The sequence below is a fragment of the Chrysochloris asiatica genome, unplaced genomic scaffold (genome assembly GCF_000296735.1).
Source record: "Chrysochloris asiatica unplaced genomic scaffold, ChrAsi1.0 scaffold00140, whole genome shotgun sequence".
In the NCBI taxonomy this organism is placed as follows: domain Eukaryota; kingdom Metazoa; phylum Chordata; class Mammalia; order Afrosoricida; family Chrysochloridae; genus Chrysochloris; species Chrysochloris asiatica.
In genome coordinates this window covers 8476254-8593864 of record NW_006408658.1, presented here as the reverse complement: position 1 = coordinate 8593864, position 117611 = coordinate 8476254, and the positions used below count along the sequence as shown (strand labels likewise).

Below are 117611 nucleotides of genomic sequence, written 5' to 3'. Positions count from 1 at the left end.
CGACTCAATGGCACCTAACAACAACAAAATGGTGTGACACTGTAGGATAAAGCATTGAACTGCAGTGTTGATTTGAATCATAAGGTCAGTGATTCAAACTCACCAGCTGCTCCTTGGAAACAGTATATGAGGTCTCTATGAGTCAAACTGACTCAGTGGCACTTGTCAACAACAACAGCATGGGCAAAATATTGAATGGTGCAGGAAGCGTCAAAAGAAGATGGAAGGGATACACAAAGCCACTGTCCAAGCTTCGTGGAGGACATTGGTAAAAAACACGTCTCCAGGAATTGATGGAATATTAATTGAAATCCTTCAACAGACTGTTGAAACACTTGGAGGTGCTTATTCATCAATGTCAAGAAATTTGGAAGACAGTTACCTGGCCAACTGATAGGAAGAGATCCACATTTGTACCCATTCCAAAGAGAGGTGACCCAACAGAATAAGGAGGTCCTCAAACAATTAATATCACATGCAAGTAAAACTTTTCTAAAGGTAATTTAAAAATGGCTATAACAGTACGCCAACAGGCAGCTGCCATACATTCAAACCGTATTAAAAGAGGCATAGACTTAGGGATATCATTCCTAACATCAGATGAATTTTGACTGAAACCAGAGAATACTAGAAAGGTGTTTACTTGTGCTTTATTGACTATGCAAAGTCTTTTGACTGTGTGGATCATGAAAAATGATGGATAACTTTGTGAAAAATGAGCATTCCAGAACACTTAAATTTGTTCATAAAGAACCTATATGTAGACCAAGAGACAGTCATTTGAACACAACCAGGAGATACTGAATGGTTTAAAATTAGGAAATGTCTGTGCCAGGGTTGTATCCTTTCACTGTACTTTTCAGTCTGCATGCTGGGGTCCTGATGTGGCACTGTGGGCTAATGCACTGGACTGCAAAGTCGGTTTGAACCACAAGGTTGGTGGTTCAAGCTCACCAGCCACTCCTTGGAAACCTATACAGGGTCGCTATGAGTTGGAAGTGACTACAACATGCTAAACAAATAATCTGAGAAGCTGAATTATATGAAGAAGAATGTGGCATCAGAATTGGAGGAAGACTTATTAACAACCTGTGATATGCAGATGATACAACCTTGCTTGCTGGAAGAGAAGAGGACAAAAAATACTTACTGATGAAGATAAGACTACAGACTTCAGTATGGATGGCACCATAACTTAAAAACCCCAAGAATCCTCACATCTGGACCAATAAATAACATTATGATAAATGGAGAAAAGACTATCCATACCATGTTTTCCTCTTTTAAATTGAGGGTTAGCAAGCTTTTCTTATAAAGGGTCAGATAAGTATTTTAGGGTTTGCAGGTCATATGGTCACTGTCATAACTGCTGTTGTAGCAGAAAAGTAGCCATAGTCCGTCTTAAGTGAATGAGTGTTTCTGTGTTACAGTAAAACTTTATTTACCAAAGAACACCGCAGTTATAACAACCACTGGCTGTATCTTTATCTGTTTCATTTGTTAATATGAGTAAAGGATTCTGTAATTAAATAAATTTGGGAAATGACATTTCCTACATACAATTTAACATCCATTTTTATCTGTGAAAGATTCACATCTTACCTTGTCACTTCATAACTGCATGTGATAAAAATCCCTGCTTATCTCTATTTTACATGACACTTCACAGCGTTTATAGGACCCTGTTGTTGTTGTTGTTTTCACAATAACTATTAAGCTTCCTTGCTGTAGTCCACTGTGCACACTTGGGATACTTGCATCTTGTGTGTCTCTTTTATAGATAAATAAACTGTGGCTCCAAGATAAAGTACCCATCAGATGACTCCTTCTAGATGTCTGCAAACCTAGACTCCCTGTCTCCTCACAGTATCTTCATCTCTGTCTATAAACTGTAACTCCTGATTGACTCTGTAATCTAGGAAACCTGCTGAAGAGTCTACTCTAGACTTCTCTTCAGCTGCCTTCTCCTTCCCCACCCATACCCCATCTCACTTACCCAATGTTTCCTCTAGGTCTGTTACTTCAATGTTTCCTTTCCACTCCATACTCTTTACTACTTACTTCCCAGGCATATTTGACCAAAGAACTAGTTTTTTGTGTAACAAACTATAGTTCTGCAGGTGGGAAAAAAAAATGACATTCCAGGCATTAGGAGAGGACACCAGCAGCTGCCTTTTGTGGTAGTTACCACAGTAGCGTTCACAGTCTCCAGAGTACCTCATCAGGGTGTGTGGTGCCAAGCCAAGACTGTGATGTGGATTGAGAGAGATTTGTGACCAACTGGTGGCTTCCTTTTATTTAACGTTAGGATATAAAAGCCCCTGTATTTCTAGAGCCATGGAATTTTAGTTTAGGAAGAAATCTTTATTTTTAACTTCCTGATTTTACAAACAAAGGCCCAGAGACTTGGCAAATTAGAGAGAAAGCATAGATCTCTTCCAGTGAAGTATCCTCTCCACTCTGCCCCCAGTCTCTCCTGCCAGAAATAGCACCTTGGGATTATAAGAGTCTTTGCTGAGCATCTTATCAGTGAAAGTGCTGAGGCCCAAAGAGGCTTCAGTGATGTCAGCCAAACCCAGCCCGGACTGGGACCACAGAGAAGCAGCAGTTCAACATCACCTCATTAGTGCTCTATTAGTGAGGTCCCCTAAATTCAGAAATAAGAGCTTAGAATCTTCAGAAGAATTTCCTAAAAAGGTGTACTCCTCTCTGAGCACCAGAACCATCTTGTATAAAGTGAGAAGGTTGGGGATCACCTGGATTCCGTAGAACCATTCCATTTAATGATCCCCTCGGGACACAGTCTTATTCTTGTGTGGCTCAGGTTTTTTCCTGTGAACACAGATGTGACTCTTCCAGAGGATTCAGAGGTAGCATACATTGTTTGTTTGTATGACTTCTTGGCACTGATTTATTAGCTTTTAGCATCCCAGAAGCTGGAAATCTCTGAATGGTGCTTTACATGAGATTTTCAATTCAAAACTTGATGGGGAGATGATGGTGGGAAGTCCCAAAAGGGAGAGAATTATAAAGGGAAAATTAGAGAAAGCAAGACAAAGAAAGATGAAAACATCAGTAGAAGATACCCTGGGGTGTGGGGCGAGGAGACAAAAAAGCAAGAAGATGGAGGCTAGCTGGACCCCTGCCTGTCTCACAGCAATATAGCCTCAGAATCCCAGGCCATCAGAGTTGAAAAGGATCCCTTAAGAGATCATCTGGTCCCAACCTGTTATTGTATATATGAGAAAGTCCTGAGAACCAGAGAAACAAACAAACAAAAAATGATCGGAATCACATATGTAGCCCTGTGCATCAAGACTGAGAAAGCTGCCTCTGGGCCCAGGGCTCTCTGGGAGGAGTCCTATTGTCTGTTTCCATCTGTGTTTCCAGCCTGGATTCAGCTCATCCTTGTCTGGGGAGTCGTGACTGGGACGTGCTGCCTTCTATCCATGCTGTTCTATGAACTAATTGGAAGTCTTCTCTTATTGCCTTGGTACAGGATACACTGCAGGGACACCATACAAGGTCCCACCAACCCAGAGTAATACTGCTCCACCCCCCTACTCCCCATCACCCAACCCATATCAGACGGCCATGTATCCAATCAGAAGTGCCTACCCCCAGCAGAATCTGTATGCCCAGGTAAGTACATGGGAAAGCCTGTGCTTCTGTAGGTAGAAGGAGTCGCCAACCAGGTGGGGTGGGATCAGATGAGATGAAGAAGAGAGGGAAGGAGAGCTCATGGCTTGGCTGTGTGTCACTACAGTCTTTCTACTCCCTCCCTCCATCTCAGCCCCCCAGAGGTGTGAAGCAGGAAATCATTTAGAACCCAGAATGTCAGAGGATAAGGTCTTAGAGATCATTTAGCTCAACTCCTTTGTTATGCAAGTGTGGCAGTTGACACCCAGTGACAGGAGTGACTTGTCCAAGTGAGCTATTGGTTGACTCAAGGTGAGCCTCCTTATACCTAGGTATCTCTCCCTACACTTTCCATCTACCTTCCCTGGCATCTGTGAGCCAAGTGATAAGGAGACTAGTACTCAGGATCTGCCACCAGTGCCCTATATGACCTTGGGCAAGTGCTTCTCTTTTTCTGTGTCTTGGTGCCCCCGTCTGGCCTCTGAAGGGATGACTGTGAGTTTATGGGAAAACTCTATTCTGTTTTGTTTTTCCATGACCTTTTTGAAACCCCCTCATATGAAGCACCAGCATATACAGGGCACATTTTTTGGGAGTAACAATTCTACATGAGGTTTAAGTGATAAGGAGAATACTTTTTAAATTAAAAAAAAAAAAAAGTCTACCTCTCTCTGTCAGTTTATCGTACTGTCTTGGTTTCTGTGTTGCTGTGATGCTGGAAACTATGCCACCAGTATTTTAAATACCAGCAGGGTCACCCATGATTTCAGCTGAGCTTCCAGACTAAGACAGATTAGGAGAAGAGAGGTGGACTACTTCCAAATTTTAACCACTGAAAACCTTATGAATAGCAGTGTCAGAAGAAGAGTCCCTCAGGTTGGAAGGCACTCAAAATACGACTGGGGAAGAGCTGCGTCCTCAAAAGTAGAGTTGACCATGATGATGTGAATGGAGTAAAGCCTTCGGGACCTTCATTTGCTAATGGGGCACAACTCAAAATGAGGAGAAACAGCTACAAACATCGATTATAATCAGAATATGGAATGTTGACAGAAATGAAATGGAACATACATACATCAATATCCTAGGATTGTTGTAATGGACTGGTATTGGCCATTGTGAATCTGAAAATCACACAGTTTACTATGTTAGGAATGACAAATTGAAGATGAATGATGTCATATTCATCATTCAAAAAAAAGACCATTTCAAGATCTATAGAAGTATAATGAACATTTCAAAGTCTACAGAAGTATAATGCTGTCTGTGATAGGATAATATCCATAGACCCACAAAGAAGACCTGGTAATACCACTATTATTCAAATTTATACACCAGTCACTAAAGCCAGTGATGATGAAATTGAAGAATTCTACCAGCTTCTCCAGTCTGACACTGATCAAACATGCAATAGAGCTGTGTTGACAGTTACTGATAATTGGACTGCAAAGGTTGGGAACAAAGAGGAAGGATCATTAGTTGGAAAATATGGCCTTGGTGATAGTAACGATGCTGGAGATCACATGATAGAATTTTGCCAGGCCAATGACTTATTCACTACAAATACCTTTTTTCAACAGCATAAATACACATGTACCCACCTAGATGGAAAACACAGAAATCAAATTGACTATCTCTCTTGAAAGAAATGGTGGAAAAGCTCCATATCATCAGCCAAAATAAGGTCAGGGCAGACTAGAACAGATCATCAATTGCTCATATGCAAGTTCAGGCTGAAGTTGAATTTTTTTAAAGTCCACAAAAGCCAAAAGATGACCTTGAGCATATACCACCTGAATTTAGAGATCATCCCAAAAGCAGATCTGATGCATTAAACACTAATGACTGAAAACCAGAAGAGTTGTGGGATGACATCAAGAACATACAGGAAGAAAGCACACAGTCATTAAAAAGACAGGAAAGAAGGAGAAGATCTGAATTTATGTCGGAAGAGACTCTGAATTTTGCTCTCCAGCTGAGATTCTAAAGCAAATGGAAGAAATGAGGAAGTAAAAGAGCTGCACAGAAAATTTCAAAAGGCTGCTCAAGAAGACATAGTCAAATATAATGAAATGTGCAAAGACTTGGAGTTAGAGAACCAAAAGGAAAGAACTTGAGGTAAAAATTCAAGTCTCAATTTGAAATGCTGAAGGATTTCAATAGTGGCATTGAATGATGCAGAAAGCATCAAAAGTAGATGGAAGGAATACAGAGTCACTATACCAAAAACAAATGATTAATGTTCAGCCATTTAATGAGTTAATAACTGAATCAAGAGCCAGTGGTACTGAAGGAGGAAGTCCAAAGTACACTGAAGACATTGGCAAAGAACAAGGCTTCAGGAATTGATGGAGTACAAACTGAAAATTTTCAACAAACTGATACAGCACTGAATGCACTCATCTAAGCCAAGAAATTTAGAAGACAGTTACTTACCTGGCCAACTGATAGGAAGAGATCCATATTTATGCCTGTTCCAAAGAGACCCAATGGAATTTGGAAATCATTAGACAATATCATTAATGTCACATACAAGTAAAATATTGCTAAAGTTAATTCAAAACGGCTTCAACAGTACATTGATGGAACTGCCAGAGGTTCAAACCAGATTCAGAAGAGGATGTGAATTGAAGGATATCATTGCTTACGTCAGATGGATCTTGCCTGAAAGCAAAGAATACCAGAAAAATGTGCTTTATTGACTACGCAAAGGCTTTCAACTGTGTGGATCATGACAAGCTATGGACAACATTGCGAAGAATGAGTATTCCTGAACACTTAATTGTGCTCATGAGAAATCTGTACATAGACTAAGAGGTAGTCCTTCAAATAGAATAAAGGAACACTGAATGGTGTAAAATCAGGAAAGGTGTGTGCCAAGGTTATACTCATTTACCATACTTAATCCCATATCTGTATGTGGAGCAATAATCCAAAAAGCTGGATTATATGAAGAAGAGTGTGGCATCAGAATTGAAGGAAGACTTATTAACTGCCTGCAATATGCAAATGATACCACCTTGCTTGCTGAAAGCAAAGAGGACTTAAAATACTGATGAAGATCAAAGACCAAAGTCTTTGGTATGGTTTGTACCTCAATGTAAAGAAAACAAAAATTCTCACAAATGGACCAATGAGTAACATTATGATAAATGGAGAAAAGTTTGAAGTTGTCAAAGACGACATTTTGCTCAGATCAGCTATCAACATTTGTGGAAGCAGCAATCAAGAAATCAAATGATGTGTTGCATTAGGCAAGTCTGCTGCACAAGTGTTCAAGAGCAAAGATATCACTTTGAGGACTAAGATGTGCCTGACTCAAGCCAGGGTATTTTCCATAACTTCATACGCATGTGGAAATTGGACAATGAATAAGGAAGACCATAGAAGATTTGATGCATTTGAGTTATAGTGTTTAAGAATATTGAAGTACCATAGACTGCCAGAAGAACAAGCAAATCTGTGTTAGAGGAGGTACAACCAATATGCACCTTAGAAGCCAATATGCCCAGACATGTCGTCAGGAGGGACCAGTCCCTGGAGAAGGACTCATGCTCAGTAAAGTGGAGGATCAGTGAGAACGCGGGAGACCGTCAATGAGATGGATTGGTACACTGGCAGCAGCAATGGGCTCAAGCATAGCAATGATTGTGAGGTTGGCATAGGACTGGGCATTGTTGCGTTCTGTTTGCATAAGGTTGATAAGAGTTGGAACTGACTTGACAGCACCCAACAACATATTATAAAGTAGAATGCAAAACTTTTTAAAAGGTGAAAAAGGTAGGCTGGAGACAATTTTGTCTCATTTATGGTAGGTTGCTTTGGACTATGCTCTCATACTTCTGAGGATACAAATCTACATTCTGGGACTGTTGGTATCCTTTAGTAGAAACATCTGAGTAGCTTTCGATTAAAATGACCTCATGGGCCTGTATCTCCTCCCCCAGAGGTCAGCAAACCTGTGGGCTTTGTCAGCAGGAAGCAGTCATGTGACCCAGATAGTGGGAATTTGCCTTAAGTCAGTGTCTCTGTTCTGTCCTTTATGCCTAAAGGAAATAGATACTAAGAGACATCTTGGCAAATGTTTTCCATTTATGGTATGTTTTCACTATGTACAAATGCCAGATTTACATCTTGGTGATAATATGGAGTTCACTAGACACATTCACATCCTTATTGATTGATTGATGGTAGAGTCTGCATGTAAATTTGAGGCATCATATATAAATAAGTGCACTATAGTAAGAACAAGCATTTTGAAGGAGTAGAGCTCTTATCCCATTAGATCATCATAGCAGCCCTAGGAGCAAGGTTTATAAGTCCTAGTTTTCAGACCAAAAGCTGACCCCAGACCTTGTGAACCTGGGCCAGTGTTTCTCCCCACCATCCCTTAAAGTCTAGGAAGATGAGAGGTTTCTCTCCCTTCCCTCTCCATGTCCTACCCGCCTCTCCAAAAGCCTGTGTGACTTGATTCTCTTCCCCTAGGGAGCCTACTACACACAGCCGGTGTATGCTGCCCAGCCCCATGTTATCCACCACACCACGGTTGTCCAACCCAACAGCATTCCTTCTGCCATCTACCCAGCACCTGTCGCTGCCCCCAGGACCAATGGTGTGGCCATGGGCATGGTGGCAGGTACCACCATGGCAATGTCAGCAGGTGAGGACATCTACTTCAGTGTCCAGCCTTTTCCAGGTACTCATGACAGCATGGAGAACATAATCCTAGATTCAGCCGCAGCGTAGCATGAGAAATCTTGTGCTGGGGGACCTGGAGCCCAAAGAAACAGACCCTCTGAATTTGTCTTTAGGGATGAAGGGAGCTTTCATGGAGAAGGGCATGTTAACACTGGGCCTTAAGGAGTGAACAGATACATGAAAGGACACGGAAGTCCAGGTAGAAAGGACTTAAGTATGTTCACTAACATCTTACACAGGTGCTAGAATGGAAATGATCCAGGCACTTAGAAAACGGTTCAAGTACTGGAAGGGTGGCTGGAGCATTTGGCAAAGGTAGATAGTGATGAAGAGTCATGAAATACCTTTAGGTAACAGGGAGCTAGTGAAAAGGGTTTAAGCAGGGAGGGGTGGGCTTGGTTTAAGCATTCTTTCTGGCTGCTGAGTGGAGATAGGAAACAAATGGGCCGGTAAGGGGGTCGTCAGTTTTGTTTATGGAGAGAGAGTGACACTCGGACCCAGTAGCAGTAGAGAGCCCAGAAAAGAGGGCACAGAGAGCAGTGCTCCTTAGCATACAGGCTGGTAAGAACCTGATCAGTAATCAAGTGTAAGGGATGGGAGAGGACTTGTCCAGGATGAACTCCTCTTTGAGGGTGGGGGGACAGCAGAGTGACAGCAGATTTAGGGAAGTCTAGATAGGTTGACATCCAGGGGGACGTAACTGTTGGGCATTCACTGACAATTCACATAAGACGACAAGAGCCCAATGAATAACCTTTGATACCCAGGTATTAAAGAATCAGCTGAGTCATGATTAAAGAAAAAGAATACAAGACTGGGCAGGCTGTGGGAGTTGGGGACGTGTTCTGCCCCTAATGTGATGGTGGTTGTGAAGACCTCACTCCCCAGATCAGGCCAGCAAGCCTTGTCCAGGTCCTGGGACCACAGAGAGATAGATAAGAAAGAGCCCTGCCTTTCACAACCCCCCGGGTTAGTCAACGGGAAATGGACTCAGTATGATATTTGTAACCTCAAGAAGCATGCAAAGACCAAGTAAAGAGGAGACCACCGAAGTAAAGGGATCCTTTCTGCCCCTCAAGCATAGTAAAGTGAGGAAGGACAGACAGCAGATCATCAGGCCAGCCAGAGGGGTGCTCTGGTACTGGGTTTACTTCTCTTTGTCTGGATGCCCAGGTACCCTGCTGACTACACCCCAGCATACTGCGATCGGGGCACACCCTGTTTCCATGCCAACATACCGGGCCCAAGGAACCCCTGCGTACAGCTATGTGCCGCCGCACTGGTAAAGCCTGCAGCCCACCCAAGTGAGTGGGGCCCAGGGCGGGAGAGGTGTGGGGGTGAATAAAGAGAGGAACTGCTTCAAACCCCTAGCTTGAGTCTGGAGCATAGGAGTCAGCAGGTGGTAGGCAACAGTTATCAGTTCCTTTCCTGCTCCAAGTTCAGTGGTTTCACTCTTACAAATAGCTGTCCCCTTACAGATATTCTAGATCCTTCATAGGCTAGCTCATCATCCTGACAGTAGCTCTAGAGCAAGGACTCTTAGTGCATTTTTCTATAAACACAAAGGTCAGCATCACATAATCATAGAAGTGAAACTGGGACTTGAATTCCATTCCTTAGAATCTTAGTTCTCTGCTCTTTACCTCATAATCTTCAGACTTCTTGTAGTTGTGGGCCCCATTCTTCAAGTGAAATCTAACCTAAGTCAGGTGTTAGCTCTGATTGGGGCAGGGTGAGGCAGCTGCAGGGATGTCTCTCAGGGTGAGACCCTCTCCCTCATCATCACCCACCCCGCCCACTGCCTCCTCCAGGAGCTCTTCATGCAAAAAGACAGCCAGCGCTCCACTTAGGGGTCCTCCCTAGTTGAGGGAGGGCCAGAGGCTTCCTGTCACTAATGGCTTTTCCCTTCTTCCCCCAGACCTGGAGTCACACATTGTATGCAACTACTCAAGTCTTACAGGTGCTGGAGCAGTTCCCTAGCAGCACCACCTCTATTTGCAAGAAGAGACAACGGAAGTGCAAGGGTCACTTTATGCATCTTTAGTGGTTTTGGTTTTTATTTTTAATTTTTGTAAAAGCTGCTTTTTCTAATCTCCTGCCTCTCCCTGATTGCCCCCTGTCTTAGCTGGCTGCCCTTCCAGCTCCCCAGCACATCCTCCTACCTGGCCAGCCACATCCTCTCTGCTCTTCTTTTCTCCCCCAAGTGCTCAGTCCCAGGGGATCCCAGTCTAGTGGCAGCAGCCAGTGGGGTTTATTGCAGTGGTTCAGTTGAAGGCTCATTTCATTTGAAGAGCATAAATGTATGTGGCCCTCAGGTCCAGGGTAGGAACTCAGAGCTGTTGAGCAGGCCATATATATTTCTGGGGTGTTAGTTATTTTGTGTGTGGGGTGGGGGTGGGAGCGGGTTGGGTGGGTTTCCTAAGCAAGATTAGTTTAGGACATTTCCATGTCCTGACACAAATGAAGTATCTTCTGAGAACCATTGCAACAAACCAAGAACAAAAATCACCTGATTATGTAAGAGTGTTAAAGTAGCTTGATGCAGGAGGCTGAGCACCTGGGGAAACCAGCTTTTTCCTTGGGAGAACTTGGGAAAGGGAGAGGAGGGGAGGGAAGGGCATGGTGGGAAGAGAGGGAAGGAGGGGGAAAGGGTGCTTGCTTTGCTGGCTTGGTTTGATAGGTCTCTGGCCAAATTGGTCTGGACCTTCTGATTTGCACAGTGGTATAAATTGACCTGGCACTTCCTCATAAGGTGATTTTGACCTCAGACATGCCAAGCAGCTGCAGGGTGGTTGGGACTTCAGTGTCCCAAGACCTTGGAAAGCCAGGTGCCCTGTGTAACCCAGTCCTCGGCCTCGGAGCCCTCATGGACCCTCTCAAATGAGGAGCTTCCTCCTGATTGGAATGGGAACCTATGGCATTTCTCTCCCTTTCCCTCAGCCCTTCCCAGTGCCAGGGCTCACCTGTCTGTCCATGGGGCTGGCAAGTAGGCCAACCTCTTGGTTACCTTGTGCCATTCATGGCAAAGTAAAGGGACCATATTCCAGGATGGTGCTGAAGGTCATGATAGTGAAGGGAAAGCAATAGCAATAAACATTTCATAGACTGTGGAGCTGACAGGACCTTAGCAATCATCGCATCCATTCCCCTGTTTGATAGATGAGGGAGGCCCAGAGCCCAGGGCAGGACTTGCCTTGACCTCACAGTAAATTAGCATTAAATGCAGCCTCCCTACCTTAGGGGCATGTTGCCAACAAAAATTTACCTAAGCATGGGTTGGCTTGGTTTTAAAAGAAATAAGTCAGCAGCAGTACCTATACCTGGCAAACTCTGGATAGTCTCTGGGCTTTTGTTTCTGCTCTTCTCCTTCATGGACTCCAAAGGCAGGGTTTGAAGACTGGGCAGAGGCCATGTGGGGGCAAATGAAGAAATAGCATTTGGAAATTACGTGAAGACATCTGCAACTTTTGTCCTATTCTTGACTCCAACCCTATGAGAGGAAGCAAGTGGGCTGACTGGAAAGGAGAGGCTATGGTTTTAGGACACTAGCCCTGGTCTGGAGAGGAGAGGAGAAGAGAGGAAGCCCAGGAGACAAAGGCTTAACAGGGACAAGGATGCCCAGCTGCTCTCAGCCAGGAACCTGTTTGGCCCAGTACTAGCCTCCTTCCCTCCAGTGCTCAGGTGGGATAGGAACCTAGCATTTGACTATAGAAAATGGGATCATTAACAACATTTGGGACTTTCAAGTATCTATTTTTATTTTAAATTTATGCAAACTTGGGCATAAATTCCCACCCCTACCTCCTAGGTCTCTCTAAAGGAGGAGAAAGTCAGGACCCTTGGGCTAGAATGACCTCAGAAGCTGCCCATCCCTTCCTAGGACTGCAGGAGCCCAATAACCTTGGCGCCGAGCCTGGGGTTTGGGGGCCCACCCTCTTGGCCCTTTCAGGGAGCTCCAGGATCAGTAAGGAAAAATGAACTGTTCTAAATGGTCTGTTTAGTTTTGGGATGCTGAAGGGCTTTGGTTTTGAGACAACAAAGTTTCCAGTGTTAATCCATTTTTTTTTTGCAAATACCTCCTCCCACCTGCCTTGTTTTTGTAAGGGTGGGTGAAGGTTATTTTAGATTATGTCATATGTGTTTGAAAAATGCCAAAATAATAATACTGATGATAATACTAGGAAACCTCTGCATTTGTCAGGTGCTTCATAATTTTCAAAGCACTTCATAGCCTTTAATGTACTGCCCCTGAGAGAGAGGCAGGGTCAGAGTTACTATACCCATTGGACAAATGTGGAAACCCAGATCACGGAAGGAATGGGGACTTGCTGAAAGGGAGCAGAGTGCTGGTATCCTGACCAGTGTCCTGAGCCCAATTCCTGCACGTGGGCTTGGGTAGAACCCTGGGGGTGGGGGGTGGGGGGCAGGAGGAGACCTAGGAGTGACCTTGTCACTTTGCTCTTTCTGTAAGTAAAAAGCCAACATTTTAGTACCTCACAGTTCACAAAGCAATTTCACGTACATCATCTGGTTTAATCCTTCCAACAACTCTGAGAACTAGAGATTAATCCTCTTGGTTAATTTATGAGGAAACTGAGGCTCAGAAAAGTAAAGTGATTTAATTAGTAGAGCCACTTGAGTCCCAGTCTGTCCGCTGTCTTTCCTTCCGCTCTGACACCACACACCCACTCACAAACGGAAACACCTATGTTCTGCAGCCACTAGTAGCCCCTTGTATGTAATTCAGAAACAAAGAGATACCCCAAGATTAAACTAAAGGCACTGAAAGGCCATGGTCTGGAAGAGCCTAGACCCAGCGCTCTTTCAGTGTGAAAAGAGTTCAACTGGCCTCACCCTCTTGCCTTGACTGAGATCCACAAGCCTGGCCAAGCTTAGGGAGTCACTGCAAAGGGGAATGAGCCCAGGGGAACAGGGGCAGTAGTGTGCCCTCAGTAAGGTCACAGGCATGTGTGTTAGGAGGTATCATTGGCAGCATCCAAAGATTCTAAATAGCTCGGTGGTCAGACTGGAGAGGTCAGAGCTGGGAGGGTACAAGCCAGCTGAGAGGGCGTGTCTACAGGGCAGAGTGGCAGAGCTGAAGCAGCACACAAACCCCTATCTCCGTCCCCTCCACTGCGTTTCTCTATGTGCCCCAAGCATGGTGTCCAGGGTAAGGGACAGACGTGGGTCCAGATACCAAATCCTCTTGGCTTTCCCCCATTTTTACCTGATTTCCTTCCTCACCAGCCTGGGACCATGGAAGCTTGAGTCTGAAGGGTGGACTGCCCCCAGTTGGTGAAAGCATAACACAATCATTTGCCACATTTTGTGGGAGGAAAGTATATTCCATTTCTTCTTCCTGAGACAGGACAGTTGCTGATCCTTCTGTCCCTCTTGGCAGTGACTCCACAGTTTTTATTCCTTTTCCCAGACACACTTACTCTCTGTTGTATTCAACAGGGAAACACACACACATTGATCCAGAACTTTCTCCATATACAAAGTACTTAGACATTGATTGCCAAAATCCCCATTTTATAGACGAAAAAAACCCACAAAACTATGGCATAGGGACTTTCCAAAGGTCACTTGGTTTGTAAATGAAAGAGATAAGATTTTAACTATTCAATCATCTGCTGTTTCTGCTAGCATCTGCTGGGTCTCTGTGCAGCATGGCAAGTGTAAAGAAGGTGTGACCCTCTGACAGCCCCAGAGCTGAGGAAGGCTCAGTAGAGACTAGGGAAGCTTAGTCCTGACTGAATAGATTTATAGAGCTTATACTTTGGAATAGGACCTGTGGAGTGCTCTGGGGACATAGCCAGCTGGCTGCACAGGGAGGATGAGAATTGGCAACAAATGTCCTAACTTGTACAAAACACTTTGGGGTCATGATGCCTAGGACTGAAAACACTTTCAGTGGCAGCCCGAGATATCCTTTTCATTGCAAGACTCATGTCCCTAGGCCATCTGCACACCTTTACTTTCTGACCCCAGAAAATTTGGTCACTGGACTGGACTGGCAGATTACGGGGACTTGGTGTGGCCCTAAATGGCCAAAAGCATTCTGGACTTGCTTTTGCCATGGGCGAGAACCAGACCTAGAGAGACAACGAATAAATTTCATACATCCCTATCCAACTCTTTCCCCTGGCTTCACCCAAATTGTTCCAGATTTAAGATATTCTACTCCCAGAGAATTGCAGGGACTTCTTTGGAGTGGCTTAGTTTGTCCTGAGGGGCCTTAAGGAATTAGTCACACAGAGTATGATAAAAATAGGGCAGGCCCCTTAGACACCAAGTTCTGGTGTCCTCATTGTGCAGACAGGACACATCTAGGATATTAGGAAGGCACTGAGTGATCCAGGACTGAAGCCCAGTAAATCAAATCCCCTTGGCTCTGCTCTGTGACGAGAGGGAGAGAGGCCTTGTGCTCTTAATCACAGCATTCCGGCTGGATCAGTCACTTAGATCTGACCACAGCACTTAACGCTTCTCAGTTGGAGTGGAAGCATGCAGAAACTCTGCTTTGACATCCTGTATAGGTGATGTAAATCCTGAGGGTCAGGTTGGGTAGTAAGTGGGCAAGTGGGAAGCAGGCTACCTGCAGGTGTGCACCCCCAGGGAAGTCTAGCGTGACCCACCATGGAAGGTGGGATTGCAACAAAAGGAACCAAACAAGGCTCTGAGAGTTCAGGCTTCTCTAGGCATGCCATGCTGATTGCTGGATTTGCCTTTACCTGCCCGTATTTTTGAAATTAGGCATTATTGCATGGTTCTAGGACCCAGCCTTCAAAATTCCTGGCAGGCCAGCTGCAACATTCCATGGGCGAGACTTGAGTTCTACTCTCTCAGTTTCTCCAGTGGGTATTTGCTGTCTTATGTACTGTTGCGTCCAGTCCAGAAGCCAAGTGAGGAGCCCAGGAGTTGAAACTGGCTGCCACAGAACCAGAACGAAGCTACAGCATTCACTTCCCTGTGTCTCTGTTCAGAATCCCGAGGTGTCCTTGCTGTGGCAATGAGGCCCTATACCTTTCCAGCTCCTGGGAGGTGTGGTTTTCCCTCCTGAAAGGAACAGATACAAAAGCCTTGCAGACAAGTACCAGGAATCCAATGGGTGAAGTCAGCTGTAGGTCTGACCCCAGCAAGACCAGCATCTCCAGGCTCCAGCCTTTCTCCTCATGCCCAGAGTCAGTGAGAGTGGGACTGGCCCAGAGCCCCCTTTTGGGTCAGCCAGAGTACCTGGATCTCTGATGTGAATCAAGTTCCTCCTTAATAAAGGGCAGGGAAGGCCAGGTATCTATCCACTAGGAGTTGTCTGTGCTGCCCTTTAAAGGCCCAAGGGCCTCTCCCTGCCTCCTGACTTCAAGGCTTCTGCATCCTTATTTCTCATCACGGGACAGAGAACCCGGTCTCATGGCATGTAACATCCATGTGAGAGCGTGTTGTATAGGATTTTGTATTTTTTAATTCATTTTAATCTACAGGTTGGAGTCTAATTTTTAAATTTTATTGGAACTCACATTTTAAAAAGAAATAAAAGCATTTAAAATGATAATAATAATAATAAACCTTTGACCGGTGTCTTCCAAGTAGTTTGATCAAAGAACTTAGAGGTGTTTTAAAACCAGCCTGGAGTGTAAAGATTGGAAAGTCCCATGGCCTCACTTGTGTGTATGAAGTGTAAATCTGGTTTTGTTTTGTTGTTTTGGATTCTTTTGGGTTTTTGTTTTGTTTTGAAAATCAAGATAGTGATCACTCTGAAAGATTGAAGCCAAGAATTTGTAACTATGATATTTACTGTAAGCTGTAGAACATTCAATAACTATTAAAAAAGTTTCCACAAAAAAAGAAAAAAAAAGTCCTAGGTGATCAGACTGAGTGGTTCTTGGGAGAGGGGCTACAGAAGGCTCAGGAGACCACGTCCAGAGCCAACGAGTCCCTAGGCGCCTGCCCAGTTGGTTCTAAACTTGTTTTCACCCATCAAGAGAAACCCATGGCACATCTCAGATACAGCAGGGAGATATGAAGTGAAGTTTGAGTGGCCTGAACTGAGTTTGTGGGATGCAGGAACCTAGTGAGGTCATTCATGGGCAGAGGTGACACTGTCTTCTGTGTGACTGGTACTCAATACATACAACACTGTGTGGGGAGTTGGGGGTGGGGCTGCCCTGTTAGCCCCATCTCCTAGAGGCAAAGCCCGAGCTTTCTTAAAGGGTAAATGTACTATAGATGGAAACCAAAGGAGAAGGGTATGGTGGTTTGTAGTTAGAGGAAAAGTGGGTTTATGTGACGTCCATCCATACAGACATCAAGTGCTGTTAGTTTTAGCTTCTCTATCTCTTGACTGTCCCCTGGGTCATCGTGTCCATCATTCCGTCACTCCCTTCCAGGGCCCACCTACAGGTTTTGCTCTGCCAGGCCTCCAAATATTCAACTACCTCAAGTGGGGTGAAAACAGGCCTAGGGAGGCTGGGACTGGGCTTTTACTACTAAACCCAAACCTCAGTTGATTCCAACTCCTAATGACCCCACGAGTTGCAGAGTAGAACTGCTCTGGCAGGCTTTCAAGCCTGTGATTGCCATTCTTCTGAGGCGTCTCTGTGTGAATTCAAACCACCACACATTTAATTGGTAGTCTAGTGCTTAACCAGCTCACAGTATACCTGTAATTAAAACTGGACTTGCCACCACACCTCCCCTTGTGCTGCTGCTACGCTTCCACAGGCTTCCTCCAGCCCTTGACCTGACTCCTCCCTCAGAAAGCAATGTTGGAGTGGGGGGATGAGAGGGCAGCTTGGGAGCAGACAGGGGGTAAGGACTGAGGAGTCTCACTCAGAACTCTCCCTGCCTCCTGCTCCTTCACCTGCTGGCTTAAGAGCAGGCAGGCCTGGGAGGGTGAAAGCCAGGAGGGCTTCCAGAGGGAGGTGAAGGTAGAGGCCTTGAAGGCTAGCATCACAGTACACATTCTGCCTGATCCCTCAGCTCTTCATCTCACTCTTGGGAACTGGCTTCACCAACCCCAGCCTTCCACACAGAAAATTGGGGTGGGTGTGATCTGAAGGGGGGCGTAGCACTGGGATGAAGGTGTCCTTTACCTGGAAGTCTTCACTGTGGTTGGCATCTGTCTGTGGTGAAGCAGGTGGGTGAGAGGGCACCTGGAGACCACAGTCCAGGCTTCCCCTGGGCAAGTAGCTGATAGCAAGAGGGCAGGGTCTCCCACCCCATTCATCAGGTACCATCTCATCCCCCCTCTCCATGCCAGAGTGGGTGGTGTATCATCCCAGTTGCACAGAGGGATACCAAGTAGACCCTGCTGACCCAAGGGAGCATTTCCTTGGGTGCACTGGCCACACCAACTTGTTCCTTACAAATGGATTCTCTTCTAGACTTTGGCAATCTTTGGTGCTTCAGAAAATTCTTCCTGGTGTCTAACCCACACCCCACCTTCTATCCCCTTCCTGCCCCCTCGAGAAGCTACTGAGTGGAGCCTGTGCCCCAGGCACCTTGAGAGGTCACATCTCAAAGCCCAGCGTCCATCCAGGGTGGACCTTCACTTTGACTTCTTTAAAGAAGCCAGGCCCTAGTCTGAGTCACCATAGCCCCTTACTGGACAGACCTAAGACGCGCCACGGTCTGTCTGTTGTTAGACCTCGCCAGGTTCCTTCAAGTCTCATTTTCTAACTAGTTCTTCAACCTGCCTTCCATTGGCATTTAAGTGTGTCCCCTTCTTCCATCTTTAAAAGCATACCAAACAACAAGTGCCGAGTTAGAGTGTAAGTGATATTCTGATGAAAGAACCCTATCCTAGATCATCTTTTGGTGGAAAATGCAATTCAAAATGATTTTTTTTTTTTTTTTTTAAATTTTAAACTAACCATGTAAAGCCTCACCAGGCATGCCTGCCATTTCCTCTCCACCCTCTCCCTTGATCCACTGGGACCTGGACCTGCCCTTACTACTACCTGTTGGTGACTCCCACTCAAGTCTCTGTGTAGATTAACTCAAGGAAGGCTTCAGTTCTGACTGCCCCCCAGCACCTGGCCTTGTGGTCTAGCCCACACACTTAGCCTTCCCTGGTGTCCGATTGTCTTCGCACTTCGTTGGCAGTGCTGACTCTGCCATGCTGGGGAGGTCTTCCCTGGGCCTTAGCCTGGGACCTGCCCTCCACTCCCTAGCCCAGTCCTGGCACAAATGTCCACAGGAATGCTTCTAGATAGACTTGGTACTAGATCTGCCTCTTGAGAGCTTCAGGCTTTCACAGCCAGATACACAGTGCTCTGTCACAACTCAGGACTACCCCTGGATTATTACTGTTTCCCCACCCAGTTGGCCCTAAGCCTTTGAACTATACTAACTCCAAACCAAGTCCTAGTACTTCTCCAGTCCATCTGTTTATTCCCATCACACCCATATTGCCCAGCCGCCATCGTCTGTCTAGATGGCTACAACAGCTTCAAGGTACCCCTGCTCCTGTTGCTTCTCTGCCAGTTCTCCATATTGTAGCCAAGAAGGAGTTGTGTGATGTTTTCCCCTCTCTAAGTTTTTAACAGCTCCTTGGCGCCCTTGGTTTAAGATCAGTGGCTTCTCATAGCCCTGCCCTCAGCAGCTCCCGTCTGGGCCTCCATCACACTTTTTCCAAAGTCTCCAGGTCTTCATGTTTCTGTTGGTCCATGGCTTTCCCATGTGCTGGTCCCTCTACTTGGAACACATTCCCGCATCCACACTCTCAAGCCCCCAAGCATCTTCCAGACTACATGACTCTCACTTCCTCCAGAGCTGTACTATCCAATATGGCAGCCACTAGCCACATGTGGCTTTGAGCACTTGAAATATGTTAGTTCATATTCAGATGTGCATTAAGTATAAAATATACACCAGATTTCAAAGGCATAGCACACACACGAATGTAAAAGCTGATTATTTTAAAGTTTTATGCTCAAGTGAAAATATTTTAGATTGATCATTGAGTCAAACAAAATGTTACTAATGTTATTAAAATTAATTTCACCCATTTCTTTTTGGCATCCCTGGTTGGTGCAATCAATTCATGCTTATTCTGAGTCCACCCAAAAGCAAGGCCTAGAGAGAAGTCAGCCATTTAAAGCCTCAAAGAATATAGTCCTCCTGTTTAAAACCTCATAGAATACAGTCCTCCTCTGATACCAAGGAGGTTGCCATGAATCAGCATCCACTCAGCAGCCACTGGTTTATTGGTCTGTCTTTTTACTTTGTAAAATTCTATTCAGAAATTTTCAATGGTATATGTGGTTCACACTTTGTGGGCAGCACTGCCTCAGAGCTTCCATGAGACCCCACTGAGGCTGGAGACCTCCTCCAGAACCCCTGCTGACCGGTTGCTGGGCCCCCACCTGCCGGGAAGCAGGAATCACAAGGAAGGGATGGACGCATGGTCTGACTAACACATGGTCCCCAACCCGGTGCAGGACTTGAGAGCCATTTGCTGAAGGGACGACCTGGGGTGGCATAGGGAAAAGAAGTTCCTCACGACACCACGTTCCCACCTTTTATTATTCAATAAATTGATGGGGATGCGAGGACAGGACAAAAGCAAAGTTTTAATAAATAAGAGAAATGGGGTCATGGCAGCGGGCCCGCGCCTGCACGGCACCTCATAAATAACCAGTTTGCTGAGCACACAGTATGGGGACGGGTGCTGAACTAGGGCTAGCCAGAGCTGGAGGACAGACGCACCAACACCATAGGAACCACTGAAGCCAGAGGTGCTGCTCCAGCCCTGGCACCCGGTCCCACTCCGCCCCCCAAGGATCCTGAGATCTTGGGGTCAGAGGCAGCTGGGCAGGTTAGGGCTCCTGCACCCCAGCCCTGCCCAAGTCAAGTCTGTTTGCCATTTTTGTTAAAAACTGAGGAGGAGGCAGGCACATGCATTAAGCCCCCTCTGTAGACAGAGCCATGGATGGAACAGCCCCTGGGGGTCTTGAAGGCAGAAGCCCTGGCAGCAGCAAAAACGGCCAGATGAAGCTACTAATGTGGGTGGGGCAGAGACTCAAGCTCATCCTCCACAATGGACCCAGCCCAGAACCAACAAGGAGCTGGAGAGGCCCTGGGCACTGAGATGTCCTTCGAGCTTCACAGTCAGACACTTGTCCATGATTGGAACCCAGGAACTCAGCCCCCCAGCCAAGGGCTGGATGGTGCCCCTTACCTCTCCAAGACTTGTGGGAAGAGGCACATCTACTCCCTGGCCCTGTATAGAAGTGGGAGGGCTGGGAGCCGGGGAGAGGGTCCCTCCCTTCCCGGAAGTTAGACTCTGTTGATGGAATGAATCCTGCAGGCGCCTAGGATCTGATCAGGGCAAGGGTCGGGGCATTCTGCAGGCGGGGAATGGGCAGCAGGGGCCTGGAGTGGGCTCTCACTACTTCTGCACAGTGCCTGCCAGCTGGCCTGCCCCACATTGGGGGAATGGCCCCACCTCCAGGCCTTGGCCACTGCTGTTCTGTCTGCTGGGCCATTGCTTCTCGGTCCTCTGGGGCCCAGCTGCGGCTCTCCCTCCAGGAAACCACTGGAACCTCCTAGGGCAGAGCTGCAGTGTCCTCAGACAAGACAAGCCCTTCAGATGACCAAGTTGCTCTCACTTAGCCTGACGATGTAGCGGTTCTCCTGGGGTACAGAGGCGAAGGTCAGAGCTGAATCAGAGGCCTTCTGGGTTCCAGGAAAGTGGTCCCTGACACTGTGCTCTGTACTCCCAACACCTGCACTATCTTTGGTCAGGTTGGCCCACATGCCAAGACACGCTCATCTCTTGCCCTCACCTCAGGCTTGTTTTCCGTTGGGGGCTTTAGCCATTTAGTGTGGCTTGTGCTACTGCCCAGGAGTGAGCGCTGCTCGGGGGGGAGGCCAGGCTGTGAGGAGACAGGGAAATTGCCCCCTGAAGGCCCTGCCTCTGTGATGGTCTTCACTTCAGATGCTACTGAACTTGTTCGCTGCTCAGGAATTCGAGCCACACGGAACCTGTGAGAAGGGGTGCAGGTCTCCTTTAGAGGTGGGGAATGTGAGGTGCAGGGAAGGCAGCACCTACCCAGAGTCACACAGCAAACTCATGGATCAATCCCCTGTACTTGTCAGCATCTGAGCCCTTCCCAGCAGCTTTCCACCTGCAGATGAGGGGTTCATTCTGCTGTCTGCACCCAGCCCCTGAGCCCCCACATCTAGCCTTCAGGTGGACCATCTCACTGGTTCTCAGGGCTCCACAAGCTCCTTCATGGCCCTGGCCGCTTTGGGGGATGCAACGGCTCCATAGGAGACAGTATGGCTAGGAGGTCTGTCTCTCAGGCCATTCCCACTGCTCAGAGCGGCACACTGAGGCCCAGGAAAAGGGTCCCCGGGGATCCACAAGGAGCAGGGTGTTCAGAGCTTGACCCTGCCTCACCTGCCCACAGATAAGATGGTGATCTCCCCCTGGCGTCCAGCCTTGGGGACTCTGGCTGAGCTGGGCAGGAAGCTGGGGGCAGGGGTGGTGGCTGCTGCAGCCTCAGGGGACAGCAGCACTTCGGGCCACTTCTTCTGGCTACATCGGGAGCAGCAGGGACCAGACACTGAGGCCAGGCCCTGCACGGTGTGGAGGTGGTGGCGATGTGGGCATACATGTGGTATGTTGGCAGGGCCTGGCATCGGCCTGCCAAAAAACAAACCACAAAAACGGAAGCAGTCACTAGACAGGGCCAGGAGACCCCAGGAGGTGGAGGAGAGGGATAAGAGTGACAGGAAAGAGGAAATACCCAGGTGCTCAACTGTGGGTTTAGGCCCCCTCCGGCCCTACCCCTCTTGGCTGCTCACCTGGGCACAGGCCTGTGGCTCGTTTGTACCAGCTGTTTGCTGTGATACTCTTTCAGCAGCTCTTCCAGGGCCGCCGCATTCTCTGTGGGCAGCTGCAGTCAGAACTCACCTCTGGGCCATGAGGGGCGCTACTCCCTAGCCCAGTGGACACCTCCCCTACCTGCTACTGGCCACCCGCAACCTTCTCCTCAACCCTCACCAGGAGGAAGAGGGGCCCATCCTGTTAGCCAGTGGCCAGGAGAGCAGGGCTGGCCTGAGGAGGCAGCTCAGATGAAAGTGGCAAAGCAGAGCTAACTGCCCCTCCCAACCCTGCCCCCCACCCCACCCCCAGGCTGCCTCCCAGGCACTGGGGCAGGCCAGACCATCCCTTACCTTTCTTCTCAGTGATCAGACGCACCAGGACCCCGATGGTGTCTTCATTGGCATCCTCAGCCCGGTAGGCAGGGTTGATCCCTGGGGAAGAAAAGTACAAGGACCATAGGATCCTGGGGTGTCTGAGAGGGACAATGGGCTCGGGAGCTATGCCATGAACTGCCAGCAGAGGGCGCCCACACCTTCTAAGACTTACAGCAGCCAGGCCCCCTGTAGGTAGCTGTGTTTAGGAGGCAAAGGTCCTCAAGCCATGCGAATGTGGGAGTCTAAGCCTTAACCTCAGCTCAGAGAAGCCCACTATCACTTTTATTACTCAGCATTGCTGCTTCCTGCACCCAATAACCCTAGATACTTAGAGGTTTAAGGGACCATTGGAACTCCTGGATCCCTGCAGTGTCTAGTGGACCTTCAAGCCCCCTTCTGGGCCTGTCTTGTGCCTCCTCAGCCTCAGGGAGCTGTGGGCTGCCTCCCTGCCCAGAACCCCGAACAGTTCCAGTGCACACAGCTATTCCAGGCCTCCTGCCTCCCTGCATCCCCTTGTCTATGGGTCTATTTAGCTGAGGACCCTTGGTCAGCTTTGGGACCAAATCTCAAGGGTGTGAGGATGGGCCCTCTGGGACTGGACCTGGGGCCAGCAGCAAACAGAGCTCCCAGGACTTACACCCAGACCACAGCTAGCAGCTAAGGGAGTCACTAGGTTAGGAAAACCAGTATCAAGTTTAAGTCTCCATCTTTCCATCTGCCAGCCTAGAGTTCCCCCACTGCAGATGTCAGTGTCAGGTGCTGAGGGGCTCATGCCAGTCCCTAGGCAGTCTCAGGCACTGGCATGGGAGACATTTCAGTCTTGACTCCATCACAGGCTCCTGTGGGTCCAGGACAATGTGTATAGGGGCTTCAAAAAGTTTGTGGGAAAATGGAATGAAAAGATCACGGAATTTTTCCACAAACTTTTAAAAGTCCCTTTTGTGCACACGGGGAGAGGGCAGTAGGTCCTAGGGGTGGGAGGGAGGAGTGTGTCTCTCCCTCTGGTTCTGGGACTTGTAACTCAAACCATAGCTGGGAGCTGAAATTCAAGCCCCTCACAATGCCCACCCTGGACAGCTGTCTGCGTCAGACCTCCAGAAGCCAGGATTCCTCTAGTGCCAGGCCAGAGGTCAGAGGTCACACTGAGTACCAAGAAAGCAGTTGACTCTTGAGCCAAGTATACAACCGGAGCCCCCAGGAGTCCAGAACCCTGCAGGCGGGCTTGACCTCCCCTAGGGTAGAAATCCACTGAAGTCACCTGCCTCTGCACCTCGCACCCCTATCCCCCCACACACTTCAGGTCAGCTGGTCTTTCCATCCACTTTATGCTTTACAACTGTTACCCCTGTGACCCCAGGAAGCCCTCCCAATTCGCCCCCTCTGACAGAGGCCGAGCTGGGGCTGGGCCTCACCGCTGCCTCCAGCTCCGGGGCCAGGCCCGATCTCCTTGTGGGCCGTACAGTGGTAACCCTTCCTCTTGAGCAGGTTACACACCAAGATGCCCAGCAGTCCCATGAGGCAGAAGATAGGTACAATGGCGATCACCGCGTACTGTGCGGCTGTCTCCTCGGTGCTGCCAGCCCGCGTGCTGTTCCCAGGCTGCTGGCTCTCCCCGCTACCACTGGCACCTCCTGCCAGCTCCACGCCACGTCGGACCCTGCGCCCCAACACTGAGCACCACAAGGATGGAGACAAGGAAAGACGGCTGTCCACAGCAGCCCACTCCCATCACAGGCGTAGCCCCCTCCTTTCGGCCATCTGGCCCATCTTGGCTCTTACCGTAGCCTCTTTTGGATATCCAGACCTTTGGCCCCTTGTCCCCCCATCCTTCTGGGACAGAGGGTACACATGGCACATGTGAGGGTCATCCATGGATTGGTGGCCTCACAAGGTTACTGACTGAATGGGTGACATAAGGTATCAATATATGTGGGGGTGTGTGCTTGTACATACGTACATGAGCACATATGTGGGGGTGTGCACGTGCATACAGATGTGAGCACATATGTGGGGGGTGTGCTCATATGTACACGAGTACACGTGGGAGTGTGTATCCATGTGTATGTGAGCATATGTATGGGTGTGTGTTCATACGTACATGGGCACATGTGCGGGTGTATTCATGTGTGCAAGCACATAGGCAGGAGTGCAAATTCATACATGAGCACATATGTGGGAGTGTGTGCATGTACATACATGTGTAAGCATATATGTGGTGATGCATGCTCACTGTACATGAGCACATATGTGGGGTGTGCGTGTGCATACAGATGCAAACACACATGTGGGGGTGTTCATATGTACATGAACACATGTGGGTGTTTGTGTGCGACCACATAAGTGGGAGTGCGTGTGCTCATACATATGTGAGCACATATGTGGAAGTGTGTGCATACATATGTGAGCATGTATGTGGGCGTGCATGTTCATGTGTACATGGGTGCATGTGTGAGGGTGCATTTCATATGTACTGAGTACACATGTGGGTGTGTTCATAATATGTGGGCACATATATGGGAGCGTGTGTATACCTACGTGAGCACATATGTGTGTGGTACATGTTCATGTGTACGTGAGCACACGTGAGTGTTCATATGCATGTGAGCGCATATGTGTGTGTTCATACACACATGAGCACATATGTGGGAGTGTGTGTGTGCATACCTATGTGCTGTGCAGGTTCAGCTGTGGCTGCCACTCAGATACAAGCAGCCATGTCCCACTAGCACTCTCTGGCTGTATCCCTTTCCCCTCTCCCTAGATGATCACTGCAGGGTCCCCCCATCCCGCCCGCCCGCCCCACACCAGCCTTAGCCCCAAACTTCCTCTCACCACGACAGCTGAGAGTACCCAGAGGTGCCAAGGAGCAGGGGTGACATGGAACATGGGGGTTTCCCTCAGGGCTGAACCACCTGCAGGGAAGAAAACTGTTACTGGCTCCTCCAGATCTCGCCTTTAGACAGGCTACCCAGTACCCTTCTTGGTATTGACCCGTCCCAGTTCACGGGTGGGAGACAGTGTGGCCTCCTCTTGGGGGGGTTAGCCTCACACCCCATCTGTGGCTCACCCAGGCTGGCAGCCTCCACACAGTGCATCTCGAGTCGCCGAGCCCGCCTGGGCCTCCAGCCTCCCTTGGGGGCTGCAGCAGGTGTGGGGTTGGCATGGGCTGGGGCCCCATGAGGCTGAGAAGGTACCTGGGGGGCAGGACCTGCACAATGCAGCACCCTGCCTCAGGTCCTGTGGGAGGGAAAGGGTGAGAACAAAGCCAGGAGCTGGGACTGAGGTCGCTGGGGAGAGCCAGACCTGGGGATCCTCTCTGTGTCTCCACCAGCCTTCCCAGGACTAGGCGATGGGTGGGGCAGCGCTCACCAGGCTGGGCTCCTCCCCAGGCGGGCACTGCCAAGGAAGCGTCAATGCTGGAGTGGCTGGGAGCCAGGGCAGCAGCTGGAAGAACAGCAGGCAGGAGGAGTGTGTTGAGGGTGAGGCAGAAGGCACTGGGGTGTGGTGTCTCTGGGGTCATCCATTCACAACTTATTTTCCTGAGGCTCATACCACACCATCAATGACCACACAGGGCCATACCATCCAGGCTCCACAGACACTCTTCTAACCCCAATGCTTCCTGCATCAACATCCACATAGGCAAGGACAGAACCACATCTGCTTTTAGAGAGTTCTGGAAGGCCCCAGACAGGGTTGGACCAGGATCTCAAGCTCTGGTTCTCTGAGTCACAACCATTCCAGCTTCCGAATTCCTCTCTCAGATCCTGCCCCTTCACAGCTGGACAGGCCATGAACTGGCTTCTGACAGGGTTACTATGAGTTGGAACCCACTCCACGGCACATCACCACCACCACCACCACTAATCCTCTCCAGTCTGCAGCTTATTGGGGTCCTTATTCTCCTCCAGGACTCCCCACTGTGCAAGGCCACCCAGCCTACACCCCTGTACCCAAACAGGGCAGGATACACCCCACCCAGCCCATTGGGGGCAGGGGGGAGGGAGCTACTGCTGTCTCTCATACTCAGATGTGGGTGGTCTTCCTGAATCCCTCCCTGCTGTGGGGAGACCCCATCCTCTGGTTTTGCTGGTGCTAGCTGGGTGCGGGGACCTCAGAGCAGTGTCAGCCACTCTCGAGGTGAAGGGAATATTACACAACAGGCGCTGGGACCTCCTCTGGCCCCAGGTCTGTCCTGCTGCCCTCTAGAGGTCATGCCTGAGGCCATGTCTTGCCCTCTCTGGGCTCCCAGCATCATAGCAGGCCAGACTCTAAGGTATCTCCTGAGATTGTAGCCCAGAGTCCCATGAGGCTCTGGGCAGCTGGCCAGTCTCTGATTCTGGGATCTGGACTCTGGGGTCCCAGCATCTGAGGTGCTAAGGTTCTCAGGCTCCAAATCCCAAGCCTCTTTTGCCCAATTTCTTCTTCCCCTTGGCCCACCCTCCCTGAGGATCTGTTCCCACGCCCAGCTGGCATCCTTGGCCTCAGCTAGGTCAGCCTGGCTACAATTGCCAGCAAGTCCTCCTGCCGTCTCTTTCCTCCCTGAAAGGAAGAGCTGACTACTCAGCCCCACCCCACCCTGGCGTTCCTCCTTGGGGGACTGTAGGGTAAGGGTTAGGATTGGGCTCCTCAGCTGACCGCCCCCCACCCCCCCATTCGCCTTCTGTTCCATCCCCAGCTCACCACAAGGAGGCAGGACAGGGACCAGCGCAGCAGGCTCAGCTTCATCCTCAGGGCAAGAACGGGGCACCAGCCTGGAGTGGATGGAGGGCGGCTTAGAGGGGGCAGGCTGCAGCTCTGGTCCTCCCAGCATGGTACAAGGTGTTGCAGAGGCAGGCTGACCACTGGGCAGCCCAGCCTAGACCACCTGTTGAAGCCTGAGCAGAAGTGGGGGGCTCTGGGGGCCAAGGAGGAGAGGCAGAGGCTCTGCCAGATTTGGAAGGCTTCCTGGGGGAGGAAGGGCTTCTTCCTCTTTCATAAACAGCCAGTCACCCTGGACCATGGCCAGGAGGGCCTGTGAGGGAGGAAGCCTGAGGCGGCCCTTGGGGAAGAGGGAGACTGAGGAGGCTGGCACCCTCTCCCCCAGTTTCTCCACCCTCATCTCCAACTCTTCAGGCTCCTGCTCCCCAAAACGGCTCACAGGGTCCCAAGCATGCCGGCGGCTCACTCATACTCTATCCTCACTCTTGCCATTTCTGCTCTTCCCAAGGAAGATCGTTTCCCTCACCATTCAAATCCCACACACCACACAGGCCTCTTTTTCCAGAAGTTCTCTCAGACCTCCCCTTTCCCACCAAAGCTGGGTCAAGGCCTTCTCTGGCTCTCAGAGCTCCTGTGGGTGCCCCACCCCATCACATTCCACATGGCCACACCTGGCTGAGCCCCCATGGAGGGCTGGGCCGTATGTGACTACATCTCGGCCCAGTGCCAGGCAAGGGCTGGGGAGGCCATGGCAGCCAGTACTCAGCCTCTAGTCACTTCGGGAGCACCTACTGTGTGCCACTCACGACCCCCAGCACCAGGACAACAGGTATGAAGGGACAGATGAGGGCTCACATTCCAGACAATGATTCTCTGCCAAGGAGCCCTGGTGGCAAAGTAGGTCAAGTGTTGGTCTGACAACCTAAAGGTTGGTGGGTCAAATCCACCAGCTGCTCAAGAGAAAGAAAAAGCTATTTACTCCTGTAAGGATTTATTGCTGTTCGTTAGGTTCTGACTCATAGCGACCCATTGCACAAAAGAATAAAACCCATCACCATGTTTGAGTCCACTGCTGCTGCCATTGTGCCAATCCATTTCTTTAGGGGTCTTCTTCTTTTTCACTGATCCTCCATTTTACCAAACATGATAGCCTCTCCGGGGACTGGTCCCTTCTGATGACATGTCCAATGTATGAGAGATGAAGTCTCCTCTAAGGAGCATTCTGGCTACACTTCTTCCAACACAAATTTGTTTGTTGTTCTGGCAGTCCATGGTACTTTTAATATTCTCCTCCAACACCATAACTCAAATGTATTAATTCTTCTACGGTTCTCCTTATTCATTGTCCAACTTTCACATACATATGAGGTGATTGAAAATACCATGGCTTGGGTCAGGAGCACCTTGGTCCTCAAAATGACATCTTTACTCTTTAACACTTTAAAGAGGTTTTGTGCAGCAGATTTGCCTAATGCAATAACTTCGCTTGATTTCTAGACTGTTGCTTTCATGAGTGTTGACTATGGATTCAAGCAAAATGAAGTCTTTAACAATTTCAATCTTTTCTCCATTTACCACGATGTTATTCATCAGTCCAGTTATGAGGATTTTTGCTTTCTTTACATTGAAGTGCAACCCATACTGAAGGCTATAATCTTTCATCTTCATCAGTCAGTATTTTAAGTCTTCTTTGATTATAGCAAGCAAGGTTATATCATCTGTCTATCTTTCTGGTAATCTCTGCTTTCAGCATCTGGCATCAGCAATGGTATCCCTCATTCCATGTCCTCTTCTGAATCTGACTTGAATTTCTAGCAATTCCCTGTCGACTTACTGTTACAATCAGTTTTGAATTATCTTTAGCAAAATTTGACTTGCATATGACATTAATGATATTGTTTGATGATTTCCAAAGTCCACTGGATCACCTCTCTTTGGAATAAGCACAAATATGGATCCCTTCCGATTGGTTGGCCAGGCAGCTGTCAGTCAAATGTCTTGGCAAAGATGCGTGAGCACCTCCAATGCTGCATCAGTTTGTTGAAAGATTTCAGGTTGCATTCTGTCAATTCCCTGAGCCTTGTTTTTTACCAATGTCTTTAGTGCCACTTGGACTCTTCCTTCAGTACCATTGGTTCTTGATCATATGTTACCTCTTGAAATGGTTGAACATCGACCACTTTGTTTTGGTACAGTGACTCTTTGTATTCCTTCCATGTTCTTTTGATGCTTCTTACATCGGTCAATATTTTGCCCATAGAATTCCTTCAACATTGCAAGTCGAGGCTTGAATTTTTTCTTCAGTACTTTCACCTTCAGAAATGTTGAGAGTATTCTTCCCTTTTGGTTTTCTAACTCCAGGTCTTTGCACATTTCATTATAATACTTGACTTTGTCTTCTCTAACTGCCTTTTGAAATTTTCTGTTCAGCCTCAGAAATCCTATGGAGCAGTTCTACCCTCTTATAGGGTTGCTGTAAGTTAGAACTGACTCTATAGCAGTGGTGGATTGGGCCACCGGCCAGAAAGTAGACAGCACCAGAAAAAACAAACCAGTCTGGTGAGAGCACATAGAGATGAGGGATGGGAGAAATCTCAGTGGAGGCTCCGAAGCCCACTGGCCTCAGGCAAGACCCACTGTCTGAGACCTTTCCTTCTGAGATAATTCACTAGCCTGTCTTTGGAGCCAGTGGACAAGGCTGAAACAGCAGGAAGAGGATCTAGAATAAACAATGAAGAGAACTGTGGTAAACAAGGAATTCCAGTATGTATTTGAAAAAGGCCTGGCTTTGGGGTCAGGTGTATGAGGGAAGCTGCATTTGTCCTGCATCAGCAACAGCCATGCAGCCTCTGAGCCCCGAGGGGCAGCGTCCCTGTTTCCTGTGCCTTGGAACAGGAAACAGGAAATGAGCCAGGGCTCTACTGCAGGTTGGGGAGACCTGCCTGGAGTCCACATAGCCTGATGCCAAGCCTGGTATGGCAGCCGGGTCCAAAGTAGATCCCAGATCACATGGGGGCCCCTTGCCTGTGGGCGGCTGGGCATCCCGGCTGGAAAAGGAGCTGAGGAAACTGATCTGCCCAAACTGGCGGCCTGGCCCTGCACAGACCTTTCCAGGCCAGGGGTTTGAGTTACGTCTCGGGGGAGGGGTGGCGGTCACATCATCCTGGGGACTCTCCAGGTCAATGGCAGTGGTTCTGGGCCTCCAGCCAGCTCAGGGGAAAACCAGAGGCAGGAAAAGGCCAGCCCCAGAGCAGGGTGAAGGCCACCAGCAGTCAGCACCCAGCAAATGGCATCCTCTGACTCACCCTCCTCCTTGTCCCGTCTCAAATCTGGTCTTCCTTTCCAGTTTCTACCTCAAAGTGGCCCAGGTCTACCTTTCCCCCAAGTCCATCAACCCTTGATCTGTTCTCCAAGGGACCCAACCCACACAAATTGGGGTTGGGCACAGTGGTGTGTGATGGTGCGTGTGTGGCTGGGTGTGAGTGAGGGGCCAAACAAACACAGAGAGGCCCCATCCCATATGTAGTGACCTGAGCCTGCAGGGGGTGCTGTGCTCTGCTCTCTCCAGATGGAGGAGACTTCCAGGAGGAAAATGGGGCCCCAAGGCCCAGACACTGGCTGCCTAGTGCCCTGCCGCCTTCTAATTATGAGCCTCTAATTACCCCAAACCAGCACTTACTCCGTCTGGCTGCCTCAGTCAGTTTTCAGCTGGCACCCCGGCCCTGACTCGGCCCAGACAGAGCCCGGATGAACCGGCCTGGCTGCCCTGAGGTTTGCACCTGTGTGCACACTTGCTACACCGACCCCCTCCTTGAATGCACCCCTTCCCCCATTAAACCTGTGGCATCTGATTCCTTAGCCCAGGAAACCAATTCCTTTAGAAGCCCCTTGGCTTCCGTGGGCAGCTATGAAGGCCCCATTACCACCCCTCTGCCTGGTCCTAAAGATTGAGCAGTCAGTGACCTTTCCCCCAAGTGTTGCTGAGGATGCCCTGGAAGAGGCGCTGGGAAGGGCGGGAAGGGCTGGAAGATGGTGGAAAGGCCATGACCCCATTAGCGTCTTCTGACACCCCACCCCACTGCCAGCCACTCCTTATGGGACCAGAACCCACCCTTTTATCTGACTGGGTCTCAGTTTCCTCATCTGCAAAATGGGGATGCTTCTCTCTCATGGCCAGCCTGTCACAAGGCTCAGATGAAGTAACGAGCCCAAAGTAGCTCGTGTGCTTCCTTCCCCCCCACCCCCGACTTTTTTTGCTTTGCACCTCTTGTCCTGGTGTGTAATTAAGTATTTATTTGCTTACTTGTTTATTGCTTACCCTACACCAGACAGTAACATAGGCAAGGATGTCTGTTTATCCACCACAAAACCCCATACCCAGTCTAGTGTCTAGGGCCCAACCCAGGAGCCCAAAGAGTAGCCTCGTTGAGGTAAGGAGAGGGTTTCCTCAGACTCGTCACCCCCCCACCCCGAACTCTTGAAAAAAAATACCAACACAATTAGAATGAGAAATTCCCTGGAAAAAAGCCAACTAGCAAAGTCACCATCCTGAACCCCAAAGAGACGTGAAAGCTCCTGAGATGATAGGATCCCCAGGGAGGTGTTGCCCGGGCCCCTCAGAGAAAGAGGAAGTTCGCCTGCCCAGGCACCGGCAACTTCCTCTTTCCCAGAACTGAAGCTCAGGCCACCCAGGTCCCAGCCACATCTCCTTTCCCCAGCCTGGGTGCTCCACTCCTCCCATACAATCCCCTGTCCTGGCCCCACGGCTCTCTTGAAGTCTTCCATTGTCAGCTCTACTGAACCCCAAATCCTGAATATCATCCCACCTTGCTCCCCCTGTCTCCCGTTCAGCCCCACTGTGCAGCCGAGGTGCCTGACACAAAGGTCTGACCATGGCCCAATCTGTCACCCTGAGATGATGGCCTGAGGCCACTTGCCTCTCACCCCAGCACTCACCCTGAAGCCCCTCCCATCACCTGCCCAACACCTCCTCTTCCTTCAGCTCTAAGTCACTTCCTCCTGGAAGCACCCCCCACCCCAGCCACCACCTTCAACATAAATCACCCCTCTACACCGGTGAGGATCCTGTTTACCAGACCCTTCCCCACAGACTTGCTGCCAAGCACAGGGGCACCCCTAGTATGTAGATAGGTGCTAAACTGGATGGGGAGACCAGGAGGTAGGCAAATGAAAAGACATTCTCAGTGGAGGGTAGGGCCTATGCCAAGGTAGGCAGAGCTTGGAGTTAGGCAGATTTTAACTGAGCTCTGAACCCCTGCTTTGCTTGTTCTCCTGCGGCTTTGTGGCTAGAGACCCCCCTATTTCCCCCTCCGCCAGCAGAGGGCTGACAGGAGGGTAAAATGAGGGTTCACATTAAAGCCTCAGCACAGGGCTAAGCTCTGGTAGAATAGTGGTTACAAATTGGGTTGCTAATCTCAAGGTTGGCAGTTCGAAACTACCAGCTGTTCCGCGGGAGAAAGATGAGGCTTTCTGCTCCCGTAAAGATTTACAGCCTCGGAAACCCTACGCAGGGTTGCTATGGACTCCACGGCACACCACCACCACCACCACCACAGGCAAAGAGCAATAACCATCACTACTATTCTCTGTGCCTTAGTTTCCTCATCTGTAAATTGGGAAGGGGGTAATGGCACACACTTGACACAGAATTGTGAGGTATAAAGGAGGAAAACTCCTTTATGTTCATGGGTAGTGCCTGGAGATGCTCATTCAACCCCAGTGGATTAACTGAAGGTGCCAGAGAGGAAGGAGAGTCTGAGAAGGTTGGCAAGCAGTGCCCCGGCCATCCCAAACCTCACCTGAGAAGCTTGGCCTCTCAGGACCTTAGGAAGCCTTGAAGTGTTAAGCAGGAGAGAGAAAAAGATAGAACAATTTTCATTTCAGAGGTTCACTAGGCTGCCTGCCAAGCTGAGAGTGGCCTGGGGAGATGGTGGTAGGAGGCAGGGGTCCGGGTTCTGGTGTCAGCAACTGTCTGGGGAAGAGAGGGGTGGGGAGGCAAGCCCCTCTCTTCCCCAGACAGTTACTCCAGAGCCTGATGACCTCCCTCAACCTCCAGAGGCAATGGTTGCCTGGAAACACAGCTGGACCTGGGCCTCCCCGGAGGTGGTATACCCGAGACAGGAAGACAAAGGCCGCCCATCAATAGAGAAATCCAGGTTAGCAAGGAACCCAGTGGTTCCCTGGCAACTGGAACTGAAGTAGGGCAGTTCCTGCAGTAGACAGTGGGAAGGACATGTAGGCCTTCCTGCTTCTTATCCTCTACCCTAAGTGGGGAGCTGGTGCACCTCACAAGAGAGATGAATAGCCCTGTTTCGCACATGTGTAAACAGAAGTTGAGGGAGTGTGGGATACACAGTCAGTAGATCCTGTGAAGCAAGGAAGGAGCTCAGGACTGTGTAACTCTACCTCATTTTTTATGTCTTTACCTCATTCTGTCTCCCCTCACCTTCAGCCTAGCCTAGGGCTTGACATTAATTCTCCAGAGAACTTGCTAACATGTTGGTGGAGGCTGGAGTAGCACACAGTAGGTGGTTAGACTGAGGGTCTATGGTTACAAAGGACCCCAATGGACCCCAGCTGCTGCCCCCACTCCAGGAGTATGTAGGGCCTCTGAGATTTGCCTGTGCCCATACTCATTTGCATATTGCCCTTGTGCTAGCTCTAGCAGGAAGGAATGCTGGTAATTGTAAAAAGCAAGAAGGTTGGGGAAGGCCCAGAAAGCAGGGAAGACTGGGAATTCCCAGGAGGAGGAAGAAGAGGCCCCTGGATCAGGTCCCAGCTTGCTAGGGTTTTGGGGTGGTGTCCCAGAGGCATGCAATGGCTGGATGAGGGTCACCCAGAGAGAAGAGGGCCCCCATCCCACCCCACCTGGCCCTTGGACAGTTTGATTTCCCAAGTTACAACCAGGAGTGAGTACTACAAGCAGGCTGGCTACTAATACAATGCTACAGAGAAGGACAGATAGCAGCTGCTCCTTGGCCACCGCTGCCAAGCTCCCAGATCCCCACTGCCTCCAGCTTGGGCTGCCTTTTGAAAGGTGTCAGTGGCTCAGGTATGGATTAGGGGGGCTAATTAGCCCCTTGAGGCTAAGAAAAGGGCTGAGGCAGCCAGACCTGGCCCACCCAGCTCCTTCTAGTCTGACTACGGCACAGATGCAATCCATTCCCCTCTTCCTCGGGCTGAGACTGGGGTCAGGGGACACCAGACATTCATCCCTGGGGTGAAGCTGGGGCTCCCCAATATCCTCTTCGCTAAACACCTACTGTATGCCCCAGCCCTTTTCTGGACAGGAGGATTTTGCTGAATCCCTCATAGAAAGGGTTCTAGTTGAGAAGATGATGGAGTCTAAGAGGCTAAGTGAGGATGTGCAACAACTTATCTCCAAGAGGACAAGGTTGACCACCCCACTCCACTCCTGGTATCCCCTCTGATCCTCCATATCCTGCTTCTAACCCTCACTCAAGCTCTCAGCACCAGAGCTACCTTTGTGGCCCTGGGTAGGGAGAGGCTGGAGGACATTCCACTAAACCCTATCCACCCTCTGCGACCTCCTTCCACCTCTGAGAAACCTGGGCACCTTTGCCCCCCACCTCAACGAGAGACCTGGAACGGAATTACTAGTATGCCATGGCAGCTCAGAGCCTGTTCAACACAGACAGAAGCTTCAGGAGAGAGTGGGAAGACCATAGCCTGGCCTGCCCATTCTCCAGACTCAGGCCCTATGCAATGGAGCTGTGGTAAGGACTGGGGTCAGTGAGTGTGAAGTGATGAGGGTGGGAAGAGGCTGAGGGTGGCTGGAACACACACACCTGGTTGAGGCTCTGGCTCTGTCACTTAGCAGCCTGTGACTTTGGGCATGTTACTCACCGTCCCTCAGATGAGGGGATGAGAGGAGCCACCATGGGTAGTGCTGGCCGGTGCCTGCCTGCTGGTCTCTCCTGGGAGCCGGTTCTCACCACAGCCCCGAGAGGGCCAGAGGAGGAGCCTAAGTTCAGAACTGGTAACACCCTGCCAAGTCCACACAGTGGCTTGGGGGCAGGCAAGGGTGCTTTAGGGAACCCAGTATAAATCCCAGCAGCCTGGGTGGAGGGGACCCGCCTCCCTGGGAGGACCTTGGGTGCCTCTTTCCCAGCCCCTCTATAGGTCTGTGCCCACCTGCCCCCATGCCAGCTGAGGTCAGAATCCAGAAGCTCACCAGTCAACATCCAGTCCCATCTCCCCAAGCCTCAGTTGCCTCCTCTGTCATTTGGGGCACCTCTGCCTGTTCAGTGGCGCTGAGAGGAAGGCCAGAAGACCCACTGATTTCCTCAGGCCACAGCCCAGACACCTGCTCCAGCAGGGAGCTCTCCCCTTCCCTGGCCCCTTCTTAGGGTGGGGTGGTCCTTGAGGGAGGGAGGGAGGACAAACAGGTGAATAGTATGCACTGACCACACCCAGTAGAGATATGCTGGCTCAAGTTTAGGTCCTGGAAGCCCTCCTTCCTTTTCTCTTCTCCCACACTCAGACCCCGCTTCTTACTGGCTCTGGAGGCCCCTCTGCGTCACTCTCCGCTTTCCATACGAGCCAAGCAGCCAGGGCACATGCTCATAGCCACACGGGCAGGTTATTTATAGAGCTCTCATCTTTCCCAGGGTGGCCCAGGAAAAGAACTCTGGCCTTCAAGGCAGACAGACCTGGGTTTGCATCCCAGTGACACTAGGTCTCACTGGTAACCATGGGGCAAGCTCCCTCCCTTCTCTGGGCCTTGGTTTCCTTGGAGCGTGAGGTTAAGGATGTGAATACCTTGGCCCTAAATACCAGACTGGGCACCCAGGAAGAAAGTGTTGACTTCCTCTCCCTTCTGTCTAACCTGCCACCCCCCAGCCCTACCCAGTGGCACCACCAAGTCTAGGTCCAGCCAGGCCAGGTGCTAAACAACCCATAATACCCTTCCCCCTTAGACTGATCAACCTGGTTCCCCTCAGTCAGTTGGGGAATGTGTGACAGAACAGAAGCTAAGTACACTGTCTGGAAGGTAGAATCAGAATATCATGGACCTTGGCTAAATCTGCACCTCTCAGAACCTCAGCCTTTCTCTCTGTAAAGTGGGGCTGGACCTGGTGACTCTGTGGCCTTACTATGTATGAGTAGTGAGTAGCGGTAGAGTGTAGACTGTCCCTTGATGTCTCCCCTCCTTGGCCAGATACAAGTACTTCCCTCCAGCCATGATCACACCAATGGAAACCCAGGCGGGCTCCAATGGAAAGGTCTGGCTCAGGCAGGGAGAGAAGGTTAACTCTTCAGTTCTCTCTCCTGCTCCCCGGCCCTTTGCTGAGGATGGAAATAACTAGACTCAGCCTCTAGGGGCCAAGATTGCTATTTTGATCAGCCCCAAGAAACACAGATCCAGTCTTCCAGAGAGGACCCTGATCCTGGCTCCCGCTCTTGGTAGAGTGGCAGCAGTGACCAGACCTAGTTAGAGTCTCTGGAAAAAATGAGACTGAGGCCCCAAGAAGGTGGGGCACCAGCTGAAGATCACTCCCTGCCTGGTCCCCACCAGAGCATGTTGGATTTGGGAAGGCGCCCCTAGACAACTTGGAAGATTAGGATAGAGGAATCTTGAGTACGGTAAAGGTCACCTGGGACCTTCAAGTATCCCTGTCCTTTGGAGTCTGAGCTGTGCTCCTAACTCTGGACACTACTCTTCAGAGCCCTGTGGACACTTCCAAAGCCAACTTGTAAGTTGTAGAAGACAGAAGATAGGCCTTTCTGGTGACTTCTGCCTGTGGGTGACTGGTTGGGGGAGGGAGAAAGAGGAGGAACAGGAAAACCACATAACCCACCCACCTGCCCTCAGTGTCTCAGGCATGTGCACACACACACTAACTATATTTAGAACTCACAATGGGACCTCTGGCAAGGCCATGCTTGCATCTGAGTTTGGGAGAAGAAAGTTCTCTTTAAGTATCTTCCAGGATATCAGGGTATCTGCCTCTTTCCTAACTCTACATCGCCTTGGGCAAGTCACTTTGCTTCTCTGAGCCTCAGTTTCCTTTCTGAAACACAGTAACCAATGTCAGCACGACTGTGCAGATTCAGAAAGAGAGTACAGGATGAAGTGTTTAATACAGTGCCTGGCACTGCCACCCCTACCCCCACCCAAAGATGCAATCAACATTGTCAGAGGAGGATAACAGAAGACAGAAGCTCCAGATCCTGCAGCCCCTGGGCTAAGGAGCCTGGTTCTCATCTGCACAAACCCACAGATCTTTTTGTGGGGATGGGGTGCAGATGGTGGAGGGGCCCTGCTCCAGGCTTCCAGCAAGAACACTGACTCTCCACCCCACTCACTCGCCTCCAACCAGGGAACTAAAGACAAGACCTGGATGACTTGCCCATGGCCATGCAGAGTTAGGAAAGAGAAGTCTGTGTCTCTAAAGCAGGATTTCAGGTTTTGTCCAAGTCCCAGGAGGTGAGATCTCTTTGGCCAGTTCTGGAGAGGGTTCTGCTTCTAACTCTGTCATCAGAGCCTGGGTGCAGCCCCTGGTCTCTGTGTCCCCAGCAGACACCCTGCCCCCACCCCCACTGCAGTCTTTCTGCCTGGAGCGAAGGAAGGGAGAACCAAGGCAGTTGACCCAAAAACAATAGAGGATCCCAAAGTGATGATTCACAGTCCATTCACAGCCTGACACCTCAGTATGCAGTCGGGGAGACTGAGGCTCGGTGCAAACAGGGTCTGAGAGAACAAGACTGTGTCTGGGTCCAATGAAAATACAGGCTACCAGGTGACAGGGATTTGTCAGGCCTCAGGACCCTTGGCGTGTATATTTGGAGGATGGAGTCTGCTGTCAGAGATGTCAACCTCCAGATGCCTCTCAGCCTTGCCCCCATGCCCCCTGCCAGGGAAAGTCCTTCAGGCTCCCCCCTCACTGAACTGAGGGAGCCCTGTTCACTAAACTAAGTTCCTTAGGGACAGCTTCTTGGGGACAGTCCTTCAGGCTCCCACCCTCCACCTTAGAATTGCGGGAAGGTGTTTGAGGTTCTCCGCCTTTTACTCATTGCCCTGCGGGACAGATGCACATACTCACATACAGTGGCACTAGAGTCACTACGGATCGGGGACTCGTGGGCTTTCGCTTCTTCTCTCATACACTGTCTGCTGAGCGGCCCCGGTCCTGCCCCAGCCACACTCCAGGCCACACACACTCGGTGGCCCGGTGACCTAGGTCTCACAGTGACCCGAGGGCTCTCCCACATACAGTCATGCACACACTGCCTGTCACAGACACACAGAGCCCCTCTGTGTTGCCTGCTTAGCCCCGCGTCACTGTCCAGTGTCCCAGCAACACGTTCGCCCAGGCCGGGCTGCCTCACGCGCCGTGTCACCTATAGTCACCGGCTGACACCATTCAGACCCTCCCCCTCCGGCTGCCTGCAGCGCCCCGAGACGCCCACCGTCCTGTCCCATCCCGCACTCCATCCAGGTCGCGAGCCAAGTTTCCTGGGCCGGAGTGGGCTCTGGGCCCCATCGGCTCCTTAAAAACTGCAAGTTGCACGGCTGCTTCCCCTTCCCCTTCATGTATCTCCCAACACCCCACCGCGCAGGGCCGGGCCCGGAGTCGCGTCCCGAGGACGCAGAGGATCGGGACGGGGGACACAGGCAGGGGTCTGCTTGCGGAAGGCGCCGGGACAGGAGTGGGGGTAGGGAGGCGCGGGGACTGGGTTGCGGCATCAGCCGCGCTGGCGAACTTCCTCAGAGACGCGGGGGAGGCAGGGGCATCATTCTGGGCCCGCACGCAGGGAGCGGGGTCGAGTGGGGGGGGTGGTCTTGCGTCCTCATTACCTGGCCGCGTGGCTGCAGCTCCAGCTCTGCTCCCCGCTTGTCGCTGCGCCCCGGCCCGGCGAGCGCAGGGGCGGCCGCGCAGCCTGCGCGCCTTTTGAATGAATCGCCTGCCTGGCCAAGAAGGCGCGGAGCTCCGCCCCCCGCGTCACGGCTGCCGGGCCCGCCCCCGACGTCAGAGTCTCAAGCTTGTACCCCTAAAAGTCCCTCACCTTGTGATGCCATAGAATGGCTCGCTTTCTCCGGCCTGACGACTGGGCTGCTCTGCGTCGCCATCTCTCGTGCACCCGTGGAACTGCAGGGTACTGGAGGGACGAGGCGGCAGAGTGCAGGCTGATCTCTCGGGGCTGTCTCCTTTAGGATTCCAAGCCAAGAAAGAAGAGGTTGCATGATGAAAAATAATGGGATTGGATGCTTAAATGCTACTCCCGGTCCTGTCATCATTGCCAGTTTAACTAATGCTACCCCACTGTCCCTTCTTGGGCCTTGGCTTCCTCCTGGAAATAAACAGCTCAGGAGGAAGACCTCAGCTTGCCTCACCAATGAAGCCCAGATCCTCTCTTGGAACCCCCACCTAGTTGGTGAGAAAAGCCTCAGTGAAGTAAGTCTATAAAGGAGCTCACCTGGTGGGCTTCTGTGGCCCGGCCCAAATCGCTTTTTTTCCAAAAGCCTTTCCTGCCGCCACTCCACACTCTGCCCACCTCTGCCCGCCTCCAGCAGGACAAGTGACTCACTGCTATCTCTCCTTCCCATCAACTATCAAACCTACTGATATACAATGCCCAGAGTGTCCACCAGAGCAGTGACCAAACTCCAGGGCATTACTGACATCGGATTCCTAGCTCTATGACCTGTGTGCAGCTCAGCCGTCCAGAGTTTTTCCAAATCAGTGCCATTCAGGGGATCCCAGGTGGACTACAGACGGCAGGGAGGACCTAGCGCTGAGGGCAGTGTCCAGGCTGGGATCAGGATAATCATAGCCCATGGTAGAGGTGGAGGAAAGTAAATAAGCCTGTTGGGGATAGATGGACGGTGGCAGAATGATAACTGAGTCAGATCATCTGAGTCCCTAGGGTCCAGGAGATTCCAGGAGGAAAACTGGACACCTGTGGGTGGAGGAAGTTCCCATTTCCCTGGCCCATTCCCAAGTTGTATGGGAAGGCAGAAAGAGCACCAGGCCACTGATGTTAGTTGGTATCATGGCCCTAACTCTCTTATGTGTCAATCATCCCCAGGATCCTATATCCCACATCCCAGCCAGGAGAGAGCGTAGAGGGGATTCATGCTGGGTACCTGGTGAGGGAGCCAGGACAGTTCAGGATGCTGGAGTGTTGGTCCAAAAATGTTTACTCTTGCCTTCCACTTCCAGAAATGTTTATGGTCAAGACACATTGGATTTTAATCTAACATCCTGGGGGTCAAGGTCCATTTCTACCACCAGCTCTTTGTGGAATTTAGATCACCCTCACCCCAGGACTGTTTCCACATCTGAAAAACAGAGCGCTGCACTTGTTACCTAAATGACATTTTAGTTCTTTGTGGAAGGAAGGCCATCTGTTTGCCCTGGCTGAGGTATAAAGATCAAAGACTTGGACAGAAGGAAAACAAAATTAGGGATGGTGGGGCGGAGGCAGATTCTCCCTCTGGACTGGGGCTCTTGTCAGAGACTCTGAGCTCTCAGGTACTTGGAACCATGGTTGTCGTAACCCTCAGCCACCCTGGAGCTCCTCAGGGTTTTTTTTTTTTTTTGAGAAAAGTCTGTCTTATAGGGTAGCTAGGAATCAAAATTGACATGATGACAGTTGATGAGAATTATTATTTACTCCTGGTTGTAAGGCCATCTGCTCCTTTAGCTGGTTCTGACTCCCAAACCACTGCAGATGGGAACATCCCTAAGAATCTGGGGGTACAGTGGGGAGACAGGGAAAGAGTTGTGGAGAGCCACAGGAGAGATTTAGATTAATTTTATACAGAGCTTAGAGAACCACCAACTGGAAAACAAAGAACTCTCAGAATCATGGGATTTTTAACTCTGGAAACCATAGGTTTTTAGAATCCTGATAATGGACCCACAGAACCTTAGCACTTGAATCCCTGAGTTATGAGACTGTTGTTAAACCTGTCATAGTACAGCCGGGGAAGCAAGAAGGTCCCAGCTTATCCTAGGAAGTGTAGCACTAAGCACTGGTAAACAGGACTGAGCTAATAAAGACCTGGAGTCAGGGGTGTGGGCTCAATGCCTACTGCAGCCCTGGCCCGGGTGGGGATCCTGGGCCACAGGATCAGAGCCATGTGGATGCTCAGTTTTGCAGATCTGAGCAGATAGTGCATGGCCTCTCAAGTTGTGGGCCAGAAGTGGTGGTGCCCTCTGCTGGCTGCGCTAGAATCCAACATGAAAGTTTAAGGCCAAATGCAGAGCTGAGCTGGCCAAAGGCAGCCTGCGTTTAGGTCCTGACCTTAGCCTGGGTCTGATTCTACTGGGCTTGGGGGTCTCAAGTCTTTGATACTGATGTCTCCCTTGCAGGAGGTTCCACGCTCTCAATTGTACCCATCCTTGGTCTAAGCCTTACTGGTGTAAGGACCATGGTGGGTCTGAGAAGGACTCAAAGCCGCAGGCCACAGGCAGTAGGGAGGGTGGGACCATAGGGACTGCCCAGATCCGACTTGCAGTTCAATCACTCTCTGGGTCCAGGTGTGAACATTTGAGGTTAACAGCCTCAAGAGGAGAAACAGGCTTTGGTTTCACACAGATTGGAGTCAAGTCCTGGCCCGCCCATTGCCAGGCTGTGTGACTTGAGGCAAATGACTCCACTTCTCTGAGTGAACTTAGCCGAGAATATCTAGTATCTGCTGAGATCCCATGCAGGGGGCACCAGCTTCTTCCTAGCCACTGGGCACATCTGCTCCCTTTCCCCGCCTCACTTCAATGCAGTTTTCCTTGTGTTCCTCCTAGACCCGCATGGTGGGCAGAACCTGTGTGCCTGTCCCTGTGTATCCCTGATGCCTGCTCACTATCTTCCTTGCCAGTTTAGCCCTGCAGTGTACCCTGACCCATCTCGGGATGCCTTTGCCAGGCAGAGTTCCTCATTGGCCATAATTGGGCCCAAAATAGCACATCCCCTTGCCGCTTCCTGCAAACTGGTCTGTGAGGACAGAAGAGACTTGGTGTTTGGCAGGCTTGCAAAGCACCTGAAGGGCTCTCAGAGGTCACCTGGGTACAGAGAGGGGCAGACACTTGCCTAGGGTCACACAGCGAGGGGAGGCCACACCGGGGCTTGAGCTCACCCTCCCCAGACCACACCTGCGATTAGCACACTTGCTACATACCCTGCTAAGCCCTTGCATCTATAGACTTGCCCAAGGTTTTTTCTATTTGTGCCATGGGACCCTAGGAGGTTCTAAGCATCGTTCCCTGACTTGTCTGACTTCAGGAGACCTTTCTGCCAGAGTTCTACCTCCACCCTACCCCCCAGCCTCAGTGCTGCCTTTGTGCCTCATCTTCCCCAGTCAAATCCCACCCTTTGTTCCTAGCCCAAAGGACTACATAGAAAATCCTCTTGGGAAGAAGATGGCCTTTGTCCCCAACTCTCCCCACTCTTCTGGGGTGAGGATCCATAGCCCAGAGCAGGTTTCAGGAACATGAGCCAGGCCACTTATGACTGGATGTGGCTCTGGCCACTGAGGCCTTGTTCTTCTGACTGCTGGCTACCCCAGGAAGCAGAGACATAAGCAGACATGTGGATGTGAATCCAGTAGCTGGGGAACTCTGAGGAAGGTGTGTAACCTCTCTGAACCTCAATTTTCTCATCTGAAAGAGGCTAATGACATTGACCTCCCAGAACTGTTGTGAGGATTAAATGAGGTGATCAATGCGCCTTGCTTGTGGCACTCAGTAAATGACAGCTGGAGTTATTGATTTATAGATCCCATGTTAATATTCCAGATTTAATCCAACAAATATTTATTGAGCATCTACTATGCTAGGCACTGTAGCAGGCCTGGGGATACAGCAAAGAACAAAACAGAAAAAAAAAAAAAGAAAGAAAAGTTGGCTTCTCCTTCCCCTTCCTCTTCTACTCCAACTCAGGCTATACCAGGGATCCCCTCCCCCCTCCCGCCCACACCAGGTAACAACACATCTCCTTACCTTTGTTCAGGTTGTCTTCTCTTCCCACTGAACCCAAGTCCTAATTTCTTCCACCCCAGTGGCCAGCCATGGCCATACCCTTTAAAGTTGTGAATGGCCCAAAAGATAGCACTTTGGAATCACTGACAAAACTAACTCATGGTGTCAGAAGCCAGGCAGACGCAGGAAACTGAGTGGAGCTTCTGGAATAATTACATAAATATTTCATGAAATAATCACTTCATGAAGAATTGTCAAGCTGCTCACTAATAATTTGTCCAATTTTCTGTTCAAACAGCATACTTCAATGAAGTCTTCTTAAACACACACACCCACCCCACCCTGAGATCTGTGAGGTCCCATCCTCAGATTTATGATTTAGTTAGTTTGAAATGCGGCTTGCCCCTCCTCCCCCAAACCAGCCAAACCTACTGTCTTGAGATGATTTCAACTCAGTGACTTTACGGGAAGCAGGCTGCCACATCCTGCTGAGTGGCTGATACGTTCTAACCACCAACCATTTGGTTGGCAGCTAAGTGCTGTAATCACTGCATCACCAGGGCTCCTATAGGCCCTCCAGGTAATTATAATGTACAGCCAAGGTTAAGAGCCACTGCTTTAGTGGAACTAGTCTTTCCTGAAAATTCCCTGGGCCTGGGGCATGACCCAATTCTTTCTAGGACCTCCCTGTCCAGAACTGATGGGCTCAGGGCTGAAGCCCTGGCTGAAGATAGCGCCACAAGCTGGCCAATGCTCTGAGATGCGCCCTTCCAAGTAACAATGGGCCTAACTCCATTCCTATGGAGGCACTTGAGTTATAACAACAGTGAGGCTTTGGCTATGTATACCTGCTGCTGAAACTGAATGTCTGCCCAGTTTGCCATTCTGTTGTTGACAGGCAAAGGCTTTGAGGCAGCAGAAGTTGTGAGACAGTGAATAGTGGCTGGTAGGCAGCAAGAAACTGGAGACTCCAGGGAGAAGGAGGTCAGGGGTCCCAATAGAGTTCCAATGTCGGGGTCACTGTGATTCCCAATGGCTACTTACTGCCAGGTCCCTTCTCCATTAATAAATGATCCTTTTATTTCAGGGGCTGAATGAATCTCTTCTTTGAAATCCAAAGACCTGAGCAACAGCCCCACTTAACAGATGAGGAAATGGAGTGAACACACAAGTCGTCCAGTCACACAGCTAGCTAATAGCAGAGTTGGAATGTTAGACGAGGTCTGTCCAGCTTCCAAGTCTGTGCTCTGATACTTTAAATCATCATAAATTCCACATGAATGCTGTCTTCTACTCTATAATATGTTGTTAAGTGCCATGGAGTTGGTTCTGATTCACAGCGACCCTGTACAGGGTTTCTGAGGAGTGGGTGGTGAATCTGAACCACTGATCTTGCGGCTCAAACCGACTTTCAGGTTGAGTGCTTATCCTATGACACCATACCAGTACTCTGCAATATATCCATGTTTAATCTAAGCCTCCCTCCAAGATCCTCCAAGTAAGATGAGGTTACCTGGAAGACGCACGGATGTCCTACAGCACCAAGGGCACAGCATCCCGAGATGTGTGTTTTGGTCAACAAAGCATGAACTCCTCTTTAAGAAATGATTTTTTAAAAAAAACAAAATCTTAATCATTTGGAAATATCCAAATGCATGTTCAGCAGAAGCCTTTCCTTGTGGCCACCCTCTCGATTTCTGTGGGTGTTACCATAGCATGGGGGGCAGAGTGGCCCAAGTTGCTGAAGCTTGGCATTGTGTGTCTGACTTAATAACACACCTCTTTTGACGAGAAATTAGATGGACTTGGATTGCAGCTATGCTCCAAAGCCTGGACTAAGCTGGCTTCTTGTGACCATGAGGCTTTGCTGGAGAGAGTTTTCTGGAAGAGCCCTGCCTCTTCATGTGCAGCACATGTCAGCTTGATTCCCAATCTCCTGTCCCAGGCCCACTGGCTTAAAGCTTTGAGGGGACCCTGGGAAAAGGCATTTAAATGTATACATATTTTATACATTATGTTTCGTATTTACATGTATAACCTCTAAGAGATTTTAACATGTAGCCCTGGCTACAAAGTACAAGACTGGCACAAGCCCTTATTTTCCTGATGGGAAACTGTGGCCTAGTCGGGGCATGGTGACCCGCCCAGGGTAAGAGAGTAGCAGCCTTGCCATCTGACCCTCTTCTGAGCTTCCAAGGCCTTTATCCTTGGGTGAGTCAGTGTCAGGAGGCCCACACGGTGGTTAGGGAGGCAGGTCCCTGAGGATTGCTAGCTGGAGGCCACCAAGGCCACCAATGGGGAGCAGGCATTTGGCGTTTCCATTTATTGACTCTTTAAACATCATCATCCAAAGAGAGTTAATACATGACTGTTTGGTAGCAAGAGAAACATAATCTAAGATCCCAAGGACCCACCCACCCCAAACAAAAACAAATTCCAACAGAACAAAACAAACCCCATCTGAAACCAGACCTTTGGAGTGTAAGCTGGAAAAGCGAGGGGATTGAGGGTCAGGCTGGCTCCCTGCATTCTGCAGGGAGGCGGAGAGGCAGCCCTCAAGCAGGAGCCTTCCCTGTTGAGAAGGCCATGTCCAGTCCCTCAGTGCTAGGGGGTCCTTCCTGAAGGGGATGCTCATGGCAGAGACCATGAATAGAAGGATTCAGTGGTCAGAGTAAGGGGCTCCTAAGTCTGCCCCTAAGGTGACCCTATGTGTCAGTCAGTGCATGAGACACAGGAAGGCAGGAGGCTAGGGGCCGGGAGGCCACTGCAAGGAGAGCAGTGATCTCTAAAGCCAGGAAGAGGCATGGCTGAGGTCCCATCAGCATTCCCAAACTAAGAAACCACTAAAGGCACTGCTGACAGCAGACAAGTTAGGAACTTCAAAGGCTGGGGAGGCCTCCCCGAGATGGGTGTCACTGCTCCCCAACAATTATCATCTTGCTTTGGGTAGCTGAGGGGACCTAGACCTTGGCTGTGGAAAACAGAGAGCCTTGGGAAGTGTACGGTAAAAGGCAGTGGTTTAGTACCCTAAACGGGTAGCACATGAAATTGTACAGGGGAGGGGGCATTGTCTCCAGGAAGGCTGTTAGGGTCCTAGGTGTCCCCCCAGGACAGGGATGGGGTATTTCCCCTTTCCTGTCATTTCCTCAAATCACCTCCTGCCTCAGGTGGTTGCATAAATAAGTGCTTGGGAAAGTACACATCTAAAAAGGAACATAAATACTGTACATGGGAAGGGGTTTCGTCCCCCAGTCTTCCTGCCGCCCCCCCAGCAAAACCCTCCAAATATTGCACATGGCGCCCCCCACCCTAGCCACATGGGTCCAGGTCCTGCTGTGTCTTTGGTAGAAGCTCCAGGGACAAAGGTCCTGGGCAGCCTGCGGGCCCCACCCTCATGACTGGCACCACCCTCATGACTGGCAGCGCCGAGCAGCCAGCTGGCCAGAGTGTTCCTTCCGGAATGCTTCCATGCAGGCGGGGAAGAAGCCCATGCAGGCCCGTGTGTCCTGGCCAGACACGCCTGCTCGGAGTCTGTGTGGGCTAGGAAGAGGCAAGCAGGCTGAGGGCAGGCAGGCAGGCGGGCGAGTCCTGGGCCTCAGTAGCCAAGGTCACACCCTCCACAGGAGGAGGTGGTTTGTGCTATCGTCTCGGCCCACAGTCTCACTGCTGTTGCCACCCCCACTGCTGAGTCGGAAGTCCTCAAAGCCATCACCGCCACTGATAACCAGCATTTTAGGCCTGGCTGAAGTGGGGCCTCGGTGTCGGGGGGAGTCCTGGTGCTCCAGTGATGGCAGCTTCTCGGGACCTGGGGGGGCAGAGGGAGGGGTTATCAGCCTGAGTGGGCGGCCGATGGCCATCATAGCCTTAGTACCCAAAAGATAACAAGGAAAACACACACACTTCCTATTAGCTGAGAACTTATTATAAGGAAAGAAATGTCTACTTCCTGGCAGTCAAATCGCTTCTTAGCTCTTATCTGCGCTTTCCTAATCAGGAATTACATAACATCTCAGGGATTTTGATTTTTGTTGTTAGGTGCCTCATAGTGACCTGATGTGACAAAACAGAACTGCCCCCGAGGGTCTTCTTGGCTGTAATCGTTACTGAAACAGATCACCAGGTGGTTCTCTTGTGAAGCCGCGGGGTAGACTTGAACCACTAACCTTTCAGCTAGCATTGGAGTGCTTAACCATTGCACCACCAGGGCTCCTTTCTCTTTTGATTATTGTGCATGTAATATTTTCTTAATATTTCTGTCCTACTTCAAAGGCAGAGAATATCAGTTACATAGTTTAGGTCTTCTCTGGCCCCAGACAGTTCCTGACCAAAACTACTTCCTCCTCCTCACAGGCTACTTCCTCTGGGGAATATGGCTTCCCATCCTTCCAAAGCAAGACCTTTCTAATTCTGACCTACTTGATGTACATCATTTCCTAATGTTTTACTCTCTCATTCTCACCAACCATTTCCTGTCCTATATGCCATTTTATGTCTTGTTTTCTGGTGTTAGTTCTATTTTCTGCTCTGCACATAACTTCCTGATTCTACTTCCTGCCCCATACACCGATTTGAATCCTATTTTGTTTTCTGTTGCACATACCTTTCTGTGTCATATCCGACTTCTTAGCTTATTGCTCACTCCTCATCTCTTGTGATACTTCTTTGGGTACAATTTTAAACGCACACACACACACACACACACTCCTAGATTTCATTTTGGATTTTCCATAGCCTACTTTCTATAATGTTTGCCACTTCCAGCTCTGTATTACACATTTTGTCTTTCTTATAACTTCTGGCAGGTCCCTGGGTTGGGGTAGGTTGTGCAGACTCACCTGTATGTGGAGGAGGTGGTGGGGTTGGGCAGAGCAAATTGAATCCATCTGGCAGTTGGACTGCAGCCAGGAAGCGGACGTGGCCTGTGTGTCCCTGGCCTAGGCCGGCAGGACTGAGGGGTGCTCGTGGGCAGCTGACGGTACTGGGTGAGGTGGGCATGGTAAGCACGACACCTGCACTGGTGCCGACCCATAGCAGCTCTTCACACACCAGTAGCGCTGTGATCCGCAAGCAGGCAGCCTTGTGCTGCCGGATGATGGCGTCTGAGCCTGGGGTGGGAAACAGACCAGAGCTGGGGCCCAATCCTAGCCTGGGCTTAGCTTTCCCAAAGACTCCTTGAGGATAGAGGCAGCAAAGCTCCAGGGCAGGCTGGTGGTCTGAGGTGCGTACCTGCTAGCATCCTGTGCACAGGAGGTGTGACGTCTACCTCTGCCAGCTGCTCAAAGGTATCTGGGTGGTAGAGACACACATGGGCACTGCCTTTCAGCGTCACCCACACGCCCAAACTGGAGTCCACCATGCAAGACACGCTGCGGCTTGAATCCTGCCCCACGTAAAATGTGTGCTGTGGTTTGGGGGGGTGGCAGAGAGCGAAAGGGTGAGCGGCAGGCCTGCCTTTCCGGCCCTTCCCCGCCTGTGCTCCACTAGTGCTCACCCCTCTCTCCCTCCCTCCTCACAGCACACCTCTCCAGAAAGCCCACCCAGATCAATAGGAAAGGTAGCCTTGGTCTCTGGTCTGGATGATTAAACTTTCGAAGCTTGTTTCATTGGAGCCTCCCTACTTTATCTTCAGGAATTAAAATAAGGTGCCCTTTCCCCATGAAACTTGAGTGATGTAGTGATCAGAGAACTTTAAATCTTGGAGGTTTTAAGACCAGTCATTGGCCTCTCCCTGGACAGATGGAGAAGCTGAATCCTTAAGGGAAAAAGTAACCTGTCCAAGGTCACCTAGTGTGTCAGCTTCAGAGCTGGGGCCTGAACGCAGAGTTCCACCTCCAGAGCCAGTGAGATGGACACCAAGAGAAGCCCAGGATTCCACCCAAGCTGGAAACATCCGACGTGTCTGTAAGTCAGGACTAACGGCCAGAGTCTAATGCTAAGGGTTGTTGACATCTGAAAGCCCTTTGTCCTATTTCCAACCTGAGTGGAGGGACTGCGGTGTGATGGGAGATGAATACAGAAGCCGAACATACGTGGGACACTCATGTATTCCTCATCAGCCAGGGAAGAAATGACGATCAGAGGACAGAGTGGTTAGGGGAAGGTCCCAATCTATCAGCTCAATGTTCTTTTTGAACTCATGAGCTCATCTTTCTCTCTCTAGCCACTGATTCTGTCACTCTGACCCCCACTACCTCCAGCTGCAGTGTGTCGGGGCTCAGCACAAGGATTCGGTTCTGACAGCCACACCACAGCCGCCCACCCACAGACACCATCTTGGTGATGGGGCTCCCCTGAGCTCCCAGAGTCACTGATTTGAAGTTCTGGGGGTCCCAGAAACGACCTGTGATAGGAATGGGGTAAAGAACACAGAGCAAATTTAGTTCAGCATCTCATTTAAGTCTCTCCCTTCCCTGAAATTAAGTGTTAACATCCCCATTTATAAATGAAGATACTGAGGTCCCAGCCACGTCCAGGAGACGACTCCAACACCAGCAAATGGATACTCACCTGCTTCCCTCTGGTAGACTACAAGTTCTCCATTGGCCAGAGATACAAACACCTGGTTATTCAGATACCTGAGCCAGGAAAAGAGGGAAGAGTCAGATTTTAGGAGGTTAAAGCAGGTCATCTGGGACCAGGGGTCTCACAGATAGAATGGCTATGGCTCCCAAGGTCAACTCCTCCCTCCTCCTTATTCTCCAAGTTTGGGGAACCTGACCCTGAGAAGGGCAGTGGGTAAACTAGCCTAGACCTTGGCCTCTGGTCTCCATCCTCCACAGAAAGGAGGGACCAGCAGAGCAGGGAGACGCAGGTGGACAGGAGGCCTGCATGTGGGGCTGGGAAAGGTCTGGATGTGAAGGGTCATCCTGGTGCCTTACAGGATACATGTCACAGCGGCTGCATGCTGGAGCTTCATGCTGTTCCTGCGATCACGGATGCTATCCGAGGACTGGTACACGTGGACACTGTGGATCAGGGGTGTGCACCTGTGACTCATCCCTCCTGCCTCTCTGCCTCCACCACAATCTCCCCCATCCTAGAGATCCCACAGCCTCCCCTGGAGCCCTTGCTATGGCTTTTGAGCCACTCACATCCGTGACTGGTAGTACCCCTGAGGTCTAACCCAGAGCCCGCCCGCTTCTGCTTCAGGATACTGTTAAGATTTCCTAAGCAGGGAAAGTGACAATTTCTGACACTGTGCCCCCAGTCCCTCCCATGCCCGTACCAGCCATCCTCAGTGCCCAGCCACACGGAGCTCTGGTAGGCCTCAGGGTCGACGCTCAGCAGGTCCTCGAGGCTGCCCCGGGTGAAGGAACCGCGGCTGGAGCGACGAAGGGCTCGTCCATCCATGGGGCTTGTACCGCAGGGACCCCCAGGCCCGAAGGAGCCCGACAATGGCAGGAATCCAGGCTCCTGCTCCTCCTCTGAGCTGGTGGTCTCTGCCATGGCCTCCTTGGAGCTGGGGGTCTCTTCATCTAAAGGAATGCGGGTCTCTCTCTCTAGTCCCCTCCTCCCGCTGACCAGGCCACAGTCTGATCTCTTTCTAGACCTCAGTTTCCTCTTGGTATACCCCTCCTGGTCACACCTTCCCACAGTCATTCTGCCACATGTCTGAGGCCTCTGTAGCAGTTCCGGCCTCGAGACCTGGCTCACACATGGCCCCAGGATCTGCCTGATACACCGTAAACGGAGAGACCAACCCTCCAGCCAACTCTCCATCTTCCTTAACTCAGCATTCCAGTGTCTTGGGTCAGGCCTGACTGTCCTCTGGGTCCTTGGTGTCGCAGTCCCCAGCCACCCTGCTGGCCCTAGTCACTTTGGACACTAACATCCTGAGACTCAATCTCATGCCTTTTCCCACACAGATCCCTCCCACCCACCACGACCACCCCACTGCTCCCTCCTCTGGGCGGTCTATCCTGCCTGACAGGCCCCAGTTAGGAACTCACTGCCAAAGCTGGAGGAGATGGTGGAGCGGCTGGCCTGGCTCTGTAGGGTCCCCGAGGGGCTGGGTGAAGACTCGTCATCTGAGTCGCTGTCAAAAGGCACCAACTCAGGGCGGGAGTCCCCCTCAGCGGGCGCTGGTGCCATCTCCAGGCCTGAACTCGCGATGGAGATATGAAGACAGGGCTCGGGTCCAGACTCCCCCAGGGCAGCAGCTTCCTCATCCGTGGCGGCCTCAGTATCCAGCTCCGGCCTAGAGGGCTCCAGTGCAGCCTCAGGAGGGCTTCTCAGTGAGGGAGGTTGATCCCTACAATTCCAGAGACCACATGGTGGGTGGGGGTGATAGCTCTGCCCACATACCCACCTGGCCTGCCCACCATTTCAAGGTGTGTGTTGAGGGCAGAGCTGTCTCCCAGGCTGGCAATGGGCACCCACTCCTAAGAACCCCTGCTTCCCACCCAGGACTTACCGGTTGCAGCGATGCTGCAGGCCGGGCACCGCCTCAATGCAGAGGATGCGGGCCGAGCAGACGGCAATGCAGGCTTCTACGTCGGGCTCAGCCCGCAGGCTCAGCAGGCACACCTGACCCACGTAGCCGTCGCTGTTGCACACCCACACCTCGGGTGCGGGCTCCGGACAGCTGCTCAGGGTGGGGGCCGCACAGGAGAACTAGGGGAAGCACCAGGAGACAGGAGGAGGTGACTAGAGGAATTGCTGCCAACTCTCCACTGCTCTACCCCACCCCGGCAGAACAGAGCGAGGGAGGCCTGCAAGGCTATCGATTCCCAACACTCTCTCTACATACCCATGAGTATACATCCACATAGCACACATGACTCTCCTCACACATCAGATACTTGCAGACCTGGGTGATACTGCCATCACCCAGTACACACATGTACACATACATACATAGGGGCTTCAAAGAAGATTGGAAAAATAACGGAATACTTTCATGAATTTTTGACCCCAAAACCCCACAAACCCATTGCCAGTGAGTCTTGACTCATAGAGACCCTACATAGGGTTTCCGAGACTGTAACCTTTACAGGCATAAACAATCTCTCTCTTGGAGCAGCTGCTAGGTTAGAACTGCCGACCTGGCAGTTAGCAACCCAACGCTTATCCCACAGTGCCACCAGGGCCCCTTGAACTCTTTGAAGCCCCTCTGTATCCACTGATTATGAACATGTGTGCATGCATATAACAAATGCAAATCCAGTCACCTCTGTGCATATATTCTGTATGCAGATGCATATAAGCATCAAGTGGGCACTTTCACATCATATGTATAGCCTTTGCTCAAATGCAGATATAGACATACATGAAACAAACATACATGATGCCTATGTAGTGTCCACATATGTGTGCAGATATCTTTATTGCCAAAAACATATGGAGCCATTTCAATGTTCAAGATATGCACACCACGTTGTACATAAGACAAAAACACATGAGCACATGCCAGCTTTGAATATGTGCACCCACATAACCGTGTGCCGACACACCTGCATGCCGCTGCGGGTTTTCATGATGGGGATGGCCTTCAGGAACTCGGGGTCTAGGCAGCTTTTACTGGATGCTGTGGTGGAGAGGGACAGACCCACAGACAAGAGACAGGGCAGGGAGAGACAGACCCTGCTCAGTATTGACCTCACCCTGGTCCTGTTCCTACCCACTTCTCCTCCTCTCCTGTCCCTCAGGGTCTCTCTAGGGAGGGGTGTGATCTTAGCCACGTAGAATGAGGCGGCTGTCGGTTCCTATCTGTACAATGAAGGAGATGAACCCAGACGTCTCTAAGAATCTTCTAGGCCATGGAACATGATCAGCAGCTTTCTCTGATCCAGGCCAATTCAGAGAAAGAGAGAGAGAGAGAGAGAGAATGTGTGTGTGTGTCTGGGAGTTGGGAGAGAAGGAAGGTTCTGGGAGGAGAGAGCCAGTAAGGGTCCCAGCTTACCCAGCTTTCTCTTGGCCTCATCGAAGGCCTGCTCGAAGCCAAGGCGGGCATCGGGCTGGGGAAACTCAAAGATGAAGGAGTCTGTGCCCTCAGGTCGTGTGGTGCACAGCTCCAGCTTGGTAGGTGGGAAGGAGAGAGCATAGCATAGAGCCTGCTTCTCCGACAGGTCCCGGTGCATGGCAGCCGAGAGGTCCCGCAGCGTGTCGTCCAGGCTCTGTGGGCAAGAGGGCCCAGGCCTCAGTGTTACTACAAACTGCTCCTGTCCTTGGGCATGTGTGTCGGGACATGCCTCTCCCCTCAGACAACAAATGGGATCCGTCTTCCCCCTTAGATCCAGAGGTAGCCTGGATTCCTTCCCCACAGGCAGGGTGGGCCCTCTCTCCACCTTCAGACAGGCTCAGGGAACCAACCCCGCCTCAGCAGAGAGCACAGACCTGGTGGGGGAACCCGATGCTCTCAGAGAGCTTGCTCATTTGGCCCACCGTAGTCAGGTCCTCGTCCAGGCGGCTGATGGCCTTCTGGATGTTCTCCCGGTTGGTAGCTTGGGATGCCCCTGGTGGGGTAGGAAAGCACAGGGTCAGTGAGAAAGGCTGGGGCAGAGAATTCAGTGGGCTAGCCCCTCTCCCCACTATGACCCACACACTCTGCTCCCAGGTGGAAACTTTGCTACAGCAGCTGGATCCATAGGAAGACTCTGGACTTCACTGAACTGGGTTCAGATCCTGGTGCTGCCCCTTACTACACGTGGGCAAGGCACTTCACATTCCAGCCTCAGTATTATCATCTATAACTTGGGTAAAATGTCTCCTACCTCCTAGGGTGATTATAAAGACAGACAGCGAGTGACACAGGACAGAACAAGCCTGAGCGTGTTTGCTACTGCTCCATCCTTACACTAAGGGAAACTAATCTCCCAATGCAGCACCCTCCCAAACTAACCCCGGACTTAGGGGTTGATTACGAGGCTGCTCTGAGGTATATAACCAGTAAAATGAACTCAAGAGATAGGGTAGGCCAATTATAATGTCTCGTAAATTTGAACTCATCAGTTAAATGAAGGGGCTTCAAAAAGTCTGTGGAAAAATGGAATGAAAAGATAATGGAAATTTTCCACAAACTTCCCCCACCGCCCCAAACTTTTTGAAGGTCCCTAGTAGGTGTTCTTGTGGAAGCAGCAGTCAAGAGATCAGACGACGTATTGCATTGGGCAAATCTGCTGCACAGGAACTATTTAAAGTATTGAAGAGCAGAGATGTCAGCTTGAGGACTAAGGTGCACCTGACCCAGGCCATGGTCTTTTCAGTAACCTCATATGGATGCGAAAGCTGGACAGTGAATAAGGAAGCATAGAAGAACTGATGCCTTTGAGTTGTGGTGTTGTAGGAGAATACTGAAAGTGCCATGGGCTGCCAAAAGAACCAATAGATCTGTTTTGGAAGAAGTGCAGCCAGAGTGCTCCTTGGAGGCCAGGATGGCTAAGCTTCGTCTCTCATACTTTGGACATATTGTCAGGAGGGAACAGTTGCTGGAGAAGGATGTCATGCTGGGTAAGGTGGAGGGTCAGAGAAAAAGAGGAAGACCCCCAATGAGATGGATTAGCCAGGTGGCATCATTGATGGCGTCAAGTGTGGCAGCGGTAGTGAGGTTGGCCCAGGATCGGACATTGTTTTGTTTTGCTGTGCATGGGGTCGCTATGAGTTGGTTCCGACTCGATGGCACCTGACAACAACAACAACAACAACAACAGTAGGCGTCTTGGTGTGGCGCTGTGGGACAATGCACTAGATTGCAAGGTCGGCAGTTCAAATTCGCCAGCCACTCCTTGGAAACCTAACACAGGCTTCACTATGAGTTGAAACTGATTCAATGACACTTAACAAGTAGAAGCTACGTTGGAAAGGTGTGCTGTAGCAAGAATGCTGGAGAAGCTAGGCAGAAGTGATAGGGCACCCAGAATATGGAGGAATAGAAACCATGGATGATTAGAGACAGAAAATGGTACATAAGAGAAAAAGAATGTTCTACAAAAAGAATGAAGGAAAGATGGGGAATATCTGGTCCAGAGCAGTTCCTGGTGCTTTTCCAGTTGTAGTCCATATATTCTCATAATAAACTTCCTTTTTTTAAGGTACTGAGTGCATCTCTGTCTCTTACAACCGAAGGAATCTAGCAAGCACAAGTTATAGCCAGGAGTGGGGTTGCAAGCAAGAGATGCTCAGAGGGAAATGTGGAGCGGATCAGGGAACACAGAGGCAAAACTTCATAACGCCTGTGATTCCTTGAGATCAGCTACATGCTAGGCATGGGCATGGCCTTGGGGTTGTGACAGGATATGAGCTGCATGAGATTACGGGCTACAGGTCTGGAGATAGTCTTCATATCACTGTACAACGTGAAGCCAGGTTGTGGCCAGACAAATTGAGATCTTATAAACCCCAAGTCCCCCAAACAAAATTAACAGGCAATTCCTAGAGAAACCCAGGCCTTAGAGCAGGGCACTGTGCCTGATTCAGAGCACATGATATGCTGGGCCCAGGCAAAGAATCAAAAGGCAGATGAGAGAGTTCAGCGGGTTATGTAGCGCCAGCTGATGCTGAACTTCCGTAGTGCTGTGGTCTCCTACCGGGGTGTGTGCAGTGGTCCAGGTTCCCATGGGGATGTTGCGGGAGAAGAGAAGAGAGAGCCTCAAGCTGCCACATAAGCTGACTGAGGGACTCACCAGGAAGAGAGCAAGGAGCTACTGCCCTGGATACCTCTGTCCTATCCCACATTTGATGATTCCAAGTAGCTGGTCCCATAGGTCAGCCTAGCATTCCCCACTGCCTGGCTGGGTGTGCACACCTTGAATCAGTGGCCCGTGATGGGGCTGTGACCTTCCTGCACTCCCTGGGCCAGAACACAGAGGTCTTAAAATCAAGGGGAAGAAGGCTTCTTTTTGTTTTTTTCCCTAAATGATATTTTCTTTTTTGTGTTTGTAGGGTGTGTTGCTGGTCTATATAAATTTTCCAAACAGGCCACAGGTTACAGAATGGTAAGAAAGACCTAAATGGCATCATGACTACACTAGTGGAGAAATGGAAAGTAAAATGGATAAATCCTTTTGGAAAAGACCCTGGGACAAGGGACAGAGGCTCTGGAAAAGACCCTGTGGGGAGTGAGGGGCTGGAGTTACAAGGCAGCTGAGGAGGGAATGGGACAGACACATGGAGAGACAGACAGATAGATGTGACATGAGAGGCTTCCTGGAGCTGCCTTAGCTCCTGACAGGCTCAGCCCCAAACAACCTGGGTCTTTCTAGTAGATCCCTTTTCCTGCACTGACCTGAGTAAGCCTCTCCTCCCTGAGCAGCATAAACACCATCTAATACTCAATGCTTACATGGGTTCCTAAAAAGCCCTGGTACTTAGCAGGATAAGCATTGGGCTGCTGACCACAGGTGGGTGATCAAACCCCCCAGCTGCTCCATGGGAGAAAGATGAGGGTCTATTTCTGTTAACGATTTAAGCCTCAGATGTAAGCAGCTCTATGCTGCCCTGCAGGGTCATTCTGAGTTGGAGTCTACTCCACAGCAGTGAGAGAAACAGGGAGACATGAGTTCCTGCAGATGAATCGATGACTAATGACCACTACTGCTCCCCCTGTTCCCCGCCTCCTGCCAGCCTCAGCCCCTGCCTGGTCACTAGGTAGTCTGTCTCCACGGGTGCCACCCAGGTCCTGCATACCAGCTAGCTCCCTTGTAGGAGGGAAAGGGAAAGGGAGGCCACACAGCATAAAAATAGGCAGATGGTAGTTGGCCTGGCGGGAGCTCAAACCCTCAGGCAGAGCTTCTCAGAGGAAGAGACCTGCAGGCCTGAGCCAGCCCACCTTTGATGATGTCGGCATCTTCCAAGGGCAGTTTCCACAGCAGCTTGTACTTGCTGGCCGTGTCGATAACGCTGGCCGCGGTGTACCTGTGGAGAGCCAATGGGGTGCTCTGGCCAGCCAGGGTGGGGGAGTAGGTCTGGGGAAGGAACCTGCTCCCCAAAGCTGCAAGCCTGCCCCTGTCCCAGCCACTCACAGGCTCATGGAGCTACGCCTCAGCGAGCCCGACTTTCTCTTCAGGGTGGTGCAGACAAGGAGGTCCGTGAACAGGAAGAGGGACCGGTCCTTCTTGCCACCAACTGCCTTCTGTGGGGTCCAGAGCAGGGTTCAGGCTAGATGGACACCACCCAGAAACCTACCCACCGTGCCCAAGAGGCAGTGAGGCCCAGAGAGTTGGAATCGGAGTTGGGACTCAACCCAAGACTCCTGCAAGGGAGGAAGTGGCAGACAGACCTGGGGCAGCAGGTATGAGCAGAAGAGTGAACAAAGCAAGAAGGTAAGGACAGGTGGGTAGACCATGGGACAGCTCTTACCACTTCGATGACCATCTCCTGCCTCAGGAACCGCCGCAGAGGGACCTGGAGCTGTGGGACAGGAACGACAAGTTGTCTTGAAGGCTAGTTACAAATCCCTTTCCCAGACCCCATGGACCTAGGCCAGTGGAAGCAGCATCGTGTACACCTGCAGAATACTGCACCACCAGGCTGTGGGACACATGGTCAGAAGCAGGCTTGGGACACACATGGATGTGGACAGACACAGAGGGTAGAGACTGACATGGGGACAAACACCCTGTAGATGTTGATGTGGACACGACCATGGGCAGAGTCACAGGGGACCAGAGACGCAGATGTGGACGCAACCACAGGTGACAGAGATGTGGACAGGGACAAGGCTGCAGATGCAGGTGAACACAAATGTGGACACAGAAGCAGAGTGGACAGAGGGGCAGGGAAAGGTGGCACGCACATCCTCCATGCCCTCGATGTGAGACTCAATTTCCTGTAGCACACGGGCGTGCCGTTCTGCCTCCTCGGCACTGCGCACACCCTTGTTGATGCGTTCAGCCACCTGCTTGATGTTCCGCTGAGCGTCCAGCAGGAATGGGTGATCCGGGTGGTCCTCAGGTGTGTGCTTCAGGAGGTCCTGGGGTGGGAATGGGGACCAGAGCCACCTGCTGAGCAGCTGCTCTTGGTACTGGGGTCCCAGACTGATATTGCAGCAGGAGGGACCATGGGCAGACACCACAGAGGACTTCCTTCCCTACCTGACCTGTGGGGTGCCTGGTGCCAAACTCAACCAAGCAGGACCTCAGGAGCTCCAGGCCTTACCCACCCAGCCCCACACCCACCTTCACCAGAAGTTCATAGCGTGGAATCCGTTGTACAGGCTTGATCATGAGGTCAGACAGGGCCTGCTTCTCCTTGTTCTCCCGCATGCTTTGCTGAAACCCGAAGGACCGACCGGCACTCGTGTGAGGGGTGATATGCAGTCCCCTTCAGCTTAGCTAGAGGGCAGAGGCTGGCCCACTGGCTAGGCCTGTAGTGACCAGGTTGGGAGTTCCCGGGGCCACCCCATCCCCCTGCCCTCCTACGCCGTACCTCCAAGAACTTGAGAAAAGCAGGTCTCGCTTCCTTAGCCACACGCACAGCATCCTTTGCATTCAGGAAGTTATCAATATAGGCGGAGTAGATGTCTACCAGGACATCCTTAGAGAACTGGGGGTGGGGGTGGGGCGGAGGAGGTACTTTAGGGCCCCTCAAAGTGATCCTCGTGCCCCTCACTCTGACCTGGGTCCTGGTCTTCAGTGATTCTTGAGCTGGCAGTGTCCCACCCACTCACCCCCACCCCAGTTATAAAGACTATGCCTGTGTCTGCATCTCTAAGTGTCTGACAGGGTGTGTGTATCTGTGCCTATAATACATATACGAGGGAAAGTAAAAAAGTATATTGCTACAAAGTCATAGTAACCTTTATTTGACAAGGATGTTCAAGTGTGAAGCTTTTCTTCTACGATATATCTTCCATCTAGGTCTATGTATTTCTGAAGGTGGTGTGGCCATCTTTCTAACTCATTCCCTAAATAATTCTGTCCTCTTTGTCTTACACCACATCAAATCAGCAGTTTTGGCATCCCCAGGGGACTCAAACTATGTTCCTTTTCAATGTTCTTTTACTTTTCGGAAATGAAGAAGTCTGAACAGGAAAGATCAGGGCTGTAGGGTGGATGGAGTAGGTGTCTCTTGCTACTCTCAGAGAACAAGCAGGTGCATTGTTGTGATAGGAAACAATTCTTTGGCTTAATTTTCCTGAGCTTTTTCTCAGCAATGTAGTTTTAAATTTTTCTTGAAATGTCTTCCTAATAAGCCCCTGTGATTGTCTGGTGCCCTTTGAAAATATCTACCTAGATTACCCATTTGGAACCCACTAGACACCCTAACTTTCTTAGCTGACCTTTCCTGCCTTGGATTTAGCAGACCCAGAAGATCCCCTGAGAAGCCACTGTTTGGATTAGACCTGTTTTTTGAAGGCTTCCTACCATAATTACAACAAGCATATTACTGAGAGAGCTTGTCTGCAGCCATCCGATGATCGCAGACACGTCTGAATACATCAGTCTGTGCATGTGTGGGTTGGAACCCTGCCGGCCATTGTGCCTTGCCCTCACCCTGTGACCTGGTTCTCTCACTTCCAACTGGGCATTTCCATGCCGTGGTTTCCACCTCCACCAAATCCAGCCAGGTAGGTCTTCCTGCCTACTGTCCTCTGAGTTTGGATAAAGACTCATTTGAGTTCCTGGGCCTTTGCTCATATAATTCCCTTCAGTAGGAATGTCCTTCTCCCATCCAATCTGGCCCAGCTCTCGGGGTTGAGCAACTCTAAGTTCTGCCCTCTCCAGAAAGCACTCCCTGCCCTGATGAGGATTCTGCTTGGTATCACACCTGGCCTCCAATCTTCCGTCTCTCAGGTCAAATGCTCCCATATGCCCACAGGAGAGCTCTGCTCAGGGCAAGGCACACAGCTGGCAGCTAATATCTGCTAGCCAGCTGACAACCTAGATAAATATGGAGGTTCTCCGTCGGAAGCCTTGCCTGGAAGTTAGGACACCTAACCGATGGACCCAGTAACGTTCGGTGTGTTCCTGGCCTCCTTTAGGACTCAGAACCCTTGTCCTCCCCACCTCTGGACAGGGGCAGGGTGGGGCTAAAGCAGCTCAGGAGAGAAGACAGACCCCCACTGATCCTAGAACAGGGTAGCTTATGGTGATCCCCTCCTGAGGTGCATGGGCTGGGCCTAGGACACGAGGGCAGTGATGGGATAGAGGTGTCTGCACTCAGTCCAGGCTGGGGTCCATTCTCCCCTAGGCCTTCTTAGGCTCAAGGTATCACCCTACATCGTAACAAACACATGAAAAGACACCCACAGATACAGAGCCTTTACAGGGTTTGGTTTTCTGCTATAAAGTGGTGCGAAGGATTTTTTTTTTTTTTTACTTTACTGTTGTAATGATTTGTTTGGGCCAAGAGCGGGGTTCGGGTCAGTAGCCACATCCTGCAGAGATCTGGGCCAGTGTTAATGCCAAGGGTCAGGAAACTGAGGCTGATCTGGGGTCAGGATCAGTGTCCCATTGGGATCTACACCAAAGACCAGCCAAGGTCTGGAGTAGGGACAGCATCCAAATACTGGCCAATCTAGAGGCTGGGGTCAGTGCCAATGAGTGTCAATGTCTGGTCAAGTTTTGGGGTGGGATCTGGGGGCAGCAACCAGCCCCTTCCTGGAGGGGCCCGAGTCTGTGGGTACTGGTAGCAGTGGGCAGCAAGTCACTCACCGACTGGACAAGCAGATCTCCCACCTTCTGCTGAGCGTGCCAGGTCTGCACACAGTGCCGCACCTGCTCCAGAAACTGCTCATGGTGTTGCAGGAGCTCGGGGATCTGGTCAAAGATCTCATCCACCAGTGATGGGTCACACAGAACGGAGTTCTCTGGCTGCTTCAGCGGCTGCATGTATCCCTGGGGAGCCCACAGGGTAAGTGGAGGTGCTCCCACAGAGCGATGCACCCCCTCGCCCCCCAGCCCACCTGTGTGAAACCTTGGCCTGCAAGTCCTGTGTGAATGCACACAAAATCCTTCATTAGACTAGGAGCTCTGGAGGGGGTGGAAAGGCCTGTCCCCATGCCTCTCACTGCCCAGCCCAGGGTCTGGCACAAGATGGGTGGGGTTCAGGAAAGGTTTCCTGAATGAATGTGAACAGAGATTACTTAAGAGTATGAAAGTAAGACGATGATGACTGCTGGGAGACCCACACTCACTAATTCAATCAGCAAAGGTTTATTTAACACTTAATAAATTCTATTAATTAGAAAAGGTCAAAATGGATGTCAGAAGACATGCTGAAACTTGCTCTTGAATGTAGAGTAGCTAAGCAAATGGAAGAAATGATGAAGTAAAAGCTGAACAGAAGATTTCAAAGGCAGCTCAAGAACACAGTAAAGTATTATAATGAAATGTACAAAGATCTGCAGTTAGAAAACTAAAAGGGAAGCACATACTTAGCATTTCTCAAGATGAAAGGATTGAAAAAAATTCAAGCCTCGAGTTGTAATATTGAAAGAGTCTATGGGCAAGATCCCCACACATCTGCTGGCTTGTAATACTGGGGTGGCTTCCGTGTTGCTGTGATGTTAGAAGCTGTACCACTGTTATTTCCAGTAGCAGTAGGATTGTCCATGATGGGCAGGTTTCAGCAGAGCTTCCAGACTAAAAACAGATTCGGACCAAGGACTAAGCAGCCCCCTTCTGAGGGATTAGCCACTGGAAACCAATGATCCAGTCATTGAAGAGGGACCCCTCAGGTTGGAAGACACTCAATTATGATTAAGAGCTGCCTCCTCAAAACAGAGTCAACTTAATGAGACGGATGGAACAGTTTTGGAGACCTTCATTTGCTGATGGGGCATGACTGAAAATGAAAAGAAACAGCTGCAGACATCCATTAATAATTGGAATGTGGAGTGTATGAATCCAGGAAAATTGACAGTTGTCAAAAATGAAATGGAACGCATATGGAAAATATCCAAGGCATTAGTGAGCTGAAATGGACAGGTATTGGCCATTTTGAATCAGACAAGCATATGGTTTACTATGCTGGAAATGATACATTCAAACAGAATGGTGTCACATTCATCTACAAAAAGAATATTTTAAACCTGTCTTGAAATACGATGCTGTAAATGATAGGATAATATCTACATTCCTACAAGGAAGATTGGAGTCCTGGTATGGTGCTGTAGGGTAAGCAATGGACTGCTAACCATAAACCCGGCTCAAACCCACCAGACGATCCTTGAAAACCCTTTACAGGATTGCTATGTGTTGGAGACTGCACTTAACAACAACAAAGAACAGTTCATACATCTATTATTCAAATTTATGCATCAACCATCAAAGCCAATGATGAAACTGAAGAATTCTACCAACTTCTGTAGTCTGAAATTGACAAACATGCAATCAAAATGCCCTGAAAATTATTGATGATTGGAATGGGAAAGTTGGAAATAAAGAGGAGGGACTGTTAACTGGAAAATACGGCATTGGTGATAGAAATAATGGAATTTTGCGAGACTTACGACTTATTCATTGCAAATTCATCTTTTTCAACAACATAAACAGTGACTATACACACGGACCTCACCAGATGGAATACACAGGAATCACACTGACTATATCTGTGGGAAGAGACAATGGAGAAGCCCAGTGTCATCAGCCAAAAGAAAGGCAGGGGCCAACTGTGGAAAAGACCACCCACCAATTACTCATAGGCAAGTTCAGGCTGAAGCTAAAGAAAATGAAAACAAGTCTATGAGAGCCAAAATATAACCTTGAGTACATCTCACCTGAATTGGGAAAAAATGATGAAGTAAAAGAGCTGACAAGAAAATTTCAAAGGGCAGCTTAACAAGACAAAGTAAATGTTATAATGAGACATGCAGTAGAAAACCAGAAGGGAAGAACACACTTAGCATTTCTCAAGCTGAAAGAACTGGGAAAAAAAATACTCAAGCCTCAAGTTATAATACTGAAGGATTCTGTGGGCAAAAATATTGAACAGAGCAGGAAGAGTCAAAAGAAGATGGAAGGGATACACAAAGTCACTGTACCAAAAACTACTAGTCAGTGTTCAACTCTCTTAAGAGGTAACATATGATCAAGAACCAACGATATTGACAAAAGAAGTCCAAGTTGCACTGGAGACATTAACATATTAGGAACTGACAGACTACCAATTGAAATGTTTCAACAAACTGATGCAACACTGGAAGAACTCACTAATCTATGCCAAGAAATTGCTACCTGGCCAACCAACAGGAGGAGATCCTTATTTGAGCCCATTTCAAAGAAAGGTGACCACAGGATGCAGAAATTATCTAACAATATAATTACCATCACATATGCAAAATTTTGCTGAAGACAATTCAAAAATGGCTGTAGCAGTACACAGACAAGCAACCACCAGAAGTTCAAGCTGGATTCACAAGAGGGTACTGAACCTAGTATAACACTGTTAACGTCAGATGGATCTTGGCTGAGAGCTGAGAATATCAGAAAGACGTTTACTTGTGTTCTATTGACTATTGAAAAGCATTCAACTGCATGGATAATACCTATGGATAATACTGTGAAGAATGGGAAGTCCAGAACATTCCATTGTGCTCATGCGTAACCTGAACATAGATCCAGAAGCAGCCAAACAGAACAAGGAGATCCTGCATGATTTAAAGTTCGGAAAGATGTGCAGCAGGGTCGTATCCTTTCACCGTACTTACTCAATTAGCTAGCTAAGAAAATAATCTGAAAAGCTGGACTACATGAAGAATATTGCAGCATCAGGATTGGAGGGAGGATCGTTAACAATCTGCTACATGGAGTCCTGGTGTGGCAATGTGGGTTTAATGTGTTTGAACTGCAATGCCGGCAGTTCAAGCTCACCAGGCGCTCCTTGGAAACCCTATACAGGATTGCTATGGGTCAGAACTGACTCGATGGCACTTAACAACCACAACAACATATTCAGATGACACAACCTTGCTTGCTGGAATGGACCTGAAGCACTTATTGATAAAGATAGAAAACTAGAATCTTCAGTATGGATTGCTACTGTTGTTAAGTGCCACTGAGTCGGCACCGACTCATAGCGACCCTATGCACAGCAGAACGAAACACTGTCCAATCCTGGGCCAACCTCACTATTTTTGCCATGCTTGAGAGTCCACTGATGCTGCCACTTGGCCAATCCATCTTGGTGGTGGTCTTCCTCTTTTTCTCTGACCCTCCACCTTACCAAACATGATATCCTTCTCCAGCCACTGGTCCCTCCTGACAATATGTCCGAAGTATGAGAGATGAAGTTTGGCCATCTTGGCCTCCAAGGAGCACTCTGGCTGCAGTTCTTCCAAAATGGATCTATTGGTTCTTTTGGCAGTCCATGGCACTTTCAGTATTCTCCTCCAACACCATACTCAAAAGCATCAATTCTATGGTCTTCCTTATTCACTGTTCAGCTTTCGCATGCATATGGAGGTTATTAAAAATACCATGGCTTGGGTCAGGCGCACCTTAATCCTCAAGCTGACATCTCTGCTCTTCAACACTTTAGAAAGGTCTTGTGCAGCAGATTTACCTAATGCAGTGTGTCATTTGATTTCTTGACTGTTGCTTCCATGAGTGTTGATAGTTGATCCAAGAAGAATGAAAAGTCCTTGACAACTTCAATCTTTTCTCCATTGATAAGAATGTTGTTTATTGGATTACACCTCAATAAAAAGAAACAAAAATTCTCACAACTAGACCAGTAAACATCATGATACATGGAGAAAAGACTGAAGCAATCAAAGATTTCATTATAATTAGACCCACAAGCAATGATCATGGAAGCATCAGACAAGAAACCAAATGATGTATCACAGTGGATTTATCTGTTGCAAAAGATCTCTTTTAAAAAAAAAGCAATAATATAACTTTGAGGACAAAGGTGTGCCTGACTCAAGTCATGGTGTTTTTAATCGCCTCATGCATGTGAAAGCTGGACAGTGAATAAGAAAGACCGTAGAATAAATGCTTTTGAGTTGTGGTGTTGGTAAAAAATACTGATACTTGACTGGCCAGAAAAACAGACAAACCTGTCTTGCAGACATAAAACCATAATACTCCTTAATAGTGAAGCTTTATCTCACATACTTTGGATATATTATCAGGAGGGACCAGTCCCTGAAGAAGGACATCATGCTTGGCAAAGTTGAAGGTCAGTGAAAAAGAGGACGATCCCCAACAAGACAGATCAACACAGAGGCTGCAACAATGAGCTTGGACATGACTATACTTTTGAGGATTGCACAAGAGCAGACAATGCTTTGTTTTGTTGTGCATAGGGTTGCTATGAGTCAGAGCTGACTCAACGGCACATAACAACATGGATAAAATATTGAAAGACAGAGCCATCATCAAGGGAAGATGGAAAGAATATACAGAGTCACTATATCAAAAAGACTTGGTCAGCATTCAATCATTTCAGGACGCAGTATATGATCAAGAACTGATGGTAGTGAAAGAAGAAGTCCAAGACGTACTGAAAACTTTAGCTGAAAAACAAACACCAGGAACTGACATGACACCAATTGAGATGTTTCAACAAACAAATGCAGTGCAGAAGTGGTCACTCATCTACGCCAAGAAATTTGGAAGACTACTGACTGAAGAGATACATATAAGTGGGCTTCAAAAAGTTGGTGGAAAATGGTATTAAAAGATAATGGGATGCTTCCACAAAATTTTTGAAATGTCCTCATGTTTGTGCCCGTTACAAAGGAATGTGATCCAACAGAATGCCAGATTCAGAAGAGGATGTGGAACAAAGGATATCATTGCTGATGTCACGTGGATTTTGGCTGAAAGCTAAGAATACCAGAAAGATGTTTACCTGTTTTTTATTGACTATGTAAAGCATTTAACTGCCTGAATCATAACAAACTATGGATCATAACATAACACTTAAAAGAATGAGAATTCCAGAACACTTAATTGTGCTTATGTGGAACCTGAACAAAGACCAAAAGGCAGTTGTTGGAACAGAACAAGGGGATACTGTGTGGCGGTGTGCGTCAGAACTGTATTTATTTCATCATATTTATTTAATCTGTATGCTGAGCAAATAATCCAATAAGATGGACTAGACACAAAGATGTCACTTTGAGGACTAAGGTGCACCTGACTCAAGTAATGGTATTTTCAATTGCCTCAATTTTGTGTGTGTACAGGCTGAACAATGAATAAGGAAGACTGACGAAGAATGGATGCCTTTGAATTATGACGCTGGTGAAGAATATTAATTCTGCCCTGGACTGACAGGAGAACAAACAAATCAGCTTTGGAAATTCCAAGTCCAGCCAGAATGCTCCTTAGAAATGAGGATGGTGATACTTCATCTCACGTAATTTCGGACATGTTATCTGGAGGGACCAACCCCTGGAGGACATCATGCTTGGTAGAGGGGTCAGCACACACACAAAAAAAAGACACTCAATGCCCTGGATAGACACAGCAATACTTGAAAGGGCGGTGCAGGACTGGGCAGTGTTTTGTTTTGTTGTACATAGGGTCAGTCACTGTGAGTCAGAACTGACGTGATGTCACCTAACAACAACAACAATATGCCACGCACTGATCCAGGAACTGGGAGACAGTAGTAAGCAGAAAGACAAATATCCCTGCCCTGAGAGAGATCATCAGTTTTTTCATTTATCTTTAAGAAAAAAAAAAAAAATGCTGCCAATTAAATTATCACAAGCCATCAATTACAATGAACACTTATTGCAAGAGATGTTAAAATGAGAAGACCATGTGCCCGAGAATGAGTACATGCCGTAACTATACATTATCGTAAAAGGATAAATAGGAATGGAAAGCCATAGAGGAGGTCCTTGGGGGGTTTTAGTAACATTCTCTGTTTTAACATTTGTGGAGCTTCTGGTTACTCTGTGTCTAAAATTCTTACTTTCACCTCCAATCTGCATCCAATGTAGGTCCCCAAACAAGAACAGCCCTGCTCCATGGCTGATGAGTTATGGAAAGGTTATCCTCTACTGGCCTTAACTGTAACTACAGGCCAGAAAGAGGCTTTCTAGAAAGCAAAAAAACAAAAACAAAAACAGACTCAAACTGGTTGTCATGGAGTTGATTCTGACTCAGGTATATGCAATGGTGCAATTAAACATATATCAAAATTTTTTAAAATCTGGCTAGTTTTGCAAAACAAACTTGAAAAGTAAAGCTCAGCAGAATCCTGTCACGTGAGGGTGGGGTTTTGAAAAGGCCAGGGGTGTTATGTTACACAGAGACGGAACCATTATTATCCCCACTCTACAGGTGAGGAAACTGAGGCACAGACTGGTTATGTAACTTGCTCCTGGTCACACAGCTGGTCAAGAGGTGCAACACCAGTGGTCAGGCTCCAGAGCTGTGCTCCTGAGCCCTGGCCTGACCTCAGTCCCTGGATTCAGCTGACACCTTCCTGCCCACCTCCCTCTCCCACCCTGGCACTCTCAGTCCTCGGTTTCTCTCTACAGGTGCTGTGTCTTCCACGTGAGCAGCCCTTCATGCTAGGCCTGGGCGATTTGGTGAGGAGCTGCAGCCAGGCCCTGCTTGACCCCACATCTACCACTGTTTCTGCCTCCTGTCTGGATAAGGCATGAGACACATCGTCACTTTTTCATCTTCACGCTGAGAGATGGCTATCATTAGCGACATATTTGCAGATGAAAACACGAAGTTAAGAGAAGAGGTGACTGGGCTAGTATCACACAAGTAGGCAAGTGACTCAAATCCTGGGCTGTCTGATCTTAATACCTACACCATGATTGCCTACCATGCCTATCTGGCAGCAGGTGGGGTTGCTGGGGGGTGGGGGGGGATTAAAGATGGACTTCTGTCCATATCCCACCTATGGCTTCCGGCTATGCTTCAGTAAAGTCTGGCTCCATGCCAGCGACCCTGGGCCCTGAACAGCCTGTTACTGGCTGCTCCTGCCTCACTCACCTCTCCTCCCTCCCAGGGCCATCCTGGCCACCTCTCCATTTCCTTTAAGACTTTAAAGCCTAGAATGATGCCTCGTGGGCTCTTCCCCTCCTAAATTCCTACTTGTCCTGTAGGTCTCAGGTAAATCTCAGAGAAGTCTGCCCTGGGCAGCCTTCTCTGTGTTCTCAGTTCTCTGTGCACTTTGGAGTCCTCACTTATCTTCTGCCTGGTTACTGCTGGTATCAGCCAGAAACTGGGAGCTCCAGAAGACAGAACTTTGCCATTCATGCCCACTGCTGTACCCCCGACAAGAGTAGACAGCTGTGAAGGTGTTCCATGAGGGCTGGTAGAGTGAGTGAGTGGAGGACTGAATGAGTCCTCCATCTGTTCCTGAACTTGATGGTTCCCAGGGCTCTACCCTCCAAGCTTTGCCTCACTTTGTTCAAGATGCCTGAGCAAGTTTCATGTTTAATTATAACCCACACCCACACTCTCCATCCTGGGTCTCTGGCCCACATGTCCAGGTTACTGGGCCTCCCCACACATCTGAGTCTGAACGCATCATCTTGCCCCAGCACCACTCCGTGCCTATGTCCAGTGCCCAGATTATCAGGCTGGGAGTTAAGCATCAGCATGCCAGGCTGACCAGTCCAGCTCCTTAATATCTATTCCCAACTCTCGCTCTCTGTAGCCTCTACCACGCTTCCGGCCTCTCCTCAGTGGTAGCCTTTAACTGCCTCAACCTCCTTCTCTGACATCCACTAACCTGGCCATCAGACTTAATATAACATGAACTAGGCTACACGTCTCCTGCTCAAAGACTTTTGCTGGATCCCCAGGACCCTCAAGTCTAAACCATCCCCCTGACATTCAAGGCCCCCAGAGTGTGGCTCCTGCTGGCTCCCCCAGCTTCACTGTGAGACTAACCCCTTGTGCTCTGTGCTACCACGTGGCCCTCAGACCGTGCCAGGCCCTCTCCTTACTCAGCACCACACATGCTGTTCCTTCGACACCTACATATACTCAACTGTGTCCTCAACAAGACTGTGCACTTCCTTTGTCTAGAACAGGAACATAAAGATGCTCGACCTTTATTCCATTCAACAAACATTTCCCCAAAACCAATGAATGAAGTGGAGTGGGGGTATGTCACAGGGGTCTGCAGATCTAAGTTCAGGGCCAGGTTTATCAGAAGAGGCTATGGGAATAAGGGGCCCTGGAGGTGGCGTGGCCTGGCCCATTGAAGCCCCTCTCTTCTGTCCTGGAGGGGCCTTCTTCTTCCTCTGTGGCAGGCATACTCCCTTCTCCTCTTTAGCCTTGACCTCCTCTCCATGAAATGGGTTTGTTCCCACCCTTCTGCAGTCCTCTGGGACCTGGATTGGCCACAAGTCTCACCTGCATCAGGGTGCGCAACGACTCCACATACGACTGTTCTGTGTCCAGCAGGGTCATGGTTACGTGCTTCCGCATGTCCTGGGGAGACAGGGGGCAGAGAGTGAGCAACATCTTGGTTCCCGGAAAGCAAGCTACCTGAAGCCACATGGGGTCCAGTGGACCCCTCCATACACCCCAACCCTCCTGACACCCAGGGCTCCTAGCTGTTATCCAATGCACCCTAGACCTCTGCTGGGCCAGACCTTAGCTCACTGGTCCCCCTGCTGGCAATGCCCTCCCCTATACCTCAAACACACTTCTACCATGGCTGAGGGCAGATCTGGAAATCTGTTTAGTTCTTGACCCCCTTGCTGGGCTTCTGAAAAGAATTCATATATATGTGTGTGTGTGTTGTTGTTTAAGTGCCGTTGAGTCAGTTCTGACTCATAGTGACCTTATATAGGGTTTTCAAGGAGTAACTGGTGAGTTTGAACCACTGACCTTGTGTTCAAATTGTCTTTGCAGTCCAGTGCTTTAACCCACAGCACCATACCAGTAATCCAGCCGCTCCTTGGAAACATACACAGTCCTGGTGTGGTGCTGTGGGTTAATATGCTGGACTGCAAGGTCAGCGGTACAAGTTCACCAGCTGCTCATCAAAAACCCTAAATGGGGTCACTATGGGTTGGAATTGACAGTGATATTAACAACAACATATAGGTGTGGTGCTGCACAATAAACACTCAACCACAAGGTCGGTTTGAACAGCAAAGTCGGCACTTTGCCACTCCCTGAAAACCCTATACAGGAACTGATGGTACATGGAGGGGATTATAATCATTGTAATGAAACAAGGTGTATGATCTGTTGAATGTAAAACTGATGATCTGCCCTGTAAACTTGCATTCAATTCACAGTAAAAACATTAAAAACAAAAACAAAAAACTCTATACAGGGCCACCATGGGTCAGAACTCACTTGATAGCACTTAACAACAGCAACATATAACATATACAAGCATATATGTGTATACATGTATATGGAGCATATATGTGTATACATGTATATACGTATATGGAACATATATGTGTATACAAGCATATATGTGTATACATGTATATATGTATATGGAGTCCTGGTATGGCACTGTGGGTTAATGCGCTGGACTGCAAAGTCAGTTTGAACAGCAAGGTCGGTGGTTTAAGCTCATCAGTTGCTCCTTGGAAACCCTATACTGGGTTGGTATAGGTGGGAACTGACTCAATGGCACTAATGACAAGATATATGTACATATACATATGAAAAAGCAGTCGCTCGTCGGAAACTCGATACAGGGTCACTTAAGACCTTATGACTTGATGGCACATTAACAACTTAACAACAACCCCTCACATTTGCAAAAGAGAATGGAGCCCCCACCTTCAGATTTGGTACTTTGGGGACATGCCCCACATGGCTCGTCTTCAGGTCACTCCTGGGAATAGAACCTGTCATCTTTATTACTGATGAAGACTGGTGAAGTTGGTGCCAAAGGGTCCAGCCACCCTCAGACAAAGCTGGATCCCAATTTTTTCGTTTTAAAAGGTTGACTGAACCCTACTATATGCAGGCTCTGTTCTATGGAAGCATCATACACACATTATTTGATCCTCCCAACCATCCTGTGTGGTAGGTGTAATTATTCTTCCCACCTTAAGGATGGGAAAAGGAGGCATGAAAAGCAAAGTAATTTAACCCATCACCAAAGTCAGGGCAGAGAGAGACCCAGGTACTGCTGCCTCCAACCTGAGGAACAGGAGCCCAGCCACCACGGTGACAATCAGCAGGAGACACATCCAGGGCAGGGTGGGGGCCCAGGGGTCTGCACACAGATACCTCTGTTTCCATGAAGACGGCAAACCTAGGAGGGCACTTGGAGGGGTCTCGCTGGAGGATGGGCAAGACCTGCTATGGAGTCGGAGGAGTCTGATGACATAAATTACAGAGTTCCCAACGGGTTGTCCAGCTTCTGTTCCACACCCTGGGAAACAGGAAGCTTATCCCTGTCAGGGAGACCCCTGCCCTGTGGGCAAGTTTTTCTGGGAGTCAGCCTAGGGATGCCCTCTGTGTTCAATCCCCTGGGACTGAGCTTACTTACTGCCTTCACCCTGCAACTCAACTGGCCCTGGTACACTCCTGCTCTTCCAGGCGGTACCACTCCCAATTGTCTTGAGAGGGGCTCCACTCTCAGGTCTCCTCACTGACATCTTTAAGGCTCTGGAGTGGCCTTGGGCAAAACCCCTAACCCCTCTAAGTCCCAATCTCTGTGGTTCACTCACTCCTCTCCACTGCCTGTCCCAGCCGCAGTCTGGCCTGAGCATCTCTTGTCCTGACCCTTCATCAGGCTCCAGTCATCAAGACCCACAGATCCGAGTGGAACTCCTTACACAGGCCAACGCCACGGTGTCCACTTCTGTGCCATCCCCTTGGGGGTTTCCTGGTTACTGCTTTGCCCAGGACCAGTATCTGATAAGTGGGCCTCCTGGATCTCCTGAAGCACTAGGCTTGTTGGGCCTGCCTGTGGTATGCCCACCTCACGTCTTCCTCCTTCTGACCCAGGGACTCAGGGATCAGTCCATCCTCCAAATCTGTCCTCCAATGAGGCACACTCAGAAAAGTAGTTAAGCACTGGACTGCGAAACATAAGGTCAGCAGTTCAAACCCACCAGCTGCTTCTTGGAAACCCAGTACAGGGTCGCTGTGAATTGGAATTGACTCGACGGCACTTAACAACAACAACATGCTACAAACCCAGGAGTGAGAGATGAATGACAGTCTTTTGAAGGAGGGGACAAGGCTGGCTTGCCCAACCTATTCTCTTCTGAAGCGGTGAGAAGGTACAGGCTCGGCCTCAGAGCCCCTGGTTACAACCAGATGACTTCTCCTCAGTGCTTCTGGGACCTTTCAAAATCATGGCAGCTTCGGGTAGGAGGCATCATGAGCTGGACCCTTCCCAGAATGAAGAACTTAGAAGAGCATCAAGGGCCAAAAGGGCTTCCCAAGGAAAGGTCCAACCTCTAGTCCTCACCATCAGCCCATCGCCAGAAGATACCACAGTACTTCACAGACATGGCCTCACACTCACAGCTCCACAACATAGGTGTCATCATCCCCGCTCACTAATGAGACAATCAAGTTTACAGAGGTGACATGATTTGATCAAGGTCACACCGCCAGTAAACCAGCAGAGCGGACAACAGAGTCTCTTCAAGCGCTTCCTGCCAGGTCATGGAGCCCCAGTACCCAGACGTCTTGTAGAGCAGGAAAGGGTAGCTTCAGGTCAAGGGTCTTCAGTTTCACCCTTACTGGCTATGTTAGCTGAGGATGTCACCTAGGCTGCCACATCCTCCCCTGGGAAACAGAACTAATACGACCTCTCCCCCAGCATGGTGGCAGCATGGAGAAGGGGAACAGAGCAGCTCTCTGAACAGAGTGGGTCCTCATGGTCTATGTCAGCAACGCTATTTGTCTGCACACATCTACCTTGAAGACCAGAGGGGTTGGGGTGATGTGGGGAGGCTGATGCTGCAATGCCTGCCATTCCCCATCCTCCTCCCTTGCTTAAAAGCACAGTGGGCTGTCACTCAGCTGTCAGGTGAAGACATGGAAAACAAGACCAGCTCCCAATCACTGCATGGAGCTGCACATGCCGAGAAACAGGTGCGAATGTATACTGGAGTGGGGGGACAGAGCCTTGGAAGCAGACAGGCAACACAGTTGCCTACTAGGTCAGAGGGCCCACCTGTTCCAGATGGGAGAGCTCCGTAGGCCCAGCTTTCCCTAAATCTGTCTGCCTGAGCCTCTCACCCACCACCAGCCCCATTCCCAAACCCTCACTACACAAAGCACTGAGGGGTGGGGAGAGAGGCGCTCAGGGGGATTCAACAGATAGACAGCCCCCAGTCTGACTGAGCCAACAAGAGACACACAGCCTGAAGACAGAAACACATGTATACAAAAAGACGACCTTACAGGCTGAAACACTCAACTGAGAACCAGACCCTTGAGGGAAAAAGCTTGAGGCAGTGGAGAGAGAGACAGCCCATAGCACAGAGAGAAGAAAACCACAAGCCACAAGGCCAGCTCCCAATCACTGCATGGAGCTGCACATGCCTGGAGTGCAGGCCTGGAAAGCTGAGCAAACAAGAGGCCAGCCCCAGAGACCACCAAGGCTAGGAAGCAGCCCTGGAAGTCTCCTCCCCCCACAAGAGAGCACACATTGAGTGGGGACCCGGATTTCACTGTCTTGCAATAGCACTCCTCCTGGCAGGTCTGGGAGCCAAATTCTTTATCCTCAGTACACAGATCCTCCTGGGGGCTACCTCAAGCCTGAGAGGAAGACTTGGGAAAAGCTCCGTTTTCTGAGCCTGTGGGCACACCGTCCCCCTGGGGCAACCTCTCCCGACTCCGTGCCTCAGATGAGCAAGAGTGCCACCAGACCTTGACAAGGCCGTTTCTCTGGGAGCAGGGCAGCACTCCTGCTGTGTTTGCCAGACCTTAGGCCATCCAGAGCTTGCAACCTGGTGGCGCCAAACTTCATCACTCTACCAGCCACCCCACCCCCTTACCCCTACCAGGGCTCCTCAAACTCCCTCAATCTCCCTTCCCTCATCCTGGGTCATAGAGACTCATCTCTGTGGCCAGCAGGTTGGTGCGCTGGATCAGAATTCCAGGCCCTGGGCCCCAGCATTTGCCTATGTTTCCCCAACCCAGGGTGGGCTGAGGTCTAGGCCTTGGCCCAAGTCCCTGGCTGCGTCTCCCCCTCCCTGTACCTGGACCTCCCCAGGTTCCTCCGAATCAGCGCCGCTGCTCCCAGCGGGCTCCCCGGAGGCAGCGGCCGGGCCCAGATCGCGCATTTCATCCAGCGCGATGGTGAACTGGGCCAGGGTCTTCACCATCTGCAGCATGCGGCCGGCCCGACGCCGGGGCGGGGGCGCCGGAGCAACAGTGGGATGCAGGTCCGTGCAGGGTCGGCAAGCTCTCCCTCCCCCCTCGCTCCCTTCCAGTAGCTCAGCCCAGAGGCGGTGGCGGCGGCAGCGGCAGCGGCAGCGGCGGCGGCCCAAGTGACGATCCCAGTGTCGATGTGAGCGTGGCGGCGACGCTGCTGCCTCCTCCGCGCGAGCCAGGCGCGCGCGGCGCCGCTGGGGGTGGGGGGTGCTCTCCGCCCCCGGCCTCCCTCCATCCCTGCGCGGCCCCATTTCTCTCAATACGCCTAGAGCTGCCAGACCTCACAACCACCTTTACCCCCAAGCAGCAGTGTCTGCTCAATGACCCATCCCCCATAGGAGGGCACCAGTTAGCATACACCCATGCACAAAGGCATTTTTCCGTACACACCTGTACCCAACAAGGGCATACACGGAGCCCAGGTTCCCATCAGTACACACATGGGGTACACACATATTATATATATAAGGAAACCGGCTCTTGAGTCTTGATTAGTGACTCAGACCCAAGTGCACATACACACACACATCAACATGAGCCATTGCTGTGTTCACACTGGCAGAGACCTGCACACACACATCTCTGGAAGGGGCCTGCCTTGGTGGAACACAGAAGTGGGAAGGATGGCAGGCACTGGCTTGCTAACCAAAAGCCACCCAGCGACTCTGTGGGAGAAAGACCTGGCTATCTGCTTATGTAAGGAGCTCTGGTAGCGTAGTGGTTACGAATCGGGCTGCGAACCTTAAGGTCAGCGGTTCGAAACTACCAGCCGCTCCGCGGGAGAAAGATGAGGCTTTCTACTCCCGTAAGGATTTACACCCTCGGAAACCCTGTAGTACAGGGTCGCTATGGGTCGGAACCGACTCGACGGCACTTAACAACATCTGCTTATGTAAAGATTATAACCAACAGGGGTCGCTAACAGTGTGAGTCAATTTGAAGGGACCCAACAACACACCTCTCTGTAAACTCATTGCTGTTCTCCCACTAACGGAGGAAAGACTTGGGTAGGGCATGAAAAGGGCCCTCGCGTCATCTCTATACCCACCTTACCCAGCTTGGCTTGTGTCCTGTACCTGAACCACCCAGAGGGACTCTGGTAGGGGCTAGGAAGGCGCTCAGGCACTCACTCAGCCCCCATACTGTGGTCAAGACTGTCTCCAAGCAAGATCCTCAGGGCCTGCTGCCCCAAATCCCAGTGACACCAGAATATATGACCCAATTAATCAGGACTAGGGCGGTACTCCTGGTGTGGCACTATAGGATCAGCACTGGGCTGCTAACCACAAAGTTTGTGGTTCAAACTCACCAGTTTGCTCTTCGAAACCCCTACACATGGTCACTATGAGTCAGAATCGACCCCAAGCATTTTAACAATTGACTCCATGCATTTAAACCAGTTCTCACATCCACCTGGGGTGTCTGATGCCCCCTGAAGCTGATTGGCGGCCCTTTTGCTCTGCTTCATGTCCCCTCAGTGTTCTGAGGCTTCCTACACTCATCATGCCCCTAACTGCCCCCCTAAATCAAACCTGAGCTCCCAGAGAGGCCTTCCCAGCGGAGAGAGACATCCTGATCTCATCGCCCAGTCCAATTCCATAGGATCTCCTCTCCCATCTCTCTTGCTCAATATATTCCAGTCATATCGATCTTCACTTCCTGAAACAAACCATGCTCTCTCTTGCCTCGGGGTCTTGGCCCATGCTTTCCCCTTTGCTAGCAATGCATTTTCCTTTCTTTGTAGACCAGTCTCAGCTCAAATATCACCTCCTCCGGAAAGCCTTCCCTGATCCAGTTCCAGATTAAGTCAAGAGCACCTGCTCTGTGCTTACAAAGATTCTCAGTTGTCCCCAATCGTTTGTAATTATACATTTGGGCAGTTACTAGGTCAATGCACATTTCCTTTCAGGAGTCTGTAAGGTGAGGTCCATGTCCCTTTTGTATGTCACATCTGGCTAATAAATAGGCTTTCAAATAACCTCTCCTTCCTTCTTTCACTCCATATGCCAGGAGACACCAACTAAGAGGCAAACCAGCCCCTGCAGCCCCCTGCTCACCTTCCCTGACATCTCTGTGGTACAGGACAACTTACTGCTGGCCCCTGCCCTCCCATGACCTGCTCTGCCTCACACTCCCACCCTCTCAACCAGGTGGGTCCATGCTGCCAACCTGGCCAAAGATATGTGATTTCCCACCGTCTCCGAAGAGTCCAAAACACCCCACAGACAACCCTGAGTACCCTATGATAGGCACAGAGGATTCCAAGAGAGATGTAAGATGAAAACTAATGTGACCCCATGTGGCAGCCGATCTGAGGCCAGTGATAGCACAGAGAGGAGGTGGGCATGCTCCCAGGGGGTAGGGGGTCAGAGCCTGGAAGGCAGAAGCAAAGGCCTTCCAGGAGGCCTTCAGGACTTTCCCCTCTTGTATCCCTGGTTTGGACCAGAAATTTGCCTGCCTCTTATCCTTCCAACCAGGACTGTGAGCTTGCTGGGGCAGGGTCTGCTCCTCCTCTTCCTCTTTTCAGGGATGGACACACACATTGTTCTAGTCCAGATAGCCAGTTCCCAGAGAATCCCACACTAGCACCTAGACTAGCGGATAAGGGCCACTTAATCCACACTTGGCTTTTTCTCAAAGTATTGCTTCCCCCACTTGACTCTCTCTCATGCTATATGACCTTGGGCCTTAATTTCCTCTGGGCAGTGGGGAGACAGTACAAAGCCCAGGCTAATTAGTGAGGTGCAGCTATTCTTCTTTTTCCTGGCTGGCCTCTAGGTGCTCCCAGACAATGCATGGGGCTCCTCTCATAGGGCTCAGCAGAGTGGGGCACCTCTACCTGGGCAGGAGGGCAGTCAGGGAGGGCTTCCTGAGGGAGACAGGATTGAACAAGGACCTGAGGTCAAGAGATCCAGGGCATATGGGTGCTTGGAAGGCAGAGTGCACCCGAAGGCTCTGCCAGGGAGAGGGGCAGGGTTTGGCGCCAAAGGCAGTGCTGCTACTGCTTCATTAAGGATGGCTAATTAGATCTGAGCCTGTTGCTATGGCGACAAGGGGCAGCTTCTGTCATTTGGGGGCTGGTGGGGGCAAGGAAATATACGTCAAAGGAAACTGAGAGACGGAACAGGCGCACACAGCTGCCAAAGCAGTCTCCAGGGATCGGATCAGAGTCCCTCAGGGTGAGGGAAGCTGGGGGTGGGCTGGTGGTGGTGCTGGGGACACAGTGTATGCTGGGGCACCCTCGTGAAGACCTAGTTCTACTGTTCCTTGGAGTGCCCTCTGCAGCTACTCATTTCTTCTTTCTTTGGGGTTAGCTGCAGTTGCTTGGAGTGGGTTTGGCTCAGAACAGTTGTTGTATATGTACAGGGTGAATAGTAAAGTCCTGACTAACCCACCTAACCATAGCCAATACAACCCATTTCACCCACTGTGCTCCCATCAGGGGAGGGGAAAAGGAGCTCTGCCCTGAAGACCACCATCCCACTCTAGGAGAGACAGACTGGACACCCCCAGCTTTGTGGAACAACCATCTTGCCAGTCTTGGGGAACACCCAACCCTCACCCTCCCTATCTCTGTTCAGTCTACTGAAAATTGCTCCATCTTTGAGGGAAGCTCATCCCATTTGCCTGCCTCTGGAAACACCGTCTACTATTACGTATGTGCACCCTCCCAAGTCCACCTCCATCTGAACACTGACTATTTGGGAGCCAGTTGTTCCTTCAGCTGGTGTTGAACCAACGGGGGGATCAGTGATGAGAAGGGCTGGATATATGGTTGGACAAACGGATGGATGGTGAGTGATGCTGGGTAAATGAAGAGAGAGATGAAAGAATGAAATGGTGATAGATGGATACGTAATATGAATGGGTGAGCAGAAAGATTACAGATAATAAATATATGGATCCACAGATACACAGTTCAGTAGGTGAGTAGTGAATTGGATTCAATTTTATTTTATTTGCTGACTCGTTCAGCAAATATTTATGGAGCCCCTACAAGATACCAAGCACTGTGCTGGAAGAAAAGAGGTTCCTGCACCTTAGTCTATAGAAGTTTCCTTCCATACAGTAACTGAACCTGCAATGCAGGTGCTGGGACAGCAGGGCTCATCAGACTCCTGCATGGTGGGAAAGGGGTGCCCAGTCTTTCTATTTGTTAAGAGAGTTTCTGGGCACCAGAACTGGGCTCCCAAACTCGAAACACTTGGAACGTCATAGCATAGTGGTTACGAATCGGGCTGCGAACCTTAAGGTCAGCAGTTTGAAACTACCAGCTGTTCTGCAGGAGAAAGACGAGGCTTTCTGCTCCTGTAAAGATTTATCTCCTTGGAAACCCTGTACAGGGTCACTGTGAGTCAGAACCGACTCCACGGTACATAACAACAACAACATCATCACTAATGCTTTTGAGTATGGTAAGTAAATCCCCCGGGGTTGAAAGTTGTCCCTCATACTTGCTATGTAAATTTGCCCTCCACTCTGAAACAATTGAACCAACTCTTACTCCCAATCAATTCTCATCAAAAGCGCATTCACTTGCTCCAGGTGCAGCTTTTAAGTAATTGACAAGGCTTCGAGTATTTTCTTGCACTAACCAAACCATGCAAACCAACTGCCATGGAGTCAATTCTGACTCACAGCCACCCTATGGGGGAGCAGAACCGCTCCTTAGGGGTTTCCATAGCTGTAAATCTTATCAGGTATGTTGTTGTTGTTAAGCGCAGTTGAATCAGTTCTAACACATAGCCACCCTGTACAAAGTTTCAGAGGAGCGGCTGGTGAGCTTGCACCACCAACTTTGTAGTTCAAACCAGATTTGCAGTCCAGCACATTAACCCACAGCGCCATACCAGGGCTCCTCACAGATAAAGACAGTCTCATGTTTCTCCCATGCATGAAGCAGCTCGTGGGTTTGAACCGCTGATCTTGTGGTTAGCAGCCACTGGCGTTCCTGTTTCTTGCACTGAAGTAAGGCTAAGTAAGAACTGTATGCATCTGTTTAGACTTAAAGACATACTTAGGGATGAATCGCTTTTGTAACCTGGGGATTGCCTATACTTTTCACATTCCAGGCACCCTACTGATTGCTTTGCAAGCCCTGGCTCCTTTAATTTTCATAGCAGTCTATATTAAGTACTCTAATATTGTTACTCCCCTATCTTACAAACAAGGAAATTCAGGTTACCTAGTGGGTAAGGGGTAGAATCCAGCTAGCTGTTACCAAAGCTGGTGTCCACATCTCCCCTGGGGGCTAGTGTAGGGAGATCCCATCATCGCCTCCCTTGGCCTTGAACACTCTGCTCAACTTCTCCTGAGCTGCTTTTCTCCAGCTCTACTTGTACAAGACAATGCCATGAACAAGTTCTGATCCAGAGTTTTTGGTGGAAAATAAAATGTTGTCCACTGGCAATGCTGGGATCAAGGAGGATCATCTTCCCTGGCTAGTGGCCCGGACAGACTGGTGCTCCTGAGCTCACCGACATCCATGAGCGTGGAGTTCATACTAAATGTTCCCACCCATTTCCCTGATGGACCTTCCTCAGGCCCATCAATGAGATGATCGTTCCAAATACGGGCTCTTTCTTGATGTAGTGGCTAAGAGACTGCAGCCAGACAGCTTAGGGTCAGATCCGGGTTCAGTCATTTGCTGGTGCTAAGACCTTAGGCAAGCCACTTGGGGCCTCAGTCTTTCCATCCATTCCCATTAGCTGTCCCTTCTCTCTGACTTCCCAGGCACATCTTGCTTCCTGTATGCCCCTCTCTTCCGGAAGCGGAGTCTTTCACGTTGCCACAGCATTCCCACACAGCTGGAAGGAAAGTGTCCTGGCTGAGGGGCTCCATTAGGGTTGCTTGCTCTGGATCCCGTAATTCTGGGGAATGTGCTGGGGAAATGTGAAGGAGAGAGCAAGGGCCTAAGGAGTCTCTGAACCTTCCTGCCACAGTGACACTGCCCTGCTTAGGGGTCTGTGCTCCTGTGTTTCACCTGGAGGTGGGACTATGTGTGACGCAGTGTGTATTCCACATATGGGGACCTTTGCGTATGTCTGTCTATGCCCCTCTGTCAGTGGTTTGTGGGCGACAGTCCATGTGCTTCTATGACAGAGGCTGAAGGTAAAGGGCCACTTCAAGAATAACAATATTAATAAATAGTTATAGCTTTTGCTGTGGGAAAAAAGTGAGACTTTCTGCTCCCTCAAAGATTTCTAGCCTCAGAAGGCCTATACAGGGTCCTTATAAGTTGAAACCAACTCCATGGCCTTTAACAACAACATAGCTATTGCTTACTAAACATTTACTATGTGTTAGGCATAGACTAAGTAAGCACTTTCTACCGTGTCTTTTTATCCTCACAACCACCTTAGGCTGGTGTGATGGACTACATTTTCAAAGATGGCTACCGCAATACTTTCTACCCCACATTCTCTTCTGACTGACACTCTGCCCACTGAGTGATGAGATCTATGACCTCCCCCTTGAAATCAGACGGGTCTTTGTGATGGTCTCAGTCAGTAGAATACAGCAGAAGTGAGACCACGTGACTTTCAAAGCTAGGTGGTAAGAGTAAGGCTCAGTCAACTGTCAGCATTAACTGCCAGAGGGAGGAAGCCTTCGGGGTGATTCCAGCTCAGCCACAGTCTGACTCCAACTGTGAAAACCTGAGGGAGAACTACCTAGCTGAGGGAACTGAGGCTCAGAGAGGCTCGGAGTCATAGCTATAAAGTCATACAATAAGTTGACAGAGTTGGGCTATGAATCCAGAGTCCTTAATACCCTTGTGGGAGAAATGAGGCAAGGGGATGGCTTTATCTATTGGTCCAGCTGGGACCCCAACTTGAGCAGCACTAGAAAATCTCACTGGTTGCACAAAGCCATCTACACGCTGGGGCACAGCCCCAGACTTTCGACCGCTGTACCATGCTGCTCATTCCCTCCACCCACTCCACTTCCGCCCCCTTCTATAATGGTACACCACCACTCCTATATCCTTGCTGGAGACGTCTATGATGAACTAACATTTAATGAGGTGCTGTTTCTCATCCAGTACCACTATTAACCCTCACATCAGTCCTCTGAGGTGTGTATTACTATTATCACCATTTTACAGATGAGAAAACAATGTCTCTGAGAAGTGAAACAATTTGCCTGAGGCTATAAAGTCAGGATGTGGTAAAATGGGGATGTGACCAAGCTGGGATTGGCTTGTCAGAGAGGTTGTGTGACTTCATGCAGGTTACAGGGCACATAAACAGAAGTTTAGCTCAGCCCAGACCACCCTGAACTAGGAGGTAGGGGCTGTGTTCTCATACCTGGAGGGCTAGAAGACAGGTGGAAGTAAGAATATCTTCCTGGCTGCCCCCACCCCCTAAACTGTAAGGATGCCAGGACTCTGTTCACAGCTCTGTCCCCAGCATACAGCAGGAACACAGTACATAGCTAGTAACTCCCTGCCTGTCTCTATGACACTAGCCATTTCTCCCCAGTCTGGAACTCAGTTGTCTCCTCTATCAACAAATGGGGAAGAGGTGGGAGTGAGGCTATTCCCAGAGATAAGGGGATGGACAGCTCAACCTTCTTGATTTCCAGTCTCAAGTCAGGACATTGAGGCTACAGGAGCTGCACTCCTCAAAGACGCCCACAGGTGGCAGCAGAGGACTGCATGGCAGGGGCTGACAGTGCAAGTGGTTTGAATTTAACTCATTGGTTTTTTTTTTCCTTTTCTTCTTCTTCCCACCTCCTCCCTCCTTAATTTCAAGAAGATACAGCTGGACCTTCCAGTCTGAAAAGGAAAAGCTTCTTATCATGGATAATGGCCGGAAGTAAGCAGTAGGCGGAGGATAAATAGATAGATAAACCACAACAGATGTGAAAAACATCTGAGGAACTAGTGAGCTCAGAATTCAATCTTTGCCTTGACCCAGGAGGCTGGGGTTGTTGCCCCACTTTAAGGCAGAAGACCCAAAACTCAGCTCTTCTGAGTCTGAGGGGGCCTGTTGCCCCAGCTTTAGGGGTTGAGGAGAGGTGCCAGGGTTACCTCAGGGAATGTGATGAAGACTTAGAGTAGGATTTGCTAAATCTGGCATCCCATCTTAAGGGCTCTCAGCAACAAATCTTACTTCTATGCACACATTTGATTGACAATATTGGTCTGGTCCTGTGATCCCAGTCCTGGCTCAGAACCTGCGAGATGACTTCTCAGGGTCCCCCTCTCCCAGCTCTAAAAATGATTTCATTCAAAATGCTTAAACCTTACTCAGCAATAGAAAGAACATTCCAGAGGCAACTGGGCCCATCCGGTCCTGGGTATGGTACTAGCACCTTCTGGTTGTGACCATCCCTTCTCTTTGGTCTTGGTTTCCTCACCTGAAAAGTAGATGTGAGCACCTAATATGCAGTGGGTGCCCCGGAACAGAAGTTTCCCTTCCCTGCCTTCAGTTCTCCAGTGTGCTGCTGGGAGGCTGGGGTGAGAGATCGTGGGAACGGAAGTTATCCAGGGTCTGTTTCCAGCCCCTCTTGCTCGTTCCCTCCCTCCCTCTGTCCAGGCACAAGGGAGAGGAGCTCCTTTGATTGTGTGGTTGGGATGATGGGGTGTCCTGTCTCTGAGGAGGAAGATGACTCACTGGGTTGTGGGCCAGGCACCCTGGGAAAGGCCAGACAAACCTCAGACCAGAGCCCCAGGGAGTTGAGAGGCAGAGAGGAGGGGGTAGGGCCTGCCTGAGCTAATGGTGGGGGTGCCAGAAGACCCACAACCAGAGTCTACCTACCTTCCCACGTAACTACCATGCCAGACATTCTACTAAGGCCACCAAGGGCCCAGGTTTGCCTGAGGAGCTTTATCTCCTCCCCGTTTAATCTGACAGCCTCTACATCCAGTTTAATAGGTCTCCTGGTCACTCCAGCGCAAAACCAGCTTGTTCCCGCCCCCTGGGATGCCCTCCTTGCTCTTGGCTCTGCCTCCTCCAGGAAGCCTCCTCTAGATCCTCAGCCCTCCCTGACCTTTTCTTCCTCAGTAACTTCCTCACTACTAACTGCCCTGTGACAACTCCTCAGTCAATTCATTCCACCTCTCAACACAGTTTATCAAGGGCCTGTTAGGCTCCAGTCTTGTTTTCTGGTGGGCTGCCTAAGGTACTAGAGGCTGTAGAACGAAGTCCATGAGCTCCCAAAGGGAGGGGCACCTCTTAAAGGCTCCTGTGCTCCCTGTGCTTAGACCAGAAGCTGGCCCAGAGGTGCTCAATAGGTATTTCTGACTTAATGGATGAATGAAACCAAGTATCTGCACAAGTTTTGAATGTCCGTGTTCAATCTTCCCTTAAAAGAAGGGGGCAGGGATGGGACCACTCCTTCCCACTTCTCCTCTGGGGCACTGAGGGGCAGAAAGGAGAGTGGTTCACCACTCCCAGGGCGGCAGGCTGTCGGCTGAAGCTGGAAATGGGTTCTTGGTGGCTCTCCACTATATTTTGATCAGAGGGGTCCAAACAACTGGGAGTCATTGTGGTCCCCAACTCCTCTGCCCCCAGCAGCCCATTCCAGGACCCAGAGGAAAATCCCAGGAGGGAAGCAAGTAGTAACCATGGCTCAAAGCAGTTAGCATCCTTCCCAGAGCACAAGGAAGACCCTCCTATCAGACTGGGCAGACCTAGGGTACTCTTCAGCCCTGCTCAATGATCCTCCAACCAGCCTCCAGGGAGTTGGGCATGGGTCATGCTGCAGCCTTGGCCTCTAGGCCTAACTGGTGACCAGCCCTATTGCCTAGGCAGCCACGGTCATCTATGTGTGTGTGTGAATATTGTGGGCAAAAAGATTCAGAGTGAAGGTTAAATTAGCCAGACCTGGCTCCACTCTCCCAAGGCCCCAGGAAGCTGTCCTGATAGCTCCCCTTCCCTCAGCCTCTCAGCCTCTCAGCCTTGAGTTGTAGCCTTGACACCAGGGGTCTGTCTAGGAATAATGTCATTCATAACGACAATAAGCAGCACCACCCACCTAGCCCTTTCCAGTTTACAAAATGCTGGCAGGGCCTAATCTCATCAAAACTTCACAGCAACTGTGTGGAGAAAACAAGCTCCAGCAAGGTGCCATAACTTGTTCAGATTCCCAAGACCAACTCACCCCCGTTGTTGTATCAGACGCGTTGTTGTTAGGTGCCACTGAGTCAGTTCTGACTCATAGCGACCCTGTATAGGGTTTCTGAGGCTATAAATCTTTATAGGAGCAGAAAGCCTCATCTTTCTCCTGCGGAGTGGCTGGTGGGTTTGAACTGTTGACCTTGTGGTTAGCAGTCCAGTGCTTAGCCTACAGTACCACACCAGTGCTCCTATTTCCAAATGATCAGGAGTACAATTCTACTCCATAGTAACTGGTTTGATTTTGGTTTATTACAGTGTGTGGAGCCCCTGGGTAGTGCAGATGGGTAAGTGCCTGGCTAGTAACCAAAAGGTTGGTGGTTTGAAGCCACCCTGAAAAAAATCTACTTTCAAAAGTTCACAGCTACTGAAACCTAAGAGTGCAGACTCATAGCGACCCCATAGGGCACAGCAAAACTGTTGCTTAACATTTCTGAGGCTATAAATATTTATGGGAGCAGAAAGCCTCATCTTTCTCCCGAGGAGTGGCTGGCAGATTTGAACCACTGATCCTGTGGTTAACAGCCCATTGCTTAAGCCACTGTGCCACAACAGCTCCTAAGAGGTGGTGAAAGTGCTACTCAAATTTCACTTCTGCTACTGATCTGTTTTGGGACTATGGGTAAATCACTTAGCCTTGCTGAGCCTGAAGGCAGAAAGAGAACAAAGCATAAAAATAGGAGTTAGTATTTATTGAGAGAGTCCTTTGTGCTGCTTACTAAGCACTTCGCAGATATTTATTTTAACCTCAAAATAAACTTCGTGGGCAGGTCAATTATCTCCGCGTTTACAGAAGAGGATGAGATGAGGCATAGGGCAGTTAAGTATCTTGCTTAAGGTTTCACAAGCCCCGCAGGAGCCCAAGGTGGAAGAGGAGTCAGGATATAGTTCCAGGAGAGAGAGGGGTAACTTCCAGCTTCAAGGAATAACCCAGAAAGCACCCCAGGCTCCCACAGCCTCTCCAGAACAGTGGAAACTGGTAACAACTGCAACATCCAATCCTGGAAGGGGGATGCTGAGTGAATCGTGGTACTTCTGGGGATCTTTGAAATGCTATGGACAAATGTTCAGGTATCATATTAAATGAAAGACGCGTGAGCGGTACATACTTGTGTCATGTCAATGCCATGTGAAGTGCTGTCGGGTCGGTTCCTACCCATAGTCTGGTGCATTAACCCGTAGTGCCACACCAGGACTTCTCAACCAACCTTGAAGAGCATATACCTGGCAAAGTTTCTCATTAGTCCTCTGAAGGATTGTAGGCTGGCAGCCACATCAGGACCCAAGTCATAGATATATGTATATACAAGGAGAGAAGTCTGGAAGGAAACACACCAGAATGGTAACAGTGGGCAGGGTCCCAGGAAACAGGAGGACAAAGCCAGAGACTAACTGATGGTGACCCCCCAACCCGAGGAAGCCAACATCTGTGCCTCAGATTCCTCATCTATAAAATAAAGAATATAAAGAGCTCATTTTGCACAGTGCCTGGAACAAAGCAAGCACTGAATAAGTATCAGCCATTATTATGAGTAATACTGAAACCTGTGAGAGCCGGAACTCAATGGGACTACCTTGCTTCTCTGAGTGTTCAAGTTTCCTGCCTTTGACAGTGTCATGGATTGAACTATGTCCCTCCCAGATATATGTCAGCTTGGCTGGGCCGTGATTCACAGTGGTTTGTCAGTTATGCAATGATGCAACTAGGCAGTTATGTGATAATCCCTCATGATGTAATCTGATGTGATAAACCAATAAGAGGATTAAGGGTGGGCTGCAATGCCCTTAATCCCATTACAACCTTGATCTGATATAAGCAAGTTTCCTAGGGGTGTGGCATGCAACACCTTTCAATTTATGAGAGATGAAAAGAAGACAGAAATGAGCAGAAGAGAGGGACCTACTATCACCAAGAGAGAAGAACTAGGAGTAGAGTGGGTCCCTTGGACCAGGGCCCTGTACTGTGAAGCTCCTAGAGCCAGGGGAAGATTGATACCAAGATACATGGAGCACTCCAAGGAGTGCTGGGCCTACAGACACTGACACAAGACAAGGACATTTCTCCAGAGCCAGTGCTCTGAATTCGGACTTCTAGCCCTTTAAACTGGGAGAGAATAAATTTCTGTTTCTTAAAGCCATTCACTTGTGGTCTTTCTGTGATAGCAGCACTAGAGAACTAAAGCAAAATTGGGTACCAGGAGTGGGGTACTGCTCTAACAGATAACCTAAAATGTGGAAGCGGTTTGGGAATTGAATAATGAACAGACGTTGGAAGGGTTAAGGTGCCTAATAATAAAAGCCTACACTGCTTATTACAACACTGCTTATTACAACAAAATGTGCAAAGATCTGGAATCAGAAACCAAAAAGGAAGAACATGCTCAGCATTTCTCAAGCTGGGGGAACTGAAGAAAAAATTCAAGCCTCGACTTTCGTTATTGAAAGAGTCCCTCGGCAAATTAGTGAGTAATGCAGAAAGCATCAAAAGAAGATGGAAGGAATACACAGTCACTGTACCAAAAGGAAATGGTTAATGTTCAACCATTTCAAGAGGTAGCATATGGTCAAGAGCCAATGCTACTCAGGGAGGAAGTCCAAGGTGCACTGAAAGAATTGGCAAAGAACAAGGCACCAGGAAATGATGGAATAAAAATTGAAATCTTTCAAGAAAGTGAGGCGGCACAGAAGGCACTCACTCATCAATGCCAAGAAATTTGGAAGACAACTATCTGGCCGACTGATTGGAAGAGATCCGTATTTGTGCCCATTCCAAAGAGAGGTGACCCAATGGAATGTGGAAATCATCGGACAATCTCTTTGATATACCATGTGAGTAAAGTTTTGCTAAAGGTAATACAGAAACGGCTACAATCATACATTGACAGAGAACTTCCAGAGGTTCAAGCTGGATTCAGAAGAGGCCGTGGAACGAGGGATATCATTGCTGATGTCCGATGGATCTTGGCTGAAAGCAAACAATATCAGAAGGATGTTTACCTGTGCTTTATTGACTATGCAAAGGCTTTCGATTGTGTGGATTATGACAAGCTATGGACAACATTGCGAAGTATGAGTATTCCAGAACAATTCATTGTGCTCATGAGGAATCTGTACATGGACCAAGAGGCAGTTGTTCCAACAGAACATGGGTACACTGAATTGTTTAAAATTAAGAAAGGTGTGCCACAAGGTTGTATTCTTACACCATACTTATTCAACCTGTATGCTGAGCAAATCATCCAAGAAGCTGGGTTATATGAAGAAAAACGTAACATCAGGATTGGAGGAAGACTCATTAACAATCTGTGATACGCAGATGATAAAACCTTGCTTGCTGAAAGTGAAGAGGACTTAAAACATTTACTGATGGAGATGAAAGACCACAGCCTTTGGTATGGATTACATCACAATGTAAAGAAAACAAAAATCCTCACCACTGGACCAATAAACAACATTCTTATCAATGGAGAAAAGATTGAAGTTGTCAAGGACTTCATTCTTCTTGGGTCAACTATCAACACTTACAGAAGCAGCAGTCAAGAAATCAAACATTGGTTATAATCTGAATGGATGTATGTCTTTGTTAACTTTTATTTTCTATATCATATTTAGGGCAAATACTTGGGATACAGACCATAGCCTGAGTGTGTTCATTTTGCTAAAAAGTGAATGTTAGTGCTAGGAATGCTCATAAATGGTGAATTTTGCATTAAAAAAAAAAAAAAGAAAGAAAGAAAAAAAGAAACCAAACATTGTATTGCATTAGGCAAATGTGCTGCACAAGACCTTTTTAAAGTGTTGAAGAGCAAAGATGTCAGCTTGAGGACTAAGATGCACCTGACCCAAGTCATGGTATTTTCAATAACCTCATGTGCATGCGAAAGCTGAGCAGTGAATAAGGAAGACCGTAGAAGAATTGACACATTTGAGTTATAGCGCTGGAAGAGAATATTGAAAGTGCCTTGGGGTGCCAAAAGAACCAACAGATCTGTATTGGAAAAAGTGCAGCCAGAGTGCTCCTTGGAGGCCAGGTTGGCCAAACTTGGTCTCTCATACGTTGGACATATTGTCAGGAGAGATCAGTTGCTGGAGAAGGATATCATGTTTGGTTAGGTGGAGGGTCAAAGAAAAAGAGGAAGACCCCCAACAAGATGGACTAGCCAAATGGCAGCATCAATGGGCTCAAGCGTGGCAACAATAGTGAGGTTGGCCCAGTATCGGGCAGTGTTTCGTTCTACTGTGCATAGGGTCGCTATGAATTGGTCCCGACTCGATGGCACCTAACAACAACAACAACAAGAACAACACTGCCTAGAAGAGACTGTTGGTGGAATTATGGATGTCAAAGGCAATGGTGACAAGGACTCAGAAGGAAATGAGGAGAGCAGTAACCCTGGAGACGGCACAGATGGGGAGACGCAGTGGCAGGAAAACGACAGCAGCAGAACCAGGAGACCACAGAGCAAGAGCTGAGCACTTTGGTGCAACTTCCTGGTTTGTGGGGTACCTGTAGGCACCTGTCAGTGGAGTTAAGCTCTCTGAACTACACAGCAAGAGAGTTGAGCACCTTTGGACAAAGGCTAACTGGTGAGTTGGGGTGCCCTTGGCACTTATCAGTAGAGCTAAAGAGCTTTGTGACACTTACTTTAGCAGAGCAGAGACCAGGCTAACTTCTTTTAGAGCTCAAGGAACCAGGAAAGCAGAAGCTGAAGAGCTGAGATGCACAGAAGGTAGGGCCATAATCTCTGAGCTCTCAGTGGGCGGGTCAGTGACCTCTAGATTCCTAAGGGTGGGGCCAGTTTCCTAGCTTTCTTCTTCACCAACTCAGTTCCAGAGTGTGGGGTTGCCAATAAGATGGAGCCAATGCCCAAAGCTGAGGAGGGAGGGCTGCCATGTCCGGGGATGGGGGTGGGGGGCACAAGAAAGGGGCCTGCTGGGGCAGAGGGGGTGGGGTCATCATTCCAATGGACTAGAATGGGACAGCCCAAAGCCAAGGGAACACAGTCACTGTTCCTGTGGATCTGAAAGCAGAGTTGAAGCCTAGGGTTAAGGAGCCTCTACCCAGAATCCTGGTGTAGGATAAACACTGGATTGCTAACCACACAATTGGTTCAAACAAACGAGTCGCTACTTGGAAACTCTATACAAGGTTGTTGAGAATCAGAACTGACTTCACAGCACTTAACAACAACAACAACCCAGGATCTGGAGTGCATGGCCAATACCCAGAGAAGGCAAGGCCATTGTCTAAATGGACTCAGAGAACAGAGGGTTCTTTTCAAGCCTTGAGAGCTACTGTAAACTGTTCTGCTAGATTTTTCACTTGCTTGGTACCAGCTACCTTATCTTTTCCTCCAATTGCTCCCATTCGTAACAGAAGTGTCTACCTTGTGCTTGTTCCACCACTGCATTTGGAAGCAGAGAACTTGTGTTCTAGATTCACATATAAAGAGAAGTTCTGTCCCAGGTTGGAATTTAGAGTTGAAAGAATTGGGGGATAATATAATGGGATCAAGTGTTTTGGATGGGGAACAGACATAAATCTGGAGGGGTTCAATGGGTGAAATGCCAAGAATTGAATTGTGTCTCCCAAAATATGTGTCCACTTGGCTGGATCATGATTCTCAGTGTAGTGATATAATGTGGCAGTTATGTGATCATCTCCTTATGTGATAAACCAATAAAAGGATTAAGGATGGGCTGCAATACCCTTAATCCATCACAGCTCTGATCTGATATAAGCAAGTTTCCCAGGGGTGTGGCATACAACTCTTATCTTACAAGAGATGAAAGGAGAGAGAAATGAGCAGAGAGGGACCTGTAGCCACCAAAGACAGATGAGCCAGGAATGGAGTGGGTCCTTTGGGCCTGGGGCCCTGCACTGTGAAGCTCTTGGATCCAGGGGAAGACTGATGCCAAGACACATGGAGACCGCCAAGGACTGCTGGGCCTACACATGCTGAAAGAAGACAAGGCCCTTTCTCCAGAGCCGGCACTCTGAATTTGGACTTCTATCCTCCTAAACTTTGAGAGAATAAACTTCTGTTTGCTAGTCACCCACTTGTGGTAACAGCACTGGAGAACCATTATAGCAGCCCTGGGGAACTAAGATAGACACGAGTCATTGTTCTTTAGCAGTGGAAAATACTTGGGCTTTTCTTCTGACAAGTTTCTGCCTTATAGAGGTTCTGGCTCTCACAATTTTTACTGTAGATTCATGGAAGGAGGGTCATAGTTCACTCCTTCCAATGGTAGCTTCTTCCACTATGAGGCAGGTCTGCTTGGAGGAAAACCCACTGGGCTGGGACTGTCAGTCTCTGGGTGCCCTTAGCCTTGGATGACTGTAATTTTGGGGTTCCCCATTCTAAAATCCTTTGGTTTCGGAGTCTTCTATGGGGTAATTCTCCAGGTGAGAGGTTGGAGAGGCTTTCTGGGTGGCTCTCCTGTCCTCAGCCCAGGTGACTACCTCCCTCCCACTCGCTCTCTCAGGGATAACAGAGCAGCATTTGTTGCCTTTTCCATTTTCTCCTTTGGAAAACAAATGAGAAACCAACTGGGTCTGACCTACTCACTACTCACCCCCCTCCATTCAGCCCTTCTAGTCCTCCAGGGGCAGGAGGCCCTTCCTGGACAAGGGCCTGGTGGATAACCCCGAGGGGAGGGGCCCATGTTCTGACTGTTGCCATGGCAATATCAGCCCTGGAATTTGACCACTGGGGCCCAGTAGTACAGGCCAGGCTGGGGGCAGAGAGACAGGAGGAGTGAAGTGGTGCAGCAGTTCAGGGTCCCCTCCCTGATGTATTTCCCCATGTATAAAGGGAGAAGGAGCCTGAGTCTCAAGATCTCTCTAAACCGGGGCTTGGAGAGGGGTTTCGGGCAAGAGAAGGCAGGTAGTATAGGGTATGTTACTTTCTTTGATGGGTCGGAGCTCTAAGCACAGAGGACAGGGACTTGGGTGTGGCCTGTCCACTCGGGCTCCCTAGTTTTCCACAGGAGAGTATAAGGATGCCTGTTTCATGGCATGGGGAGGAGGAGCCCCTAGAACTGTCCTGCTGGCCTGAACCCATAGTCCTGAGCAGTTGATGATGTTCCTGCCCCCAGCAACCCCTGGCATTCTGGATCCAGAGAGCTGGCAGAGGGCCTGCCCCAACCCCCGCCTGCCATGCCAGGCTCCAGAAGATATTTTTAAGCAGGTGCCCGCCCCTCTCCACCCTCCTGCCTTCCTACTCTAGGAACACAGTGAATTCTGCTGCCAGTCCCCTTCACCCCCTAATTTGGCCAAGTAGGAATGGGTTCCAAATTCATGGTTATCCACCTACAGGACAGCCATCTCTTCCTGGGAGCCTCCTCCTTCACAGTCAACCGAGATCAGAATGTGAGGGCCCTCCCAGCTAAGATATTCTAGGCCCAGAGAGGGGATGACACTTGTTCAAAGTCACACAGCACAGATGAGGAATTTGGGGATGTGTGTCACCAGCAGGTGCCCTAACCTCTGACTGTATCAAGTTCCAGGGGAGCTTTCCCAATCCCTTCTCATCTGTCACCAACCCTCAACAGCCAAGCTTCACTCCTCTCAGTTGACCTTCATGTCCACCCCAGAAAAATCTCTGGCTTAAAGTACCAGTCATTATGGGAAAAAACAAAGTTGGAGCCATAACATCCTACATACCAGGATAAATTCCAAATGGATCAAAGATTTAAATGTTAAAAACAAATCATAAAAGTACCGATGAAAAACATAGAATTGCTTTATAACCCATAAGCCATACAATAAACTTGATAAAATTTGACCATGTAAAATAAAAGATGTCCTAGAAACTGATTAAACAAAAAGTCAGAAACCTAACAGAAAATTGGGCAAAAGATATGAACCGTTCCCAGAAAACAACCACCCAGTACTTATTGGGCATATTCAGAAAGATGCTCAACCTCACTCATTACATGGAGACACTATTTCTCACCTATCGGGTTGGGAAACTATCTGGAGGTCTGAATTGGGTGTGGTGGGTCCCCATGGATGGGCTCATGATTATGATCACACATACTCTGTCCCAGCAATTTCACTAAGATGCTCTAATGATACACTGACTGGCCACCGTACAAATGATGCATGCATGAGCTTGTTTGCTACAACACTGCTTGTTATACAGCAAGACTGAAAGTTAACCTAAACATACTTTAATTTGGGGTTAAATAAATTTTGGTCATCTGTATGGTAGACACCAGGCAGTACAGAAAAAAAGAAGCAAGTGCTGAATATACCGGGAAGGCAAGAATGGTAGAAGCTATTAAGTGGACAGGCAAGGGGCAGAGCGGTGTCTGACACCATCTGCACATTGGGGGAGAGATGATGTGCTTACTCGTTATTTGCATGTTGTTGTTGTTAAGTGCTGTAGAGTTGGTTCCAACCCATGGCGATCCTGTGTAGAGTTTCCGAGGAATGACTGGTGGGTCTGAACTACCAACCTTACAGTTCAAACTGACCTTACAGTCCAGCGCATTATCCTGTAGCGCCATACCAAGACTCCATTATGTGCATATAGAAGGATTTATAAGACAGTAGTAACCGGAAATCTTGGGGTGAGGCAGCGTGGGGACTAGGCTGTTGAGTAGGAAGGAGATTTTTTACCTTTTTAAAATTTTACTTAACCACATGAGTATGTCATCTTTTCTTAATGTACCTCACCATGCAGCCCCTGATGCCTGCTCCAGCCTCACCTTTGAATAGCTTCCCCATCCTTCATCTTCCTTTTTATCCTCCAAGACCCTGCTTCAGCCTCTTCCCCAGGAAGTGGTCCAGAAGCGGTATATTCTGGGCATCTCTCTGTCCTGGCCCTTTTCACCCCATGGTGTCCCAGTCTGTACCTGCATCTGCCTCCCCATAGCCTGGGCACCCCTCTGTTCTCACCCTCCAGGAGAAAGTATCAAGAAGGGCGGGGGGTGTCCCAGTGAATGAAGACCACATGAAAGAATGGAGGAGGGGGCTGCTCAGGGATTCTGAGTTTGGAGACTTCATCTGTACTTTCTCCCTGTGGTTTCCTAATTTGCCTCCTCCAGGAAGTCCTCCCTGCCCATCTTGTAGACAGAGAGGGTCTTACAGTCCAGTCCATTCTCTGCTCAGCCCCTTCTGCAGAGAACTACTGACTTCCTCTCTCACAGGCTGATTTGAGAGCTGGGCTTTGGCTCAGTTAGAGATTGGAAATGAGCCCCGGGCTTGAATCAAGGCCTTGGGGTTAGATCTCACTGGATGACTTTAGCAATCCTGCCCCTCTCTGGGGCGCAGACACCCGCATGTACAGTAAGGAGCATAATCCAAGTTGATAATGGGCAACTTTACAGCAAGCAGGGATTTCTGCCAGTGAAAATCCAGCAAAGCCCTAATCCCACGGAGTCCTATCCCCCCTTAGCCTCTCTCCTACCGGCAGATGCCTGAGGGGAAATTTCAAAGCCCCCTCAGGGAGTCAGTTCATCCTTCCAAAGATAACTCTCCAGGCAACTCTTGGTGACCCCATCCACATCTCTTCATCCCTGGGGCCTTTTGTCAGCCAGGCCAGGCAGTCATCCTCTCTTCCCTTCCAACTTGCTTTCTGAGTTCCCACTGATTCACCTATAATAAGGGCCATCATCACCATGCTCACTGTACAGACAAATCTGCACAAGGTCACACAACTAAGAGGAAGAGCCAGGATTTGAACCCAAGCCATCTGGCTAGAGAATCTGTATTGTTCTAACCATTATTCCAGCACAGCTGGTTGCAGGATCAAGTCCAAGCACTCAGGCTGACCCATGAGGCCTTCTGTGACTTGGCGCTTTTGACCATCAGGGTTAAATTTCCCCACCCACACCATACACTAGCTGCATCAGGTTCTGGCCACTGTCGTTTTAACAGCCCATTCACTCTTATACCTCTCAGCATCTGCACATGCTAGTCTCTCTACCAGGTTCTCTCTCCCTGGGTTTCACACATGGAAACCTCCTACTCATCCTATGTTTGCGGTGGCCAAGAAGTGGGAGCTCCTGCTGTGTGGGTGTGCCTGAGGTGGGGAAAGCAGATTATGAAGGGCCTGGACCTGTCAGATTCAGAGCTTAGAGTTTCTCCTTCAAACACTTGTTAATATCCTTCCTTTTACTCACCCCAAATTCAAGGAAGTCCTTTATGATGCCTAACCTAAATTCTTTTATTCTAGAGCAGGGGTGAGGAACTTTTTTTCTGCCAAAATTTATAACATTGGGCCATACAAAAAATTACCAAATTAAAAATTAGTCTGCTATATTCGGTCAGACAGTTAATTAATTCATCTAATGTGATAGTTGGAATCCTGGTATGGCGCTGTGAGTTAATGCGCTGGACTACAAAGTTGGTTTGAACCACAAAGTCGGTGGTTCAAACTCACCAGCTGCTCCTTGGAAACCCTACACAGGTTGCTATGGGTCGTAACTGACTTGTTGGCACTTAACAACAACAACAACAACGTGACGGCTGGAATCCTGGTGTGGCACTGTGGGTTAATGCGCTGGACTGCAAAGGCAGTTTGAACTGCAAGGTCAACAGTTCAAACTCACCAGCCACTCCTCGGAAACCTACACATGTCGCTATGGATTGGAACTGACCTGACAGCACTTAACAACAACAACAACAGTGTGATGGCTGGAACTGCAGTTGCCTAGGCAGGGCTGTTGGACCAAATGATATTGCGGACCTTAGCTGGATGGGTTAAGGGGCCAGGAGGATTCTCAGTGAGTCCACTCACCTGACCCATCTGTATGACCCACTGAGCTGGCTAAGATAGAGGGCCTGCTCTGGGTCAATGGCTGGCTGTCAGCGCCTACCTGGTCTCAAAGGGCCTGTATCTTCCCAGGTGGTGGCAGTGGGCAAACAGGGTCATTACGCTGCTCTGATCAGTTGTCCTCTGGATCACTTGTGTCCATAGGGACAGGAGGGACAGGCTTGGGGGCGAGTACAGCTCCACAGACTCTGTGGGAATCTCACTCACTCACAGGAGCCTCATGAGCAGGTGGGGTCTCCATCTGCCTGGCTTCTTTGGGGACCTGGTCCTAACAGTTTTGTTCTTGCTGACAAAGTTTGCCTGGGTTGCTCTCCTAAGCCAGTGAAGAAACTGAAGGGAGAGGCTTGTCCTACTTTAAACTCATCCACCAGAAATTCCCACTGCCAAAACAGGGATTTTTCAACTGAATCCTGTGTCCAGTGGGACTCTATGTTAGTACATGGGGAGGGGGATGAGATCAAGTGGCAGAGATGCCCCCTCACCTTCACTTAAATTCACAAGGTTCCAAACTATCCTGGTTTATAGTTCTGTGCCAAGATTTTTCTAGTAGAAAGGGCTCCACTATTTTTTAAAGCCTGAAAATGACTGCCCTGGAATCAAGTCCAGATTTTCAGACAGCTCAAGCCCCACTGGACCTCTCCAGAACAGAGTACTTTCATAGTATACCAGGCGCATCAGGACTTTCCCAACACATTCCTCTGACTTTGCCCCTTTTCTGCTGTCATGGCCTTGCTGGTCCTCAAGGCTCCACTTAATGACCACCTGACCATCCTCCAGCCACCGCCCTAAGTTAGTCTCACCGTCCTTGGCCTCCTTCTGAAACCCAGTGTTCAGTCCGGGCCCCTAGGGGCTGGAACCACATTTTGGTTGTCCTTAACTAACACTACACCAGTTCAAACCAAATCAAGCCAACAAACCCAATGCCATTAAGCAAATTCTGACTCATGGTGACCCTTTATAGGGTTTTCAAAACTGTTTATCTTTACGGCAGCACATAGCCTCATTTTTCTCCCAAAGGGTGGCTGCTGGGTTTGAACTGCTGACCTTAAGGTTAGCAGCCCAACATCTAACCTGCAGCACCATCAAACTGTAATGGATTTAAAGGTTAATTTGGTTTGCTTTTGGTTTGCAACCCAATCCAAGGTCAGTGGTTCGAATCCACCAGCCTGTGCTTGGGAGAAAGATGAAGGAGTCTGCTTCCATAAATATTTACAGCCTTGGAAACCTTACGAGCAGGTCTGCTCTGAATTGGAATACAGCGATAGCAGTGGGATTGGTTCTATTTGGGTTTTGTGTTTCTGGTTGGCAGGGCTGCCTGTCAATCTGAGTGTTTCTTCGAGGGCTAATTATGCATAGCTAATTAGCAGAGGTAGGTGTGGCTGTACCGGCAGCGCTCAGTGAATCCACTCTCTGTCCAATTGCTGGGCTTTCCCTGTGGGAGTGAGACTCACCTGGTTCCAGCATCCACTGTCGGGGCCCAGCCCCATGGTGGCACTGAGGGAGTTCCATTGCAGGGACACACTGATCACATCTCCCCAGGCGGACAATGCCTATTTACACTGCGTGTTAAATTGACACCTGCTGGCAGTATAGAGGGGCTAACCTGAAGGACGCCGGCAAGCTTGCTTTGGGGAAGGCACAAGAGCTGGGATCTCAGGCTGGCCCTCATTTTGATTTCTATTTGCACAGATGTCTTTGGGGATTGAAAAGGTGTGTGAGTTTGTGTGAGTGAGTGTGTATGTACACTCATGTGTGAGGCAGCTTCAGTTTCACCTGTGCTGGGATGGGTGGGGGTCTGTTATTAACTTATCCATGTGTGTATACCCACCCTCCAGCCTGGGTTTGGGCCTAACACAGAGTATTTCTTTCCCAGCAGCTGCAGCTCCAACCTGGCCACACAGAAGAGTTGAGGGGAGAGGGCCATAGTACTGTCTGAGGTCTGAGAGTTAAACTCATGGGACAGGGCCAGAGGCCCAGCGGGAGACAGGGCAGGAGGCAGTGAAGGGGGGAGGCGGTCCTGGCTGGCTCCGGGTCCGGGCCTTTCTGGGCTCTCTGTCCAAATATGGAAGGTTTTTTTGTCTCCATTTGAGTCACGCCGGCCATGGCCCAAGAGATCTGCTTTCCAGATACTGCAGGCAGGGTTGAGCCAGCACCTCCCCCCGTCCGTGGCCCATCTCAGCATCTTCCCACCAGCCTCCTGAGCCAAAATGCTCCCCTCCAGCAGAGCCCAGCGCCCACCTGGGCTGTTTTCCAGCATACAGAGCAAGAGCCCTAGGCCTGTGAGGGGAGGACTCAAGCCTTTCCTCTGTCTGCCCATTACCTCCTCTCACTTCTCAGAGTCCCTCCAATGCAAGTCAACTCAGACTTACTGAGCAACTACTATGTGCTGGTTCCGGGGATATGACTGGACTATAAACACAGTGGGATTACTACCCCCAGAACCAAGTCTACTGTCTCCTCCCCTGGAATGCTCCCCCCTTATCTACCACTCACTACCACAGTCACCCCTCCACCTCTAACAAACCCATCGGGCAGATTTCTGAGATTTTAATTCTTTACAGAAGCAGACTGCCTCATCTAATTCCCAAGGAGGCTGATAGATTCGAACTGCAGACCTTTGGGTTAGCAGTGTAACATTTTAACCATTGTGCCACAGGGCTTCTTACCCAGGCAGTGCTAAAAGCCAGGAACCAGAATAAGGTTCCTGGATTCTGAAGCTTAAACCCCCAGCTTTGCTGCTTATCTAGCAGAGGGCTCGTTTCCTAATCTGGGAAGTGACTTCACCATGCTGGCCTCAGAGTCCTCAGCTGTAAAACATGGATAACATCAGTTACCCTGCAGGGTTGTTAGAAACATTCAGTGGGTTAATATATGTAACTTGCTTAGAACAGGTCCTGTGTGGCACAGAGTAAGAGCGTAACAAGCTTTGCTGCCACTTTTGGTGACACCCACCCCCCCAACTATGGACCGGTGCCATATCCAGGTGCATGCCACCCAGAGTCTTTCCTTCAGCATCCACCCTGATTTTTCTGCTTCAGAAAGGATCGAGTCCCCCAGTCCTAGAGTGAGGCTGCCTAGGGTTCAAATACCACCTCCTCTATCTCTAGCTTCAGTGAGTTGAGCTGGGCATCTCATCTTTCTGGGCCCCTACCTCCAAGTCAGTGCTGATTTGGGACAGTACCCTTTGCCTATCTTCCAGCTTCTAAGACAAGGCTGAGTATGGGTGGGTGGAGAGGTTTAGTCAGAGTAACTTTGTGACTCCCAAAGAACAGGGTTCAGTTGTCTTCCTCCTCCTGTGTCCCCTCCTCATTATTTAGTTAATATATATTGAGGTCCTACCATCTGTCAGAAATGGGAAGACTTAGTGTGGGTGGGATTGCCTGGCCAGAGCCAAGCACTAGGTCACAGGTGAGCCCCCAATTACATCTCCGCACCCCAAAGTCTCCAGGATGGAGGTCCTGACACCAGGCTGTGAGGCCAATGGGGACAGTCCTACAGAGCCCTCTTTCAATGGCTTGGCCCAGCCAGGGGTTTCTGTTGGGGGAGGGAGGGAGAAGCAGAAGAGCAAAGTAGACAGGAGACAGAAAAAAAGAGCAGAGACCCTGGAGGCGGGCAAAGAAGGCCAGGCACCCCCAGTAAGAGAAAGGCTTGGAAGTGGCAATACTATTGGATCTGGAGAAGGGGGAGGAGCCTCCCCACAGCTCCTGCTCTGGGACCAGATGATGAGGTGGGGTGGGTAGGGAAAGGCAGCTTGTCCCGCCTTTCTCCTCCTCCTCCAGTCTAGGGGCCAGGCCCCGACTATTTTTAGCTAGGACTGAATTTAGCTGTTCTCTCGGAAATTCCTCACCCGCCCTGGGTAACGCCCCCGCTGGCCTTGGGGAGAAGCCTGGAAGTGGCTGGTCCAAGCAAGAGGGGAGGGGAGTGGGGCCAGGAGCAACATGGAGGAAGAAGGATACTTACGCGCATGATGGAGAAACAGGCTCAGATCAGTCCCTGAAAGCTGGGTTAGTCTTTTCCCACAGCCCTTGCCCTACCCCTTCCTCCAGGAAGGCCTCCAGGGCTGCACACACACAGAACAGCATTGTCTTGGGGACTCTGGTACCAAAACCACGAGGGTACTTTGTCTCTAACAACAAAATCCACTATGAGTACTACCAATAAGGCTGCAGGCCTGTCTATCCAGCCACCCCTCTAGCCACCCCCCACCCCCGACTCATAGAGCATAGGACTAGGGGATAGCCAAGAGCTTTGTGAAGTTAGAGGGGAAGCAGAGACTGGAACTGGCTCTGATGACCCTGTGTTCTTTCTGTGACTCAAACCATTGGGCTCCATTCCCCAAAATCCAATTTCTATCAGGGTCAAATACTCCGATTTTACCTTCAAATTTTTCACAAGTCTCCTACTTGTTAACCCACATCACCTGCATGCGGCACCCCCCGCCCCCAGCTCAGGCTTCTCACTCCCCACAACCAGGGGGCTCTCTGTTTTGAAAATACAGCATGCTTCTCATCTCCTTATCCTCCAAGACTGTCCACTGCCCATAGAGCAAAGCCCAGGCTATCAATTTGGCTCTCAGTCAAACTCATACACTCCCCTGCCCTCTTGGCCTTGGACTTAAAGAGGTTTCCCTTTCTTGCCCTGGGCTCAAACCAATTCTTCTTGTCACCTCCCTGCTGAAGAAATCTCTCTGGTCCTTCCTACCCAGCATGCAGAGTAGCAGTGATGGACTGGGTATGGCCTTGGGCAAGACCCCTCCCCTCACTTGGCCTCAGTTTCCCCACCCAAATAATGCTGGTGGGGGGCTGGTTAGAAGAGATGGCTGGCTCCTAAGAGCCTTTCCAGGTGGACTATGCTGACATTCAAGGCCCTGGTGCTCTTCCTCCAGCAGATATCCTCCTTCTACCCTCCTGGCCTGCATCTCACCACCAGACCTCACCTCAGGGGACAGGCAGAGACAGGGATATAGTGAGAGACCAGGAGTGAGGCTTTAGCAGTGATGCAAGCAGCCAAGATGGAGTCAGCAGGACTTTAAGGGGGGGGTTGTCCCTTCCCATCCTCCTGCCCCTTCCCTTCCACATCTGCTCCCTGACACCCAGTGCCCTGTCCTGGGAAAGGACTGAATGTTTGTCCAAGGGGGCTGGGGGGGGGGGTCTCAGCAATCCCAGGAGGCCAGGCTGTGGGGCTGGCTGGCAGCCAGGAACCGGGGCCACCCTCCCTCTTCTCTTGCTCCATAGGGCAGCCCAGGGAGAAAGGGCTGCTCACTCCCTGGGAACCAATAAACAGGAAACAGACACCAACCTTGCATTGGTTCCCTCAGTTCTGCCCCTCATCATGCCCATTATCCCTCTCCCCACCGCCACTGCCCTCCGCCTGACCCAGGACCTGCCTCACCTCTACCCAACCCCAGAATCTCAGAACCAAAGCATGTCAGAACCAAGGAGTAGCAGAATCTCAAAAACAACAAATAAAATTAAACTAAGATCTTGGACTCTCGGAATCAAAGAAGTCAGAATTCTTCATGTCGAAACCATGCGATTCTAGACTCAGACACTGATAAACTCAAAATCGCATGCTCCTGAAGCTGCCATGTTACAGTGCTGTCTACACCAACATCTTTTAGACTTCACAACCCCTTTGAGGTTGGGACTAATAAGTGTCTGCATTTTACAGAACAGGAAACAGGCTCAGAGCTGATGTCTGGTGATTTGTCATATATGACCCAGTGAGTGAAGCAGAGCTGAAAATTAAACCCATTATCAGTCTAACTCCAAAGCCCACCAGCCACACAGACCCAAAGAGTCAAAGAGTCCTGGAGTTCAAGGCAAGACTCTCCACTGGGAGGATTCTGAATCTAGAATAGGAAGCAGAAGGGACTCAATTCTGCCTCACACACTAGTCTAATGGCTCTGGAGCTCCCTCCGACCTAGAGAGGGATTTGGCTTGGCTCTGCCTCCTAGCCTTGGGACTGTTCCACGTCCAAGGATGGAGATGTTGCTGTTAAGTGCCTTAGAGTCAGTTCCGACCCATAGTGACCCTGTATAGGGTTTCCATGGAGCAGCTGGTGAGCTTGAATCACCAACCTTGCAGTCCAGCGCATTAACGCACAGCGCCACACCAGAACTCCAGGATGGGGATTTGTTGTTGTTGTGAAGTGTCGTCGAGTCGGTTCCGACCCATAGGATTTCCGATAGGGGGACAAAAAATAGAGAAGCTGGAAAGAGGAGCAAGGGCAATGCCTGCCCCTTTCCTCCTCACTCCAAAGGTCCAGGCTGTCAACCGTGCCCGGGTATGTCAGGGCCCCAGCCTGACCTTCTGTCTTGGAGCTGCTTCACAGCAGGAAAGAGATGCTCAGAATTCGCGAATCTGGGAGTCAACATCTCCTAGAATCACAGCATCTCAGCATCTGTCATGAGGGAAAGAACTAGCATTTCTTGAGCACCTACTATATGCCAAGCCCTCTCTGTATTATTTTATTTATTCCTAACAATAATCATTGTGGTTTGAGGGGATAATGAACTCATTTTACAGACTCAGAGAAGCCAGAGGAGCTAAATGCTTGTTCCGGGTCCCACAGTCAGCATGCGGTAGGGTGTGGGGAAGACGGGATCCTGGATTCTTGGCCATATTCTTTACTGCCAGGCCCACTGGTCTGACAGCATCCAGGTTTCCAATCCCCTGTATGAAGCCAGCACATGGGAGGATAGGGAACTTCTTTCCTTCCTGCCCCCAAGGACCCAGATCTGCCCTTGAGACAGCCTGGCAGGGATGTGACTCCCACCCACACCCCTCCTCAGGCCCCTACCTTCACTGTTTACCCTGGCTTTACACTCTCTCCTGCCAACTTCTCATCTTAGAACTGCTCCATCTTAATTTCTAGTCAGCAAATCTAGGGCCTGTCCCCAAAAGACCCATTAGCACTTCTGTCCCTGCCTCACCAAGCCTGGACTCAGTATCCCTTGTTGAAAGCTATGGCAAGCAGAGATAGTGCCCAAGTTTTCCCTGTGTGACCCCACTCCTCAATAAGGGCTTCAATGATCGACTCCTGCAAGAATTAATGAATGAATAATAATGGAACATGGAACGAACATGAAAAGGATAAACGCAGTGGAACTGAGTTAATCTGCTCTGTCCCAGGACCAGCAGTTGCTGGGGCTCTGGATCTTCAGGGGTTAACAGCCTGGCCCCTACGCCCACTTAGGGGAGGCAGAATAATGGTCCACCAGAGATGTCCATGTCCTATTCAAGGATCCTGTGAATATGTTACCATAAATGGCAAAAAAGGACTATGCAGATGTGATGAAGTTAAGGATCTTCAAATGAGAATCCTGGATTATTCAGGTGGGTCCAATGTAATCACAAGGGTCTTTACAAGGGGAAGGCAGGCAGGTCAAAATTGCTGGCTTTGAAAATGAAAGGCGGGTCTATGAATCAAGGAGTGTGGGCAGCCTCTGCTATTGTTATTAGGTACTGTTGTTGTTGTTGTGTGCTGTGGAGTCGTACTGCTGAATTGATTTTCAACCCCTAATAACCTCACGTGACAGTGTAGAACTGTCCCATGGGTTTTGTTGGCTGTAATCTTAATGGAAGCCGATCACATGGTTTTCTGCCATAGAGCTGTTGGATGGGATTGAATCGCCAAAGGTTAGAAGCCAAGTGTTTAACTGTTGGGCCACCAAGGCTCCATAAGCGGGCAGCTGGGAAGCTGGAAAAGGCAAGGAAAGGCAAGGAAATAAGATTTTCCCCTAGAGACACCAGAAAGGAATGCAGCCCTGGTTACACCTTGATTTTAGCCCAGTGGAGCTCCTTTCAGACTTCGGTAGGGATTGCTGTAACTGTGTAATAATACATTTGTGATGTTTTTAAGCTACTACATTGTGGACTCCTGGCAGAGCGCTGTAGGATCAGCACTGCACTGCGAACCACAAGGTGGGCAGTTCAAGCCTACCAGTTGCTCCTCAGAAACCCTATACATGGTCACTATGAGTTGGAACCCACTCAGCACTTAACAACAATAACATCTGTAGTATTTGTTACAGCTATAGTCGGGAGTCCTGGTGTGGCACTGAGCATTAGTGCGCTGGACTACAAAGTCACTTTGCACTATAAGGTCGGCGGTTCAAGCTCACCAGTTATTCCTCAGAAACCCTACATAGGTCTCTATGGGTTGGAACGGACTCAATGGCACTTTACAAAAACAATAGGACACTAACCCACAAGCCACCTGTCTGCCAACCTGTTGGTGGGTGCCGTGAATTCAATTCCAACTCTTAGCAATTTCCTTCGACAGAGTATGAGGGTGCTTCAAAAAGCCTGTGGAAAATGGAATTAAAATATAATGGAATCTTGTCACAAATTTTTTGAAGCACCCTTGTAAAACTGCCACATGCTGTAATCTTTACAGAGTAGAGCCCAAGGCCTGTTCTCCCACAGAGCAACTGACGGGTTCAAACCGCCAGTCTTTCGGTTAGCAGCCAAGAGCTTAACTACTGTGTCATCAGAGCTGTGGATGAGTATGTGTCCCTGACCCCACAGGTGCCCTCTGTACTTACCTGCCTCTCATCCTGTCCCTGCCTAGAGCAGGTCTCATCACCCGTGACTTCCCCAAGTCCTAGGCAAACAGACCAGAGGAAGTCTGAACGTCCCATCAACAGCAGCAGCAACATCACCACTTCTGGGGGCAGGCCCAGAGCGGGCACCACAGTCTGCCAAAGTCTGGGGAGAGACCGTGCCTATGTGTGCATGTGTGGGTGGAGGGAGGGCGGACCCTGGAGCCATAGCTGGCAGTGGGGAGGAGCTCGAAGGGGCTCAGTTCCACGCTGAGCTTCATCTCCTCAGTGGCCTAGCAGAGTTGAATCCCCACCTGCTCTCTTGCCTCCCACACCAGGGATGGCTATTCAATCTACAAACTGAGACTCTTACATGTAACAGCTTTGGCCTTTCCAAGCACCTCTGGTGGTGATGATGATAGTAGCAGCGTGTCGTAGAGTCGGTTCTGACTCATAGTGACCCTGTATAGGGTTTCCAAGGCTATAAATCTTTATGGGAGCAGAAAGTCTTATCTTTCTCCTGTGGAGCAGCTGGTAGATTCCAACCGCAGACTCTGCGGTTAGCAGCCCAACTCACAACCCACTACACTATCAGGACTCCTTCAACACAGGTTTTATCCTGGTGTGCAAGGGCTAGAGGAATCTGTGGTTCAGAGAGAAGAGACTTGTTAAAGGCCACATAGCAGGAAAGGACTCAGGCCTCCTGAATACTAGTCTAGACCTCCATGTGCTATACCAGGCCACCTCTAATGACCTCCAGGGGCTTAGAGACCCAGATTGGGGGTCTGGACCTTTGCATGTCAGAGCCCAGCAGCCTGAATTGTTCTTGTTCCTTTATCCACCCCTGGAATGCCCTGCAGGCCAGGAAGTGGGGCGGTGGGGGGGGGGGGGGGGGGGGGGGGGGGGGGGGGGGGGCAGAGAGAGAAAGAGAGAGAGAGAGAGATCTACTCTCATGAGGGAGAAAGGCTTTGGATCCAATAGGCTTAGGAGGCCCTAAGCCCAGCCCCACCTGCCTCCCAGGGGACTAGGGGCCCCTATTTCAGAGCCTGCCAGCAAGGCGCCAGGCTGCCTGGGCACATTTCCCAATAAGTGTGCCAAGGCTTCGAGCTTTTCTGGGAAACAAGGGCTCCCTACCCCCCATCCTACAATAGATATCCCCACCAACTCAGCTCAGTGGGAGCTCCGTGGGGCCAATGCATGTCCTGGGAGTTAGGATGCTGTTGATATTGTTGCTGTTAAGTGCTGTCGAGTTGATTCTGACCCATAGTGAACCTTGCAGTTCAAACGACTTTGCAGTCTGATGCATTAGCCCACAGTGCCACACCGGGGGCCAAATCCCATACTTGAGCTTTGGGTTCTTGAACAAATCCCTGCAGACTCGGCCTGTTTTCTCATCTATATATTGGAGACATGGCAGTGCCCACCTAGATGTAAGACCAAATTGTGCTATGACGGGATTAGTGCAGCCCACAGACCTGGTCAGCTCTGAAGCTTTGTTAATGCCCCTTCACACCCCAAATGGCTCCTTATACAGTGGCCTCACACACATTATCCGGCCACATGAGAAGTAATGGCTATGTTCCCCTCACATGCTGGGGACAGGCCCTTACAAAGTCCTCTGGGCTGCAAGAGAAACCTACCGCCCCAGCCCAAGCCATCACTATTGTCTCTTGCCCATACTGGCCTCCTTATTTCCACCCTTGCCCCGAAATCTATTCCATACACTGCAGTCAAAGGGACCTGTGAAAGTATAAGTCAGGTCAGACCAGGTCTCCGCTTGACTCAGAATCTACCCTGCCTCTCTCTGCATAAATGACAAAGTCCTCCTATTGGCCTTCAAGATCTTGATAGCCTGTCCCCAAATGACTTCTACCCTCCTTTACCTGTCTGACCTCATTTCCTACATTTCTGTTCCATCCATACGGTCCCCGACTACTTCACAAATGTGATCCCACCTCAGGGCCTTCGCACTCGCTGTCTCTCTCTACCCAGAATGTTCTACCCAGATGCCATCTGGCTGAAACAGTAAGGGGAAAAACCAAACCTACTGCCATCGAGTCGATTCCGACACATAGTGACTTTACAGGACAGAGAACTGCTTCAGAGATCTCTGAGGCTATAAACCTTTATAGGAGCAGACAGCCTCATCTTTCTCCAGAGGAGAATTCGAACTCCCGACATTTTGGTTTGCAGCTCAATGCTTAACCTCACTGAGTAACCAGGGCTCGCTCCGCCTGGTTTCCTCTCTCGTTTTTTCTAGGCCTCTGCTTAATGTAACCTCCTAGGAGAAGCCTTCCCTGACCTCTCCTTCTTGAAATATTACCCCTCCCTGTAATCCTCTGTTCTGACTCTGTGCTATTTTCCTTCCAGGCCCCTACCATAAGTATCAATTTACCGATAGGTATGTTAACTAGCCTGAACTGCCATGAGTGCAGGACTTTGCTTTGTTTGCTGCTGTATCCCCAGGACCTAGAAGAGTGCTTGAGTGTCTGGGTGCTTGTTTTAAGTATCTGTTAAATGGGTACATGCATTACTCCAGCAAGGATCTCCCAGAGTTTTTAGAACAAACTCTTCTTACCCTATCCTCTGTGGACCCCCAACCTATCTTCCAAGTCAGAACAGGCAGTGGAGTTTAGGGACACTAACAGAGTCTCAGGATGGATAGATCTTAAATTCCTCCTCTCCCACCCCTTCCCTACCTTCGAGTCTCCGTCATTCTGTGTCCTCCTCCTAGAACCCCTCCCCTCTTGTCTGGTTATTGGAACCTATTGTTTCCAAGGCTGATTCCCAGACAAAGCCTCCTTCAGGAACCTCCTCTGCCAGTCCTTAGCTGGTTTATATCCCTCCCAGTTGGCTTCTAGATTTTGAATCCTTTGAATGTCTCACCTCCCCAGGAAGTATGGGGGACTTCCATCCACCCCACTGTGGGGCGGCATGATCACAGATGGGAAGGAGGGAGGCAGCAAAACCAAGTTTCAACACTGAGAGAGGGGGTTGGGGACAGGATTAGCAGCAGCCTTGTAGCCTCCCAAACTTAGTTAGTCCCAGAAATGTGGAGCTGGAAAATGTCAGATTCAACTCTGATTTATCATTCAACCCTTTTCTACTGGGTGGACCCATTCCTGAACCACACCCTCCAACAGCCCAGGGTCTTAAGGAAGGAGTGGGGGCCTATGGGGAACAGACAGAGAAAAAGTACAACCTTTCTTCCTGTCCTCCCCCTTCCCACCCTTCTCCTGCAGGGTGACAAGACATTTAATTATAGATATTTGGTACTGCTCAGAATTCCAAATGTCCTAATCACCTCCCCTCCCCGAACCAGTTTCCCGTGGAAAAAAAAATCACAGCAAAGAGGCAAGGAAGGGAAGGAGAGAACCCCCATTCCGTGGTTTCCCTGCCAAAGGGAGACAGAGATAGAAGAGAGGTGTAGCCTAGGCCTTCCTCAGCATGGCAGGGAGCTGGAGAGGGAGACTTAAGAGTTGTGGCTGCTGTGGGTAGGGAGTAGAGGGACAAGAACAGGGTTCTAGTGCTTGGTTGGACCTGCCTCTACCCTGCCTTGCTGTGTGACTTTAGACTCAGCATTCTCCCTTTCTGGGTCACGAAAGTTCTTCCCCCTTCAAGCCCAGACCTTGGTGAATTAAACAACCATTATAAAGCTGTGGAAGGGGCTCTGATAGTGTAGTGGTTATGAACTGGGCTGCGAACCTCAGAGTCAGCAGTTTGAAACTACCAGCTGTTCCGCAGGAGAAAGATGAGGCTTTCTGCTCCTGTAAAGATTTACAGTCTCGGAAACCCTATACAGGGTTGCTATGGGTCAGAACCGACGCCACGGCACATAACAACATAACATAAAGCTGTGGACTCCTGGTGTGGTGCTGTAGGATTAGTAGTGGACGGCAAAGCACAAGGTTGGTAGTTCAAACCCATTAGCTGCTCCTCGGAAACCCTATACAGGGTGGCTATGAGTTGGAACCAACTCGACGGTACTTAACAACAACAACAACAACAAAAGGTGCTCAGGCTGTTGGGAGTTAACAGATATGTTCCCAGGGGTCCCTCGATCTGTCCCCCCAACTCAGAAGGTAGGCCAGCTGCACTGAGAAACAGGGGCTGCTTGGGCCTCTTCACCATTACGACACTGACATTCTAGGGTTCAGTGTGAATCCAGCAGTCTGAGAATCTAAGAATTCGGCACTGTAAGATTCCCACAGCTCTCACACTCAAAGAACAAAACATTCAGAGTGCCTGGCACATTGTAAGCAGTCAAAAAAATGTTAGTCATTGGCATTGCTATTCCAATATGCTAAAGTTCTGTGAGTGTGTCCATTTATGATTCTGAGGGACAAGCCGCTTCTTATTTCTAGACTAAAGTTGTCACATCTCTCAAATGGGTATAAGATTCCTGAGACCACAAGGCTCTCTTTAAGTCTGGGGTGGAGTCGGGAGCCGCGGGTCATCCAGGCTATAGGAGCCCTAAGTAGAAATGACAGGGGAGCAGGGAGGCTCAGATGACCTTCATCTCCTCACCCTTCTGCACAAATGCAAGCAAGTGCTCACAAAATAAACAAGCCATGAGCTACCCAGCATTCCCTGGGCTTCTGGCTTCTTACAGCTGTTGGCATAGAGTTTTCTTTCTTCTCTAGCCACACCCCTGACTCCTCTTATTTTCCTTGACCACCCTGCAGGCTGCGTCAGGTCCTTCCTACAGAGACCCTGCAGTCTAACCAAAGAAAGGACGCTGGCTGTCTAGGTCTCAGAGGGAATTGGGACTGACAATAGGCTAATACCACATGGGGAGTGAACATGGGCTAGTTGAAACCAGAGTTTGAGTGACTCCCCACAACTCAGAAGTAGGCCAGGAGTCCCTTCAAGCCCACAGGCCTCTACTTATCAGCCCCTGGCTAGGTTCACATGCGTTTCTGCCCCATCAGCAAAGTCTGACAGCCTCTTTTCTTCCCTTCTGAACTGTGGAGCCCTCACCATGCCATCTCCACCCACAGCCCAGGGAGCGTGACTGGAACCCTAGATCCGAAACAAGGGAACATTGTATCCTCAATAGAGGCCAGCAAGAGGGGGCGAACAGCTGCTCCCTATCCCCAAGAGCCAGAAGGAAGGGGATGGCAGGAGGAAGCCAGGCTAGCAGATGGGAGAACTTCCAAGCTTTATGAGTGGGTGGGAAATCAGGGGATGGGGAAAAGAAGGTGGAGCCAAGTCTTTCTTTCCCTGGTCACTGAGAAACAGCTGGAGCAGTGGAGTCCACTTTTATCCCCTCTTTTGCCCCCCCCCACTCTTCCTTCAAGAGCCTGCCAAGCAGTGACCATACATACACCCCCATTTTACAGAAGAGAAAACTGAGGCACAGAGCAGTGATGAGACTGACCCTAGGTCATACAGGTTTGAGCAGAAACTCAAACCCTGCTCTTCTCATTACAGGCATCCCAATTCTACCCTGAAGGGATAATAAGGGCTGTGGAGCAGTACCTGAAAGGAGAACTGAAGTGGGCAAAGGCTAGGAGGCCAGAAAAGGCCTCTGTTCATGGCTGAGTGGGGCCAGTGTTCTGGACAGGTATGTCCCATGAGGGTGGGGGTGAGGCTAAGCTTCTCCCTGGGGGCAGAGGGCAGGACAGGGGATACAGTGAAGAATAACTTCATGTTCTACACAAACTTTCGCCTCTTCCCTGCGTCTCAATGCGTCTTCCCTAGGAACTTTGGTTTACCCCTAGTTGAGTCTTTGGGGTTCCCAGTGGCCTTATTTATAGGGGGGAAGTTGGGGAGGGGTTGCCCCTGCTCTCACCCTCCCCTCTGTGGCTCCCTGAACCTGTCTTCCAAGACAGAATAGGCAGTAGAGTTTAGGGACACTAACAGGATCTCAGAAGGTTGGATAGATGCAAAATTCCTCCTCTCCCACCCCTGCCCATCGACTCCCTCTGCTATGGCTTCCGTGGGAGACAGCAAAGCCAGGACCAGGGGAAACAGAAACAAGGAGTGAGAAAGAAAGAAGGACAGAGAGTTCAGAGGGTCCGTGAGAGCACTGGGAACGGGAGTGACCACATCAGTCCAGGCTTTAGGGTTCCCTGGCTCCTCACAAAGTAGTGAATACAGTAACGTGCAAACAGTAGTAGAGCTCTCAAGGCCATCTTCCCTAGGCTCAGCCCCAAACCCAGAGCCTAGCAGCTCATCTCACACCTGGGGCCCAGACACCATGCTGCCTAGAAGCCTTCTGAACTGATAGCCCAGACTCTGAGGATGGTGGGGGCCTTAGGGACATTTTGGGATCTAGAGGCCTACAGAGGGCGGGGAAGCATCTCAGTGTCAGCAAGAAAGAAGATGCAAGTAGGCAGAGCTGTGAGAGAGCAGAGCCCCACACTCACCATTAGAAGCAGCCCTACCTAAGACCAAATTCACCCCAACCGCTCCAAAGCTCCATCAGCCTCAGCAACCTCCGGCCTTCCCCTGGAAGACCCCATTCTAATCGGAAAAGACTGTCAGGCCTCAGTCCCTAAGCGTTGGAGCACAAAGATTTTCCCCAACTGTATGCAGTACCAGCTGGATAGAAACATCAGAACCACCTTGTTTACAAGCCTGGAGTTTTAGAGATGGAGAAACTGAGTAACGGAAAATCCAGGAGCTCCTCAATGACACAGCAAGTCACTGACAGAGCTGGGGTTAGAACCCTGAACTCCTTTGGCTAGTAGGTAAAGTAACACCCCAGACCTCCCCAATTCTCAGTGCCCAAGAACAGACCCTGAATCTGCCCTGCCACACAAAGGTCACATGAACAAGGGTAAACCCATGTCAACTCTGGGCCTCAGAACACAGACATCCCACAAACATTCTGATCAGTAGGTTAGCAAGGCCGGCGGGGAGAAAGGAGCCTTATTTAGTGGGGTCCTGCCAGACAGGAATTTCTAAGAACCAGTCAGTCCCTGAGAAAATACCTAAAGGACTAGATAAAAAACCTTTGTAATTATCACCCAGAAAACCTTGGTATAGACAAGACCTTCCGATATTAGCACCAGAAGCCTGAAGTCTTGCGGGGGCCTTAAGCAGACAGGGGTCTATGTCATTAACACTCTTAAAAAACTGCCTGGGCACTTCCAGGACCAGGTAAGTGCCCTCAGACCTGGCACCTGCCCAATGAGCGCACTCAAAGTTAGCATGTGCAGACTTTTCTTGGTTCCTCCCCTCCCCCTCCCACTGAAGGCCCCTCACAAAGGACTCACCACTTGTGGTTTGCTGAAGCATTTGCTGGCTGGGGCAGGCTCATGTGGAGCCCGGGCAGGCTCAGGGGGCTTGGTCTCAGCAGAGGGCGGTACAATCGGAGCCAAGGAGGGCACGTCCACAGGCACTGGGGCAGGGGCCTCACCAGAATGGAGGGTTAGCATATACTGTTTGGTGACATCCTCAAGTGAGGGTGCCTGCAATGTGGGGTGAATTGGTGCAGGGAAGCCCATGGGCTCAGGCACAGCCACAGGGGGGCCAACAGAGGTAGGCAGCTCTGGCACCACAATTGGTGTGAATGTGGCAGGCACACTAGCATGGCGAACATGTTTGGAGGAGGATCGGGCCCGAGACAAGCTGCTAGCCTGGTCTAGATTGCCCTCCTCTCTCCGAAATTCTTGGTGACTGCTCCGGGCCGGGCGTTTCTTGGTACCTCGGTGGATGAGCCGTGAGGACAGAATGTCAGTTAGCTTAGGGTCAAGGTGGAAGTCACAGTGGGCAGTGGATGAGGCAGGTGAGGCCTCAGGTAGGGCCCTCTCAGACTGTGTACGGCCCCTAACAGGACTGGGCTCTTGGGGCTCTACCCGTTGCTCTGCAAGGATGGGCTCACTGCTGGATGGAAGCAGTGTGGGTTCGACCTCTCGGATGGGCTCCCCTCCAGGGCCCTCAAATCCAGGCCCAGCCAGCTCCCCGCGGCGGCTAGGGTCGCTCAGAGATTTCTTCTTGGGGGCTTTGCCAGCAGTCCTGTCGTCCAACACACGCCCAAAGGCACCAGGCCCCTGAACAATGCTCTGAATAACATCCTGGTATCCCTTGCTCTCTTCACTGCCCATAGACCAGTCACTATGGCCACTGGTCAGGCCCTCATCCACAGTTGGGGCTGCTGGAAGCCCTGATTTGGGGCTCAGTGAGCCCAAGAGGTTGCTGTCCACAGAGAACCCAGAAGGCTCCTCAGAGGTGGTAGTCCGGTGGCGCTGCGGAATTGGGTCACTCAGAGACCTATAGGCCTCACTTGCCTCCCCATTGCTCAGTTCAGTCCCACCAGGGCCTGATGGTGGCACTTTGCGACGCCGGCGGAGAGTACCTGGTGTGGGAGGGGTCTCGGGGGAAACACGGGACCACCCACCCAGACTGTCCTCTGCCCCAGAACCATGGTGGTTAGCCTGGGCAGAGGATGAGGGAAGGGGTCGCCACACCCCTGTAGAACCCAGGCTGCAAAAGGCTGAAACAGGAGGTTCAGGGTCTGCCCCAATTCCCTCATCTGTCAGACTGGACTCAGGGCCGGAGAGCTCCTCCTGAGACCGCTGCCCCCCAGTCATGTCTCCTGCCCAGTCAGGGCTCCTAGGAGGGACATCGTTTCCATCATCTTGTTGGGCACCCATGCGCTGGATCTTCTCAAACACCTGACGCGCCTCCTGCACATACTGATCCTGGACAACAAGGGGCAACAGATCCTCCTCGGTGGGGCCTACCAGCAAGAGCTCGGAGGAGCTGGGCTTCAGAGTACTGGTGCGGGGCAGACGGCAGGCTGTGGGCTTCTCAGAGCAGGTAAATGACTTTGCCCTGCGCAAAGTGGCCGTTAAGTCCTTGAGTGTGGGACGGGTGCCAGGTGATGCTGGAACCGGAACAGGCATGGGTCCAAGTGGTCCCACAGGACCACTTGCTCCTGGTGAGTCTCTGCTATCCAGGGGGTCACTCTCAGGGTCCTCAGGTCTCTGGCCAGCCTTGCGGATCCTTAGCTCTGAAAGGTCTGAACGTAGGAAACTGAGCAGTGTCAGGGTCTCAGAGGCAATGTCTGGGTTTGACAGGGATTTCCTTTGCCTGGTTTTGTCCAGCTCTAATCCTCCTCCATCCCTCAATACCTTCGTGGTGCCCACAGGTCCCTTGGTACGAGTTCGAGCTTGGGACCGCAGGAGGAGCCCTTCCCCAGCTCCAAAGCTAGGGGAGCGGTATACACCCCAACCTCCAGGACCGCGGGTAGACCACAGGTCCTCATCCTTGAGAGTCTCTGTGCTGGGATAACGACTGCTGCCACGAGAGCCTGCAGGGCTGGCCAGGTATGCAGGAAAGCTCACCTTGGCCACTCGGAAAGTTCCCCCCACAGTGTCAAACTTGGACCGCAATCCTTCCTGAGGACCTGGAGTACAGGGTGGCGAGTCAGCACCCCACACCCGGGATTCCTCCTCGCTAGGAGCTCTTGGAGATGCTGGGGGCTCAGGGCTCCTGGCTCCCCCTACAGAGTCCATGCTGTCCAGACTTAACCCATCACGGTTTGGTCTGCTATCTCGGCCCAAGTGAGAGCTTCCAGGTCTGGGTCCCTGTTTCCTTCCCCAGCGGCGGGTGCCCTCACCGTTTCGGTCCTCGTCACTGCCCGAAGAGTGGCCACCGTGGTACGCGGGACTCTGCGCCCTGGTCGTCTTCGGCGGGGGGTCCTCTTCCTCTTCGCTGGAGCTGGCAGCCCGGTTGAGGCTGACAGGATAAGAGGAGGCGATGGAGGAGGAGGAGCAGGAGGCCCGAGCCCCGGTCTGCGGTAGGGAAAAGCTATGCCAAGAATGTAAACCATCCGCCGGACGCTGAGCCCGTTCCTGTAGCTGCTGCCGCCGCCTTCTTCCTTCGGTACCCGGCCCGGCCAGCGGCCGCCCTGAACGCAGGCCCGCCAGGGGAAAGCACGTCCGAGGAGGTGGCGTCGGTGGCTGCCGCGGCTCCCGACTCTGGAGCTCCCACGCTGCACCGTCGGGGCTGGGCGCCTCCGGGGCCTCGGAGTCGGCGCTGGGCCTCCGGGAGCCAGGGCCGCCGAAAAGCTTGCGCATCTCGGTGACGCTGGGCCAGGCCCCGCGCGCGGCGCCCTCGGCCGCTTCTTCCACCGCTCCTGGGGAGACGCCCCCGTCCCAGGCCTCGGCTGCGTCGTAGTCTAGACGAGGCGCGTCGAAGCGCCGAGAGAGCTGGCGCACCGACGGGGAGAGGCTGCGGAGCGGGCGCGGCTGCGCGGGGGCGGCCGGGGGCCCCGACGCCAGCTTGGACACGCGCCGGGAGGGCTGGCCCGGGCCGGTGGTGGCGGGCCGGCACGAGGCGCGGCGCCGCAGCCCGGGGGTGTCGGCGTCTTCCTCCTCCCTCGGCCCGGATCCGCCGCTCCAGCGCTCCAATAGCTTGAACGAGACGCTGCGATAGAGCGGGGGCCGGGGCGTCCCATCCGCCATGGTGGCGGCACTCACCCCGGGGGGGCTGGCCTCGAGAAGCCGCGGCCAACCCCCCCTGTGCTCCCGCCCCAAAGGAGCGCAGCGGCCGCCGTCCGAAGGCCTGGAATCCTGCACCCACGGCGCGCGGGGGCTCTGGGGGCAGGGCGCAGAGACCTAAACCGAGGTTTATCCACCCCAGCTCAAGTTTCTGCGGCCGCGGGTGGCGGCAGCTCCATCCCTTGAGGTTCCTCCCGCCTCAGCGCCTACCCTCGGGCCCGGCCCCCGCCTCGGCCGGCTCGACCCGGGGCATCGCGGCCAGTCTGGGCCCAGGCGGGATTCCGGCGCTCTGTTCTTCGGTTCGGCGCCCGACCGCCCACCGCCCGGCCTGCCACCCCTCACGCTCCCGCTCCAGTTCTCGCTGTGGCTCCCGCTCCCTCCCCCTTGGCTGCTAGCTCCACACTCGCTTTTGTTGCAAATAAACTTTGTGGCAGAGGAAAGGGGGCGGGGGGCGGGGCCTCGCGCCGAAAAGTAGGGGTGGGTTCCATCGCGCGCGTTGCTCGAAACGGAGGTGGGGGGTGGGGGTGTTTAGCGGGGAGGAGCCGAAGGAGAAATAGGACTGTTTGAGCACTGGCGGACCTAAGCGACCCTCCAAATGAGTCCCTCGGGAGCCCAGTGGGCCAAGCTGCCCCCAGGGTCTCGCTAGGACACTTGCAAACTCTGTGTTTGGTCAGTTATGGGGACACACAGACAGGGTGACGCACCCAGAACAGTTCATCCGCATTCGCGCGGAAACACCACTGAGGTAGGGGCACCAATATGGCAACTACAGACCCACAGACGCTCAAACAACAACACTCAGGTACAAGAAGAAACTCTCCGGGCTGGGAAAAGGGCGGGACCCGAGGCCGGGAGGAGCCTACGGCGCCGCGGGCACAATGGTGGACTAGCGGCTCCTTGCCCCGCCCCTTTACCCTGCCCAGGTCACGCCCTCTGCGGTATAATAAAGTGTTTGCCACGCCCCCTACCGCCCCTCGCTCCCCAACAGTCCCGCCCCGGTCTAGCAAAGCTCCCTTCCACCTTCGTCCGGCCAGTCCTGCTCTGACCTCCCTCCAACCCGCCGCACACCAATGCAGAGCTCAATCCTTTGTGGCCACGCCCCCTCCCACCCTTACTTTTCCAGTTGACCCGCCCAGGCCACGCCCCTCCATCGACCCAGTGGGGGTCTCGACACTCTTCTATGCGCCGCCCCTCACCATCTTTCTGCTGGGCTCGGAGTAACGCGGCCTGTGCCCCCTGCTGGCGGACTTTCCTAACTCGCGGAGCCACGAGCAAGTGAAGCAGCGAGACTTCATTTTCCTTTGGTCGTTTTATAGTCCTGTTTCATACCTAATTCCTTAGCTCCTTCTGCCGCACACACAGAAAGAGGATCGACTGGAACTCGCAAAACTTCCCACTACCGAGTCTACTCTCCTACCTGCGACTGCTATACCTTCTCCTTCGACCCAACCTTTGAGTTCCTCTCCCTCCCCTACCTAAATCGTCAGATTTAGGCTTTTTGTTCCGGATAGTGGGGGGGGGGGGGGGGTCATCCCCTTTGTAACTCCACTCCTTTGCTCAAACTGTTCCTCTGCCTGATCCTATTCATCCTCCTGCGTCCAACTTCAGTGTATCTATATCTGAGTGATTGCAAGATCGGTTTGAACCACAAGATGAGTGGTTCAAACTCACAAGTTGCTCCTCAGAAACCCTATACTTAGGCTTAACAACAACAACATATCTGAGTGAATGAATGAATGACAATGTATCTAGAGCCTGTAGTGTGTGGGTAATAACTTTTCAGTTATTTTATTTATTCATTGGAGACATATTATTTCCCCTTCTTTAAGTATCATGAAGGAAAAGTGACTGTGTCCTAACAACCGTGACTCATAGCAACCGTATGCACAGTGGAACGAAACACTGCCTGGTCCAGCGCCATCCTCACAACTGTTACATTTAAGCCCATTGCTACTGCCACTGTGTCAATCCATCTTTTTGGTGTCCTTTCTCTTTTTCACTGTCCTTCTACTTTACTAAGCATGATGTCCTCTAGGAACTGATCCCTTCAGGAACATATCCTAAGTATGAGACCATCCTAGCTTCTAAGGAACATTCTGGCTATACTTCCAAACAGATTTGTTTGTTCTTCTGGTAGTCCATAATACTTTTAATATTCTTTTCCAACACCATAATTCAAATGCATCAGTTCTATGGTATTCCTTACTCATTGTTCAACTTTTCAAACTTTCACATGCATTTGAGGCTACTGAAAAATACCATGGCTTGGGTCAGGTGAACCTTACTCCTCAAATTGACATTTTTGCTCTTGAACACTTTAAAGAAATCTTGTGTAGCATATTTGCTGAATGCAATATTTTATTTGATTTCTTGACTGCTGCTTCCATGAGTGTTGATAGTGGACCCGAGAAAAATGAAGTATTTGACAACTTGAATCTTTTCTCCGTTCATCATGATGTTATTTATTGGTCCAGTTATGAGGACCTTTGTTTTCCTTACAATAAAGTGCAATCCATACTGAAGGCTGTGGTATTTGATCTTCATCAGAATGTGTTTTAAGTACTCCTCACTTTCAGTAAGAAAGGTTGTATTATCCGCATATTGCATATGATGCCATGTTCTTCTTAATATAATCCAGTTTCTCAGCATATAGATTGAATAAGTATGGTGAAAGAATACAACCCTTTCCTGATTTTAAACCATTAAACATCTCTTTGTTCTGCTAGAATGACTGCCTCTTTTATTCTGTATAGGTTCCTCACAAGCACAATGAAGTGTTCCGGAATACCCATTCTTCACAATGTTATCCATTGCTTGTCATGAAACACACAACTGAAAGCATCTACATAATAAATAAAGCACAGGTAAATATCATTCTGGTATTGTAACAGTTAGGATTTTGTGGCAACTTGACTAGGCCAGGATTTCCAGAAGTTTGGCAGTGGATATGTGTTTATTCCCATGGTGATGAAACCTAATACAGGCATAGTCAACTCTGATGAGTGGCTATGAGCAAATAATCAATTAATGGGATGCTTCCTTGGATATGTAGCCTGCTCCCAATATAATTGACACTCAGGAAGGACTCTCTCTCTTTTCCGCTGGGACTCTGCAATTGTAAACGCTTTCCTTGAATAAACTTCTCTCTCTCTCTCTATCTATCTATACATATATATTGTTTGTTGTTGAGAGCTGTGGAGTCGGTTCTGACTCATAGCGACCCTGTGTAGGGTTTCCGAGGCTGTAAATCTTTCTGGGAGCAGAAAGCCTCATCTTTCTCCTGCAGAACAGCTGGTAGT

General features: G+C 50.2%; 3 protein-coding genes across 5 annotated transcripts in view; 1 reads left to right on the top strand and 2 right to left on the bottom strand.

Moving 5' to 3' along the window:
• The window catches only part of FAM168A (family with sequence similarity 168, member A), a 268500-nt gene extending 258877 nt beyond the window's left edge, over positions 1 to 9623 (top strand). For 2 of the 3 annotated variants that reach the window (XM_006870277.1, XM_006870275.1), the window contains 3 exons: positions 3500 to 3642; positions 8125 to 8299; positions 9511 to 9623. In XM_006870277.1, the coding sequence (XP_006870339.1) occupies positions 3500 to 3642; positions 8125 to 8299; positions 9511 to 9623 (431 nt within the window). The remainder of the gene's footprint in view (positions 1 to 3499; positions 3643 to 8124; positions 8300 to 9510) is intronic. The other variant, XM_006870276.1, reaches the window with a different exon arrangement.
• An 11305-nt stretch (positions 9624 to 20928) lies between these two features.
• Positions 20929 to 27276, bottom strand: RELT (RELT tumor necrosis factor receptor). Its single transcript, XM_006870274.1, has 10 exons — positions 27232 to 27276; positions 25918 to 25992; positions 25616 to 25785; positions 25381 to 25460; positions 23961 to 24218; positions 22525 to 22605; positions 22153 to 22234; positions 21746 to 21991; positions 21129 to 21327; positions 20929 to 20976 (listed from the first exon to the last, which is right to left on the bottom strand). The coding sequence occupies exons 1-10, from the start codon at positions 27274 to 27276 to the stop codon at positions 20929 to 20931; spliced, it is 1284 nt and encodes a 427-aa protein (XP_006870336.1).
• A 19546-nt stretch (positions 27277 to 46822) lies between these two features.
• ARHGEF17 (Rho guanine nucleotide exchange factor (GEF) 17) lies at positions 46823 to 114291 on the bottom strand. Its single transcript, XM_006870273.1, has 21 exons — positions 111082 to 114291; positions 69440 to 69517; positions 60806 to 60988; positions 58578 to 58694; positions 58328 to 58420; positions 57946 to 58122; positions 57510 to 57560; positions 57173 to 57282; positions 56980 to 57065; positions 53550 to 53668; positions 53116 to 53329; positions 52667 to 52740; positions 51628 to 51827; positions 51164 to 51465; positions 50440 to 50689; positions 50093 to 50179; positions 49722 to 49789; positions 49406 to 49554; positions 48441 to 48615; positions 48050 to 48319; positions 46823 to 47019 (listed from the first exon to the last, which is right to left on the bottom strand). The coding sequence occupies exons 1-21, from the start codon at positions 114274 to 114276 to the stop codon at positions 46823 to 46825; spliced, it is 6195 nt and encodes a 2064-aa protein (XP_006870335.1). The 5' UTR covers positions 114277 to 114291.
• Between the last annotated feature and the right edge of the window lie 3320 nt (positions 114292 to 117611).

Excerpts from the sequence above, each read along its gene's own strand:
- RELT (XM_006870274.1), bottom strand. The coding sequence starts at position 27,276 with ATGAAGCTGAGCCTGCTGCGCTGGTCCCTGTCCTGCCTCCTTGTG. Across the intron at positions 21,992-22,152 it reads AGCCACAGGCCTGTGCCCAG|GCCGATGCCAGGCCCTGCCA; the intron begins GTGAGCAGCCAA and ends GTTTTTTGGCAG. Across the intron at positions 20,977-21,128 it reads CAACGGAAAACAAGCCTGAG|GAGAACCGCTACATCGTCAG; the intron begins GTGAGGGCAAGA and ends TCTGTACCCCAG.
- ARHGEF17 (XM_006870273.1), bottom strand. The coding sequence starts at position 114,276 with ATGGCGGATGGGACGCCCCGGCCCCCGCTCTATCGCAGCGTCTCGTTC. Across the intron at positions 69,518-111,081 it reads GCTTCAGCAAACCACAAGTG|GACATGCGGAAGCACGTAAC; the intron begins GTGAGTCCTTTG and ends CTGTCTCCCCAG. Across the intron at positions 58,695-60,805 it reads GAGATCTGCTTGTCCAGTCG|TTCTCTAAGGATGTCCTGGT; the intron begins GTGAGTGACTTG and ends CCCCACCCCCAG.